This window comes from Pantherophis guttatus, chromosome 1 (assembly GCF_059756535.1).
Source record: "Pantherophis guttatus breed Tessera chromosome 1, ASM5975653v1, whole genome shotgun sequence".
NCBI classification, from domain to species: Eukaryota; Metazoa; Chordata; class Lepidosauria; order Squamata; family Colubridae; genus Pantherophis; species Pantherophis guttatus.
Window position 1 is genome coordinate 118,725,181 of NC_142063.1, and position 142,485 is coordinate 118,867,665.

Sequence of the window (142,485 nt, forward strand, 5' to 3'; positions counted from 1 at the left end):
TGCAATTTGCAATTTTACTGCTCATTTCTCCATTGACTCTGCTTATTGGCAACTGAAGTGCAAAACTGGCACTCATAACTGGAATGCTGCAATAGTTGAAAATGCCTGACAGTTTTGAAGTGCTTGAATCTAGATCATGTGACTACAGAGATGCTGCAAAGGTGGTAAGTACGAGAGCCAGTTGTAAAGTTACTTCTTCAGCAGCATCATAATTTCAAATGGTTCCTAAGCAGCGCAATTGTTAAGTGAGAACTATCTGTACATCGGAGTCCCTCCCCTATCACAGGTTTGATTATTCACACATGCTGTATATATCTGTATCTATCTGTTTGAATCAGTCTTAATTGATGATATCTTGGACAAGTCCTTGATATTTTTTTTTGAGGGGGGGAGTATTTAAAAGTGGTTTATCATGGTTTTTTTCGTAGGGCAGAGAGAGGGACTGGCCTAATCAACCAAGTGGCTTCAGACTTTAGATAGAACTCATTGTGTCCCGGTTTCTAGCCTGGTATTTTTAATTACCACCCCAAAGTGGCTTTTACAGCATGTTATACCTAGTTCTCAATTTAAAACCACAGTTGGGACATAACCAAGAATATTATAGGTAGTTCTTGACTTATGACCACAATTGGGACTGGAATTTTGGTTGTAAGTCCTTGTTATCATCGTCGAGGCATCGCATGACCAGGCTTGTATTTATGGAAACTCAGGTGATAGGATGGCTGAAAATTCTGCAGCTGCAGTGATCAAAACACAGAGGAATAACTGCTTCAGGTAGAAATTAATGAGCACATTTAGCCTACTGTATGTCAGGAACACATTGGATCATGATCGCATCAGGATGATCCCAACGTCCAGCCCAAGGTTTTTGACTCTTTCCAAAGCAAGAGCAGTTAGCTATGTTTCCTGAGGTTCTTTGCTAGATTGCCTTTGTGGCAGCAAGAGGGCATTCACCCAGTGACGAAATCCAATTTTTTTTACTACCGGTTCTGTGGGCATGGCTTGGTGGGCGTGGCAGGGGAAGGATACTGCAAAATCCCCATTCCCTCCCCACTCCTGGGGGAAGAATATTGCAAAATCTCCATTCCCACTCCACTCTGGGGCCAGCCAGAGGTGGTATTTGCTGGTTCTCTGAACTGCTCAAAATTTCCGCTACCAGTTCTCCAGAACCTGCTGGATTTCACCCCTGCATTCACCCCTGTATTAATTCTAACTCTATGGGTCTCCATGCCAAGTAAACAGCCATAGTTGGAAATTGAGAACAGTGCTTTTTTTATTCAAGAGCTTGATTGTTTCAAAACTTGTTCTTCCCACCCATTCCTGTCTCACCAGGATGCTCTGAGTATTATATGGAGAAAAACATGAGGGGGAAATTGATATATGCGTTGTGTGTGTGGGGGGAGATTCCTATACACAAGAGAGCAGCACAGTTTGTACACTAGTGTAGATGCTTTACTCCTTTACACTTGTACTTCCTCCACTGTGCATTTCCTACTCTCCCTGGCATTAAGTTGTTATCCTAGAAGTCTATTCCCCCTCCCCACAAATATATTCTGACTTCTGACTGGAATCTTCCAATTTCATTCCCCCACTTATGATCTAACATTTTCTCATCTGTGTTTAACACAAGAACCAACAGTGGCACATGTGTTTCTCTGTTTTGCCTTGGAAAATTGAACTCTGTACAGTCCACTGTAGACGAATTACTAGGAACGTTTCTCCCTACTATGGCAATGTCCAGCAACAGTATCATATCCACCCATTGGATGACTGTTGGTGTTAATTGCATTTGGGTCCCTCAAAGCCAAAAAAACTCCTTAGAGGAAAGGGCCTCTGGTTACAGAACAAGGCTCTGGGCCTTGTAGACACCCCCAAGACAGTGCCCACCCTGATCAGTCATCCTGCTGTAGTTCCTGTTGATGCCTGCTCTGATACCACAACATGGTGGGAAGATTTTGGCAGCCGTGGTAGCGACGCTGGCGTTCTTCCTCTCCTAAGGGTGGCACAGAATGGCAAGGGGCTCCTGCTAATGTGACATTGAGCAGCTGGATTGGAGTGCCAGAGGCGAAGACTGCAGACCACGAACCCACCTGAAAAAAACAGAGCAAACTGGCTTCACTATGAAGGGCGGTGGATAACTTTCAGAATCAATTTCATTGGGATGCTTCAGTTCATGACTTTAACTTTGTACATCATCACCTCATAAAGCTATTCAGTAAAAGAAGTCAGATCATCGTCAGTTCCCATCTGCTTTCAATTGTGTAGACTTCAAGAAAAATTTTCTTGTTTGGGCGCTGAACATTTATTGCACAAATTTCACTTAAATCTTTTGTAAAAATTAGTTGTGACTCAAGCTCCCACTGATTACAGCTGAAGGCACAGCAACTAAATGTAAGTCACCAGATTTAAACAGTTATGGTTGAAATGCGTTTTCAAGTTAGGAACATTCAACATTTATTTTGGCAGTAGAACTTAAAAAAGCAAATACAATAAACCCAAGTTCTCCCATCAAATGAGCTCAAATTCTCCAGTTCACATCAAGAGACTATTTTGCTGAGTATTTCTGATCTAGCATTCATTTTTTTCTCTTCAATGCAGAGATTCTGAAAGCAGGTGAACTATAACATTGTGTTAAAGTAATCATTTTCAGAGGAGAGCATAACCATGGTTTACTCAATTAGTCCGTTTTCTGGATTGGCATAATACAAGTCGGTTTGCAGAATTCAATAAGATAAAATATAGTTAGCTAGTCTTTTGTTCCACATGCCAGGCAAATATAGCCTGTATCTGTTATGTTGCCATTCAAGAGCATTTGACTATATGCCCTAGAGACAGCATTCTTTCCCATCACCCATATACCCAGCACATATTGCTTCACAAGAAAAAGCCAACCTGATTATCAGATTATCAGAACCTGGTTTATCTATACAAAACTTTTGATTGTGCAAAGTAGCCAAAGATTTTTACTCCCGAAGACAAATTTGATCCCATCTTCCCCAGTGTGCAATTGGAAGAAAACTGAGGTCAGCTGTCCTGTTAATGATTCTGGCGGCTCCCTAGGTGGCTCAGTGGCTAAGATGCTGAGCTTGTCAATCAGAAAGGTCGGTGGTTCAAATCCCTAATACAGGTCTGCATGAGCAGGGGGTTGGACTAGATGACCTCCAAGGTCCCTTCCAATTCTCTTACTGTCCCAGTTGCTAAAAGCCATCCCTGGAGAAATCCCTGTCGTAAAATCACCCTTTTAAAGGAAGTCTAACTGGTGGATGCAAAAAGAAGGGCCTTCTCTGTGGTGGCTCCCTCCCTGTGGAACATCATCTCTACAGAAATGGTCACCATTTTGATACTCTTTCAAAAGGCCTGATTTTGTCAACAAGCCTGGGGATTGCAGGGTGGTATGGAGTGGTTGGTTTGACTGTTGTTGTCAGGAGGGTGGGGGTTTATTGGGTTTTGAATTGGGGTTTTATTTCTGTAAGCTGCCCAGAATCACATGATGAATTGGTCGCCATACAAATTTTCTTAAATAAAGTCCCTGTTGTAAAATCATCTGAAACTCCAGCATTAATATTGGATTTTAATGTTATTTTGGTGGCTTTACATTTTTAGAATTGACAGAGAATCTTCTAAAAGATGACAACTTCTCAGAGCACATGCTATGCATGATAAGAGAGCCCTGTTTAAAAGAGACAGATAGCAGATGGTGCAAAAGACTTCAGATCGAGCTTCTTACATTCTTACATCTATTAATGTCCTTAAACACTTACCGGCAAAGTATGCTGAAGTAGACATTGGTCAGGTTGCAGTCCTGCCCAGAATTCAGCAAAAGCTGATCCACTTCGGAGGGCAGTGGTGCTATGTACCAACACTACATTGGGATGGCGCTGCGATGCCTGAAGCTTCTTTACCAATGGCCCTGGATAGCTCTGGTCAAGAAAGAGCAGGACCCGTCGGGCATTGCAATTTTCCAAGTCTGTTAAGAGCTCCGAGATGGTGTAACGCTCCTTAGGATCAGCCTGTTGGGGGGGGAAAGGGCAGCTCATTAACACTGGCTCCTCTGTCCCGGCTCCCCCACCTGAACTCTACGGTCCAGAGATCAAGGGAATTTTCCCACCCTGAAGTTAAAAGAAGCTGGATTAAGTTGGAAAGAGCAAGCTGGGGCCAGCACCCTGTGCGAAAGCTGCTGTTGCCTTTCTCCCTGCAGGCAAGGATGAAAGACCTAGATGGGCCTTTGAAGGGGACAGATGAGAAGAGAGGGCTGGGTCTACCTGCAAGTCTGTCAGCTTCTCTTCTCCCTCCTGTTGGGTTGCCCAGAACATGTTGGGACAGGTGAGGATGATACCTTCCTCCTTCCACAAGTCCGATTCAATTCACCGTCCATTTCCAGTCAATGAAACCCTCACCACATGCAAATGGTCAAATGGAGACCTGTCTAAGGACTTACAATATATAAGCTAATGATGATAGAGGAGTTTGGCTCAGCTGTAAAAATCATTCCTCAAAAGAACTAGGTGGCAAGCTAAATCACCTCCACCTCTTTATGGCCATAGAAGAAGCTTCTGGATGAGAAGCAAAATGTCTTCAAAGAAAAACAAGAAAATCCAGTTGCCTCTTGGGGGAAAAAAAAGCATCTTTGGGGCAGCCATTTTTTGTTTTCAATGTGGATCCACCCCACCAATCAATTCCCACCAGACCCTACTCACAATGCCATTATGGTTAGCATCCCACAAGAACATGGTGCCATCACTGGAAGCTGGACTGTTGAGGTAGAGTACCAGAGTGTCAGCACAGTGCAGGCTACGGCAGATAAGTGCCAAGTGGGACCGGATGGCCAACTTCTCTGTGGCTGGTTGCACATTTCCCATCTCCACTGCAGAAAGAGGATGGGGAAAGGCCAGCTGACATTACTCTTCTTTAGTTGGTATCTTCCCAACCAATCCTTCCCATTACCTATTCTATTTACAACTCTAATTTCCAAGGATTACTCATGCCTCCTTGTGGAAAAGACTTACCAATCCAATAGTTGTCTTCTCAAAGACATGCCATCTGGAGCCAATTGTGGGTTGATTGATTATGGTACTGATTACATATCTTTCAGTGGCCATGGAGAAGTAGAATTTGGAAATGGAAGAACTAATTTGGCATCCAGATGGTAATTAGTGGGAAGTTGTTTCTCTATTTGAGTGTGTATGTATTTGTATAGTAAACTGATAGAAAACTGTGAACAGCATCACAGAATAACACTCATAGTTACAACACTGCCCCAACTATGCTAGACTCTGTGTTTCCAGACTGGGACTGCAAAACAACCTCCACATCCACAGATGAACCACCTAAGAGTGTCTTCTTCTAATCCAAAGAATTACTGTATGTGTGGTGGGAAGGAGAACAGGAGGAGAAAGTGAAAGGACATACAACTGCTATTGAAATACAAGGGATTCTCAGCTCAAAACACATCCCAAACACCATTAACACTGAGAAGCTTTCTTTTCTGACTATCCCACTCTCTCCACTGAAGAACAAGGGACTTTCTCATCCCTTCTAGCATGCTTGTTTTAGTACCTGAAGCCGGTCCCTCATTGGCAAAGAAAGCCTTGATATGCTCTTGGCGGAAACCATTTCGTCGAAGCATCTGGTAGAAAAGCAACAGGTTTTGGGCATGGTGGGGATAGGTGACCTGTTCCTGCCAGCCACCTGGAAGAGAATAACTGTCAAAGGTAAGCACCTTAAGCTGAGATGCATCAAAACAATACAAGAGCTCCTATAGTCCCTGCCTGTATTCATCCTTCTCCAAAGGATATGATGCAGTGCTCAATGGGTTCAAACTCATCTCTCTACACCCCTTTCGCTACCAACTCCAAATGGGAATGAGCACTTCTTAGTAGCCCCCGGGCACCACTCCACACCTGCAATCAGTACTGCATGATCACATGTCTGATACATGCGGCACAACTTGTACATTGGAGCCTGCTGGCGATGACACCGCCGTGTATTCTTGTTGAGCTCGCAGTAGGCAGCTGTGGAACTAGAACTGACAAGAGGCAGTGGCTGTGGGCATGGGCTGTACCCATGGAGATCTGAGGAAGGAAAAGAGAGAGATATTTTTGAAACCGATCTACATGAGGTGAGGACACAGGCAAGTTAACAAGGTCTGGTTTAAGAAAATAAGAACCAGCTGCCTCAAAGTCTTATCTGATCCTGAATTTATCAGCATTGTCTATTATATTTTGCCTTCCAAAATTTCAAATTACTGTTCTACCTTTTCAGTTTAGGCTTAGTAAGACATTCCTTCCTGCAGCCATCTTTCATGATAATGCTTTGGAGGAAAGATGCAGCAGAATCAAATTTAGATTGACAGAATGATTCATTGCAAAATGAAGGATAACGTCTTTCCAGTCTCGTTGCACTGTAACTCTCTCCAGACCCAGTGCAGGCACCCACCTATGCAGTGCAATTTTTGCAGGTGTTTCAGATCCTGTGCCACCACTATCAGGGGCAGAAAATGTATCTCGCAGAATCCTACTGGTGGTTCTTCGTGGCGCATGTGTCCTGCTGAGCGCTGGCTCCGCCCTTTGCCACGTCCTGGTCTGCGCTTTAGCTGGTTCTCACAGTGATTTCTCTGTACAGGAGTCAAGCATTCGTAGCTCCCTGCACAGAAGAAAATGAGCGTCTTTGACATAAAACACTGAGAGGAACTATGCAGGTATTTTTCTGCAAAGGTCTACTTAGTGACATAAATGTATTGATCGTCAGTGAGTTTCCAGATTTGACAGGAGATTCCCCTGAGTTCTAGCTAAGTCAGGACTTTCCTGCTAATCAGGAAAAGCAACACTTCATAATCACTTTTTTTTACAATGTTCTCTTAAATTTAGGAATCAGTTAAAATAAAACCCCTTGGAATACTGTGTACAATGACTGCATCGGAAAAAGAATATTCTATTGCAATTTTGGTTGCAAGAATGGATATATAAAATTACACGGGGACCTGGTCAGTTTCTCTTTAAGGAAAAGCTACAGTCTGTGGTGCTTTCACCCTTTCAAAAAAGCAATCTGAGGAAGAACATGACAGAGTGTACATAATTATTCACAACATGATTTTGCCACTATTTCATAACTTATTCCCAAAATAACTTATTCCATAACTTATTCCCAAGATGACAGAAGGTCTTCTTGTACTATTCAAATGTAGAGTGCAGTGCCACTAGGCAGAAAAATATATGACAGCACACAAACTAAGTCAAATTCATGAAGTATACAAAAGTTACTGGTGACTGCAACTCATGACGATTATATTTTCTGCAGTCTAGGAATATTATGTCTAGAAAAATCAACGTTCAAGTGAAAGTGGCTATTGCATTCACGTTCTGTTAGGTGATTTTCCAGAAGCCTCAGAATGAAGAGAATGCTAAACTAGGCAGTTCATTATCTGATCCAGCAATTGGAATTGGTCACATTCAGATCCACTATATGCAACAATCTTGTTTCTTGTATTTTTCTAATGCCACCTAGGAAAGCATGAAATATCTAGCAACATGATTCAGTGTGAGCAAGACCATCTGGAGGCAGATAAAAGCAAGTGGTATATCGACTAGCCAGAAAGAAAGATAATCTGGGGATAGGTCAAAGAGCATGACCTAGCCTAGGGGGAAAGAAAAGCTGGGCACAGAGTCTAAACTCTACTGTCCTCAAACATGACAGGTCCTGATAGAAGAATGACTACCGCATATTGCTTTCTAAATTGCTATGTTCTGATGATTATAAACGAGAGACAGTTTGGTATAGCAGTTAAGGTATCAGGTAGAGACTATGAGTTCAAGTCTTGCCTTAGGCACAAAGCCAGCTGGGCGACCTTGGGCCAATCACTCTCAGTCCAAGGAAAAAAGCAGTGGCAAACCCCTTCTGAAATCTTGCCAAGATTTCATTGGATCACGTCCAGGCAGTCACTAGGAATCAACACTGCCTCCAAGGTGCGCGCACACACAATTATGATAGCAACAGCAATTAGACATATACCCCTTCACAGTGCTTTACAGCCCCCTCTAAGCAGTTTACAATGCCAGCATATTGCCCCCAACTATCTGGGTCCTCACTTTACCCACCTCGGAAAGATGGAAGGCTGAGTCAACTTTGATGATAACATGCTAATGACAGGTAGGTTCCCTTCTCGGAAAAATTACAGCTCATAATGGCAAGAGGCAGAACACAATGATTTTCACGTGTGGCCTGAACTTGGATACAGGTAGTCCTCGATTTACAACAGTTCATTTAGTGACCATTCAAATTTACAACAACACTGAAAATAGTGACTTATGACCCTTTTTCACACTTATGACCATTGCAGCATGCCCACCGTCACATGATTTACATTCATAATGCCATGACGACCACTGACTCATATTTATTATAATGGTTGCAATGTTCCTTCTGACAAGCAAAGTCAACAGAGAGCCGGGATTCATTTAACAACCATGTTACTAATTTAACAACTGCAATGGTTCACTTAACAAATGTGGCAAGAAGAGTCTTAAAAAAGGGCAAAACTCAACACATTTTTTCACTTACGGTGGTAAATGTTGCGTTCAATTGTGCTCATAAAGCGAGGACTACCTGTATTCCAAGTTCTAATCTGGACTCTGCCCAAGATGCCCCGGGAGAGGGGACACCTCAGTCCCGCCGCCTCCATTCTTTTTTTCAATTTCACTCACCCAGGTAGAGGCGGTCGCGGCTGCGGCACCGACGCGGGCTGACGTTGAAGTCGACGTAGAAAAGCAGGAGCGGGTGGCCGAAGTTGGCGCCGGGATTGGGGTCCAAAACCAAGACGGCGTCTTGGCCGGCAGGTGCGAGGGCTGCTCGCTGTGGTCCGCCGCCACCGCTCTGGTTCCGGCTGGAGACGAGGGGCGCGCTAGGCTTGTCTCCCCAGCCGTCGGGCAGAAGCGCTCGCACTTTCTGACCCGGCCGGGCAGGTTCGGAGATATAGACGGCAGGGCCCGGCCCTTGCGAGAGCCGCACCAAACGCTGACACTGAGACCGGGGCAAGAGCCCGCCGCGGTCGGGGCACTGAGTCGCCGCCACGTGTCTGAGCGCCGCCGCCGCCCAGCGCGCCACCCGGGCCTCGGAGAAGCGGCTCTCCGACGGGGCGGCAGGGCAGGGCCAAGCCAGGGCGGCGGCAGCCAAGGTCAACCATAGCGGGGCCATGGGGGAACCGGAGCCCTGGCGGACTGTGCCGGGCCAGCGGGACTCCTCGACTCCCCGCCCTGCCCCGGAGAAGGAGAAGAGGCGGACGGGAGCGCCTGTGGCGAGGCTCTCTCGGTTGTTGGTTTTTAGGCTGCTCCCTTCGCGAAGAGCTACCCGCCCGTCTCTTCGACCGCGCGGGAGGCTTCTTGCTAGCTGGAGCTGGGGCCCCGCGCGGTTTTTGCTCCCCTCGGGCCGACTGAGAGGATCCTCCAGGGCAGCCCAGTCTCTGCCCAGAGAGGGCAAGGCGCCCCGCGGGGGTCAACGGGGAAGCAGAAAGCGAAGGAAGCGGCGGCTTGGCGGAAGACTGAACTCCTTGCTCGGGAGAGCCAAAGTGGAACCCTACCCAGATCAAACACATTAAGAAGACGGCTTCCAATCATGCGCAGACCTGCTTTTTTTTCCATCACCGCGCTGCCCCCCTGTAGGGCGCACAGACGGGTCGACAAACAACAATATTCGCCGGAAAAGGCATCTAAAGGCAGCCAAGTGTCCGTCTCAGCTCTCGGGTCCTTTATGCGTCTGTCAGGAGTTCGGTGTATTGAAGTCGATTAATTTACGTATCTGAGTAGATTGGCCGAAGGGAGTTACGGCCCTGCGTTCCTGTTAGTGGACAGATTAAACCACCATTTGCCTCTTCAGCGTGGTTTTAATGCTTCCTTTTGAGCAAAGCATTCCAGATCGTGGAAATCGTTTTAGGGACCCCATAACTTTAGAAGGATGGTGTAAAGTCTCCTTTCTTTCCTCGTAGCCTGTCTCAGCATCAAACGCCTTTGGACTCCACCTAAGCTTATCCTCTTCCTAAAATGCTAGGCATATCTTTATTCCCAGCCCGTTTTTAAAGTTTACCTTCGAATTCCAGAAAACTTTTTCCCCCTGCTCGATCAGTCATAAGTGCTCTCCCTACCCCCACCTCCCCAAGAAAGGACTATTAAGCTAGACAGATCTGTGAGAAAACTTAGGAGCGTATCAGTTGTCACCTTGATAAAATGTCACATCAACATAGCCAGTGTTCAAGAACACCATTTCCTGCTTTGCTCTGATTTTTTGGGTATCCTTGAAGGTTTTAGCATCATTTGGCATGATTGTAAAACACCCCCCTCCCCCAGAACCCTTAAGTGACTCAATATAGAAATCAATAAGCAGATGTGGTGGAAAATCTACTTGGGAAGCGAGTGGCATAAGATTACACCAGCGGAAGCCCGAGCTGGAGAGCCAAAATGATGGGTTCCCCCCCCCCCCGGAAAAAAAGGGGGAAGCCCCGTTTAATGATGTTTTCAGTTACTGTAAGCTAAAGAATGCTACTGAGGAATTGTTATGCAGTTGTGTGCACAGCAATTTTTTTAATTTTTTTTATTTTATTTTAATTTGATTTATATGCCGCCCTTCTCCGGAGACTCAGGGCGGCTTACAGTGCATTCAGCAATAGCCTTCATACTTTTGTATATTTATACAAAGTCAGCTTATTGCCCCCACAAACTGGGTCCTCATTTAACCTACCTTAGAAAGGATGGAAGGCTGAGTCAACCTTGAGCCTTGGAGAGATTCGAACCAGCAGTAAATTGCAGGCAGCTGTGTTAATAACAGGGTGCTTTAAACCACTGTAGTACCAAGGCAATGTCCTTCTTGGGAAGAAGAGGGATGGGTGTGAGATCCTGAGATCTTAGATTTTTTGCTACAGAAAATTAAATTACAAAGCACCAAAAGCGACCTCACCAGGGGCCGAAGTGAGAGAGAGGAGGCTGTTGTGCCCCACCTCCAAAGATAACTCTTCCCTGCATTTTTTTGCTTCTCCAGCATCTTCTGAAGTGGTGGTTAGCGTCTTCTTGCAGTTTCCGCCTATCTGGCAGGAGAGGGTCAAGCCTAATAAAGCCTTCATCTTCCCGGTGCACCCCTTCCAGATATGTTTTGCACACCAGCCATCCTAATCTCCAAGAGATTATTTTAGAGACAGAATCCATGCCATCCTACTTGGCAATTTCAGGGAACCACATGGACGTGTCCATGCAGCTATTTTTTGCAATAGTTCACAACTGGTTTGCCATGGCTGACTTCCAGAATTTGTTTCTTCCCAATCTAGCCAATAGTTGTAGGTTCTCATAGTAGTCTCTCATTCAAGTATTAAACAAATTAAGTTTCATAAGATCAGTTGAGACAGGCTGAGGCTGGGTGTTTGTTTCCTTTTTGCATACCACTAATGTTGAGTCTGAAATGTTTGAAATGCCCACTGCATATACAATTGATTGGTGTGGTTGGTATGATTAAAAAGTGGGGACAGAGATTACTATTAACTATCAATCAATAATCACAGCCCTAACCCATTTGGGAAAGGAGGCATGTGTATGAAACAGATGAAATAATTACATAATCAAGTGGTGGACAAAACTTTTAGTGGGCTAAAAAGGAACAAATGCACTGGCTGGATGCAGCCACTTTGCCTACTGAAATCTTAAATAATGGTAGATTGAGTAAAGGCAAAAAAAGAGGGGAGGGGAAAGGTGGAGAGGCGAGGGGAAGCCTTGGGATGAGCTTCTCCATACTATTCCTTTCAGGTGACAGCTCTGGCACAGAAAATCAGATGGGTAGTGGCTGTATTGCAGCACCTACACCAGCATCCCTGGTTCATCGGCTGATGCACTCGTTCCTCATTGCTGCCATGCTAATAGTGCATCACCCAGCCAGTCAGCAAGGCAGCAGGGTGGGACGATGCCTGTAGAGGGGTCTTTGGAAATAGGGCCAGGCAGTGTTCAGCCTGAGTACAGCAACTCTGGCATGAGGGATAGATGGGCGGTGGGGAGATTTCTTCAAAGGGTGGTGGGAGATTTCTTCAAAAGGCAATCAAAAGGTTGGGTAGCATTTCTTACCAGGCTCCAGATTGAGAGTGATGGAAATGGAAGCCCCACAGAGCTTCTGAAGTTGGTTTCAAAGTGTCTTAAACCACTGCTGTGAACAGTTAGGCTCTAAGAAATGATTTTGTCCTTTCACAACTAAGGATCACAATGGCTCTACTACCTCTCCTTTAATGATTAAGCATCCTTGGTGCTTCAAGAGAGATTAAAGACCAAAAATTATTTTCAGGTTTTGCAGTGGAAGTGTTCTCAATGTCAGTAACCAGGGTTTATTTGTATTCTTATTATCTTCCACTGCCACCTTTCCACCTTTTATCCACCAATACCTTTTGCACCCCAATCAATTAAGTCAGCTTCTTTTGGCTGTCTCACATTCTTCCTCTCAAATGGGCTAGAGTTAGGAATTGACAATTACCTCTGAAAATTAATTGCTGTAATCACAAGGATATTGCACTAACTGATTATCTCCATGGCAGGAACAAGCTTTTTGACATGAGATTTTAACACTAATGGTGAGCAAAAAAAGGAACAAGAACCTAAAGTGATAATACAATCAAACCGTGTAACACGCTAACAGATAAATGCAGAATTAGTTCTTATTGCATATCTGAAAGATCCAATTTAGTATGAGACTGACATACTAAATGGTTTGACATTACTAATAAAAATATAAAAAGAACAAAAGGTTTAAAATGTAGCCTGTGGGATGGCAGAACTAAGTAGCAGCTTGTTTTATTGAAAACAATGAGTAAAGAGCAGTGATGGGGAGTTTTTCAGTTGTTGAACACAACTGCTAGGGGCCTACACTGGCATGGCAAATGCCAAAGAGCACTAGAAGCTGCAGTTCAGCAGACTTTACAAACCCACATGGTCCACCTTTGAAAGTCACTGTTATGAAACAAGAAAGGTGTACATTTTACAAGCTACATCCACCAAGGATGCATGTTTTTTTGCACAGAACAGTACCGGGGAATGCTGCAACATTAACAATGAAGATTTAAATTTCTTCTTTGGACATTTGCCATTCAAATAAACCCACTATATATATGTGTGTGTGTGTATTTTTAATTTGATTTATATGCCGTCCTTCTCCGGAGACTCAGGGCGGCTTACAATGCGTCAAGCAATAGCCTTCATACTTTTGTATATTTATACAAAGTCAGCTTATTGCCCCCACAAACTGGGTCCTCAATTTACCTAGTTACCTGTGACCCAGTTTATTAGACAGATAGATACACATAGTTATGTTTAATTACTAATCAAACCATAGGATGAAAGAAACGGCTGTATAAAGTTTCCAGATACCAGGCACACATGCTAAGATTAAAATTTGGGACCCAGAAGCTAAATGCAGCCCACAAGCTCTTCAGCCTGCCTTCCAAGCAAGTTAGATACACACATTTGAATACTTTTTCTTTGGCCTACATGGCTGCTGGGCTGTACTCCGCTGGGATAGAGCATGTTAGTAGACCTATTTTAGCTCAAGGGCATTCTCTATTTTTGATTCAAACATCCTCAGCCATTTTGTAATTAACAGCTGGTCGGAAAACAGGAATAAGAATACCTTATCTAGTGGACCTGGAAATATTCACACGAAATCTACATTATAAGTAAACAAGAAAGCCATTTAAAAATGTTTTAAGTAAAGATTCATTTGACTGGATTTTTAAAAGTACAATTTAAAGCTCTGTTTAAAGTGGCCCAATGTCTAAAACATAAATATGATCCTGTCCATACCCACGCATATTTATTGAAAAGTAAATTCCGTGTTGCACAATACAAGCTTTCTAAATCAGTTTACACAAAGGTGAAGCTTTCTTCTTTCAGTAAGAAATCTAACTTCACATCTCTCTCTGTGCATGTACATACGCACATGGAGAAATTTGATTCTTGCTCCATTTTGCAATTGCAAAAGGTGGACTGATTCCATGACAAAAAGTCTTTATAGGTTTTTATAGATTGCACAAAGGCCTCTTTTACTTGCAAACTAAAATATTGTATTTATTCTAGTGCATAATTTGTAGGCATGCTTATAAAGGAGATGTATGAATTTCAAATCAGGAAGCCAGATCAGATAATTTCTTGTTAACTTAAATTAGCCTTGCATTAAGTAATTCTGAAAATATACTGCATTTAAGAAACCTTTATACCCCAGTACCTGGGCTAGAATAGTTTCTTCAATGAAACAAATGCCCTCAATTTTATCTAATAAGGAGCTGTCCTATTAAATATTGCAGTTCATCAATTCCCAGTACAGGCAGTTTCAGAACAAATCAAAATAATTATTTCCTGACATTCCTAAAGATATGTACTTGAAAGAACATTTGCTGTATCCACTGGTAACTACCAATGGATTTAATGAATTTCCTGTAGTCCCAAATTGCTGCAGAGAACAGAGGGGCATTCAGAACAGAACTGGGAACATACAGAAGAAGAAGAAGAAGAAAAGAAGCCTAAATCTCATTGCAAAGGCAGAAAATTTAATCCAATGAAAGTAAAGGACGAGATCTTTCTGTCTGTCAATTTATTGGTTCCTGCCAGTTTCCAATAATCTTCCCTGCTTTGACCGTGTAAGCGACGCAGCAAAGGCACAGAATGCTGGATGATGCCTGGGACTGCAGAGAGAGGGAGGGAACCAAGTGACAGCTGGCAGAAGGTGGTTCCAACCAAACATGCATCGGATGGAAAACAATTACAGACAGGTTCACTGAAGCATGGGAGTCACCTAGGGCAGGCACTCTGTTTCATGCAATCTAAAGCAACTGGCTATATACTGGAAGTTGGTTACTCATTTCTTCAAGGCTGATCTTTGGCTGTTTTTCTCAGAGGGTGCCGAGTGTCAGAGTACAGGACGAGGGTCTGGCAGTAACATTCAAGACACTCAGAAGATTTAGTTGTCAGCTCCCAGCAAGGAAAGGATTACATGGATCAGACCCCAGAGGCAGTTCCTTCCCTTGCTTTGGCGGTGTAATCTTAGGAATCCCAACTAGCAGTTAAGACGTTTATTTGATATAGAAACTTCGAAAGGATAGCTATGGGGAGCTATCTTCCCCTTATTTTGCAAGCAGCAGCAAAGCAGGAGGAGGTAGCAAAAGTCCCTCCTATGAAAGCATTTAGCACCACCTACTGTCCAAATGTGCTACAGGCCAAAACAGATTGGAGGAAGGCAGTAAGTTAAGTCCTTCATCCCCTGCCGTGAAACATTCCCAGCGCAGCACATCATTGGAAGCCGATTAAAAAATGACGGGGATTGGGGACTGTAGTTCTGTAATTACTGCTGCCTTGTCCAATGGGAGAAATAGTGCCAGCTGTCTCAGAAGGCACAGGCACAGTCCTAGTGCAAGTGGCAGCAGTCGGGTGGCAAAGAGACTCTTTGCAAGATCCGGGTAGGGATTCAGTCTTTGGTTCATTTCTAGTACTTTTGAGAGTGCTCCAGTGGTAAAACAGGAGGCATAAAGGAAGCCCCAGAATGGCCAGAGATGGTTTCCAGGTCGAATGGTTCTGGTGAGGCTCAGGATAGGCAGCAATTGGATGGCTTTGTGCTTCGAGCCTAGGACACAAAGATACAGGTGGATGAGAACAGCGGAGAGAGATTAACATTCTCCCCTCCCTTCCCCTCTTCACAATATTGTTCATCATTTACTACAGCAAGGAAGTCTATGGATATTCTCAGTCATTCAGGTCATGGTTGTCCCAAAGGTGCTTTTTTCAAGAGGCAACTGGACTTTCTGGTTTTTCTTTGAAGATGTTTCGCTTCTCATCCAAGAAATTTATTCAGCTCTGAAGCTTCTTCAGCTCCCCACCATCGAGTCAGGGAGAGAAGCGAAACGTCTTCAAAGAAAAACCAGAAATCCTGTTGTCTCTTGAAAAAAGCACCTTTGGGACTACAGCAAACAAGAAAAAAAATTCTATACCCCTCACTTCTTCCTAGGCTACTACTAGCCAATCCCCAAAGCCTGCCAGCCATTTCAATGCTTTTTCCCTATATTGTGAGTGTTCATTGCAAATCCTTGTTGAAATCTTACTGGATTATGCTCATGAAAAACCCCTCTCATAAGTTTGTATCTGTAAAGACTCTACCAGAATAGAATAGCATAGGCTCAGTAGAGTGAGTTCTGCAGCTTATTTGAGGCATCCTATTGAAAATGAATTTTTTAAAGATCCTTTCACTTTCTTTATGTATCAAGAGGGTCATACAATTCCCAAATATTTATGCAATACATTTTTTGTAGCTGTTTGGAACTATAACTTTACATTTTAAAGACTTCATTCTATTTAACCAGTTTTTATAGCTCAAAAGTAAACACAACAAAGTTCTGATACCTGAGACTTTAGTACCTGCTTCTTGTGTTCACCTGAAACTTTTGTGGGGGGGGGTGTTATTGCACATACTAATAGGGACAATTACTAATTAATTACTACCAAATCTGCCAAGGAAAAGCATTTAACAAAAATTAGTAGAATTTCCAGCCCCCAAAGTTTGGTTCAGAAAGAGCTACAGATAGTCCTCGACTTACGACTGTATTGGAGCCTGGAATTTGTCATAAGCCATGCCAGTCATAAGTTGAGACATGCACATGACTGATTCGATTTTACAACCATTTGTACAGCTTTTGTTAAGCAGACTCTGCAGTTGTTAAGTGTATGCATTCCTAGGGGTGTTTATTTCCTGGAAACCAGTTGAAATAGCCCGTTTCTGCCACAAAAGTCATAAATCGTGTCATGTGACTGTGGAAAGCTGCAACCGGCTTGTCATGTGAATACAGGATATATATCAGTAGTGGGTTTCAATTTCGGTCGCTATTGGTTTGCTCACGGGTGCGCGCACTTCTGCACACGTGTAATGCTTCTGCGCATGCGCAGAGACGTCTGGAAAGATGGGCGGAGTCTCCCGCTGCTGCCACCGGTTCTCCCGATCCAGGGCAAACCGGTAGCAAGCCACCACTGGTATGTGTCTGTATGTTGCTGTAGGAAATATGGACATTTGTTTGTGGGGGTGTCCATTGTAACTCTGATTACTAAGTGATCGGTCATTAAGCAAGGGACTACCTTTACAGGGTGGCCAAAAGACCAGTTTTTCCAGTTTGAATTGAATAATTGGATTAGCACTGCCCTTGCTGGGATGTAACATGATACAATATTTGCAAGATGAATTAAGTCAAACTATGAAGACACTGAACTATCAAAAATTGCTCATCTCTTTTACTTGTTGCCGTAGTTGCTGCTGCTGATATTCTTCCTCACTAGCTGAAAGCGCTCGAGCCAATGCCAGGTCCTCCTCCTCTTGGGTGCTGTTAGAAACAAGGTCAAAATGAACTGGACAACCTGTATAATTTAATCCTTCCCCGTTCCTGATATATTCATCCCACCATTGGCAGATTGGGTGATCTTTAAATGGAGAATCTTTATTTATGTTTATTGTTCAGAAGGCCTGATTAGCACTGAGTGCTTTGAATGCTCACCTTCAACCCCACGGGTCAGAAACAGAGAACCGGGCTTGATCTCAATAGATCTGCACTGGATCAGTGGCAATCTGCTGCTGCGCAATTTGAGCACAGCTGCCTTAGAAGTTCCCGCCCCTGTCTTACCTAGTATAACTTCTCAGCAAGTAGCCTGGGCATGGTAGTACAATAAAAAGAGAATATTTGCAACTCAGGGTTGAAATGAGGGGTCCTTGATGCTCTCTGAGCTTGGTTGCTTTCTTGCAGATTTTTCATTACCCAAACTATGTAAAATGATCGTGTTACCTAGTTTGGGTAATGAAACACCTGCAATAAAACAGCAAAGCTCGGAGAGCACCCTTCATGGTAATATAACTCTGTTGGTTTCTATTGGCTATCAGTACCTGCAGCGTTGTGGTTGGATGGCCGCTGTTTCTGCCAGAGACATCTCCAAGGCTCGCTGTAACGCTTCCTCTTCACTCTGAAATGAAGCACGAAAGCAGAATCAGCCTACCTGAGGGAAACCAAAAATCCTCAGCACTTGTACTTGGCTGGCCATTTTTCAAGGATCTGGGACCTGAACTGTGCCACTGTTCTATTTTCCCCTCATGTACGATGAGTTTTGTAGGCACGATGAAAATAAAACAGATCAAAGTATCAGACAATTATCTTCACGATACCAGATCAAAGAGTTCTTACAGAATCTGTACCAGCAACTGCGCTATGAGGCATGACAAAAAATAATGCTGGACCTCCTTACTTCTCCATTGACTCTCAACTCTCTAGCCCCTATTTCCCCATTCTTTAAAACAATAGTGGTAAACAGCTGTAATAAAGAGCCAACTTGGTGCAGTGCTTAGGCAAAGATGTTGGAAAAAGAGTCTCCTACATGAAGACAGATTATTTACTTATCTGACTTCTAGCCTGCATTTCGTTCAGGAGGTCTCCATCCCATAGCACTCTCTCCTCCCATTTTCATCAATAACAATTCTGTGAGGTATGGTAGGTTAGGATAAGGAGAGTAACTGGCTCAAAATCACCAATTAAAATTTCACAGCTGAGAGGAGCCTTCAACCTGAGGTGAGATACTGGTCAATTAATGGGATGGCTGAAGGAAGATCAGGAGAGAAGCAAAGTATACATAAATTGGTTTCTCATGTGAACTGATAGTGGCCTACTTTTTTTTCTAGGCCTCCACTGCAACTATAATACCACATTATTTAAGATGAGGTAACAATTGTCCTCTTTTGCAGCCATTCAACTGATGAGGGAAATACATCAACAGGTAACATAACTTATGTATTACATACAGTACACTGACTAGACTTACCAAACCGTTCTGCAGAGCAACAACAGGTACAGTCGGGCTTTGTGGCTGAGGTGCTCTTACTGTCTCACTTGATCTGTGTGTAAAGAGAAAAAAAGTCAGCTGCCAAATGCATGAAGTTGGCAGATCCTAAAATTGCCAACACAAATGTTCTCAGGAGATTCTTGTGCCCCCCAGAGGAGAAATGTGAATTGTCGAACCGGGATCCGGTTTTATAACATGTTTAGCACCAGCAGAGTTATCGGACTGAGGATACGATTAAACAAATAACATCATTCTGAGGGCTGGAAAAAAACTTCTAGTGCTACTTGGTTCTTTTTCTTCAGAGACTAATATACCCAAGCAAAGAAATTCAGTTTTTTCCCTCTTTTCTTTGTGATCTACAGGCATACTTATTCACGCAGTCATGCACTGACATGTACTTTCCCCAGCTCAAAGTCTATTTGGCCAGAATAGTCTGTTGAGTTCCAGAAGAATTGAGTTGGGATGTTCGCACAGAATGCTCACTTGGTGTGATATCTCTGAAGAATTATGGCTCCCATCCATTTATACCTTCCAACAAAGCTTGGCCAATCCTCATTTTTCCTCTCATTTCCTAATCCTTTTTTAACAGAATGCAATTGTGTAATCCAGCTGACACTGAGAACTATAATTTGTTGCAACTTATTCAAACTCTTCATTCTGGTATTTTTCCACGTTACATAAGGTGAAAACTATCTGAGCAAGCCTTTCTTTCTGGCTTACTTTGAGTAAGTCTCACCTATTCCATCTTTTGTATATGTCCAAATAGATCAATGCTTCATAAAAAGAGGCATGATGATCACTACAGCAGAGTACAAACTGATAGGCATTATATGCTACTGATAGCATTCCAACATCAACATTCTGATACATGGTTATACTTGGTTAACACGTGTTAATAGTAGTACAGCAATAAATGGCAAACTGTCCTCCATATGTTCTAAAAAAGTATCTGGAAGATAGTGTGCTGTCTGCTCAACCCATAGACAGAGAAGTGTCAGGTATCATAAGTCAAAACAGTACTTATGGAAAGCTGTCACTACAAACCAAAAAAGACAAGAAAGCATCCAGATTCAGGTTATGACTGTACCTGCTGGAGGTTGGTTGGCTGACATGAGACCTCATGGCTGCGCCGCTAGATGTAGTGCTTACAGGTTCTTTGGCAGACTTTTGAGCCCGGGCTATGGCAGCATTCCTGGAACCAGAAGCAAAGCTCTAGTTATCAGCCTCAGCCCATCATTGCTTCACATGATCCATTTGTCTTTCCTCGAAATGAATCAAAATCCGCTTTATGACTCTTTCTGGTAGCCATGTTAAGTCTCACTCTTGTATGATTAATCTGACTTTCAAACTAAACTCAAACTGTAGGGTTTATGGAGATTCTCAGTCATCCAGATCATAGTTGTCCCAAAGGTGCTTTTTTTCAAGAGGCAACTGGTTTTTCTTTGAAGACGTTTTGCTTCTCATCCTAGAAGCTTCTTCAGCTGTAAGAGCTTCTTGGAGGAGAAGCAAAACGTCTTTAAAGAAAAACCAGAAAGTTCGGTTGCCTCTTGGTCAAACTGTAGGGATAATTAGGAAATAATGTTACTGAGATTTTTAGAAGGATGTGAGGAAGACAGGCTATTGCCTTGCAATCTCAATTACTTTTATAGAAATGCCAGAAAATGGTGGAAAGTAACACAGATGGGTTGGTACCACCGTTTTACAATTGTAACTAGTAAAATTCTCAGTCCTGCCTTTACCCGGCTTTGGAGAGTGAATGCCCAGTCTCATTGCAGTCATGGTCCAGGGGATGCCGGTGTTTGAGGCAGAAGTTGCCATGACATTGGTCACAGAGCACCTTCATCATTTCCCGTTGCTTGCAGCCAGGACGCTGACATTTGTTGGTGAAGATCTAGGAAAAGATGAGTTTAATCAAAGTAGAGTGTAGAGTTGAATTGCAAGTAGAGGATCAACAGTCTGCCTACTTTATTATTTATGAAGCCTCCAACCTCTAAACAGTGGAGAAATAATCCCTGAATTAAGTTTTCTCAAATTGCATAGTTTGATGTGGATCTTAAGTAGGCATATCCTTTCTTGTTTTGCTACTTCCAGTGAAATTGGAATCCCTATAAACAGCCTAACCTGTGCCTACTAATAATGTTTTTTTAAAAAAAATAATTTTACTAAAGTGTTTTTTAAAAGAAGGTAAAAATGAATACAAACTAATATAAAGAACAAAGAAAAAGCATGCAAGCAAGGAAAACGCTGAAGTGCAAGAAAAGAAAAAAAAGAGTAACAAAAAAAGAAAAAAGATTCAAAGAAGTGGCTTCCAATCTTCTTTAGAGCAATTATAAGTACAATATTTATCTCTTTCTCTAAAGTTACAACAAATCTCTCGTTTCTATAATCTTTTCTGTCTAATCATCAAAACCATAAATTAAATGTTCATCTTTTTCTGTTTTCTGCAAGTCCATAAAGGGTTAAATTAAGATCTTAACTTATAATTTCCTTTTGAATCTTTATTCCAATTTTCATATCTTGTTTTATAAGCCAGATAAGCCTTCATTTAAAGCTACCCAATTCCCTTGCCTTTTGGATAAAATTCAGTCAAATTATTCTATCTACCTTAGGGTTTTCCGCCTCTGTTTTCTTCTTATCCCAATCCAAAATTTTGTTAAAACTTAAATAATCTTTTCTTTAATATCTTCACCAGAAACATCAAGAATTGCTCTAAATCTCAAACAAAGTTCCTTCTTTCTTAGTTCTAGTCAGGCCAAATTATCTATGTATCTGTGTATAACTTTTGTCTTACTCTCCAAGATTTCAACTTTGTCACTCATTTTTTCATATTCAGACACTTGTTTTACAGAGCTTTCCATCTTCTTGACCTTGTATTTCCTCTTTTATCTTTTCAGGTCTTTGATCCATTTTTTTCTGAAACTGCAAGTTTAGTATCCAACTATTTAGTTAATTTAGTATTAAGTGATTCAGCTAACTAACAGCCCAATTCTTCAAACATTTTCTGAAGTAAATATGTTGTAATTCCCTTTTCTGCAGGTTACTCTAGCAATCTTCTCCTTCCCCCTAATGTTTTTTGGCTGCTTTTCAGGTGGTTGCCATTGTAATATTGTAATCCAAAGTGAAAGTGGTTTAAATACAAGGGAAGGAATAAAAGTCAAGTTTCCCATTTTTCTCTTTTGGTGCCCATAATACTTTTATCTCCAAGTATTCTTCATAGTGACAATCAGCATCAAAGTCTGGCTTATGTTCTTATATTACACTTATCTTTTGCTTTGTAAAATCCACCATCTGCAATATTTAATAGTATACTCTGGTTTCTCTTCAGATCGTATAAATCTTTCGCCTTTTAATTCTAATTTATTCAAAAGCACTTTCACACACACAAAAATACTTCCAAAAACTCAAAAAATCCTTCTTGCTCCCTTTAAACTTTCTTAAATCCACTCTTTGTTAAGCTTTTTGCCAAAAGTTTTAAAATCTTTTATACGCATTTTTCTTTTAATCCAGAAATCATGTTGACCCACAAAATGGAATTTTCTTATCCTGCTGCTCAGAAAGTTTATCCTTAGCTGTAAATTAATTACATCCCAATGGTTCTAAGAAAGTGAAGCTTGTGCAAACCTTGTATCCACATATGCTGTATTATAAGTGTAAACTTTGGTTGAAACCCCTGGCCTCCCAGCTGATCAACTCACAATTCAACTGCAAAAACTTCAGTTCCTGCGGTCTACTCAGTAGGAGCAGCTGTGGAGTGCAAGTAGGTAAATCTCACAATTTCTGCTTTATTCAGATAGAATTCACTATTTGCTGCCAACGTCCATTGCAATGCTATGCCTGCTCCTTTAGGGATATTTACTCTGCCATAGATTGTTACCGGAAACCACTTGCTTATAATTATCTTGACTGTGTGCCTGGAACATGGGACACTTTACAGAGAATTTGATATCTTAGCATTATCTACATTAATGGAAGAGGCTTTCCCACATTTGGATGAGAGTTTTGTACAGGCAAAATATAACTTCTGGACTTCTCTCTAGCTTGGGAGAAACATATCAACACTTCCAGGAATCTGATTACCAAACTGTGCTGATTCAACACTAGGATGTTCCTACTGGCCTTTGATTCAGTTTCTGATATATATTGGACTAGGTGGATACTTGTGCTTCACTACAAAACTATGTGATCGGGCTTGATAAATTGACACTTACATCTTGAAAATTAATGAGTAATTACGATCAGCCTCTCCTCTCCTCTCCCCTTCAGCCTTGCCCCACAGAAGCCTCCCTTATCCTATCCCCTTCTCTCGGTCAGCCTTGCCCCACAGAAGCCTCTCCTATCCTATCCCCTTCTCTCCCTCAGGCTTGCCCCACAGAAGCCTGCCTTATCCTATCCCCTTCTCTCCCTCAGACGGGTCCCACAGGGGATATCCTATCCCCTGCTTGCTACTGTGAAAGTCAAACTGAAAGTGAAACTCCTCCCCTCTGCTTGTATTTTGCATTTGGAACAGATTTCTTTTCAGGTGGGAAGGAGTAGTAGAACTCCTTAGCATCAGAGCATGTTAATCATAATATAGGAAATACTAATGCTCTGATGGTCATTTCGAAAAATCTGTTCTTAGTGAGCACCTAGAAGCCAAGAGGAACAGACATGGCAAATTTCAAGTTTGTAGGCTTTATGGTTCTGGAGATTTTGTGATTACAGCATGAGTGGTTTTCGCTTTTATATATATAGGTTCTGGTAGCTCCCTTCCATATACAACAGAAAGTGCTTTACCCTCCTACCTTTCTCTTACGCTGTGCTGGATCTGATTTGCAGTCTTGATCTATGTGGGCTCCCACCACAATATCAGGCATTTCTCCTCGCTTCACAGGGATGGGTATACTGCACAGTGGACAAACAGGAACCTGTACATCCTAGGAAGATGATAGAGATTGGGTGACATGTATCCTTGATTCATGCATCATACAGCAGACAATGATGGCTTGTGGATATTTCAAATACTTCCATTACCTTCAAGATCATACCGTATAACTCTGTTTGATTATGAAAGCTGTAATAATAAAAAAGTTATCATGTCACTTATTCAGAAACAAAGCAGATGCATTTATTTTATTTCATATACAGCTCCAATTACACTAGATTCTGAGTGATGACCAGCAAAAAACCCCAACATTATACAATAAGTCACCATCAACTTTATTTGGATCACAATGTTGCAGCATATAACCACAATCTAACTACACTTGTTCATAGTTCTAACCAACTCTTTCCAAGCAGGATAATCTTTGTTTCCTTCTCTGTTTTTCAATTCACCTTTTCCAAGATCATTTAGCAGCTACTGGACATGCTCAGTTTTTTTTTTAAGTCTTTCAGTTTTTAGCAATCAAGTATTTGGTTTCTACAAACGTAGGATTCCTTAAGTAACTCTTGTTTTTTCAGTAACTCTGGTTTGCCTCCAATGACGTTAGGACTCTCCTAGTTTGTTATTAAAGGGAGTGAAACTGCATTAGTATTTTTCTATAAAAATTTAACCCAATGGAGCAATTCCTGGAAATTTGACCAACAATGCATTCCAGTTATAAGACAATTGCTAAACTCTTTTTGCAGGCCATGTTTATAAAAACAATTTCTAGAAAGATACAAGGATTAAAGGACCTATAGTATTTATCTGAAATGTACCACAAAATGAAGAACTAACACAGATGAAAAGGTTTTGCACAGTGATCAGCTATTTTCTTATCTTAGGTTTCCTTACATGGACATCCAATTTCACAAAATGGGTGATTTAGAGTCACTGAGCTGAAGGAGCCATTTTAGCTACTGGGTACAATATGTTCAGCACAGAAATCTAAGTTAAAGCATCCTCTGAAAATGATTACCTAGCCTCTATTTTCTTCCAGCAGAAAGAACTTACCACCTCTTTGGGTAACTATTCAACTGTTTTTATAGGTTTCCTCCCTTCCATTCAATTACAATCTGCTTTCATATTATTTTAGAATCATGGATCCCAAAAGACAGGATAACTTTCTGTATGATATAGCATTCCTTCTCTGCATTACTCTTCAAATGTGTTGTCTAGAACTGGATAACATAATTGTGGGGTATGTCTGATTAATGCAGAATGTTGTAGAGTTTTTTATTTTCTTGTTTCTGAAACTATATTACTCCTGACCCAGTCTAAAATTGTATTTGGCTTTTCAACCTTCACACTAGAATGTTGGTTTGTTCACCTTGTAGTCACTTATTATTCCAAGACTCCTTTCATAAGGACTATTGTTAACCAAGCTAACCACCCTGCAGCTGTGCATTTGTGCATCTATAAGCATCCTGCCTCATCTCCTCATTCAGGTCATTGATGAAAACATTCAGAATATAGTGATTCTATCTTATATAAGGCACAAAAGAGCAGAAACCCTCTGCTCAATGGAAGCTGTTCGTTCTGCAACCTCAGTTGAAGCAGCATAAAGAAGGTTGTGCTTTTTGAAATGTGACTTATTACTACCTGAAATCAGTATTGATATGTCCAGAGCAAATTTAGCCAGGTTAACTGATTTTTTGACTGGTAATTTCATTCAGTCAGAATGTGACAATACCAAATAGATAATGTATCTTGATTTTAGCAAAGTATTTGGCAAGTACGATTAACAAACTAATTCAGTATAAGTTGGATGGCATGACAGTGAAGTGAGAAAAATGTGCTTGTGAACATTTCCTCACTATGACATTACTGAATGTGGTATCACAAGGTTGAATCATGTGTTCTAGGAGATTAGAAATATATTTGTTTTGTAAAGCTTTTTTCTTTATTTTTTACACACACACAAACATACAATGTATTTTTGCTGAACAGAGTGTTTGGCAGGTTAACAAATTTAAACAATTTTTAATCTTTACAACTAAAATTACCATTTCTATACCTCCTTTTTGCCATAGTGTTTATTTTCATCTATTTTTTACTAATATCACCCTTCATTTTCATCTCTAATTTTGAGATTAGGAATAATTTGAGCCCCTCCAGTTTTACTTACCTTCTTGTATGCTGAAGTGCAGTTATGATGGGCATAGGCAATATGGTCAGTGCAGAATAGCTGTTCACAAGCATCACATTTCAAGGGAAGGAAGTCTGAGGGCAGGAAACAAGTAACGAAAAGTTGTAAATGTTTTCACTGCAACTTTTCAAATGACATTCTAGGCACTTTACTGGATGTAATGGTAGTAGTATTGTCAGATTTATTTTAAAAGGTACATGTCTTTTAAACAGACTTGAGATTTGAACACAAAGAAGATACCATGGTAACTAATTTTGTAAACTGATTACAGATGGAATGTCTTGGATAAAAATATCAGAGAAACTGAAAAAAACACCCTCAAGATTTTGTTTCCTAACTTTCCCATCTAAAAAACAGTCTCATAAAAACAGTCTCATAAAATACTCCAGACTATTTTGTAATATACAACAAAAACTAATGATTTATTCACATTTGTTCATACCGTCATGTTTTAAAATAGAACTAGATTAAAAAAAATAATCAAACCCTGGTTTGTTAGGAAACATGAGACAGATCATGTCAACAGTACAAAATTGTGACAGTCAAGCATAATTCCCTTGAAATGTTTCAGGAATCAATATTTTTTGAATTCTATAAACAGAGGAAATTTTCCTTCAGATATGGAGAGAGTCCTCCACCTTTACAATTTTCAATTATGAATTTATTTCCTAGTAAATATCCTACAATTTCATTCCAAAGGGTTCACATTTAATATCAAGCAGAATCCTAAAGATCCAAATCTTTGGACTCAACCTCTTACCAGCAGTTTACTGAATGTTCTAACATTCTATGTTAGAGTTAGGCATAAGATGCATGCTGGCACCCTGTATGGAATCTCTCCAATTTGAAGCCTGCAACAATTTCTAATATCTATGTTGCATTCTTAACGTAGAGTGCTCTTCTAAGATGGCCAGCCTTATTTCATTGTTGGGAGTGAAATGAATATAGCAACTTGGTTCACAAGAGAGAATGCATATCTAATTAAAACAGAAAACAAAGGTTCCTGCTCTGATTTCTTCTGGGAATAAAGCTTTTATCTTCACATTAAACATCAAAGCATCTGAGGACTCAAAGCTTTTAGCTAAACAATTGCCAAGAGTGCATCTCCATAGAGAAGGCCCTGCTGATCTCTTTGTTTATGAAATAATTTCAAGTGTCATCACTTGGACCATCATTAATGTGGCAGCTGTTGCAATATGCTTTACTCCCATGCAGAGCCATTAGAAAACATATAACCGAAGCTACAAAGTACTTAGAGCAATTATACTGACTTGTTTTTTAACCTTCAAAGTATTAACAAAACAATGAGTTCAGCAGGCCACCCCACCCTCCCAAAAAAATTCCATTCCCAATCCACTCATAAGGTCAGAACAAAGCTGGAAGGGACCTTGGAGGTCTTCTAGTGCAACCCCCTACTCAAGCAGGAGACCCATCATTTCAGACAGTCTCTTCTTAAAAACCTACAGTGACGAGGCACCCACAACTTCTGAAGGCAAGCCGTTCCACTGGTTAATTGTCCTCACTGTTAAGAAGTTTCTTCTTAATTCTCACTCTGTCAAGCACCTTGGAGTACTCATATCTAAAGATCTAAGTGCCAGAGCCCACTGTAACAACATGGCCAAAAAGGCATTAATCTTGCTTCTTCTCTGGTAATATTGTACTACTAACTCGAGCATACAAAACATTTGCTAGACCAATTCTTGAATACAGCTCATCTGTCTGGAACCCGCACTGCATATCAGACATTAATACAATTGAGAGGGTCCAGAGATATTTTACAAGAAGAGTCCTCCATTCCTCTACCCCAGGGCTCCTCAAACTTTGCAGCTATGACTTATGGAGTTCAACTCCCAGAATTCTCCAGCCAGAATTCTGGGAGTTGAAGTCCACAAGTCTTAAAGCTGCCAAGTTTGAAGACCTCTGTTCTACCCGCAATAGAATACCTTATGCCACCAGACTTCAAATTTTAGGCTTAGACAATTTAGAACTACGCCATCTTCGGTCTGACCTAAGCATAGTGCATATAATTATCTGTTACAATGTCCTACCTGTGAATGACTTCTTCAGCTTCAACCACAATACACCAGCAAACAGTAGATACAAACTCAAGGTAAACCACTCGATTGCAGAAAATACGACTTCAACAACAGAGCGGTCAATACCTGGAATGCACTACCTGACTCTGCGGTTTCTTCCCCAAACCCCCAAAACTTTAACCTTAAACTCTCTACTGTTGACCTCATTCCTAAGACGTCTGTAAGGGGGCGTGCATAAGCGCACCAGCGTGCCTACCGTCCCTGTCCTAATGTCCCCTTTTATTCGTATCCATTTCATGTATTCATAATCATGTTTATACTTTTATCTGTTGTCTTACAATATGCTTGACAAATAAACAAAATAAAATTAATTCCAGGTTGCTTCTCTCTTTGATTAGTTCCACTGTTTCTTGTCTCGCCCTCTGGTGCTTTGGAAAATAAGTTGACCCCCCCCTCCTCCTCTTTGTGGCAGCCCCTCAAACACTGCCACATCATGTCTGTTCCCCCCCCCCTTTAATCCTTCTTCTGAATCTCAGGAAGCATCTTCTCATAGAGTTGCTAAAAGAAAACGCGATCCGTACAAATTCCCCTAGTCGCCAGACTTCTAAGAAAAACCCACCTTTCCACGATGCATGGTACAATCTCCATTATAAGCCACGCTGCAGCCACTCGCTGGGGAAAAGAGTGGAAGACCCCCTCAAATCCCCAAAATCCGGCTTGCCAGCTTCCCCGTCTTTACCACGCATGGCTGGGAAAGAGTCCGGATCCTCACTCCGACCCCATTACCTGCCCTTCCCAAACTCCAGCCAAGAGAAGAAGCGGGGTGGGGTCGGGTGGGAGGCAAATCTCCCCCCCCCCCACATATAGTTAAAGGCAAATCCTCACCCAGGCGCTTGCAGGAGGGCTCCGTGCAGTGGGCTCCTAGATCTGGGAACTCCATGAAGCTGCCAACGGGGTCGATTCCGGGTGTGGCGTGGGAGGATGAAGGCTACCTGGTGGGAAGAAGAGACTTACAACCCAGGGGTTCCGGGAGGGGGGGAGAGAGCTGCAACACCCAGAAGGGGAAGAAGGGAGAATGGCGCTGGCTTCAAGTAATCTATTACAAGCGGCAGAGAGGAACAAAAAAAAAAAAAAAAAGTGGGGGGGGGAGGTTAGAAAGCCGCTCTAGCCAATCATCCTCACCGTCTCTTCGCTGTAAAACTAGGAAACCTTCGCGCCTTTTGCCCCGCCCACTTCCGTCCCCAGCTGTGATGATGTCATGCCATATCAGGACCCTTAGGCGTCAAGAAACCTAAATCCCTACGACCCGGTGAAAATTTGGGATGGCCGTATTCCACAGCGGCATGCCGGGAAATGTAGTACGGATGTGACTTCGGTTCAGCCGCCGAAGTCTTCCCTTGGCTTGGCCTCTAAGGGCGCGCCAGTTAGAAACGAAGGCAAGGCGACACGGAAGGGCGCGGGGTACGATGGGAGTTGTAGTCATTAGCGGCACAGTCCCCGTCTTTTTTTTTTTTTCTTTTTTTAACGCGAGGAATTAACCGAGAATTCCGTCCGAGGTCGAGATCGCCCTTTAGGCAAAGAGGCCGAACGCTAGGAACAGCCATTGGCGGCATTCTAGTCCCGCCTTAGCCGGAAGTGTCTCTATGGTAACAGCAGGCGGATCGGGTTGGGCCGGAGGGGTTAAGCCAGCGCCTGCCCCGGAGCCGGTAAGTGTGTGCGGGCCCTGTAACCGCAGTCTTGGGTCACGGATCCGCTTTTCCTCCTTCCGCGGGATATTGAATTCCCGGAGCGCCTTTGGCCTGGAGGAGGCTGAAGCGCCCGGCTTTTAATCCCCAGTGGAACTGAGACCGTCTGAAACAACTAGTCTGAACTCCCTTTGGGGCGGATTTTATTGAATTCATTTATTATAAGCATTTATAGCGGGGCGGGAGGACCTTGCTGCTCTACGAGCTCGGTTATTTTCCTGCAGACCTTTCATTATCCAAACTAGGTAACATTACCAGTCAGCTAGCCCTGATGATGTTACCTAGTTTGAGTCATGAAAGGGCTGCAAGAGAACAAGGGAGCTCGGGAAGCACCAAAGACCCTCCTCATTTCAACCCTGAGCTACAAATATTCTCCATTATTATTATTATTATTATTATTATTATTATTATTATTATTATTATTAATTTGATTTATATGCCGCCCTTCTCCGGAGACTCAGGGCGGCTTACAGTGCGTTAAGCAATAAGCAATAGCCTTCATACTTTTGTATATTTATACAAAGTCAGCTTATTGCCCCCACAAACTGGGTCCTCATTTAACCTACCTTAGAAAGGATGGAAGGCTGAGTCAACCTTGAGCCTTGGCGAGATTCGAACCCTGCAGTAATTGCAGGCAGCTGGTCTTAATAACCAGCTTAATAACAGGGTGCCTTAGACCCCTGTACTACCTAGGCTCTTTAGTACATTGATATAGAACCCCATAGGCTTATTTTCCTATAGGTCCAGCTTTTGGTTTCTTCCCAAGTGTTCCTTCGCTCCTTTTCTTGAGGGAAGTTACAGTTCTGCATTTTAGGGTTACTGCATGATAATTCGTAGCTTTTTAAATTTTTAAATCTTAAATTTGGATTGGTATTCCCATGTTTAACCATATTTATTGGATATTCTGTTTTAATTTGTCTTTTAACTTTTGTATTCTTTGTTTCTTATTGTTGTGAGCCACCCTGAGTCCTTCGGGAGAGAGGCGGCATACAAATCCAATAAATAAATAATTTGAGAGAGATTCATGTAAAAGGAATATCTGCCCGAATTTATATTGAGCAGGCCTTTGTTAAGTTCAGGATGGGGCATAATAATTATCTAAAAGGGGGAGAGGGGATTTATTTTTGACCCTTTTGAGGCAAATAACCATGCTGATTTGCCCTCAAAAAGTGTCAAAAATAAATCCCCTCCCCCCTTTTAGATAATTATTATGCCACCCTTTGCATCAGCAGTATGTGATTACCATTCACAGAAGAGTAATCCTTTTGTTGCAAGGCAAACTTTACACATGGTAGGCAAGCTAGTTCATACAATACCGTGTTTCCCTGAAAATAAGACTAGGTCTTATATTAGTTTTTGCTCCAAAAGACAGACACATTAGGGCTTATTTTCTGATTAGAGCTTATTTTGGGGGAAATATGTTACTAAATGCATCCTGGCTAACAATCTTAACTGGGGCTTATTTTGGGGGTAGGTCTTATATTATTACGAACATCCTGAAAAACCATGCTAGGGCTTATTTTCTGGTTGGGTCTTATTTTCGGGGAAACAGGGTAGGTATGAGAAAGATATAGGTGGAATGATTATACAAGCAAGCATTATATCCATGGGACCTTTTATTCTATCATTTTAATAGGTGATATTATTCAACTTTATAGGCTTCTTTTTATCCATGGGGAGGAATTTTCTTTCATTATTTCAACTCTTGGTCATTTGTCATAATAGGCATCACTACTGATGTTCTCTTTTAGACACGGTGAAATAAAGCTGCTGAAACGAATGACTTGCCTAAGTACAGTACTTCGATAAATCGAGACTGAACTTTCTGTCTATATTTTCTTGGTCATTACTTTGTTTTTAATATTTTTTTTTGTCATTGAGGCAGACATTGATTTTTATTTGTTAATAGCTGCAATGTTTTATTTGGGGACATAGCTCAATATTTTAGGCCACCGTGGAAAATGTAGGTGCCTAATAAGAATTGAGAAAGTTAATGCAATTCTAAGTTACGTTAACAGAACCATAGTATCAAAATCACAGTATTATTCCCCTCTACGTTTTAGTAAACAGACTGTGTCTGGCATAATTAATCCAGTTATGGACATCATATTTAAAGAACGTTGTCAAAATAGAGAATGTTTATAGGAAAATGACCAGGATGGTTAGGATCTGGAAACCAAGCCTTATGCAAAACCATTGAAGGAGAGAATCAGCTTACCTTGGAAATAATAGCATTTCTGAGACATGTTTCAAATCTGGAGCAGGTAAATGGTGAGTGCGAAATTAAAGAGGACTTGGCAAAACCCACTTTCCCCAACTTCTACTAATGGAAATCTCCACTTAATCAAAAGTCTCCACCGTCAAAGTGGATTCAATATGTAGTACTTTCAGAAAGAAAATAACACTGGTTTGATTAGGTCTCAAGTTCAAATTTTATTACTTGTTTATTATCTGAGAAGTCACTAGACACAATATTAAGGCAACACTGCTCTTCTGATTCAATTCTGTGCAGTTGGTCTATGGTGGTATATTCCTTAGTTTAGAAACTTCAATCTGGGGAAAATGCAATGTGTTTGTGAATCGATTTATTGTATTAAGATAAGTCTTTCCTGCCATATGCAACTGCTTCTAAAGCAGCACATTAAGGTAATAGCTAAAAGCAATAGTTGGCAGATGGCCTCTCTGAGGAAAAGATTTCATAGGCCACGAGTGCAGCTCATGTTATTAAAAAGGTAGCATCTAGGCAGAAGGTTTACAGAAATCAAAAAAGAAATGAATCTTGATGTTTATAGAGGCCCTTCATTTTGCTTGAGCCTAGAAGAAAATTCATTCATCTGTTAATTCATAGTGTTAACTTTTTTTAACTCACTCTTTTGAGTTATAGATGTCAAGGCGAGTTAGAACATGTTAAATGTTTACAACTTTTTATTTATTTTACAGTAGTACCAGGAAACAATTTGGTTTTCACATAAATGGTTTGTATGTTAATGGAAACCATAGCATGAAATTGAAATGTCTGATTTTTTAATAGACTTTTAAGAAGGTCAGAAACTGCTACTTTAACTAACATTTTCCAAACTAACAGTTTTTGCCACCTTATCATTGTCATTATCTACTTATAGGAATATTCAAACTATAATCTTTAATGTTTTCTCTATTTTCTGTAGTAGAATCTCAGCCTTATCAAGCAGTTGAAGATTAATTTTTAATACATTGGCACTGTATTGTGTATAGTGAGATTTTAGAGCTATTTTGGTGTTGTGGTTACAGTGCTAGGCTAGAGATTTGAGGACTATAAGTTCTAGTCCTACCTTAGGTACAAATTCAGTTGGGTGATCTTGGACCAGTCACTCACTCTCAGTCCTAGGAAGAAGGCAAGGGCAAATGCCTTCCGAAAACCTTGCTAGGAAAACTGGAGGCACTGTTCCTGGTACTTGCCAAGAGTCAAAACAGACTCGAAGGTACCAAAAGAAAAAAAAAAGGTGTTACCTTTAGTTCATACTAAAAAAAAGCATTCCACCGTTTAAAATTAGCAGCAAAATTTTATTTTTCTGGCAATGTTTCTGAAAGTTATTGAACGCACATATTGTCTAAAGCCACAATTTGGCTTGGTTGGTTTTGGTTTAATTGTAGTATGTATTCAATCGTTTTATAAGTAGTCCTCACTTACAACCGTTTGTTCATTTAGCAATTGTTCGAAGTTACAATGGCACTGAGAAAAGTGACTTATGGCCAATGTGTGAGGACTCACACTTATGATCGTCATTGCATTCCCACAGTCATGTGATCAAAATATGGGCATTTGGCAACAAGCATATATTTATGATGGTTGCAGTGTCTCCGGGTCATGTGATTACCATTTGTGACTTTCTCAGCTGGCTTCAACAAGCAGAGTCAATAATGGAAGCTGGATTTGCTTAAAATATGTGATTCATTTAACAACTGCAGTGATTCACTTAATAACCATGGCAAAAAAAGGTTGTAAAATCAGGCACAACTCACTTAAGAATCACCTTACATAGCAATGGAAATTCTGGTCCTAATCATAATCGTAACTCCAGGACTACCTGTAGATCATTTTAGATCAAGTCACAACATAGTCAGATATGTGAAGAGAAACAGCACCTGTTTATGTGTAAATGAAGTACGGTAATAGAAGTAATCAATGTATTTTTATTTTATATTTTTTAAACATCAGAAAAAAATAAGATCTACTAGTTTTATGTTTTAAAGAGCTACTAGTTCCACATTACACAACTATGGTGGTTTAAATATGAAGTATCTTAAGTCCAGTAAGCATTTCTGATGATTATACTTTCCTTGGTGACATTCTTACTGGGTAGTTTTGACTGAGAATAATAGATGACAAATCAGATTTATTCCCATAATAAATTAGCCCAAATCTAAACCTGAAATTACTGTGTGTGTGTGTGTGTGTGTGTGTGTGTCTCATTTGTCAAAAAATGAGAACATTTCATATTGTCTTGTTTGGGAGAAGGCTTCAAAAAGAGGCTGGTTAATTTATTTTGAAAGCTTAGATAAAAGATACAATATGTAGAGGATAGGGTTTTCCCCTTTAAAAATTGTTTTGTTAGAGTGTCTTAGCGTTATTTCTAAAGGCACAGGAAGATATTGATAGGATTTTATACTTTAAATGCAAAAAGTATTTAGCATTTTTGAATGGATATCTTACCAAATTGTGAATAGATCAAAGATAGACTGAGGAAATGATATACTTGGTGCAGTAGCTTGGCATCTGAAATCTTACTTAGCACTATGCATATTTATTTAGAGTAACATCTTTGGTTTTCTAAATAAAGATTAATAGACTTGTTCATTCTCAACTAAATCCTTGGCAGTACTGCATTTCTATTGTGGTGTTAAATGTAATACAGGGAGTTCTTGACTTATGACTACAGTTGGGAGCAGAAATTTGATCACTAAATGGTGCATTCATTAAGTGAATGTTCACATGTCTGGACTTGATTTTTAGCCATTTTTACTGTGGTTGTTAAGTGAATCACGCGGTTGTTAACCAAATCCAGGTCCCCCCATTGATTTTGCTTGTCAGAAGCTGTCTAGGAAGATCCAAAATTGTGATCATGTGACTACAAGTGGTTGCAATCATCATAAATGCAAACTGGTTGCCAAGTGCCCAAATTGCAATTGTGTGACTGCACGGATAGTGTGATGGTTGCAGCTTTGAGGAACTTTGAATTGTTTTTAAACAATTATAAGTCGAGGACTACTTTCCTTTTAGCTTTTCCTTTTACATAAACATAGGTAGAGATGCAAAAATGATAGATGAATTTATATGCTATATTTTATCATAGTGATAGCAGGGCCAGCATGTGGTATTGTAAAAAATGGGGTTTGGGTAGTGATGGAATTTTATGTATCATTTTAGTGAAGGATCTTAACAAAGATAGAAGAACTTGGTAAGCAGAGGTATCCTCAGAATCCCAAATTAAAACTACCTGATTGGGATGAATTTGAAAGCAGGAGCAACTGAATTGAAGTAGTTACTCCTAAAGAAGGTTGAAATTTAAAACAACATTTTGGAAAATATTTTAACATGAGGTCTGAAAGCAGTGGTAATGGCAAAAATAAATGCATTCCTCCCTCAGTTTTCAACAGAACAGAAAATTCTTAAAGGAATAGTGATGAAGAAGAGCAGAGAGATGTGATTATGAGTGGTAATTGTAGTCCTCCGTCATAAGGTTCAGTAACAATGCTTTGTCTATATACTGTATGTGGTAACAATATGTCTAAGTCAGCATTCAGTGCTTTTGGTAGCTTGTCATGTGAGCAGAGTGGTATCTTTGGGATCTAGGAGAATGCATCATTGAGTACACACTTTAAAAAAGCTGTTTGTTCAAGCCTTTTTATCTGTGCTACTGTTTGGCACCAATTAAACAAAAGCCTTGTATAAGGAGTCCACAGCTCTAACTTTTACAACTACCTTCTGAAATATTTCAGGAATCATGCTTAGGGAGGGACATCTCTGTTTTTGCTATAATTTGCAGAACAAGAAAATGGGGGAATGTGATAAAACCCCTCTGGACCTATTTAAGATTGGAATAATTAATATCTTCAGGAGAGTTAATTTCTGAAGAGTTAATAATTGATATTAAGAGTTACTAGCTAATACCTTTAGAAGAGTTAATTTAACCCAATTTAATTTAATTTGATTTAAATCTGTTTCTACCAAAACATTTTAAAGGTGATTTCCTTTAAAGAAATAAAAATGTAAAACAGACAATTTCCCGCCATTAATTACAAATCATCCCCTTCTTGTGTTATTATTATATCTTTAAAATTGTTCAGTTCTTTTTTAATACATTCCAAGTTTGCAAATAGTGTTTAGGAGTATTTCCTACCTTTAATTTCCTGAAAAAGGTGATCTCCCTCTTATGGATAGTCCTTTTGTTCATATTCATAAATGATTAGACACAATGCCTATTTTTAATCTACTGGCTGCCTAATTTTTATTTAATCTCCATCTTCTGTTTTGACACCCATTACAAATCTACATTTTCAGTATGATGTGTACAAAATGGAAAACAAGTTTTCAGAAGTTTTTTTTAAATTATTAAAGTTTACAAATACAAAGATAAAAGATTAAGATTTAAAAAGGAAAGAAGGAAAAAAGTGCAAAAAGAGAAAAAAAAGATGTATAAAAGATGACTCCCCCCTCTTCCAGACAATAAAAAAATATTTCCATATCTTACCCCCTAATCAATAACCAAATGGTAAAACTCATCATTCAATCTTAATCAACAGAAGATTTATTAAGAGTTACTAGAAGTAGTAACATATTTTAACTTTAATCAAATCTATTTTGTATTCCAAATTCTCATTTTCTCTGAGAAATAAAGCAAAACAAGTCTTTCACCATTTCTAAACAAATTTTAAAGCTTCATCATTCAGTCCTGATTAAACAAAAATCTATTAATAGCTACCAGAAACCACAACATATATATTTTAACCCTGGTCAAATAAATCTGCTTTATATTCCTTCCATTTCCTTTTTAAAAGTTTAATCTTTAATCCCATTAGTTGATTTCTGATCATTTTTTCTTTGTCTCCTTTCAGGAACAGTTTCAGTAGTTTAACATGTCCCTTGTGTAATAAGAAGGCTTTCCAAAGTATTCTTCTGATTTATTATTTGTATAGCCCCCTTAGTTATTAAGACATCAGGTGATTTCATATGGAAATCCAGTTTTTGATATCATTTTTCATATCACTCTTATAAATCTGTCATTTTTAAAATCTATTTTCAGACACTCTATATTGTATCTTTTCCCATATCCCTCTTCTGGTCTGATTCCTGTAGTCTTATAATCATACTATTCTCAAGTATGCAAGCTTTTGGCTGATGGCCAATAAACCTTGATTGGTTTGGAATTGGAGGTTTAAGGGACTTCTACTGAGTAATGTATTGAGCTATTCAGTGGCTCTTTTGGAAGAGGTCAATAGATGTAGCCCATTCCAGTAGTATGCAACCAGTAGAGAACTTATTCTAGAATGTTAGTGTTGACAGTTGTTTTGACATAAAAAGCAGTTTGCTTGGGATGGTTATTGAAGCCTATCATGAGATCAAAGGTTGCTCTTTTCAACAAGAACTTAAAAGCTAAATTTTGATGGAGATAAGATTCCTGAAATGAGGCAATACAATATTTTGTGAAAAAGATTTGACTCCAGTGACCTTCCATATTTTATGTGTTGAAGATTATTTGTCTGTTGAAAGACCTTGAAGGGCAGCAGTTTTATACGGAAATAGATATGAAGACACTCCACTATATCAATATGTATCTTCCTTTTAATATATATGCTATGATGAATCTCTCCAACAAATTTATTAATTTATAACATCTTAAAAAATTACCAGGTAAAATGAAGCTGTGAAAGAGAAAATACAGCAGCTAATCTCCATTAGCTGCATCATATTGATAGCTGCAATTATGAGAATGGAATTTAACTTTGTTTATGCCTCCCTCCTTCTGCCTTTCTTGGCACCTGATACAAGGGGCTGCATGCCATTGCATCGGGAGGCATCCACACAGAAGGAACATCCAGGCTGTCATTGTTAATCTTAGAATCAGTTTTTCTCTAAGTGCAAACAAATGGAAAAGCAGGAGATGACTAATTGGTTTAAAGAAGATGCATTAGCCAACAGTACAGTATTCTGAAAAATTAGCCCCATTTTGATACTGCTTTGATTATCAAAATGTCAGCTAATAATTATCAGCACGTAGAGCCTTCTCATGCAATATGGACATGCTTTTGGGGATATCTCTGATTTTTCAAATCACATATTTGTTAGGCATAGTGAGAGTAGATTAGAGGATTAATATTGCTTGAATATATACATTTACCTTTTTACAAATGAACAAACACTGCACTCGTATGTGCTGTATCCCAGCTGTGTCATAACAACTTCGTAGAGGAAATATTGACTGGTTAGCCAAGGGTAGGAACTTTAGGCTTGACCAAAATGTTAAGCCATCATGTGAGTTAGTTTAGCATGATATGTAAAGTTGAATTTATCTATCATAGTTTAATACTACCTGTTGAGTAACGTCTTTGTGGCATATTCAGATGACCAGGTATTGTTTTTTTAAAAGCCCATCTTTGTTATATGAGAATGGAGCTTATAATTAGCATCTAAATGTTGGAGCTGATGTTGATCAATTGGGAACCACTGTCATATTACTGAGTACCCGTCTTTCAAAAGTCATAAAAATAATAAGTTATAGATAAACTGTGACTGGCAGAATATGAAACCAGGAATCAAATACTTAGAAATGGGAAAGCCAGTTGTTGTTGTTTTACCTCATAAACAATATTGAAGATGTTACAGCACATTGTCTTATGGAAATAAGCACACTTTGACTTTTTTTCCCAAAACCTTCCTGAAACTTCTATTTATTTCAGCAATATGTTTATGTTTATGTTTATGTTTATGTTCAGTTTTGTGAACAATAGCCTGTGATACTGGTTCATGGTTTGGTTGTTCCTTAATCACCGTAACAATGAAAATGATGCCATCATTGATGTTTTCCTCTTGATCAGCTCAACATTTTCATATTATCTGTGCTGTTTTGTTTTCAGGCTGGCCATAGTAAAAATGCTGCTCTGACCGAATCCTGTTCAAAAGCTGTGATCATTGAAGGTGTGGGATGGCTCTACATGGCCTCAGCAGGGCCAGAAGCCTATAGCCTAAACCTCAAAAAAAGAAGCAAGTTCCAGGTGGGCATTTCACCAGGGCTGTCAGTGCCACCGCTCACAGCAAAGCTCCACAAGAGCAAGTCGTGGTACCTTGCTAAGCAGCAGGTGAAGCCTGTTTGGCAGCTGGAACAAAATCATGTGACCACTTCGCAAGACAAATGCTCAGTCCACTCAGGGATCTCTTCCCAGCATCCCCGCCTCTTATATCCAGAGTCGTTATGTAGAGAGGCAGTGCTCCTGAGCCCACCTACAGCTCAGTCATATTCTCTCCCAAACTTCCTTGGGAGCACACTACTTTATCGACGATCTTACTTTAGACACAAGCCCTATCGGAAACTTGAGTCCATCTGCTTGCAGCCTAGTACCTTGGAGAAGAAACCTCTTCGTGTCCCACCTCCCATCTATCGTTCTGTCCTCAATAACACCATGTCGTCTTCCACGGTGGATCCATTTCTTATGCCAAGCACAGCTGGGGAGCGTTCCAATCCAGTGTCAAAGGGTTTTCTCCTCAATTCAGGGAAGCAAGCCTCCAGTGCATATAGACCAGTCCTAAACAATAACTCTTTCCTGAGGCCAGCTAGTGCAAAAGTGCCTTTGCAGCAGCAGCAGCAGCAGCAGCAACCGCTACCACCAGAAAGTAAGAAGCTGAAAGGATTGTCAAGACCTCCAGGATTTTCTTGGACCCATTCTGGGGGAAATGGGGATGGTTGCCCTATGAATCTTGAAAAGAAACTTGGAAAAAACAGCAACTCAACTTTTGAGCAAACCTGTGCCAAATCTCCTCGCTCACCTGTACACAACGGCATGGTTCTTAAATCAGAACGATCACTGTGGCCCCTTGAGGATGGCGAGACTAGATCCCAGAATCTGAAAGAACAAGATGCACGGTTGACAGAAGCCATGAGGAAACTAACAGCAAGCGGTATCCGGAAAGTTAGTACTTACAGTGAGTTTGGTCACCGCATTGATAGCTCTTGCCTTATGAATGCCAGCTTCCATGCCAATCTGTTCAATCGGTGGAAACCACATATTGTAGCCCAGATAACCCCAAAGGAAGTGCCAGTTCCTAGCTCCCTGAATTTAGAACCCGGTAGCCGCCATCACAGCCTTATAAGCACAGAAGTTGCCGATGTCTGCACTAAGCGTATTGACGCACGTTTCCTCACCTCAAATTCCGAAATGCCGAACCATAGCATCTTGAATCAAATGGTCCCAACCCCTGTGAACATCACAGAACAGGTGATAACAGCAGAAGTGTCCCCACGAATGACAATCTCTGAGGTAGAAACAAAAATTTCCACTCTTCAGTTAAGCATGGAAGCAAAGTGGGGGCAGCCTACTACTATGAAAGAGTCTGAGTAAGTATCGTAGCCTCCTTCTCTTTGTTATATAGGGATAGTGTTCTTTTTCAGGATTGTTATAAGCTGTCAATTATTTGTATTGGATGTTTCTCTTTACTGCATGATGCTGGATGAAAACAGGGTCTATAACAGGGGTGTCAAACTCGCGGCCCACAGGCCGGATGCTTCACATGCTGGCCACACCCATCCTCATTTTAGTGAAAGCGAAAAAGTTGTGATACATCATGTGATGACAATGTGACGACGCGAGTTTGACACCCCTGGTCTATAATATCCCATTTCTGTTATTGTTACATGTGTGTCTCACAACCCAACCTAGTGCTCCCTATTAAGTTGGGGCTACACATCCCGTATTTCTAGGAATTTTAATGTCAGGTCATCCTAGAGGGTACTAGATTGCAGAATGGTGTCCTAATTTAAACCCAGGTACAGTATTGGGTTCTACTGTATCTTTTGGTGTATGTTTTGTTTTGAGGAATTTATATCAGTATAGAAAATGGACAGATAGGTGAAACTGCATCTAATCCTGAGAATATGATATGTTACATACTTAATTCTACCTTGTAAATAAATAGCAGCCATGGGAGGAGAAGGTGGTCTTTTGAGTGGGGGGAATGCCCTAACTTCATTTGCTCTTGTCTGGGAATTATTCAGGCCACTGAGATGGAATTGTTTTAGTTTTCTTCATTAACCGGATTACAGGAATAAATATAAACTACTCAGAAGGTTTCACTTGGTCACAATAAATCTTTGTATTGTAGATCTGTCGTCAATCTTCCCCTGCTAGATCAAGCAGAAGTAGAAGATGTGGAAGAAGAACTTCCGGATGGCTTGGAAGATGCTTGCAGTCAGGATGAGGAAGGAGAAGAGGAAGATGGGGAAGGTCATTAATGTTTATTTATGTTCCTTCTTTTGAGTGTAAACTTTTAATAATGTGATAAGCCAGAGAAATAAGAATGTTGATGTACTGATTATATCCAAGGACTACAGATTCTAATTACTAAGATTTCAGAACAACTGAGATCTAATAAAAAGTTAAAATTATTATCATCATAATAGTAATCTTTACAGTTGGATATCACATACATATTAATCCATAATATAATAAGAGAGGCAGAAATTAATAAAAGAATTAATGAGATACGTTACGGCCATAATTACCACTAGCTTGAGTTTATCTTTAAAGTGTAGATAATTTGATCTACTTGTGAAGATTTCTTTCTTGCAATATCTAATTAGTTGTGCTCTAAAGAAAATAATGTGCAGGCTTGATTTGCATTTTAATGATGTATTCTGATGCGGTACTGAGTAAATTATTTTCTTTTATTCAAAGCCCAAATTGCCTTTAATCAACTGTATCAAAGCTGGCCAGTGTGAATTAATGTTCTTTTTCATTTCAGGTGAATCAGATGGTTCCTCATCATCCAGTTTATCTGCCAATGGTTCTGTTGCTGTCATATCTAGGTTAGTGCCAGACATGAATTATTCTGCTTTCAGTCCATAATAGTAAATGAAGAGTATCTGAGTTAAACTTGATTTCGTGAACTTATCCATGTACCCGATCCGGACTTAGATAAACCCAAATGATGGATACGTGCATGTTTTGTTTACTTGCTGAATCTCAACTTAAACAAGTTGTGTTTTCACAAAAAAAAAAAATGGGGCTGCTAAGTAGATGGGTTGAAAAATTGCTTAGATTCCTTTGTTTTCTAACCCAGTACTTCTCAGCCAAAACAAAACTCACATTTTTGATTAATGTTAGTTAAAGGCCATGGCAATTAAATAAAACTCTGTCGACTAGCAACAGGAACGGAAGAAAGATATTGTACTGCTGGCTTTCCCAAGACTGCTTACCGGTAGTATATATTTTGGCTTCTTTTCTGTTGTAGCCATATAATTAGGCAAAATCTGTTTCTTTTTTTAGGACTTGTGTTGAGGGATTAGTGCCTCCACTTGAGGGCCAAGAGCGAATTATCAAGCCAGCTCTTACACAAAGCCTCTTCCCCAGTGTGTCTTCTACCATATATTTTGGAACCCGGGATGAGAGAGGTAAGGTGAATCCATTGCAAGTAGTATTTGGGGCCAAAGATATTGATGGTGGTGTAAAGATCGGAGCTTACAACAGAGTAATAAGATGAAGAGGAGAGGGATATTTAATTCTATATATGCTTACATAGGTGGAGCTATAGATTCCTGAGAACACTGAAGCGAATGCTGCTAGGAATGCTAATTCTTATATGCATTTACCAAGCCCAGAAAATGGAGTCATTTTATTCTCCTCCTTGATCCTGTCCCAAGATAGGCTGAATAAGTCACAGATTTATTTGCAGCAGTAATGGGCACATTTGTGTTTTGCTCTGCTAAGCCTGGGTGTTTTCATAGTCATCACAGCAGCCCATCCTAAATGCTACTTTTGTACATGCTTCTTGCTATGGCAGCAATATCTCTTTGTGTGGTCCACTTTCTACTCTTTCTCAGTATTCTGCCTCCTCATAACCCAGTCCCGGTAATCTGACCCACAACAGAGAATGTAGAGGGTTTCAGAAAATAATACAGTAACACATTATAATCCAGTTTAAGATGATTGTTAAAATGCAGGGCCTTAGTAACCTCCTAAGTAGCTCCTAAGTATTAAAACAATTTTGTGATCAATATTGAGATTAATTTCACAAAAGCCATTTTTTAAAATTGCCTTTTCAAATTTTGTTATGCAGTCATTTGGTTCCAGAGAATTGGCGCTAGATAGGAAAGCCCACAATTGTGGTGTAGCTCTTTTATTACCAGAAAGAGCTCGTGCACTCTGGTCTAAAGTTTGGGTTGATTGCCAAACTCCAAGCAGATTTTCCAAGGCCCAGTGAATTAACACGAGCAGTATAAACTGGTATCTTTTACAAATATCCAATTAATGTAAGAATTGGCAAGAGAATGATTTGTTTGTGGAAAGTTCAGGACATTGTGAATTGCATGCAGGTTGGGGAATAGAGAGTAGGGAATTTAGCATAACAGATGAGAGAGAATAAAATAGTCTTTTCTAAACAGATTGGCATGATCTGGCAGCTATTTCTTCTCTATTCCCCTCTCCCAGGTTACAAATGATTCTAATGATTCATTGCTAGAGATATCTTATCTATTCTAGGAAAAGAGGAAATGTTACATTCCAATCTCTCTTTCTCTCTCTCCCTCTCCCCCCCTCCCCTCTCTCACTCTGCTTCTAAGACTGAGAACCATTAGACTTTAGATACAGTATGCAATGGAAATTCTTTGAAGGGCATCTCCTCCATTTTATAGTTTTGGTCTCTTTACTCCATGACAAAAGGCTATTTTCTCCAAGACATTTCCTGCTGTTTTCTTCATGGCAAATTGATTTTTGAGAAATGGGTATTTCTTGGGTTTGATAGTTTTGTTTTGGTGATCTACTTCTTAGTGGAGAAGCTTCCTTGGGAACAGAGGAAGATGCTGCGATGGAAAATGAGTACAGTGACTCCAAACATTGTGAAGCAAACGATCGCCAGGTCCCATTTCAAAATCAGCAGAAGTGAGTCTTCTTCAAGCTGGGAATGATTTGTGGGTCATTCCAATTTCATGGAATCTTTCTCCCAAGTTACATGAATTTGCAAAATTCCATAGAGTTACTGTGGGATAACGTTGGTTAAAAACATGTAATTTTTAAGAATTTAGATTTCACTCACGTAGTGTTCTAATTGTGGCTGTTGCACAGCTCTTGTCCAAGTGTTAAGGAAGCTTTCAGTTTGTTCTGCCTAACTGTATCCCTTTGGTCAGTTTTTGTTGGAGTATTTCTGCCCCAAGATTCTGATGTTTTGTATTCAACTTCAAACCATATGCTACCATATGTTGTGGGATTAAAACAGCTGGAAAAGAGATTAAATAAAAGAATAAAAGGAGGTTCAAAAATGAAGTAAGTTTTCCATGATTTAGCAATTCTTGTCATACTTGGTATATATATACTGACTGATTAACCAGTGCTCTGTGTGCAATAATACAGAGTTCTAATGGCCCTTTTCAATGGACATAGTTAGATAAGAAGTGGGAATCTGTTAGAAAACAAACATAATTGTCACGTGGCATTGGCTATGCTGCTGTGTTATAATTTTGTTATAATATGAAAATGTTCTTGGATCAGGTGGAAGCGGGAAAATATTCCAAATTTATATTTCATAAATTGGAAAGTATTATATTTAAATTATCTGAGCATAGTATAGAAAAAGTGATTTTTTTTTTTTGTTCAGATAATTTTCTCATAATTGCCCATAGGAAATAATGACTGGCTGGGCTGCTGGGGCCATCATATGAAGTCACCTGGCTTCAGAATTGTCAAAGAACACCAGAAGGTATGTGATATGATCAGAGCGCACATGAATATGTAGAACAACAAAATTCAGTGTAGAGACAGAAGGTGTAATTTCTTACATCTTCTCTCTAGTCCTCCCTGTCCTGCAGAAAACCTTTCCATACAGCCAGATTTTTGCTGTAGTATTTCCCACCCCTCTTCATGGGTTGTTCTTAATGGCTGCACTTTTAAAAGAGGCCTACAAGTCTTCATGGTGTAATAATTGGTTCACACAGTGTGCTTAACAAAGACATTTAAGGGTCCAGTGTGTGAATCCTGTAACCCATTAAATATTGGAATAGATGAAGGGCAGCTTGAACAACAATGATCAGGTTCTCTTCATCTGTGTAACTGTTGTGGAAACCTAAACCTCAGTCGCCTGTGGTTTCCAAAAGTTTCCCATTAGTCCTTCAAGAAGTCAGATGGAGGTTTGAAGCAGCTGGAATGTAAATTGCTTGGTTATGAAATCCAGTACTGTACCAAGGTTTGTCAGCCCAGTACACGTGTTCCAAGCACTGATTGGCTGCAATATTCAAACTATTTCTACTGCAGTCTGACCGGCCAGTAGGGAAGAGACCATTGATATAATGAACCCCTTGCCAAGTACAATCTTGTAGAGAGCTCATGGGATACAGGTAATCTTTGAGTTATGACTACTTGTTCAGCAACTATTCAAAGTTATGATAGCACTGAACAAGGGGAACTTATGATTGGTCCTCGAAGATGTGGCCATTGCAGTGTCCCTGCAGTCATGTAATCACCATTTGCGACCTTCCCTGCTGGCTTCCCACAAGCAAAGTCAATGGGGAAGCTGGCAAGAGATCGCAAGTGGTTCCCATTCCTGCTGCTTTTTCGTCTACACTCTGTAGTGCCTGCCTCCAGTGCCCACCCACCTGTAGTACTTACTTATCTGCCTGCACTCCATAGTGCCTGCCTGCAGCACCCACTCCCCATGCTCTAGCTCCTGCTTGTGGTGTGCAACCAACTGCCCATAGCTCTCACCCACTGGCCTGCTTGCTGGGACTCCCACCTTGTCTGGCATCATGATCATATGATGTCCTTGCTTAATGACCTGTGCAGTCCTATGGATACAACAGCAACTGGGACTGCTGGAATTGCTATTGCTAAGCGATGCAGTCATGTGACATTGTGCTTTTTACCCACATCGCTTAGCAATGGAAATTCCAGTCCCAATTGCCATTGCAATCTGAGGACTGCCTGTCCTGAGCAGGGCTGGAGGAAGTGGACAGAGATTCTGTAGCCCCCAGAATGATGGGACTTGATCTGGTTAGGATAACCAGATGTGCATTGGCAGATTCAAAATTAATTTATTATGGTTGGGTTAAGCCGCTGGCTAGGCTTAATGCCTTTTGTGAATTCAACCATTGTGATAGATGTACCAGCAATGGTCTCTATCTGTAGGAGATGCAATTCATAGATTTGGGCTTGTACAAATGGTATTCAAACAAATGTAACAGAATTTGGGGAGATGGTACCAGCCAGAGGTGACTGGGGCCTTCTTACTCTGTTATTCCTCCTCATTTCCTATCTACAGTTGAACCACTTTCCTGGCTCATTCCAAATTGGTCGGAAAGACCGTCTGTGGAGAAATGTGTCCAAAATGCAAGTGCGCTTTGGGAAAAAGGAGTTCAACTTTCTGCCCCAGTCTTTCATCCTCCCTCAAGATATCAAGCTGCTCAGGAAAGCTTGGGAAGATTGTGCGGGTCGTCAGAAATGGATTGTGAAGCCGGTGAGGGTGCAGAGATGGTCTGATTCAAATATGGATAGGGCATGCTCTTTCAGCTTTTTGCTTTGGTCCAACTATGTGGCTCCCTGCCTTATCCCAGCATGCAAACTTCTGCTCCACATTCTGTCTAGGATTTGCACTTGATAGATTTCTTTATGTATGTTAGTGATTGGGTTACAGTGTTGAATGTTGTTAGTGAAGAGATTAGACCTTAAGCATGTAAAAAAAGAAAGGTGAGCATCACAATGGAAAGAGACAGGATAGTTGTAAAATATTAAACAAATGCTGACTTTTGAGCACTTAGTGACATGCAAAGCCTGCTTTTAACACTTCCCCCTCTCCATATTTTTAAGGGTATTTGATGCCTTGTTCTCCATTTTCTAAAGTTTTTCTTAAATTTATGCTTATTCTTAAAGTTGTGCATTTGTACTAACTAGGTTATATAGTGTAGAATAACTGCAGCCGCATAGGTTTTAGATTATACAGGCTACCCAGCTAATTATCCAGTGATCCCCAAAGGTTTCCCAAAGCTGTTGTACTGGGATTATGGGATAATGCAACGCCTACTCATGCAGCCATTTTACATTGTTTTTCTATTGCATCTGCTTTCATCACTGAAACAAACTATATACACTTTTTAAAAAATAATGTTAAATTATTTGAAGATTGCACTAGGAATTTATTTAGGACCAGCAGTATAAACATAAGGGTACTTGCATGTGGCAGCATGTAATGGATCTTGGCTGGTCTCAGAAAACCTAAGCAAGTTTACACTTAATTAGTCCATAGATGGGAAACCACCAGGAAAACCCAAAACTCTAGACTACACTGAGAAGTTAAAAAAACTTTCTGGAAGTAAGTAGGAGCGGTTTCTATGTTGTTGCTAACAAATCATGAACATGTCTGTGTAGTCATCAGGAGTTGGGTCTAATATGAGGGAGACTTGACTCTTTATTTTTGTGTACTGTTGTTAGATTTCCAGATTCCCCCCCCCCTGATTTTTCAGTTTTGAACTGCAGCATAACAGTGTATGGTTATGTACTTCTCTCTCTTTCTCTCTCTTAGCCAGCTTCTGCTAGAGGCATTGGAATACAAGTCATCCATAAATGGAGCCAGTTGCCCAAGCGTAGACCATTACTGGTGCAAAGGTAAGCCAGATTTTCCTTACAACCTGTGGTGAAGTGATTCCCCCTTCTCCTGCAAATGAGGTAATAGGCTACATCAAGGAGACATATATATCGAACATGTTTCCTGCAACTGTAAAATCCATATTGTTCTGTGAAGATGGTTTCTTTTGCCTTCAGTGAAAAAGCAAAGCACTCATGGAATGGCTATTGTTAGTGCACCAAAGTGTCTTCTGAAATTAGCTTGGAGATTATGTTTTTCTGTGATGTGGAATGGTATTTTCTGAAAATTTAATCAGGGGTGTCTCAAATGCTATAGGAGAGAAGCCAACTTTCAGTTCTCTCAGTGATGGTAAAGAATGAAATATAGTGACAGTCTTAAGGCTTGTTCTTCTGGAATGAGCTTCCTTGTAGCACGCTGTCTCTTTTCCTCTACCAGATATATACATAAACCCTACCTCATTGGTGGAAGTAAGTTTGACCTAAGGATTTATGTTTACGTGACCTGCTATGATCCCCTACGTGTCTACTTGTTCAAAGATGGACTTGTTCGTTTTGCCAGCTGCAAGTAAGTTCCTCAGGAATTGGTTTCCTGTAAAAGGATTGCGAAAAACATAAGTAAGATGACCAGGATTGCAACATGCTGGAACATGATCTAAAATTACCTTTCTCAGTTCCTTAATTGCGGATTAATATAATATATTCTTTTTTTTAAAATAGCCACCTGTTATTCAGAGCATGTGGCATTCTGTAGCCATATCTTGATTTAAGCCAAATATGGGAAGTTTGCGGTTCTCTAAATATTGCTGAACTACCAGCTAGCATGAGCAACGGTGAGAGATGCTGATAGTTCTAGTTCAGGATGGCCACCATTTCCCACAGTTCTTCACATAAACAATGAGCATTAAATACCTATTACAGATATCTATCACTTATGGCTTATCTCTTATGGCCACAATGGAGCCCGCCCATCATGGTCACGAGTTGTGACAGTTAAGCAAGGAGCCCATTTGATCACCTTGCTTAACAACCCCCATCCCTGTTCTGCTTGATGTGGTTATTAAGTGGAGCATGGGGTCCCTCAGAGGTGTGAGAGGCCTTGGGATTCCAAGGTCTCCCCCACCCCTGAGGCACGTTGTGCTCTTCTACCTGTCCCTCAGGGATCCCTAAGGCCTTGGGCCTACTTCTCACCCCTCTATGTCCCATAGCAAGGGAGTAGCTGCAATGGAGATCACGGTAGGAAGGAAAGCAGGCCTGCCGCCCCTTGGCAGCCCTGCAGGCTGTGTGGCTCCATTCCAGAAGCAGGTGCCATTTCAGAGCAACTGCAATCAATTTCTGGGTAGAGCCACTCAACCTCCAAGTTCCACTGTGTAGGAAGGCTGCCGGCTGCTTCCAGAAGGAAATCAACAATAAAAAGTAAATGAATGATCAGTGACAAGGGTAGGTGGCAGGGAGGAGGTGTGATCCAGTGGAATGGGAAGCAGGCCTGGGACGGGGGTGGGTGGGGAGTGCTGCAGTATTTCTGTGGTCGGTTGTAAAAGGGGGCTTGTCAAAACAGTTTTGTTTACGTGACCATAGGGGCACTGCAGCAGTTGTAACTTCAAAACTGAGTCATGTGAAGACTTGGGGAGGTTCATTGTAACTTGGGTTGCTAAGTGATTGCTTGTAAGTTGAAGTCTACCTGTAATTGGTACTACTATGTAGCTATGGCTGTAGGGCCGTAGGCAATCTTTTTCTCAGTAGTCAATCCTGACACTAAATGAGTATTTTAAACCAGTTCTATTACCTTTTATTATGTTCACTGCAGGTACTCTTCTTCTATGAAAAGTCTCAACAACAAGTACATGCACTTAACAAATTATAGCATCAACAAGAAAAACGTAGAATACAAGTCTAATGCAGATGAAACTGCATGCCAGGGCCATAAGTGGTGAGTGTCAGGAGACATGAAGGAGAAGTATGTTACGGGCATTCTGTTGTTTGAGGCCTCTGAGCAGCAGCTGCTGCTTCATCTCAATAGTACTGAGTGATCTTTTTGTTGATAGGCAAGAGGTGAACTCTGTCTTTTATTCAGTAGGGTATGGACTATATTGCCTTCCCCCCCCCCCAATTAACAATGGAAATCTAAGGTAATGATTTCATTTGGTGTAATGTTTATTTGTTTACATGCTATGCTCTATCTATACAGGGCACTGAAGGCACTTTGGAACTATTTGACTCAGAAAGGAGTTGATAGTGAAGCTATTTGGGAGAAGATAAAAGATATTGTTGTCAAAACCATCATTGCGTAAGTCATGGGATGTTCTTCTCCCTCCTTTTTGTCTTTTTTTCCCAGCCTTTCAATTAAATAGCTATCTGTTGAGACTTGCTTATGAGCACATGGATCTGTTGACATAATTCATCTTATCTTCAGGGCTCAAACGATCACACTGTACTTTTAGTTTATTGAAGTTAACTGATATTGTCCCATCGTAATCTTAGTGGTGTGAATTAAGAGGAGATCCATGAAAACCCATTCAATGAGATCATCATCTCACCCACAAGAAAAAGACACTTTGGTTTTGGGAGTGACTTGTTCTACATACATAGATAAGTGATTCATAATATAGCAGGTCCTGAAAAATGGCCTCCCTGCAGGCTGATTTTTCTTTCTTGATTAACAGAGTATCTTTTTACATTTCAGGTCAGAGCCCTACATAATCAACCTTGTGAAGATGTATGTGCGGCGTCCTTATTGCTGCCATGAGCTGTTTGGGTTTGATGTTATGCTGGATGAGAACCTTAAGCCATGGATCCTGGAAGTCAACATTTCCCCTAGGTAACCTGTGCTTTATGCACCATCCAGTGCAGGCTTTGTTTGCCATATTTCAATTCAATTTCAATTGCAATATTTATTGCAATGTGGATGCTATCCATAGTCTCCAGTCTGTTCCATAAGTGTTTGCTGATTTTTTTTTCACTGTGAAGTCTTTGTAGTGTTAAGAGGTTGTTTACTGCTCCAACTTTTTAATGAGAAGGAATTAAGTGAAAGGAGAGATTAAGGAGCACTGTATGGGAGAGTTAGATGGTGAATAAAAGACTGGTTATGATGTAACTTTCCTGAAACAATATTACTGTGTAATTTTGAATTGATTATCCCTTTGTCATTTTTTTTCCTCACTTTGATTTGAGCTTATAATTTGCATGGACAGCTATCCTGAATGTGAAAGTCAAAAAAAAAAGAAGACGAGCCTATTAAACAAATTTCCAAAAACATGCCTATTTTTTCCTGCAGCCTTCATTCGAATTCTCCTCTTGATGTGAGCATCAAAGGCCAAATGGTCCGGGATGCCCTTAACTTGGCTGGCTTTCAGTTGCCTAATGCAGAAGATGTGGCTTCACCTACCGGAAGTGCCAGCAGCTCCACAACCAGGTCAGATTGCAAGTTCAGAAAGAAAAATCAGAGATGGAAATAAAGCACTTCTTTCAGAGTGGGATGTTTGATTCAGCCCGGCACTACTCATCTAGCTATGTATATTTTGCTGTCACACTGTATCATGTGTACGTCAATATACTTAGAGCCTTAGAAAAACATTTCTAGGAAGGATTTGAAAACATCTGGTTAAAGCCTTCTGAAAGCTATAAATAAGGGGTACTGTCTGTAGGCAATCATTGTTGTTTTAGGCTTCTTTTGCCTTTACTCTTTCTTACCTCTAAGGCTCAAGTACTGAAGTAGGAAGAAGAGACCCTGAATTAAGTCTGTCTTTAGCCATGGAAGCTTAATTGTTGATTTGGGACCAATCGGTTTTTCTTACAGTTACCTTTCTGAAATCGCAGTTAAGGATAAAATTTAATCCCACATAATTGTTGTTATGGGGAAAAAATTGGAGGAGGGACCATTGTGTATGCTGTATTTTGCTTCTGGAGGAAAGGAAGGATATAAACCCAACCAATAAATATATGTAAAATAACTTTTTTTTAAGGCAATACTTCATGTATCTGATTAAATGGACTGTGATCTAGGAACATTTAAGCAATAAAAGGTTTGCTAGTCTTTAAGATAGTGTATGAGTTGGATGCTGGGTAAGAATCAGAGGTGGTATTCAGCAGATTCTGACCTGTTCTGGAGAACCGGTAGTGGAAATTTTGAGTAGTTCAGAGAATCGGTAAATACCACCTATGACTGGCCCCACCCCCATCTATTCTCTGCTTCCCGAGTCCCAGCTGATTGGGGTTAACCTTCCCCTGTAACCTTCCCCTGGAGTGGGGAGGGAATGGAGATTTTACAGTATCCTTCCCTTGCCACGCCCATCAAGCCACGCCCACAGAACCGGTAGTAAAAAAATTTGAATCGCACCACTGGTAAGAATGATTATTTTTACCAAATTCCTAGGATGGCTAGCCTACAGTGACGGTAGTGGTTTTCTATAGACCTAGTTTTAGTGAAAGAAGAATTAATTGAAAGAGTTTATTTTATAACCGATAAAAAGTAAACAGTTTTTCCTTGATGAATCCTCTAAACCTATGCATTATTCACTGATAGCAGAAATAGGGATGATGCAACATTTCATTAAAAAAATGTCCACCCCATTTTAACTAGCACTACTTGTGATGCTCATAACAATTTTTCACATTCCATTTTGTGATAGCACAAAAGAAATGCCATATCTTTATTATGGAGCTCTTACAAGCTAATTTAGCTAATAATTTACAGGTTTAAAGATAAAGATAAAGAAGCAGGAGAATTGTATGTCCCTGTGGTAGTTTAAATTAAGTTTACATTAAATAAATTTTGTGTTTGGGTAAAAATAATACAGAGATTGAATTCTCCAGACAATGGACTGATCAACTATTTTTAAAAACAGGCTGGATTTCAAGCAAAGTTGTATTATCCGTATTTGATTATGAATTATTAAATATTTGTATATTTCTGGGTCAGATCACTCTCTTAAGCCAAAAGATTTGCCCACCCCAACTTGGGGCATTTTGTTTCAATACTGTAATGTTACGCATTCTTTGCCTGATCTTCATTAATGTTTTATCTGTAAATTGTTTTTTTTTTTTTTTTTTTTTTTTGCTATCACTGAAATAAACAATTTTTGCTCTAGGTAACTAAAGGGTATTAACCAATCTCTGGCTTGATTAGTTAGTTCCTTTGACTAATAATTTTAACTCTTGTGATATCTAGCCTGAACACTGTAATGAAGGAAAAAAACAAGCCGCCTGTGGAGTTGCTGACTGCTGAGAAAGCAAAAAAAGCCTATTACTTGACCCAAAAACTACCAGAGCAGGTAGGTGGCACCACATTCCCTGACTTCAGTCTTTGTGGCAAGGTCTTCGGAAGGCTTGCATTACTGTTTTTCTTTGGTTTGGGGATTGTTTGAAATTGAACCAGCTGTTTGTGTCACTAGAACTTTCCACTTGGAAAACTAGAAATGTGCAATTTTTCCACCTCAAACTGGTTGCTTTCGAAATGCAGTATAAGCCAAGCTTCTAGAATTTTGGTTCAATCTTAGTACAAAATGTGACTGGTGTGAATGATATTGTTTCAAGTCTTTTACCTGTTCCGAGCGCTGTCTTTGGACTGTTTGATGGGCTGTATTGGGGTTGTTGTTATTGTTTTTTCAAACTTTCTCTAGTCCAATCAGTCCAGAGTCAGGGATTCAGTCCTGCCCCTGCTACTGTTGGTTCAGATTGCATAGAATGATGTGACAGTTCAGATCGCATGAAGAGATTCTGAGAGGAAACGGTCAGTGATACACATAGACAGATTAAAACTGCTTGAGTCTGGCATCCTGACTGGCAAATTACTTTTGTTTAGAAAGAAAATGCTTAGCAATGAGGAAGTTAAGCGTTCATATGAGCGAATGGGATGCAGTTAGAATTGATGTGGATTGGTTGTTTGTGGTGTTGTGCTTAATTTTGCAAGCAGAGGTATGTGCTTACACTACTCCTGTGCTTCATAGACAAATGTTATGATAATACAGTTAAGATTGTATAAATGCAAAGACTCCTAGTATGATGTTAATTTGCTTGGTTTGAATACTTGGTGCATATCCTTTTGCATACCCTTGTGTCCTAATAATGTTCTGTTTCAGGTATTGTTTAAAAATCTACTGTAGAATTTAAGCTAATTTGCTGAGCTTTGCAGTATGTGCTCTTGCTGCATGTGTTTTTGTTTGTTGTAATATTAATGTTGGGAGGGGTGGCTCAGCGGTTAAAGACGCTGAGCTTGTCAGCTGGTGAGCTGACGGCCTGGGTTTGAGAGCCGAGTGCCATGCGACAGGGTGAGGTCTCGTTACTTGCTCCAGCTCCTGCCCACCTAGTAGTTTGAAAGCATGCAAATGCAAGTAGGTAATGCCAGAAAAGTTGATGTAATGCCTTGTGATTCTTGGCCTCAGGAATTCTGCTCCACAATCCTGGATGTCCTGACCCCCGATGATGTCCGTGTCTTGATAGAGACGGAGGATGAGTATGCTCGACGTGGGCAGTTTGAGCGAGTCTTCCCCTCACGCTTCTCCATGCACTATCTACGCTTCTTTGAGCAGCCGCGATACTTCAACATCCTTACTACACAGTGGGAACTGAAATATTTCTTGAACAAATCCAAAGGTAAAAATAAAATCTACAGTGTTCTTTTCTTTTATAGACAGGGAGCTGCTGGTCAATGATCATCCTTTCTTTGGATGGGATAGATGTGGAGTTGTATAACCCGGAGCTTTTGGACATTCCCGAAACCATTGCATTTATTGCCATTTTGGACTACCAGCAAAAGTTACCCACCGACCAGTCCGCTCCCACAGAGAGGGTCTCCTCAGGGTGCCATCAGCCAAGTTATGTCGGCTGGCGACACCCAGGGGGAGGGCCTTCTCTGTGGGAGCCCCAGCCCTGTGGAATGAACTGCCCCCGGAAATACGTAAGATCTCCGACCTCCGGGTGTTGCGTTGCGCATTGAAGACCCTGTTGTTCCGCCAGGCCGGGCTATCAATATAATAATTTTAAATTGGGGTATTTTAAATTTTGGGGGTTTTAAATCGGCCAAATTATTTAATTATTTTAATTTTTAATCATTGTTGTGTCTTGTGTTTTTAAATTGGCTGTACACCGCCCTGAGTCCTTCGGGAGAAGGGCGGTATAGAAATAAAATTATTATTATTATTATTATTATTATTATTATTATTATTATTATTATTATTATTATTATTATTATTATTATATCTGTTCTCCAAAACTTTCTCCCTTGGACTTGTTTCCCTTGGGCATGGCTAGTTTATTCCTCCTTCCTTCCTTCCTTCCTTCCTTCCTTCCTTCCTTCCTTCCTTCCTTCCTTCCTTCCTTCCTTCCTTCCTATCTATCTATCTATCTATCTATCTATCTATCTATCTATCTATCTATCTATCTATCTATCTATCTATCTATAATATTTGTATAGCCTGTCTCAAATGAAAATGATTTGGGACGATGTACAGCACAATCCCATTATCATCAAAGGAAAGGCATATACTTTTAGCTTAATTTTAATATTTTGCTCTAAAGAGAGGTCTGAATGCCTGCCACTTTTACACTCTACACACATTTTTTTTCGGTGTGAACAGAGCGTGATCAGTAAAACTGCTTGCACTTACTCTTCCTCAGGAGCTTGCATTCACTTGGTGGCTCCTCTTTTTTGCAGGAGTGGATCTGCTCAGAAATTGGTGTCACAAAGGTTTTCACAATGGAATAATAACAGATTCTACAGTGTTGGTAAGAATGCATCTCTCCCTTCCTGTACACTATATTTTACTCTTTCATGAGGAAATACTGCTGTTTCTTTGCTTGTATTTATGGAATCCATTTGTGATGTCTTTGCTTAATTAAAATACTAGCTCCCAACTATTTTCTTTGATCCAGTAATTTTTGGAGGTTCCTTAGCTTTCTGGGAGAGGGAAAGAAAAACCTTATCTCAACAGACTTGTCATCTGACTAGATTCCCTTTCCTGTGCTGTCTCTCTTAACTACAGTGGTCACTGCCAAGACCTCACTTGTATTTGAAGAATGATCTTATAAATGCCTTGAGCAAAATGGACCCAGGCAGAAACAGGTGAAATATTCACATACTGTATTTTGAATCTGTTTCTCGTTGGTGGGTTAGGCTGTGTTTGTCTACAGGTAGTCTTCGACTTACGACCACAATCGAGCATAAAATTTCTGTTGCTAAGCAAGAGAGTGTTAAAGGAATTTTGCTCCATTTTACAACCTTTCTTGCCACAATTGTTAAGTGAATCACTGCAGTTGTTAAGTTAGTAACACACTTGTTAGGTGAATCTGGCTTCCCCATTGATTTTGCTTGTCAGAAGGTCATAAAAAGTGATCACATGACCCTGGGACACTGCAACCATCATAAGTATGAGTCAGTTGCCAAGCAATCAAATGTTGATCACATGACCATGGGGATGCTGCGACGATCATAAGCGTGAAAACGTCACATTTTTCAGTGCCGTTGTAACTTTGAATGGTCACTGAATAAATGGTTGTAAGTCGATGACTACCTGCCTTGAATTTGGCTTAGCTGCATGTGATGTAGGGAGGACTGCTTCTTTTAATTGATTTTTAATTTGTTTTGTTTTGGGCTTTTTTAAATGATCACACGCATGCACACATTTTATTTTATTTAATAATATTATTTATAAACCTCTTGAAAAAATATATTCAAGAGCAGAATTATATTTAATATAATGCTCATCTTGATCTTTTAGATCTTACTAGCCCAGATGAGGTATAATGCTAAATTAGATTTAAAGGCTACATGAACGGTCATAATTTAGTCTTGGGCTTGTAATACTGTTCCCCTCTCTTCCCCATCAGGGCCTGCTAAACGTAGAGAGATGAAGTATCTATTTAAAGCTAACATAGTTTCTACTAAAGGACAACTTAAGATAACTATAATTACCAACGGATAAAGTTAAGCTTCCAATTTTTTCTGGATAGATGCCTGAGGAGGAGGAGGGGAAGGGAGGATAATTCTTTATGTTATGTAGAATTACATTTTAGCATTCATTTTTCATCAAGCCATTTTCTCCATTTTTGTTGCTGTTACTTAAGTGTGTATTTGATGTAATGGGATGGGAGGGGGGCACAGTAATGACGAATCCATCCCAAAGGACTTCATTCCCTTCAAATTCAAAGGTAGCATAAAGCAAACAGAAAGAGGATGAGTCTGTCAGTTTGAGAGAGTAGCATGCTTTGGAAACTATTTGCACAGTTTATTTTGTTGAACAGGAATGGATTTTTCTCAGAACATGTTTTCTTTTCCGCAGCAAAGGCCCACGAGATGGAGAGGAGCCAGTCCGAAACCCTGAGCCAAGTTCTTGCACTCAAAGCTTACCTCAGATTAAGTACACAGTTGGAACTCTCAAGAAGTGCACCATATCTAATGCCCTGAGCAATTCAAATGGGATAAAGTGAGGTGGAACTGAGCAACAGGCCAACCTCCCCTCCTTCGCAGTGTCAGGAGGGGGTACATGTGACCTACCTCAGCAGAAGCTAGGAGAGCCAGTATTGGAAACACGGGAGAGGACCTCACCTAAGGGTGCACCCGCAGAAATATTTTTTGGAAATGAAATTGGGACAAAGGAAATGCTTTACTTGATCAAAAGGGACAAAATATTCTGTTTATAGTTTTTTATGACAAAGTAAGTTTCTAAACATAGAAGCTTGAAAAAACTATTTAATTTCTTGTATTTTCTTGTCATTGGCATGTTCCTCATTACTTGAGCCACAAGTGCCTCTCACTGTTAAATGTTACCGTGTCAGGTTAGACTGGATACTACTTGCCTTTGTTTCAACATATCCAATGCCTTGCTACCGTGGGACAAGGTTTGGCATGCATATAAGGGTTCTCTAGCCCCCTGCAATTAAGATTAAAGTAAATTCTTGGTATTCAGGCACTGCAGGCAACTATCTTCAGCATGTCTTTTGGAACACTAGTAATGCAGACAAACGATAGACTCCTTGGTGCAAAATCTAGACTTGGATGTGAAATCGCTGTGTGAGATCTCTTTAACTTGATGATCTTTGTATCCCAGTATATGTTCACAAGGGGTGCAGTAGCCGAGCAGTTAAGATGCTAGGCTTGGGTTAAGAAGCTCACTTTGTCACGTGGTACTTAGGTCTCAGAAGGTTGGCAGTTTGAGACCTAAGTACCACATGACAGAGTGAGCTTCCATTCATTGTCCCAGCTCCTGCCCACTGAGCAGTTTGAATTTGAAAGCATGCAAATGCAAGCAGACAAATAGGTACATTTTGGTGGGAAGGTAACAGCTTTCAGTGTGCCTTCGGTGTATAGTCATGCCAAGCCACATGACCACAAAAATGTCTTCAGACAGTGCTGGCTCTTTGGCTGTGAATCAGAAATGAGCACTACCTCCTAGAGTTGGACACGACTGGAGGGGAAAACTTTGCCTTTTATTTTTTTTTAATATGTTCACACTTCTTAATATTTTGATACAGTAACAGGATTTAGTGTCTGAAAGTAATGTTCATATTTTTCTTAATCTGCAGAATAGCAAACCTCGGGATAGTTTAATTTAAACATACAACACATCCAAATGCTCCCCCCACCAAAAAAAGGCCACTCAGCTCTATTCACTTTGTGTTTTTGCCTTCAGTGTCTGCATCATGCTTATGGATTCTTCAATAACAGGATCTCATTCTAGTTTGGATTTAGGACCAGAAATCAGCATGAAAATCCTCTTCTCTTCCTTTCTGGTTAATTCCACAACATAACATACACAACACACACACCATTTTTTTTTCTCCCTCAAAGGAGACTTCATATGACTTTAAAATGGGTGCTCATTTTGAGATTCTACATTCTCAAATCACTACTGTTTCCAATCAATAGCAACATTTCCCTTTTTTACTGCTGCAGAAATCTTTAATGGTGATCATAAGCTGTAATATTTCTTTGCTTCCACTTTAAATCTAATATTGGACAGTAGTGTTTTTGTACATTTTCATGATGCATACATAGGCCTGGGATGTATTGATTTTCTGATGGTGTACAAATGCCTGGAATATGTTGAAATTTGCACTTTTCAGTTTTTTCTGACCTGATGTTTGAACATGAATGAGTTATACACTGATCAATATGACACTCTAGTCCCTGACACTTAACATTTCTCCTCTGTGCCGGAACATTAGTTTGTAAGCTGTTGCTAGATTCTATTTGACATATCTGAGTCTTGTGGGTGACATTTGGCACCTTTGATGCCAAGAGATTCTTGTGCTAATCAAAACAGAGAAACCCTTTTAAAAATTTGACTAGTGTGCAGTATATTTAATGAAGCAAGTTCCACCATTATTTTTTCCAGGTAGCAATAAGAATATCCTTGATCCCATATTTTTCTTTATGCTGAATGTCTTATTAAAAATATTGGCAAAAGAGGAATGACTGTTTCCTACAGTGTAGCTTTCAGATTGTTGATTTCTCCATTGGTTGAGGCAGTAATTATGAATCACACTAATAGATGTTTAAGTGTACAAAGGTTCCTGTGTCAATATCCCTGTGACATTACTCTTTCTGGTCCGTGACTAGTCTTGATTTAATTCCATCGGATTGACGAACTCTTTTAAACTGCTTTGTTTTAGAATTATCCCCTAGATATTGTTATACCCTTCCAGGAAAAGATAGTCCCAGCTAATAATAGTAACATTTCCAAACCATACATTTTTGAACCAACAAGTTTTAATTCTCATTGCACAATCACTTGTGATCCCAGATGGCCTGACTAACCTTTAAGGAGCAGGAAATTTAATCATACATATTGAATTAAATGTTTTGGCAAGTATAGAGAATTTAGAGAAAATATATGCTTTACAATGAACCATTTTTTAAAACCAAATCTGTCTATAAAATAATGCTCTTACACTGTTCCTGAAATCCCTTAAGTTTTTTTTTCCCCATTACAGAACGATTGGTATTACTTCAGCAAGAAGAGTTTATTGTGTAGCCCTTTGAATTAAAATTGGTTCTGCAGCTCCATCTCAGATAGTCATCTTAGGTCCTCTAAGAGGGTTCTTCTGTTCTGCTGTCTTATCAACTTGGAGACAGAAGTGGAGATGGCGAATGTTTAAGGTGTATTCCACAAATGTTGCCAATAACTAGTTTCATCTGTGAGCTGCTGCTATCCTTTTCTGCAGAGCTTTTAAATAAGGGTGAGGTAGGGATTGTACCAACTCCACAAAAAAACAAGAGAAGTCACAACTCTTATGAGACTTGAAGATGTTTAAACCTGCCCTTCAACGTGTATCAAAACAATCTAGATAGCTGCTGAGACTAAATATGCTGGCTTTTTTAAAAAATTAAAATCTGTTTTGTTAAATAACCACACTGATGAGGGGACTGTATTGGCCGCAGCTTCTCTCTTCTCTTTGCCAGGTGCATGAACAAGAAAGGCTCAAAAGTCTTCTATCAGGAATAGCCAATGAGCCCTACAATGAATCCCCATTCCTTCCCCTACAAGTCGGTATCAAGTCTCCCTTCCTGGGAATTATATGATGTTGGTATAGAAGTAACCCTGTTAAGTTCCACAGCAACGATCACTTGTGAACTAGTCTGACTTATTTGATTGTATCAAATGACCTAAAAGAGCTAACTTGGTAGAAGTGTGAAAGGGGAGAAGCTTCTTTGGGTGACCTAAGGAATTCCCCAGATTGACAGCTCCCTGAGCTATCTTAAGGTCTTCCAACCACTACCCACCCTTCCTTGTAATTTAAGTAATTACTAAGAAACAAGTCTTCATTCCCCATTCTGTCTGGCCTGTACAACTATCTCGTTTCTTGGTTTTAACAGCTCAGATACTATTCTCAATTGCTATAATCTCTAAATAAGAGTTTGGGCTGTTTGCATTAGTAATTATTATAACTCTTAACATAAGTTGACGTGGCTTTTTCCATCAACATTAGAGGGACACATAAGATCTAAAAAAACAAGCAGTGCACTTCTAGATAAATTTGTCCCTTCAGTCCAGTGGTAGAATGCATAGTTTGCATCCCCAATATCCTAAATTCAACCCTGAAGTTCGAGTAATTCTGGGGTGCTAATATTTTGAGAAGTTCCCAATCAACAGTGGACATAATTGTTTAACTGCAGCTTTTAGAAGCTCCAGAAGTCATGGTCAATGTTTGAAAGATACTGGGAATATTCAGCAATATCCAGATATTTCCCTTTTCTATCTTACTCAGCTTTTGTTCTTCAGCCAAATGTTGGGAGTAGAGTTCCCAGAACTGCAAGGTTGCAAAGTTATTAACCATGCAACGTGGGAATAATGATAGGTGCAAAAATAATATGTAAGAAAATGTAGGGTAGATGGCTCAATGGTCTGATTTACTCTTAAGACCATATTATGCTTTATATTCCTCATCATCCAAAATCTGAATTGTTTATTGTACCATGCAGAAACCTCCATAACTAGCTTTATTTTTCTGGGATAGTGTCAGTATGTAAAAATCTGATATTACAAGGCATAAGACCATTTGATTTCATAAGTTTGCCCTCTTCTCCAAAAAAATGTTCTGCATTTTGCAATTCTTTTCCTATTTACTGTATATTACAAATGAGGGAAAAACAAATTGCAGTTCTCAGAAGACAATTATGAACTAGCCTGACATTCTAGATTTTGCAGTCTTGTATTGCTGGCATTTCAGTTTGGTTAGCATTGCTAGTTCTAATGAAAATATCTATTTTGATTCAGTTAACTAGCATTTGTTTTGCTCTTTTAAACAGCGCATGCAAGAGAGTAAAAGAAAAATCTAATAGAACTTGAACGTTCATTGTGAAAGAAAATGGTGAGAAACAATGCAAGTACCTGATCCTAATGGTCAATTGTTTTATGGCATAAAAAGGCATTTTGAATGAAGGCAAAATGAAATGGATGCTCCTCTATTTGTTCCTCAGAGTCCCTATATTATATCATCTTCTGCACAAGTAGGCTGATGCAACTCTGAAAAACCTTTTCAAAATTCAACTACTTGTATTTTATTTTGCCTTCCTCCTGAGCCTGTCCCATATATACAAGGAATTGTCCCTCTGAGCTGTACTGGTTTAGTTCCTAAGGCACTTGAATACAATTTGGCTTTAGGGGTTTTTTTGGGGGGTGGGGGGAACGTGAGGAAAACTGTAGGCCGTGCAGGATGTCTTCTTTAGTTCCTGCAAGGCTTAGTAAAATGAGCAGATTCAGTGGCAAAGAGATGCAGAAAAAAAAACCCCAATTCTATAAATTTACAGACTTGTAAATTTGGGGGGGCGGAGAAAGGTTTTGCGTGAAATGGGAGATAAAGATAGGTTACCTTTTTTTCCAGGCAATTTTCCAATTAGAACACATGTATCCAATTTGTCCTGGGCCAGAACAGAATGGGCAAATTATGCTTTACCCAAACAAATCTTGGTGCCTTATCAGAAGTGTTCGGATTCACAGACATACAATATGCAATGTCCATACAGTATTCCATACACAATACTTAAAAGCCACCCCACGGCTTAAAGGCTTTGAAATCGAAGTTTATTCAGAAAGACAACATTTTTGAACGAGTTCAAGTTCACCAGAATTAAGACCTTTCCTGAAATCCTCCCCATTCTCTTGCACAGGGTGGCCAACGATAGCGTGTACAAAGTGCCTACCACTTAATAGCATCGCATAGGAAATACTCAAAACCGCTGCAGCAGCTTATCTAAACGTTTGATAAAATCATTGGATGATGCAATAGCTACCGATGAGTGCAAAACAAAAATAGAAGCAGGCTGGTGCGAAAGCTACTTCCTCAGCAGCAGCAGCAGCAGCAGCAGGAGGGGGTGCCTGGAGTATTTCTTGCTGAACGTCTGCCTAATGCCTATAGATGCAGAGAACCTTTGTTTAAAAAAAAAAAAAGCCGTACTTTGCGATGCCTTCGGCTCGGGGCAGGATGGGTTCTAGCTGAAGACGGATTCCTGGCACCACTGCCGCTGTCACTCCTCTCTTCCCCCTTCCCCGCCCGCAGCAGACGTGATACTAAAGTCGCCTGGGCCAGCTGCCCTAAATAGAAGCTGCCGGCATGGAGCAAGCGACGGCGGCCCAGGCCTTGGAGCAGGTAAGGCGCTGGTGGGCGGTGGGCTGAGAGTCCCACAAACAGCAAGTCGCCGGCTCCGGGATCGGTCCCGTCCCGCCCAGAGAAAGGATTCGCAGCAATCACTCCAAATGACATCTGTCTGTCTGTCTATCTGCTGACCCCAGGGCACATCACCATCTACTTTCTGCTGCCCGGAGAACAAGGCTAGGATAGGGTTAATAGCCGTAGGGCTTGCAAGGCTAGAAGCCTGAGCCCCCCACCCACCCACCCACCCAAACCCCTCGCCGAGCTTCAGCTCCGAAACAGATTTGTGTACAACAGGGAGCAACTGCACAACGCGAACTTCCCCTCTGAATCCTACCCCCTGCTTCCCAAATGTGCCGCGGCTTTGCTGCTACTGAAACATCTTGTAACTTACTACCGATTCTGCGTGTCAATTTTCTCATTAGGTGCACTTAACTTTCTCCTTTCCTTTCTACCCCCACTCTCACCCCCGCCCCACCGCCTTCCTGCTTTGTATATTTATTTCTGGAAATGTATCCTCCCCCTGTTTTCCTTCTAACACCGCCTGATTTTGTTTTTTAAACAATTTCTAGATATATCTCTTCCCCCTTCGTTTTCTTTCTATTCCACCTCCCCCAACCTCTTTTTCTGGTGCTGGTGTAGAACTGACTCTACTGGAATGCAACATCTAAGCAGTAAAGCCTGCGGTGGGACAGGCCGAGCTTTAGTGGGTTTTATTATTGTTGTGGACTGCCCAGAGTTGTGGCAGATGAAGATGGGAAGCCATATAGGTCTGATCAGTCAAATCAATGTGCCTAGCAATGGGGCATTCCCACACTTGTTCCAACCTCACAGGATTGTTGTACGGAAAAAGAGGGTACACCGCAGGGGTGAAATCCAGCAGGTTCTGGCAGGTTCTGAGAACAGGTAGCAGAAATTTTGAGTAGTTCGGAGAACCAGCAAATACCACCTCTGCCTGGCCCCAGAGGGGGGTGGGAATGGAGATTTTGCAATATCCTTCCCCCTGGAGTGGAGTAGGAATGGAGATTTTGCGGTATCCTTCTCCTGGACTGGAGTGAGAATGGAGATTTTGCAGTATCTTTCCCCTGCCACGCCCACCAAGCCACGCCCACAGAGCCAGTAGTAAAAAAAAAATGTATTTCACCACTGGTACACCACCTTGAACTCCTGTACAATACAAATCAAATCAGAGAAGTTTTCTTCAAATTCTATCCAAGAATGGCCTCAAGGTGTAAAATCTGTTAGGGACTATCACCCAATACCTTGGAGGGAAGTCTAAGAAATAATGGCAAAATAGGTATTGTTAAGGGGGAGGGCAAATTTCATTTAGGTACTGTTTTCTGCTGACTCGAGGATAGTGAGTAGAAGTTCTTGGTACATTAAAGAATTTTATATTCCAAGTGCTTCTTAACTCATAAGTTGTATATTTCAGCCTAGTCTAATATAATAATGGAAGTTCTTATACCCTTTAACAGTATAGAAATAATAAAACATTTTAAACAATTGTGTAGCATCAAGCACACTCTATCTCAAAAATATATTTCTATATCTATCTCTGATATATATATTATAAATAACTCAGAGACAAATATATCCAAAATTATCACTTTATTAAAAGTGTCTGCAGATTTGAGTCACTTTGGATAGTTTATTACAATACTTTAACTGGTTGAACTAGCAGATTGGTCAACTACTAGTTTAACCATTTCATTGCTCCCTAAATGAAGACAGGTTAACTTAGCACCTGAATCTCATTCCTGTTACAACAACTGTTTAAAATTATGACAGTGCTGAACAAAGAGACTTGTGGCCCTTGTCTAAAGCTACGACTGTTGTAGCACCCCTGCGGGCAAGTGAACAAAATTCAGACCCTTGGTAATCTGCCTGCCTTTATGACCGGCTGTAGGAACAGGGCAGCATCCCCACCCCGCCTAGCTTTTCCCCCATCCTGACTGTCTGGGTCCTTGCAGACCTTGGGCCTGCTTCCCACCCTACTGGGTTCCACATCCTCCTCAGAATCCCCATCATGACTCGGTCCACTTAGTTTTTCTGTCGATCTTCTTCGGTAAACAGCCACTCTGTCATGCTGCCTTCCTTACAGAGAAGTCCTGTTGTGCCGTCCTGAAAGCAGGTGCCATTTTCGGAGTCGCCGCAATGAATTGTGGATGCTCTGAAAAGCCTACTTTGTGGTCTCAATACTCTATGTATAGGGAGGCTGGGGGGTGGATTGGCTGGCTCTCCTTCCCAAAGATGATCTATGGACAGATAGTTCATTATGGCCAGCCACTCCCAAAATGGTGCCCACTTCTGGAGAGAGCCTTGGGGTCAGATCTTTGGGGAAGGAACTTTTCTCAAGGCCCTGTGGGCCCAAAGTTCCTAGGGATGGCTTTATGTCCTCCTTGGTGGATTTATTATGAATTTATCCAAGATTTAAACTTTTGCCTTCTCTGTGTTCAATATTTCTTAGGTGTGATGGAGGAAATAGAGCCATGCAAGTGGTAAGGAAATATCTGAAAAGCTTATTTGCAAAATAAAGAAGGGCTGTCACTTTTGCTTTGCTTTGTTTTGTTTTGTTTTGTTTTGTTTTGTTTTGTTTTGTTTTGTTTTGTTTTGTTTTGTTTTGTTGTGTTGTGTTGTGTTGTGTTGTGTTGTGTTGTTTTGTGTTGTTTTGTTTTGTTTTGTTTTGTTTTGTTTTGTTTTGTTTTGTTTTAATCCTATTACTATTTCACTTGGATTGGTTTCATAGACCTGGGTGAAAAAACAAAATGTCCTTTCATCATGCAGATTTACAGTATATGATTCAGGTAGCATTCAGATCCTAAAAGCTGCACTGAGCATAGATGTAACAAACCCCCATTTAACTCTGTCCTTTTCTCTTTTTTCTCAGGTGCCATCATTGAATAATGGCCTCGGGCATCAGGAAGAAACAGGTGAGTAGTGTCCTGGATTTGTCCATTGATGGAGTGACCAGTTTCAACTCAGCTGATGCTGATTGAAGGCATTTGTGCCAGGGAATATTAATTGGATGCTAACTGCCCGCTTTGGGGATCTAAAACTGCTAATCATATTATTTAGAATACTCACTATTTAACACTATATGGCACAACCCCATGTAGCAAGGATGTTTTCTTTTTAACTTAATACTGCTCTCTTGATCTCCCCAATATCCAGATGCTAATTTCCCCCTATTTCAAATAAACTTGTAGTTTTTATATAGGGAATTTGGGTATGTTGCTACTTTATCACATTCCATTTCAAACAAATTAACTGACATTTGATCTTAACTGGATTCAAAATTCAAGTTCAGGTTTAAGTTTCTTGGGTAACATTGGCCAAATCGAAATATTTTGCAGCTTCTGTTTTTCTTCTGTCAAAGAGGAATAATGGTGCCCTATCTCACCAGATAGTTATGAGGGTATTCAATGAAGATTGTACAGCTAGTCCTCCATTTACGATAGCAATTGGGACTGAAATTGCTGCTACTAAGTGATGTCATAAAATGCAACATCATGTGACCACATTGCTTAGCATCGACAATTCCAGCAATCTCAGTTGCCAACATAAAATGAAGACTGTATAGGTTGTGAAGTGAAGACCTCATGTGACTGTGACTTTCAATTTTCTGCTGCTTCTGCATTGACTTTGCTTATGGGAAGCTAGCATTGGAAATTGTGATCACATAACTGTAATTTTTTACAACATCATAATCATGATCTCTGGGTGCTGAACATTGGATTATAATCATGTGTCTGTAGGAATGCTGTGATAGCGAGAGCAATGAAGACCCATCATAAGTATCATTGTTCAGTGTCATCGTAACTCTGAACAATCGCTGAACAGATGGTTGTAACCCAAGGACTACTTAATAAGGTTGTTCAAGTGTCACAGACATGTATTCATAAGTATACAGCTCCCTCACTGCCAATTTTTAGAAGCAATTAGATAAAATTTCTTCCCTTTGGTAAAAAGATTTTTTTCTTACTATATTCCATAGCTGTCCTATTAGAATAAGAGAATGCCTACAGACAACCTGATGTCAGTACATCTATGGTTTTCTGTTATTTGTAAAAATAATAATAATAATTGTGGCATTACCTGGAGACAGCAGAACAGAGGACAAAGAACTGGAGAAGATTACAAAATGCAAAGACCTGCAAGTAGAAATAGAATAACTGTGGCAAAATAAAGCAAAGCAACAGTAATAGACACCTTGGGTGCAATCCCAAAATAATTGGAGCATTGACAATCATCAGTCAATTGCAAAAGACAGATTTCCTCAGAACATCTTATATCGTGCAATAATATCTGCAACACTATCAAACATCCATATCTGCCTCACCCAGATCTTTGGGAAGGACTCGGTAGGAAGATAAAAATGCCAAATCCATTCTGAGTATCTGACTGATTGTACGACAAACCATAATAATAAATGAAGTGAGTGCTTATTCTCTAATTAATATGAGTATGGCCAGGTGGAATATATAAATGAGTAATGGTCAGTATAATCATAACTGCTGCAAGACTAGGTTTCTTTCTTTGCGCAATTAATTTCAGCCCAGGATATGCATGCTTGCAGCTTTATATGAGTAAATATCATAGTTGTAGACTTAATGAGGTGGAGGGAAGTTTGGCTTGGTTCAAAAAGTCAGCATAAGTTATTTTCATTTGTCAAAGATCTTTCAAAGCTTAGATTTACAATGCTTGCCCACTAGACCCCGCCTCATCTCTGGACATGGAGGAATCTGCTTTGAAAGCCAATGTTGTTGTACAGAAAGCCAAGGATTTGACTGCCAGTGACAAAGAAGTGAATTTGATAATGACAAATGTAGCGGCAGATGGCAAAACTGAGAGGCGGGATCCAGGACCAACTGTGTTTGATGCTGAGACTGCAACACACATTGGCAAGGTGACAGCTGCAGATGCCATTGCTGTTGAATTGGATTTCAAGTCAACCCATTCAGAGACCAAAGAGTTGGACAGAACTCATAGCAACAGTGGAGCAGGCCATGACATGATGTCCCAAGGTAGGATTAAGGATTGGAGTACCACAGAAAGCACACGGATTTCAGAAGATACAGGTCAGTTTAACAAAGGCACAGTCCTGGGTCCCAGCACAGGAGTAACATCAGAGGACACAAAGCTTGAACAGGGCAAACAGGAAGATGATGATGATGTCATTTCTCTTGACTGTGAAATTCTTGGGTTTGGTCCTGATGTTGAGTTCCTGGGCCCAGATGCTGAAATCTATATGCAGTTCATGCGGAGTCATCGCTGTTATGATGCTATTCCCACCAGTTCCAAACTGGTCGTGTTTGAGACCACTCTGCAGGTAAGGAGAATACAGGAGTTTTGTGAATCATGTAGTAATTTGAGGAGGGACTGGGGGGAGTATTGCTATCTGACTATATTGATGTCTGAGTCTTCTGCTGGGAGCTTGATATCTTAAAACGTTTATTTACTTAGTTGAGTTTATATGCTACTTTGGTTCAAAGATTCTGTAAGTGGCTAACAATGCTCTAATGTAAATTAGGTTTAAAAATATGCCATATCAAATAGCATAAAGGCTCATCCTCTTTTCGACTTTGGGAATAGCTGCTGTATATTCATACTTCCATTCTATTCCCAAAGGTCTTATGGGACTACCTTCTGAAATATCAACAAGGACAGAGTCATCCTTGTCTCTGGACATAGGTTGTTCCTAAGAGGGGGGGAGCCTTAAGAGAGAAGGGACGTTTATGGCTTTCTCGTGTTGACACCCTTGCGGGATGCGCTACCCTTCAGCATTTTCCACAAAGTTGTATTCTACTCAAAAACAAGTGCCCTCTTAGATAATCAGAGGGCTTTGTGTGTTATAAGCAGCTCCTTGAATTGTATCCAGAAGCTTCTCAACAATCAATGCAGCTCTTGCAATAGTGATGGGATCAGTGGTGGGATTCAATTTTTTTAAACTACCAGTTCTGTGGTAGTTGGTGGGTGTGGCAGGGGAAGGATACTGTAAAATCTCCATTCCCACCCCACTCCAGGGGAAGGTTACTGCAAAATCCCCATTTCCTTCCGATCAGCTGAGACTTGGGAGGCAGAGAATAGATGGGGGTGGGGCCAGTCTGAGGTGGTATTTACCGGTTCTCCGAACTACTCAAAATTTCCACTACCGGTTCTCCAGAACTGGTCAGAACCTGCTGAATACCTCCTCTGTGCCACATGGGTACATCAAATATAACCAGACAAGTAACTGACTGCATTTTGAATCATCTGTAGCTTCTGAATAGTTGCAAAGACATCCATGGAGTCTTATTGCAGTAGTGTTTAGGTGGCTAGGATGAGGAAATGGAGGTCTTGCTGCTATCTTGGTTACATCTTTTTTTTTATGCTGCTGCAAAACTTGTTCCTCATTCACATTGGGAAAGGAAAGATTGCACATGAGAGCATTGTTATGAAGAGACCAAACGTAGCCTCCATCTTTGGTACAGCCTCAGGCTCACTGGAAATTATTCTGCAAAGAATCAACTTGAACATATTTACAGTATTCATCTTGCCTTTCAACATGACCAGCATTTGATTAATTTAATGTGAGAAAAACTATAAAACATTGGCATAGCTGATTCACAAGAATATAGCTATTCCTGGTTGTTCTGCATGAGAATTCCTTGAATTGGCCAGAATGCTGTGTTAGAGGTCACCACTTCATCAGTTTTAGTGAGATGATCCCTCTTTCCCTAATTACAGCTTCTATTATACTATCAAAGCAAAGAAATGCAGAATAAGGAACCAATCCTGGAGTAGGTCTTTCCTTGTCCATCATGCAAGGTTAAATCAGTGGTGAAATCCAAATTTTTTTACTACCGGTTCTGTGACCGTGCTTGTTGGGTGTGGTGTGGCTTGTTGGGCGTGGCAGGGGAAGGATACTGCAAAATCTCCATTCCCACCCCACTCTGGGGCCAGCCAGAAGTGGTATTTGCCAGTTCTCCGAACTGCTCAAAATTTCCGCTACCGGTTCTCCAGAACCTGTCAGAACCTGCTGGATTTCACCCATGGGTTAAATCAGTTATTCCCTATCTGGAGACAGGGTGTGGGGTGAGGCACAGAATACAGCCCCAGTCATTCTGGTTTCTGTCTCTTGTCCCAGATTAAAAAGGCGTTCTTGGCCCTGGTGGCTAATGGGGTGCGAGCCGCTCCTCTTTGGGACAGCAAGCAGCAGTGCTTTGTGGGTAAGTGATGCAACTGAATGAACCGCAGAGGTTGAACGCAGCAACAGTTGGGCATGGCAAAGATGGAGAGGAGAATTGGGATTGCCACCCATTTCAAGATGTATTAAGAAGAGTCCAGGAGGCAGAATTTGATGCATGCAGACATTTTTAAGGTTCATCCTCAAGTCCTGCTTGCCACAGCATAAATGCTTGCCAAGAACATGTCCCTACAATGAACCTTCACTTCACAGCCAGCCTGCTGCAGAGACAGATTAAATTTGGTAAAATGGCCAGGCATGAACATAGTGTTTTCCTTCTTAAACTGGCATCAGATCACTCGTCCACATAATCCATGGTTTATGGAGAAGGAACCTTAAGAGGTCACTGATCTGTTCAGCAATAGTTGGCCTACTGCAGAATCACCCTTACCCATCTGGCTGCTGGGCTCTTCATCACTGAGATTATCTGTGCTATAGCTGCCAGAGAGATTACACGTCTTCCCGGCACAAATGTTTTTCTTTTAGAGGCAGCACTGGCAGTATTGACCTCATGTAAGACAATGTGCAGTAATCCCCCTCAGTAAATCCAGCATGAAATTAAACACATAGGATCCTACCATTTGCAGTCATATTTGTAAAAAGAATAATTCTGTCTTCCCTAGAAGGAAAATGATTATGGTATATATGAACTGGCTATGGACATATTTGGACACATTTTTCCTGGAATTGGAGCAGGCTGTTTTAGATGCTTACTTTCATTGTAGCAGTTTCCTTTGAGGGGGCTATAAATCACATCATAATTTCACCTTACTGAAAACTTGTGGATAATTTTATTTATAAAATTTTATTATTTATTTTATTTATATTTATAAAATTTATTGGCCACCCATCTTACCATAGAGCAGTGTTTCTCAACCTCGGCCGCTTGAAGATGTGCGGGCTTCAATTCCTAGAATTCCCCAGCCAGCTATGCTGGCTGGGGAATTCTGGGAGTTGAAGTCCTCACATCTTCAAGCGGCCGAGGTTGAGAAACACTGCCATAGAGTAACTCTTACAGTTACATATAAGCTAAAATATAAAAAGTTAAAAACAAACATTAAAACCAAAGACACATGGGGAGGGTGGGGGAAGGGGGGGGAATATGGGATCTATTATTACTCAATCAACCACCTCTATTGATCTGTTTCCCCACTGGGGCACATCTTTAGGCCCTTATGAAAAGATAGGAGGTTTGGGGCCAACCTCACTTTGAGGGGGGGTGGGCAAGATGTTCCAGAGGGCAGGAGCAACAGCAGAGAAGGCCCTCCTCCTGCACCCCATCAGCTGAAATAATGCCTCCTCTGTCAGCACGAATGGTACAGGTCAATCCCAGTGGGGATCCCAGTGGAGTGATATGGCCCCTCAAGTAACTTGGGCCCGTGCCATGAAGGGTTTTAAAGGTGATTACCAATACCTTGAATTGCACCTTTAAGCCTTTAAAATATCAATTTTAACATTTTGGGTCCATTCTATTGCCTCATGCATTAGTGCCTGTTTTAATTAAGGTAGGAGCAAGCAACATTTTAAATACACACACACACACACACACACACACACACACACACACACTTAAAGATTGCAAATGTTGTATTTACAAAACTGGGGGATGGAAATGAAGCAAGATGCTGGCTCAGCAAAATAGGTCTGTCAAGCCTAGAGGAAACTGGATATTCTTATTTTATTTCAGTAGAAATAAGAAAAAATAAGTTGCCAAATTTGTGTTTTGTTCCCAAATTTCAATTGTGGGTCCCAGGGGCCCATGTGCTCTAACATACCCCTGGTTAGATCATTCAAACTTCTTCCCTGCCCTACTGCTTTGATGGCTAGTGGCTATGAGGCAAAAAAAATTGGATAGCACTCCATACTAATGACAGCAGGAAGGGGTAAATCACTAGGAGTGTAGAGGTGAGGAAATCAGCAAGGGACGGAGGCATAATTGACTTATAAGAAGCCACATGTAATGTAAGTTCTGTTAGTCAGTTCCTGCAGCTTGTAGCTTGCAGCCCATGTCCTGCAACCTCTTGGTGTGTATAAGTATCACTCATTCTTTCTCTTATCTCCTCTCCTGCAGGTATGCTGACCATCACTGATTTTATTAATATCTTACATCGCTATTATCGATCTCCTCTGGTGAGTTTTCCAGTACCTTAACATCTTCTCAAATCTGGAGCAAAGTGGCTTTAGACAGTTTCGTTCAGGGGACTGGAGAGAAGAAGAGAGGAAACAAATTGGGAGAACCATCCAAAATTAAGTTGCAGGCATGAGCTGTTCCAGATTTGGGATTCTAAGAGTTGAGCCTTTCAGCTGGAAAAATGGGTAGGTGAACAAAAAAGTTTTAAAATGGAAAACAAGAATGTGAACATACCACAAATTGTTTTTCATTGGCCTACGAGCAACTTGTAGAATAAATATTAATTGACATTGTAAATACAACTGAAATATTAGTGTGTTTAAAAATAAATGTTTTAGAAAAATCTGAATTGTTCCTAAACACTTTAGAAACATAATCTTGGGGAAAATTTTATAATTATATAATACATGTCTATTCAACATATTTATTGAGAGTCAACTTATTTGTCTTTTCATATCAGCTAGCTATAGAGCCATTTCCAAAAGCAATGTGAAGTCACATGGTTGGTTTCTCATTCGAAGGAAACAGGAAGGACTTTGAAGGTTATCTAATCCATCCCATTTCCATATGCAAGAAGCCAATACCGAGAGGCTGAATGGCTGGCTTTAAAAAATTAGGGTCCATTTTGCTCTCAAACAATGTGTTCCAAGTAACTCATACTTTTGAGGAATTCTCTTTAATATTTGTGCTTTAAATATTCTGAAATAACATATTTTAAAATTTGAAATCTGTTGGTCAGACCATTGAAGCAACAGAAAACAAATGCACATTATGAGACACCCATCAAATATTTAGCATTCAAAAGCATCTTTTTATGATGACTTTTTCAAAATTTTCCAATTAGAAGTTTTCCACAAAGAGTTAGGCCAAAATCCAAGTCATATAAAGCAGAGAGTGTGATTCTTTGGAACAGATATTAATTTATCCAGAATAAATTGGGTAGGTCCCAGCCAGCTCCGTCCTAATTCAGAGCCTCCACAAAATTCTATTCCCAATTTGTTACTGCGGAGTTGCCACCATATGTCATGGGTTCTTACTAGCCACAAGTAATCCGATTGATCCTAGGCTCACTAAAAACACAATAAGCACTGCAAATTAAGAAAGTGTGTTTGTTTTTGCATCTCCCTTCAAAATTTTATTATATAAAACAAAGATGGTTTATCAACAAGAACTGTAAAATATGAATGTTTTCAGCTGTTTTATATATTAGTAACTTACTAGTACTGCAAAAGCCTTAAGGAAAAAAAAAAAGGAAAACAATATTTGGTAGGAAAGGCAGGGGGGTTGTGGGTTCAGTGAATAGCAAGTTTGTCTTCAAATTAAGCCTTGCTTCAAACGTTGTTCACACCAATCTCAGCATTTTGAGAATTGGAAAAAAAAAAAAACCTTAGGAAATAAGGGATGTTTGGTGATATAATTTGCTCCTTCTATCATCCAGTTTCTTGTCTGCAGAATTGTGAGATAAATCTAAAGTTTAGCAAAGATGCTTCCCATTATTGAGGTTCTTCTTGCTGTAAATTTCTTCACAGTCTATTATCCCAAAACAGCAAAGCCACTGACTTTTTTTAAAATCACATTTTAAACTCTGCATGATGAAATTTGATATATATCTTCCATTTATAAAGATTTACCTTGTCTAGAAATATCATCTAAATTCTGGTGAAACATTTGAAAGATATATCTACCTCTGTTTTTCCCATACTAAGCAGAAGATAGGTAAGCTCTGAGTATTTTTCTCCAAGCTTAATCTAAAAAAGGGGTCTCCAACTTTGGCAACATTAAGCCTGGTGGACTTCAACTCCCAGAATTCCCCAGCCAGCTTTGTGAGAATTAAAGTTCGCCAGGCTTAACGTTGCCAAAGTTGGAGACCCCTGATCTAGAAGCCCTGACTCGAGAATGAATTATCTTTGGAGTGATAGGAACTGGATTGGGTTATTTCCACTGTTCCAGACTGGATCCCTGAAAAATAATGGATGGTTTCGGAACCCAGTATTTCTTCTTAATTCAGTAATAGCAAATAGTAGTAAATTCATATGATCAGCAATGGTATCTGTCCTATTCACTATTACTTTGTTCCAGGTCCAGATATACGAGATTGAGGGACACAAAATTGAAACTTGGAGAGGTAAGTAGGATATCCTTAAGAGAAATTGGATATCATAAATGCAGTTTAATATTTTTAACATTAGTTAACATCATCGCATATGTGAATGTTACATTTATGTTCCATTTACATGCATTAATGTTAGATTACAATCTTTCTTTATACTCAGAGCTAATTGTCCAATATTCTTTTACTAAGCATATAGTAGATATTATTTGGCTATGTACCAGGGGTGAAATTTACACGCAGAGGGTCAAAAACGGATGTGATGATGTCCGTGTGGGTGGGTGGAGCCTCTGGCTGCCGGCGCTACTGGTTCACCCGAGCCGGATAGAACCAGCTCAATTTCACCACTGCTATGTACTGATAATGATAACGTTTATTTGTTGTATTCTCACTGGCTCAAGGTTGACTCAGCCTTCCATCCTTCCGAGGTCGGTAAAATGAGGATCAAGATTGTTGGGGGCAGTATGCTGGCACTGTAAACCACTTAGAGAGAGCTTAAAGCACTATGAAGTGGTATATAAGTCTAAGTGATATTGCTATTGCTATTAGTTCTTTTATGCTTTACCTACACCCTTCTTTCATTTTTTCTATGCTGGCCTTACAGTCTGGCTTTTGTTATTCTCCAGAGGTTTCAGTATATGGGCTGCTAGTGCTAGTCTGTTATTATCCTAAATTCTAATAAAGGATAATATTTGTAGTTCAGGGTTGACATGAGGGGTCCTTGTTGTTCTCGCTTGTTTTCTTGCGACATTTCATTACCCAAACTCGATAACATCATCAGTGGTTGTAAGGAGTGCAGTTTGCTGTCAGTTTATATTCTGGTGGCTTGCCCTGTCAGTATATAAACTGACAGAAAACTGCATTCCTTACTAGCACTGATGAAGTTACCTAGTTTGGGTAATGAAACACCTGTAAGAAAATATGCAAGCTCAGAGAGCACTAAGGACCTCACATATCCTAAATTCATTTTTGAAAGATAAAAGAAATTCTACTGCAGATCAAGTAAGGCAACTTGGCAAATTCAACCGGTATTGTTGATAGAAACCGCTCTTATTACATTATCAACTGCAGTTATTTATGCATTTATTAACTATGTGCCCTCCAACTGTCTCCCTTTTCCTCCAGAGGTGTATTTGCAAGGTTGCTTCAAGCCTTTGGTGCACATTTCTCCAAACCACAGGTGAGTCAAGCATTTCCCACACAGGCAAGAGCATGAAAGCATCCTTTTTTTGGTAAGAGGTTTGCCAGCCTTCATTCCCACACCACCTAACACAAAAAGTTTCACTCTGCCACATACCACAAAACCCTTATCATTTTGTGGGCTGTCAAAGAGAAATCAGAAAGACGTCAGATAAAGTGGGATATCGGACGCCCACCTCTAAGGAGAGCCAGAGATACCCTAATAGAATCTATGATACTTTGTAACTTTATCAGCTGATAATAGGCAGAAAAAAATTACCAATCATCTCTTAACCCCAAAAAAACACCAGATTTATTTTTGCCTGTTTGAATACAGGTGGTCCTTGACTTACAACCACAACTGGGACCAAAATGCTAAGCAAGGCGATAATTGAGCGAGTTTCACCCAAAATGTTTATGATATTTTTTGCCATAGTTATTAAGTGGCTCATGCAGTCATTAAGTAAATCCGACTCCCCCTGTTAACTTTGCTTGTTGGAAACCAACTTGGGAAGGTCACAAATGGTGATTGCATGACCCCAGGATGATGCCGGTTGTTAAGCACCCAAATTTTAATCATGTGGCCATGGAGATGTTGCAACAGTCAGCAGTATGAGGGGCAGTCATATGTCACTTTTTTCACTGCAGTTGTAACTTCGAACGGTTGCTAAACAAATGGTTTCAAGTCAAGGACTATCTGTACTCCAAGCCTCTTTCCATAACAGGGAATAACTCAGCTGTATTCCTTCATATACTCCTCCATTCTGAAGCAAGCCTGTCCATGCTCCTGAATGCCCTGGAGGACCTTCAGAGATGAGGACTTAAGACTTAGAATAACTTTGTCAGAATGTGTACTAATTGGCATACATTAAAATGAAATTACATTGCATACAGCTCCCAAAGGATCTCCACCAGAAATGGGCTGCTGCCGGTTCAGACTGGTTCGGGCGAATCGGTAGTTGCGACCCGCGCTATTCTGTCCTATATTGCCGTGTTTTGAAGCCGCGTGCATGCACGGAAGGCCCCACGGAAGGCACGCATGCACATTTTTGGTGCTGACCGAACCAGTTGTTACAACCAGCAGCAGCCCACCACTGATCTCCACCTCTAATATAAACATGAACATGATCAGATAAATAAATAAATTCCAAATTATGCATGTACCTACATATATGACACGGAGAAGCAACACAGTCTAGTTTGGATGTATACATGTACATGGTGAGAGAAATAAATCTTGCAAGTTTATCAGACGGATGGCATAGGGAACAAAGCTGTTACAGAATCTGGAAGTCCTGCTAGAAATACTTTGAAACCTCCTCCCAGAGGGGAGCAACAGAAACAGCGACAGAGAAAGTTTCCAAGTCCATTCCTAGGAACATCACAAGGCCTTTTCATGTCTCTTCCTTTCTCCCTCTCCTAGCCTCTTTGATGCAGTTTATTCCTTGATTAAGAATAAGATCCACCGGCTACCTGTGATTGATCCCATCTCGGGGAATGTCCTACACATCCTGACTCACAAGCGAATCCTCAAATTTCTGCATATCTTTGTGAGTGCTGGGAAGGTCTAGGAAGTCTGGAGTTAACTCTACTGAACTCTTTCCTTAAGGGTTGTTTGTCAACATGCACTGGCGATGCTCATGGTGCTTTTAAAAAGTTGAGAGAAAAGTTTTTCTTAAGTTGAGCTCAAAGCCAGCAAACAAATCTCTTCCTGCCTTCAAGATGTTCAGAATTTGAAACAGGGAAAGGTGCTAAGGATAGGGTGGAGTGAAAGATGGAGGAAGGTAAAGTTATTACGTTTATTTAAAACTTGATTACTTGGAGAAAAAGTGGGCTTTGGAGAAAAGGCTACAGGGGCAGGTAGCCTAGTTACATGCAGGATGTAGAAAGGAGGGAGCCAGTACATATAGAGGGAGATAGAAAAGGAATGGTAAAACAGTAATTGATAGAAATGGCCTTATTGTATGGGATTGTGGCCTTGGTATCTTCTATTCCATAGCATTTGGATCTGGTCTGGCATGGAGATCTCAGTACCATTGCTATAGTTAGGAGCTGAAAGCATATTGCTGGCTAAAAGTTTTTTTGTGAAAGGTTGAGTACAGAATTACATTTTTCCTCTTCATTGAATTCAGAATCAAAGGCAAGCCATTGTAGCTAGCCATGCTGGTTGGGAATTCTGGGAGTTGAAATCTTCCAGAATCATTATGAAATCATTAACATTTTTTATTGAATTATAACATATTATAAAATACAAAATACAAAGTAAATAGAAAAGCAGTGGAGAGGGGAAAGAGAACTGAGGAAAGATAAGAAAGAAAAAGAAAAAGAAGCATTGACTTCTGACTCTCTCTGTTACAGTAAAAATAAGGCATTAAGATCAAATCACAGCTTTTTGCTTTTTCATAATAATATGAACAAGCCATTTCTATAAAGATCTATCAGTCTAGGAATTGAAATCTTAAAGTTGTCAATGTTGGACATCCCTTGTTCTAAATATTTTTTTTTCTTCCCAGAGTCAATTAATTCTCTGTCTTTCCTTATTTTAATTCTGAAGGCAGTTTGATCAAGCTAGGAGACTCACCTTGAGTAAGAATGCTATTGTTTTGGAAGGAGAACGAAAAAATAAGTGGGGTAACACCAGGGGTGAAATTCAGCAGGTTCTGACAGGTTCTGGAGAACCAGTAGTGGAAATTTTGAGTAGTTTGGAGAATCGGCAAATACCACCTCTGGCTGGCTCCAGAGTGGGATGGGAATGGAGGCTTTGCAATATCCTTCCCCCAGGAGCGGGGAGAGAATGGGGATTTTGCAGTATCCTTCCCCTGCCATGCCTACCAAGCCACGCCCACAGAACTGGTAGTAAAAAAAATTGGATTTCACCACTGGGTAACACTAAAGTAATCAGTGAAGCTGCAGAATAAGGATTCAGAAGTAGATCTGTATACCCTTAAATTAAACTTGATTTGATGATCATGGTATTATTTAGGTGAATTGAAGACAGATTGGAGAAGCATTTATTACTGCCTTTTGATGAACCCTTCCTATTTTGATGTCTTTCTCTCCTGCGCTGGTTCATTCTGCAGGCTTCCTTGGCAATATTATTGCTCTGAGTCAGATATAATCTGTCACCATAAACTTCCATTTGTTCAAAGACTGACTCTGATTCAGGATCATTGTGGGAATTAAAATAGTGGCTCCCAAATGGAGGCTTAAACAAGGTGCTTTGTAGCTACCTGAGATTGCCATATGCCAATAGGAACATTAAGGGAATTTGTCTTATACTAGCTTTTTGGATTCAGAGAAATTTGTATCGTTTGTCTTTTTTTTTTTTTCCATGCCTCCATTGTGAGCAAAGAAGGATGGAGCTGGCTTCCACAATAATCCTCTCTTTTTCTCCTTGCAGGGAGCCATGCTTCCAAAGCCACGCTTCCTGCAGAAAACCATCCAGGAGCTGGGCATTGGTACCTTTCGTGACATTGCGATAGTGATAGACTCAGCTCCTGTCTACACAGCTCTGGAGATTTTTGTGGACCGCAGAGTCTCGGCGCTGCCTGTGGTTAATGAAAAAGGTGTGGGCAAATCTCTGGCTGCTTAGCCCATTTTTGCTATGCTACCTGAATTCTGACCTGCTTTCTCGCATGCTCAAGCACAGCTAATGCAGCTCTTCCTTTTGACAGAATCATAAAACTGAAAAGTATCTCAGAGGAAATCTAGTTCAAATCTCTTAAAGCATTTCAGATGGATGGCTACCCAGCCTCTGTTTAAAGACCTCTAGTAAGGGAAATATTTCACTTCATCAGGCATTCTATGTTACCAGTTGGCAACACTTACTAGGGTTATTAGGAAGAAATTCCTCCTAATTACCGTAACCTGATTTTACATCCCTATAGTTTCAATGCATTGGTTCTACTGCCCTTTGGAATGGCAAATACAAATCCTACTCCCTCCTCTGTATGACAGCCCTTTAAATATTTGGAAGACTGATATCATATCTCCCCTCAATTTTCTCTTAAGGAATCCATTTTCTTTAAATGGCCCCTTAGGACTTACTTTCTACTCCTGTCACCATCTTGGTAGCCCTTCTCTGAATTTGTTGGAGTTTGTTGATGTCCTTTTAAACTACAGTGCTCCAAACTGGAGATGGTATTCCAAATGGGGTCTGCCTAAGGCAGAGTAGAATGGAACACTAATAGTTACAGTTAGCAGTTCTGCAGTTACACCCCCCCTACTAGTACCCCAGAATCTATTTGAACTTGGAGTTTTCTACCCCTAAATGAGAAAAGTAACCATAGGTACATCATGAAATTATGTAAACTGACCCAACTTGGTTCCCTCCGGAGGTGCTAAGTACACAGCCTGTCATTCCCATGTGAGTGACTCTAATCATGGCTAAGGTCCATAGCTCTTGGAGGAAGGTATTCATCTTCAGCTCATACAAGCCCCTGAAACTGATAGCCATATTCTTGGAGACGCTGTGTGCAGTGGTGGGATTCAAATTTTTTTTACTACTGGTTCTGTGGGCGTGGCCTGGTGGGTGTGGCATGGCTTGGTGGGTGTGGCTTGGTGGGCATGGCTTGATGGGCATGGCAGGGAAAGGATACTGTAAAATCTCCATTCCCTCCCCATCCCAGGGGAAGGTTACTGCAAAATCTCCATTTCCTCCCGATCAGCTGGGACCTGGGAGGCAGAGACTAGATGGGGGCGGGGCCAGTCAGAGGTGGTATTTACCGGTTCTCCGAACTACTCAAAATTTCCGCTACCGGTTCTCCAGAACTGGTCAGAACCTGCTGAATACCACCTCTGGCTCTGTGCTGTCGTAAGCCAGGATAACTATGATGATCAGTTCTCCCACCATTCAGAGTCATCCATTAGGAACTCAAATGGTTTCTTCTTTTTAGCTGTCTCCAAAATTATGATTAGGTTTACATTTGAATTAATTGCCATAATTATGAGGTTTAGCTTGCCAATATTTTATTATCGCACATGGCAAAGTCAGTATCTTGTTACAATCTATTTTTCTGGCCCAGGTCCATCTCCTCTTTCCCTCCTCCTCTCAGTACAGTATTATACTGTATTTCTGGAGCTCTTCCAATTTGTTGCTGATTTATATTTGGGCTGCTCTCCCTTTATATTTACTTCCCAATATTATCGCATTTTGTTATCCCTTTGTTTCCTGTATGAGTAATGATGCTGTCTTCAGGATATCCAGTTGTAGACTGAATTGCTACAACGAAGGGTGCTAGAGTTTGAGGCTAATTCACAGCATAAATGAGAGCCAGTTTGGTCTAGTGGTTAAAAATATCAGGCTAGAAAGATGGAGATCTTGAGTTCAAGTCCTGTCTTGGCCATTAAAATTAGCTGTGTGACTTTGGATCAGTCACTTTCTCTTTGCCCAATCCACCTTGCAGGATTGTTGTTGTAGGAGGAAGACGTGTTGGATATGTTTGCTGCCTTGAATTATTTGTGAAAAATAATAATGGCAGGAGACAAATAAAGAAAAATAAATAACCCTATGGATCTTTACTTAAAATGAGTCCAGTTAGTTCAGTAGGTCTTTTCAGCTACACGACTGCAGACTTAGTTTGGATTTAGGCTTATCACTTTAAGATAGAGAGACACGTTTCAGAACAATCTTTTGGGACTTTTAACATCATGAAAAATAAAGTTGGCCCCACTAAATGCTGACATTATCAGGTAAATAGAGGAGATCTTTTGTCATTTCATGATGGAATTGCAACAAAACCCCAACATTTTGCATGATGGTGATTAATAAGATGCGTAGTGATAATTTAATAAACATGCAATTTAACCCTTTTTAAAGCTAAATTAATCCTTAACTCTGTTAATAGTTGCTAAGATCCTATTTGACAAATACTGAAAAAGGGAATTCCTTCCTAAAATATACAGTAAAGATAACTTTTGGTTAAGTTGGTAATGTTAATTTTCCATTCTTAGCTTCAAGCTATAAGGCAGGCCTGGACATTCATGATGAAATTGTGAAAGCATGTTCATTGTCAGGTTCATTGCAGGAAAATCTGTTAATCTTTTCTGTGATAACTTTCATGCATTGGAAGCTTTAATTCATTACACCTGGAGAGATTCCTGAACCGCTGTTCCCTTCTGTTTCTTATGCAGGAACAGTAGTTGGACTCTATTCGCGCTTTGATGTAATTGTAAGTATGGGGCAGTTATTCTTCCAGGCTCAGATGGTCTGATAAACACAAGTTCTGTATTTCCCCTAAAGGAAGTCATTCGCATGATTTAAGATTTGCCCCATCCCCAGCTATAGAGTAAATTTTTTAAAAACATCTTTCTTCTCCATTTTTTTTTGCAGAAAAAAACCCCCTTAAGATAACTGTTATTTTAAAGATAAATTATTTGGGAATGAAGTTTTTGGATAAATACACTAAGAAGGATTAATCTAGTAACAGTTCACATATAAAATAAAACTTGTATGTTTATATGATGGGGAAACAGCAATTCTTAACTAATGGTAAGAGAAAGGTATATGTCCTTCCTCTTTAAGACAGGAAAAAACATTTAACTAACTCCTGCATTTTAGAGAAGCAGTGCAAGAACAATGCCTCCAGATGAGGCTTCTCTTATTGTCTGTCCCATTCATGGAATTCTACAGTGATCTAGATGAATAATCCTTTTACTAGGGTAAATTTATTTCCATAGAATATTTGTTATACAGTGACCCGGTTCACTTATCACAGTAGATTATATTATTTTTAGTTTAACTGTGACTTATCATGTTGGATGAACCCAGCCATTGAAGTCCTGAAGCTGTCAGGTGTGATTTAAAATGTTAGAAGCCAGCCAATCATAGTTTGTGTAATAAACCATAGCTAAGCAAACCATGGCTCAATGTGACATATGAGTGTACCTAGAATTAGTGTGTCAATATGAGATGCCTGTGCTTGCAGGGGTGTCAAACTGGCAGCCCGCTGCCGGATGCATCGCACACAGGCCATGCCCACCCCAGCTCCACAAAGGCAAAAAATATCACAATACGGCACATGATGTGACACCTGTGTGCTAAGGCCTGGCTTCAAAGTTTTTGAAGTGTCTCTCAGCTTAATAGTGTGTGTTCATGGTAGCCATACTGCAGTAATGCCCTACTCCCTCTTTCCTACAAACTCCTCCTCTCTACTTGCTCTCCATAGCATTTGGCTGCCCAGAAGTCTTACAACAACTTGGACATTAGTGTGGGGGAAGCCCTGAAACAGCGCTCGGTCTGCCTAGAAGGGGTCCTTACATGCTATCCCTATGAAACTCTAGAAGAAATCATTGATCGCATTGTCAAAGAGCAGGTATGGGTAAATGCATGTCCTTCCTTCCCTAGATGTCTTCAATATGTGTGCCTCCTTCAGATCCAAAGCCTTTTGCTTACTAGGTCATGGCCGATGTATGGTTTTAATCTAACCATCCTGCCACCTGTCCTCTTACTTTTATTGGACAAGTGTTCCGGGAGCAATCTAGGCTCACCTAGCCTGCTCTTTTTCATATGGAAAAGTCCGTGACTACAAACAATAGACAAATGGATGGGTGTGTTTTGGGTGCTGCAGATGGACCTTTATTTTACATTTTGTAATATCTGGACTTCTAGCTTTTATTTTTGTTTCCTGGCAACTGAAGAAGATTTAAGCTTAAAGATTCAAATTATGGCATTATTATTATGGTTGGTTGCAGTCAGTCAGATGTTTAGACTGAATTTGACGTTTTATCTGCCTATTGAGTCCATCTCAAGTACCTGGAATAGACAGATGCGATTATTGTAACCTACTTAGAGTAGCTCCACAGCGAGATAGGCAACAAATAAATGTAACAACAAATAACAATAACAACAATAATAATAGGTTGCAAATACACAATAAAGCAAGATGCCATGATAAATCCAAACTCATATGGTGAAAGAATCTGATTACTATCACTATTATTTATAGCCCTTATGAACATCTTGTAAGTAGTGGTAGTGCTTTATTATACATATTTGAGTAGCTCAAAAACAAAAAGAAAACAAATTGTGAGAAAGGAAATAAAAACCACAGTAAAACCCAGTTATAAAGCTGGTGACAAAACATGGTGTGTTTTACAAATAATAAAACAAAACTCAGCCATTTTAAAAGAATTGAATTAATGGAATAAAATATCCTTGACTGGAGTGTAATCTATAAATAAAATGGATCCAGATGATTCGCAAGTTTGTCTTTTTTTAGTAACATGGTTGTTAAGTGAATCTGGCTTCTCCATCGACTTTGCTTGTCAGAAGATCATAAAAGGTAATCACATGACCCTGGGACACTGTAACTATCATAAACATGAGCCAGTGGTCAAGACTCTGAATTTTGATCATGTGACCATGGAGATACTGCAATGGTTGTAAGCAGGGGTGAAATGCTCCCGGTTCGGACCAAATCGCCTGATCCAGTAGTGATGGCGGCGGGTGGTTCGGAGAACGGGTAGCAAAAATCCCTGCCCCCCGCTCTTGCCCAGCTGAGCCGCGTGATCATCAGAGGCTTTTTAAAATTATTTTTAAAAGCATTTTTTCTACAACCTCTGCAGCAGAAAAAATGCTTTTAAAAGTAAAAAAAAAAAGCCTCTGATGATCGTGCGGCTCAGCTGGGATCGTCAGAGGCTTTTAAAAGAAAAAAGCCTCTGCTGATCAGGCAACTCAGCTGGGATCGCCAGAGCCTTTTAAAACCATTTTTTCTACAACCTCTTCAGTGGGGGGAAAAAAAATGGCCATGCCCACCCAGTCACATTACTCCCCCAAGCCACGCCCACAGAACTGGTAGTAACAAATTTTAGATTTCACTATTGGTTTCTAAGTATCAAAAACAGTCGTAAGTCACTTTTTTCAGTGACATTGTAACTTTGAGCAGTCATTAAACACATGGTTGTAAGTTGAGTATTAGCCTCGAGGACCTGTATTAGCTCCAGCTGGGATCCTTATAATGAGAGCAATATAAGAAAACATGGGATAATGTTTCAGGAACTCCTTCACTCAGGGACATTCTTTTTAAAACAGTGTGATTGGTAACCCTACAACTTGTTTTAGAAAAGAGCATGCCATGCTTTCTTTTAGCCAAGTGCATCTGCTCTTTTCCAGGTCACTGGAGATGACAGTAATGCAATAAGGCCCACCCCGAAACTCCACCATATGTATTTGTATATACTTTCCCCCTACTTTTCGCACAGAGCGCTTTAATCCCTAAACAGGCTGTACTTAAACACTGTAATTTCACTTCTGTATAAATGGCATCTTTTCCGTCTGGCATCTAAAACTCATCTTTACCCTCCTATTCCTACTTTTGCCACCTACTCGTTGGGTAGGTCCATCGCCTGGTTCTGGTGGATAAGAAGAACACTCCACGGGGGATCGTGTCCCTCTCTGACATTCTCCAAGCCTTGGTGCTCACACCCGCAGGTATCGATGCCCTAAACTCTTAGCTGGTCGACGCTCCATCCTTCTTCCATTTGTACCCTCCATTTCCTCCACTTCTCTCCAGCTCAGGTAGGCCCCAGGCCTTGGCCTCTCCAGCCTGTTTCCTGCTGCTGCTGCTGCTCATTTTTTTAAAAACTTGCTGCTGGGTTTCTCATGTCCATCTGATCAAGCCAGGTCTGTATTTCTACTCCATCTAGCACCGTTCTCCTGGCTTGGAAGGAAAGCCGGTGCACTGCAGTGGAGTTATAGGAGCAATGTGGAAATTTTTGTGGGGGAGCGGGCAGCATTGATTCAAAAAGACAAAATCGCACTTTCTAATTTTATGATAATGGAAGGATTCCAAAATTAAATGTAAGCTTTTAAGTTCGGTTGCTTTTCTTTTAGCCTTGTGGATTTTCTTGTATTCATTTTCTGATCGCATTAATGCACACTGATAGGCGCAGGGATTTGTAGCAAGTGAGATAATTAAGGGTTTTGGATTGTTCTGCTGAAGGCAACAATCCAAGCAGCAATGTATCAGGAAAAGTAGTTGTGTGTGTGGGGGGGGGGGGCAGAGTGAGAGCGAGGGAGAGCGAGAGAGGATGTGTGTGAGAGAGATTTGTTTATTTCTGCCTAGTACTAATAAATTAGTTGCATATTCTATCCATTTCTCAGTAACAGAGGAAGTTACAGCTAGGAAAAGAAGCCATGAAACCTTCCAACTTCTTCCTGGAAATTCCCACTAATGCTTGGTGCAGAAGTGCCTCTTGTATTGCATAGCTCTGGACAATCTTGGCTGCCTCTTGCTTGTGAAGCAGTGGTCCCCACAGGAAACATTAAAAAAGAACGCCTAATTCTTTTAAGAAATTTGCATCATTTTAGCTGCAAGGGTTATCATGAGAATTTGGCCATGTGGATATATATATATATAAGCTGCCCCACCAGAAAACCATTTTTTGCCTTGTTCCACTGTGCTTGATTTTGAATGAGCCTGACTGAGCCTTTGACTTTGATTTCTTGCTGCTGCCACCAATCCAAAGCTAGCGATATTTGTGCCTATCTGTATTTGTGTGCTCAGCTGGCTGGCATAGATTTGAATACACAATTTGTCTATTAGTAACAATTCAGCTGGCAATTCCCAATATGTCCTTCTACTTTCCCAAATGTCAAAACTTCTAGACCTAGAGATGAGGGCAGTTTTTTATGGATTTCTCTAGGAATATGCATTCTTTCTCTTTTTTTAAAAAAAATAGTTTTTGTTTAGTTTACAATTTTTATTAGTTTATAATAGAAAGTACAAAAATACAAATGCATACTTTCTCAAGTACAAGGGAAAAGCATGGATAATGCTGCTTAAGCATAATCCTTTCTTTATAAACATCCTTATTTGAAAATATCCTTATTAAGCTTTCATTCTGTATTCCAACACAATGCTCAAAAGAGAGGTAAAATTAGGAAGGCTGTAGCAAATGTCTTTCTCAGTCTCCGAGTTCCTCGTGGATTCACAGTTTAATGAAGTCAGCAACAGTTAAGTGATGCATTTAATTAAGGCAAAATCTAGGACTGTAGCCAATATTGTTGATTGGAAACTGTGCTCTGATTTTGAGTGGACTAGCTGTAATTATAGGTGATTTTATACTTGCAAGTTGTCACATTATACTTGTTTTATGTTAATTCTGCTGGAGCACTGTAATGACATTAAAGCAGAACAAAGTCAGCTTGCTCAGTTCCACTTCATTTTTTAAAACCCAAAATTCCATCTTTCAGAATCTGGAATGAAAGATAAATCCCAGAGACCTGTCTAACAAAACCTTATACTTAATTTCCTGGAAGTGCTAATTAATACTGTAATAGTGACTTAACTACGTAAACTTTTTATTTGTTAATACAAATATATTTTATTTATTCTAAATAAATAAATAAATGTAGGTACTATAAACTAACGTGTGAAGGAAAAAAAAATTGCCTTGCTGCAACTGTTAGTCAGAAACTCTTGCCAGTCCCCTGCAAATCATCCAATAACCTATAAATACTTCTCCCAATCTTCCTTCGATCTGCTCCTGCTTTACTATAAACTAGCAATTCATAATAAGTAGACCAGATCAGGAATTGAACTCTGCAGAAAAACCAGCACTGTATTTTATTGAGATTGACTGTAATTAAAAGAATCTTGCAAGCCTGCTTGTATTTTATTGCCTCTTACCTACTTAATTAGGCCTATCCAAGCCTCTTCCAAATTCAATCTTGCTTCTCAGGACTTAAGGAATGTTTCAGCCCTCTTTGCTTACACAAAAGTTATTGCCTATTTCCCTTGAGGGCATCTTCCTGAATCCTGACTCTGTACACCCTGTAATCATTGTTTGCTCTTAGTGTATTGCTTTTAGTATATCAAAATCCAAGGTCATTATCCTCCTGTGACTTTAGTCTCAAAAAAGTACTTCCTAATGAGCGGATCAGCAAAGCAGATTATTTTTAAATGCGGGGGCATATATGTACTTGAAGATACCATTGTAGTATCCTGGCCTGCATTCTCCCTCAGAATTGTACTTCTCAGAAAAACCAGGTAGGGTCTGTCCGGTGGGATATACTCCTTGCATTGTTTCTCAGAAGCTTCATGTCACATCAGTAGCCAAAGAGCAGCAAAGGACTGGCTCATTTCCCACTAGATAACATTAAATTTTATGAATTCCATTCTGCAGGCATCAACCACTATTCCCTCTGACAGTGTGCAGGACTACTTGCTCCTTGATCTACTGCTACTGCATCTTTGGTTCGTGGGGGCCAGGAAGAGAAGCTCTAACAGCGATGAAGAAGACCTAGCATCTCAAGAGCCAACACTGGAGCCCTGACTGCCAGTTCCTTCCTCTCAGTGAACCAAGAAAGTTGAGAGGAGACCTGAGGGAGGACAAACGTTCTAACCTCAGAATTGCAAATGGAGATGTCCCTTCTTCGTCCCCTAAACTAATGTAAGGAACCAGTCTGCTACAAAGGGGGGCCGGAAGGAGAGGTGTGCGTCTTGAACAATGCGTCCATTGCTTACCTCCTCTTCTTGGCCTCACTTACTGGAAGAGATTGTATTTGAAAATTCAACGTGCTTCAGGGCCTCTTTTGCTTCAGCTGGAAAAAAAATTACTAGAGGCAATGGCTACTGCTTCAGGATAAAGCCTAATCCAAAAGGTTCTCTAAAGACAGATTCCACACCTTGAAAAGGACTAGGTTGAGCTGCTTTAGAAAAACATGCAGGCTTTTTTTCTTAATTCTTAAAATAGGCTCATGTCTTTGCTTTATTACATTGCACTTGCAAAGCACAAGACATGCCTAGGATAATTATTGTGAGGTAGACAGGGCCCTTAAGTTTGTACACTTTTAGGCACTTATTCAATGCATTTTGCCCCATTCTAAAACATAATAGTGTCTTATCAACAGGAGAGATGGTTTTACTGCCAGCGATTCATCTTTCCTCTTTAAGCCTGCAGTATAAATCAAAGCTTTGTTTTTGTGCAACTGTAGCACACGGTAAGAAAGGTTGTGCCAGGTTGGACACAACTTAATGTGAGAGAACTTCCCTCCAGGTCGGAATACAATTTTTGCTCTTATTGCTATCACATTTGGGGAAATAAATCTTTCACAGTGCTACCCCTTTTATATAGGATTATATTTCCATTTTCTAGCAAGTGGTGCTTGGTTATTTAAGCAAGGACTAATGGCTGCCTACCTGGAATGCTACTACAGGAGATTGACCTTAGATATAGTAGGTAGTCCTCGACTTATGACTGTAATGGAGCCTGCCAATTACTGTTGTGAATCATGATTGTAAAGCAGGTCATGACGTGACCAACTTGATTTTAGAGTTTTGTCCTTGCACTGTCCATTAAGCAAATGCCATGGTCATTGAGTAAGCTCATGGTTCACTATGATGCATTTTTGCCGAAAATCGGAACTAAATGCTGGTTTTTGGCAAAAATATCATAAATTGTAGGCATGTGACTGCAGGACACTGCAAATGCCCATAAATATGGGCCACTTTCCAAGTGTCCAAAATGCAGTCGTGTGATCATGGGAGGGCAGTCATCAGAACTTCAGAACCGGGTTGTAAGTAACTCTGGGGAAGTCTGTTGTAACTTCAGTCACTATGTGACCAGTTGCAAGTCAAAGACTACCTTTAATCCTGAAGGACCCTTTTAAATCTTCTACAATTTAAGACTCAATATTGTCCTAATCCACTCCTTGTCCTAAACCATGTTGACTTAACCACTGCTTATTTCATAAACCACTGTGGGGCAACACCAAGAAGTCTAAATCTTATTGCTGGAGATGTGAACTCTGCACAGAGGCACTCTTCAAGCATATGAGGAGCAGGACTAAACAGCCCTTAAAGCATTTAGATGAGAGAACTTTCTGGCTAGTAAAAGCCTATACGACATAAAGGTGTGGAGTCTAGTTATCAGTTCAACACCACTGCTAAGGCAAATTTGGGTCGGCCCTACTCCTATGAAGAGAGTTGAGCATGCAGTGAGTGACAGTAGCAACACTCAGGAGTTGTCTAAAGAATATATAAACTATGATTACTTCAATCTGGGCAGGTATGTACCTGCATGACTTCCAAAAGCCTTTCTTTAAAAGGGAATAATCTACAAATAATCCATAACTGAAGAATGGTTTCAGTGAACACTTTTTGAGTTCTCCAGACTTCTCTTTGCATCATTTGGGGCAATAGCAGAAAAGCCCCCATATTAAGCTAACAGCTGTAGTCATGAGATTTGAAATTAGTGGCTTTATCTTAGTGCCATATAGTACCTCATATTAATGCCTCGTTCAAGATTGACATCCTTTATTCTCTTAGCTAGCCTGAAGGATGTGCATTTAATCCGAGGCAAAATTCAATTTGGAGGTCCTGTCCAATTTTAATTTTCAGAAATGACTGCTTTATCCCATTGTACATAAGGTATCCTCTGCTGTCTATTACAATAAGGTCCCTAAATCTAGTTTAACTCAGTTCTTGACTGAGTTGATCCCACAAAATTTTCTCGTCAACATTTGCCATGATAATGTTTTTCAATTTCCCTATTTGACCTGAAGCCTAGTCATTTCCTGATGTCCCCAACTGAGACTTGTGCAATAATTGGGGGATAATTCTATTTCAGATTCCCTGCTTTTTAAAAACAGGATTAAGAGTACCAGAAAATCTGAGGACATATTATGCACTCCAAAGAAAATATATTGCCCAACTATGGATTTTGATTTTCTTCCCAGACATCCCCCGTCATGCATGAGCATTGGCATTTTTATTTTTCTACAGTATATCCCATGTAAAGAAAATATGCTTATTCCAAAGAGAGTCAAAGGCTTCCTTTTGTCCAAGAAGTTTAGTTTTCTAGCGCAAATCTGCAATAAAACTGATGTTCCTTTGAAAAAGCTATGCCTTCATAAAATTTCTTGCCTTCAGTTACAGGGATCACTAATTTTTTTCTCTTTCCTCACCCACATTCCCAACATCAGATAATATGAAATTCTGCTATAAACATATAATAGATAATAGGACCAAAATGTACAAAAGTGAGCGTATTTTTGTCCACCAATCAGATTCCACCTATTGAATCTGCTGATTGCTATAAGTAAATTGACCAAAAAACCAGATCTGAACATCTTCAATTCACCCACAAGTCCACAATGGAGACATCAGTAGTATGATAGTCAAGGACTATCATTAGTTCACTCCACTCTTTTGTCAATCCCTAGTTATGGAAAAAAGGGAACCATGATTTTCTTCAGGAAGGAGATCAAAAGTCCTCCACTATTAAGAAATAATGATGGATGATTAAATATTTCTGAGCTGTGGGAACTCCGCTTGAAGTTGGAAGGAGGCTTGCTGGAGAATGCAAGACAAGAATGATGCAACCACCAAGTGATGAGCACACCCTTCATTAGCAATCAGAAGAAATGGCCACCTTGAGTAGCTCCTTATTTTGGAAGCGGTAAGAATCTCCCCATCTTTTTGGCATGGGAGACATTCCTGTCAGAAGACAAGAATAAAAAAAATAAACCAAGAATGAACATGTCCTCTACAATCATACAGTCATTCCACTAATAATGGTACTGCTGGCAGATCGAAAGAGGTCAAATGCAACCCAATGAATAAAGGTTTGGCACTGGATGTGAAGGGACACGTTTTATACAGTGAGTCTTAATACTGAGTGTTATCTCACCTTTTCCAGTATGGTTTGATCAATGCCGCCATTCCATTACATCTAGCCAAGCTTTACATTATCTTTTAGTGTAATACTCACAAAGGTGGCAAAGCTGTGCCCATGCAGTTACAAAGCTTGTTTGGAAAGCAGGCATTTCCTGGACTCAACTGGACAGTGTTGGCCTCTGGGGAAACAAGTGGATGGAAAAGCTGGTCTATGCTGGTCAGGGAACATTAGGCTTATTCCCTTAACATGCTTTTCAAGATGATCAAAACAGCAATGTTCCCCATGCCTTATATTTGAATTAACTCACCTTGTTCATTCATTACAATGGGCTGATGTACTGATGGGACCAGGTTTTCTTGCTCTTCTTCTATAAAATGCTTCCAAAATTTGAGTGGCAATGCTAGGAGATGGGAGACGACCTATAGAAAGGAAATAACATCAGCCTCTGTCTCCCTCCTAATTCCTTCCCCTTCTTTTTCTCTCCCCCTTGGTTCTTTAGCTGACACATATCTCAAACTATATGATTAGATATAGATATAGATATTGTGCTTTCCTCGCACAAGCACGAAGCCGAAGACATTTGATCATGATAGAGAGGAATAATACAAATAACCACCCAGAGTCACATCAACAGAGAGATGGATGGCATTTAAATTTAATCAATGAATTATTCAAATAATGCTCAGTGAAATCTCAAAAGCAAAAAAAGGAAGTTAAGAAGAATATTCACTATAACCCAGCTACCAAGTCTTGCCTTCTTCTCACATTTAAAAGAAGCTATATTATCCCAACCCATCCCACAAGAGATAAGTTATTACCATAACAAAGGAATCAATCCTATAAAATCAGAAGCATTTCTGATAAAGACTGAGCATTGTGCAGTGATGAGCCACTGAAAGCTGAAAGAAATTGGAGAGAGGTCACAGATGTTACCAGGAACTGGCGTGGTGTGTCTTCCATAATGGCAAGTGGGCTGGGGCTGGGAGTGCTGTGTCCGACTAGCGGTGGTCCAAAGATACGTGCCAAGTTATGGCGGTCCATTCGACAATCGGGGCTTTGCATGACCCTATGAATGGAGATATGGATCCATGGAAACAGTAACCCATACTACAGCAAAAGCATTTCCGCTGCATATCATTAGCCATTCCTAATATGTGTATGTGATGGGAAAAGCTGTTTTACACACTACGGTGAAGGATTTGAATTAACACATGAAGCCCAGTTTAGTTCAAGGCTAGTATCTAAACCTAGAAATCTTTCCTTTTCCTTTAGAATGCTGAAGGTATCTACAGTCTGAATGAAAACCATACTTTTGCGATAGGAGATCATGAAGTCTGAATGAGTTTTAAAACAGTTATAGGCAGTTACTGTTTAGTGATGTGTCACTTAACAACCATTTGAAATTATGACTGCCTCTGAAAGGGTAAAGCACTTCTGGCTGCCATAAAATGTTGTGCTGCCCCCTCCCCGCCCAATCATGTCACTGCAATTTAGGCATCTGGCAGTGCTTTACAGCCCCTCTCTAAGCGGTTTACAGAGTCAGCATATTGCCCCCAACAATCTGGGTCCTCATTTTACCCACCTCAGAAGGATGGAAGGCTGAGTCAACTTTGAGCCTGGTGAGATTTGAACTGCCAAATTGCAGTCAGCCGGCAGTCAGCAGAAGTAGCCTGCAGTACTGCACTCTAACCACTGCGCCACCATGGTTCATACTGTATATAGTAGGTATAGTAAATAACAACTATGCTTCAATGTAATTTCAACAACTATAGTCATGATGGCAGGAAAGTTCGAGATTTCATTTCAGCAAATCTAGAAAGCAAAATATTGGGATAGGCTCAACTAGATGTTGTGACAGCTTCTGTGAGCAACTGCTTTCACAAGGAAAAAAAAGTTTTAAAATATGGCTCTCTGCCAAGTAGTTGTGCTAGTGCTTGGCTTTAAAAATGTGTCTGATGGGGAGGAACATATATCATTACAATCTTAACCATGCAATCCCTCTCAATAAAATTACAATTATGAAAATAGCTGCTCCTGCATTACAGATTGAGCTAAATAAGCAGTGTTGTTATTCTTCTGGCAAGACAGACAAAACACCTGTGCAAGTTCGTGTTCCAGTTATTTTGTAAAAGAAGGTGATTCTACCTCCATTGAAGAACTTGAAGCTTGTGGATGACAGATGCAAGTCGGCAGAAAATGTTCTATTTTTTTTTTTTCTGCATCAAGCAGGAAACTGGACTGGTTGGCCAGGTCTCTCCCAGCTCTCTGATCCTAAGGTTTTCCTTTCCAAGCTTAAAATTTGTGCTCACCTATGCAGATGGAGCATGAGAAACGCTAGTGTGTCTCTATTAGTCATGGGCAACTTCATGACAACGCAGCACAGTTCAGTATGGCAGGCAGATTCATCCAGAATTTCTGAGTGGAAAGAAACGGTGATGCAAATCCTTTATGCCTTTCTAAGTCATCCAGAGTGTTCAGCCATTTAACCTCACTCCTTTTTTCACGAATGACCCATTTTCCCTAATGAATCACTTAAGGCATAACACTAGAATCACTTAAGGCATAGCACTCTAACTGTACAGTGATCCAGGAAGAAACTAAAAGATTTCCAAGAATCGAGCAATGTCAGGTACAAGAAATCAGAACCAGGATAGACTTCAAAAAATACTACAGGTTTATTTCATGTTACCTGTACCCAAGAATATGGTGGCAGCATGTAAGCTTCTTGTTTCTGGAACGCTGACATATGGTCTGCTAATGGTCAAGGTGAATTGGCACCAGAAAAGAATCAACAGACTTCAAGGGGGTGGCGGGTAGGGGGGGCTGGACTTAAGTCTCTTACAGGGACATAGAAACTCCAAACTGATGATGCATTTGATCCAGGGGTGAAATGCTCCCGGTTCGGACCGGATCACCTGATCCAGTAGCGATGGTGACGGGTGGTTCGGAGAACTGGTAGCAAAAATCCCTGCGCCGTGCCCCCCCACCCCATGCCCAGCTGAGCAGCGTGATCATCAGAGGCTGTTTTTTTAACTTTTAAAAGCATTTTTTCTACAACCTCTTCGGCTGAAAAAATGCTTTTAAAATTAAAAAAAAAAAGCCTCTGATGATCGCGTGGCTCAGCTGGGATCATCAGAGGCTTCTAAAAGCATTTTTTTCTACAACCTCTTCGGCCGAAGAGGTGGTACAAACAAAAATGCCTTTAACAGCCTCTGGCGATCCCAGCTGAGTTGCCTGATCGTCAGAGGCTTCTAAAAGCATTTTTTTCTGCAACCTCTTTGGCTGAAGAGGTTGTAGAAAAAATGCTTTTAAAAGTTAAAAAAAAAAAAAAAAAAGTTGGCTACGCCCACCCAGTCACATTACCCACCACCACCAAGCCACGCCCACAGAACCGGTAGTAACAAATTTTAGATTTCACCCGATAGACACTCCAAACTGATGATACGTTTGACCCCTCCCTCACCCTCAGGCTCAGCCTGGTCATATCCTACATCACCCACGTTTCCCTTGGTCACTTCCACTCCAGAGCTTTATCTGAGAATCCCATCCCAACTTACCTGCTGCCTGCAGGAAGGCAGAGTGCAGGCAAAAGGTAACCAAAGGCTCTTTCAGATTCCTCAGGAAATCCTTGAGGATGCTACAGATCACATGCACATCAGTCACAAGGTCGAGGGAAGGAAAAGCTCCTTGGGCAGAGAGCAATTTGTACTTCCATTCACGCACGAGGGGTTCTGCCCCTGGCACTCTGTACAGTCCAGCCTAGAAGTGAGCAACAAGACAAGAGAAATAATTATAAGGATGTGGAAAATCCACTGGAGTTGAACCTAGGCAATTGCTGAGTTACAATCAATGACATCAGTCAAAAATCAGAGTGCTATCCCCTCAGAGAAGGGGAAGATATCTAATTAAAGGAGAGAAGAAGTTATGAAAATCCTAAAGAGATTCCTAGCAAATGCAGGACAAAAACAAACAACAGCTGCTGAAGAGAAACAGATTCATTAAATTCAAGGGCGGCGAAGTGCAGGATTTGATCTCCCAACATACTTCAGAGCACAAGGGGGAAAATGCAACACCTGTTTGCAACTTTTTCACGGGGCTGTGTCTTTTCCAGAGATCATGCAGCAGAGTTGGGTTAAAAAACTGAACACGATCAGCAGCACTGAAACATGAAAAGGAAAAAGATGAGAAACTACATTAAAAAATATAGAGCAGAGAGAGCGGAGGGTGGGGGGTAAACCTCTCAGTGTTTAGAGAATTTGATGTAGAGATCCACATTTTATAAACAACAAAATATCAATTGAAAGACTGTTTACATAGTCATCAGAGGGCAGGAGGCAGAAGCAATGGAGAAGGTCTAATAAAGGAGGGCTGATATAACACATGTTCTCTCAAGCAGAGTAGACAATTACTTCTTCTGGACTGAATATCACAGAACACGAAGCGTATGGTTTTTTTAAAAAAGGGGCTTTCATGATCAACATTTCTTCCCTTAATTTCCTAGGTCTTCTTGGTATGATCTTGTCTCTACAGCAGAATCGCCTTTGAGAAATGTGTTGCATTCAACTAGGGACTCTCATGCTACCTACGCAATGTTTACCAAAAATTATTCTCATAAGTAAGATATTCACAGTAAATTGGTTCATCCAGATTATATTACTGGTATATAGAAGCATTCCTTGGGGGTATTTTTTTCCCACTTTTGTAAACTGTCTAAGCAAGGACGAAAAACTTAGTTTCTGTGAAAGCGGAAAACCATTTATTTAGGTTTGGAAAAGAAAGCTATGATAAAGGGAAAAAATCCCATTGCTTTGATTTTCAATAATGGAGGTATTGCTAATTCCACTGATCTACAATAGATCCCTTTCTCCTTGTATTCTGTAAAAGAAAACAACATTCAATAAAGCTATAAATATTTTTTCCAATGTTCTGAAGCCCACTAAATAAAGTTGTTTTGTAATATTTTGTAAAATTTGAGACCATCTCAGGAAAAAAAATGGGCAAGCTTAGAGTCTCACTGTTTGAATGTTCTGTTCTTTCCCATCACAAGATGGGAGGGGAAAGGACCATCACAAGATAAAGACAGTTTATTCCCTGACAGGAAGAGCATATTTGACTGGTACCTCTCAGAGGCCTGACACTTCAAAGCCAAAAAATACGCAATTTATTTTCAAAGAAAGTGAATTAATCTATCAGTCTCTCCCCCCCTCCCCCCCAGTTAAACCAGACAGCAAACACAAGTAGATGAACTCATTCTATTTTGTTGTAAGGCTACATTAACTTTAACATTGCAAGTCTGAAGGCACAAATTTCCTGCCTCTACTTTAAACTGCTTGATTCCTTAGGGTGGGTCCTTCCTAAGTTTCCTTCTCTGACCATTAAAAGTACTGCAACGTCCTGCCTCTCTTGTCTGCATTTCCTTGCCGCATTCTCCAAAGGTCACCCGTTACATATTAGGTACAGTTAACATGATTCTTCTCTGTACACATATTTAATAATTTCTACTCCCTATTACATTAAAAATATACCATTTGAGAACATGGATCCCATATACCTATTGGATCCAAAGGGCTAACCTAACTCTAACTCTATATTCAGATACCCTAGCTCTATATTCAAATAGCTACAGCAGAGAATTCAGTAAAGATTTTAAAAAAATCAACAGGGAGTGGGAATTATCTGCAGAACAAAGCAAAGACTATATAATGAACTGAAGTTCCATCAACATTTCATAGCTTATTTTTGCCCACCTTTCCTCTGGATTCCACTTACCTCTTGCAGGCCACGTTTCTCGATTTGAACCACACACTGAACCACAATGGGGGGCACCAGAGGTGGCTTGGAAGGTGCAAAATCAGCTAGTATATCCTAGGGAAGAGATGGGGCAGACTTCAGAGACCTCTTTGCATCAGATCTCAATTCCCAAAACTGTTTTTTTACCAAGGCAATGTCTCCCCTCCAAATGGAAGAATCGGGGAAATAAAAACAAATTCAAAGATATGCTGGGGTTTTGCCATCAGGTGGCAGCACTTAGCTGACCTTGGATAATCTCAAAGAACAATAAGCAACTAGGAACTGAAGATCACCTGGAAGTTCTAGGGCTGCAAAAGGAAGCAAATTATTGAGGAAAACAAAACACCCCTGATAAACGGCTTTCACATTATTGCCAAGGTAGCTGCAGAGTTCATGTAATCACCAGAAGTTAAGATTGGCTTGAGGATGACTTTACCATTTGAGGAGTTTCCTCACCTTTTTCACTCTGGAGTGGGCACCTGGCACACACGGCGAGGGACACTGTTCTTTGCACTCTGGATGCATTAGAAGCTGACACGAACGACATTTCAGTGCCATCCTCCCAAAGCGCAGGCGGGATTTGCAAACGACACACCAGTCCAGACGAATCACCTAGGACAGAGGACAAGAAAGAAGATGAATACAGCACAGGAAAAAGAAGATGGCATTGGGCCCCTACAGCTCCGGCTATTTCTAAAATAGACAAATCTAAACTGTAACCTTGCCCTTCAGCCCAATATTCTCTTTCTTTGAAATCTCAGAATGTTCGTGTTCTCTACACTTTGGAGAAAGCTGTCGAAGGAAAGCCTAGTGGAGTTTTACTTGTGAGCAATCCTTAAGTTACCCCCTGAAGTAACACAGGTCTTAAAGCCAAGCTACACATTACCTTAGCTGTACAGTTCTGGAAGTGAGTAGACATTCCCCCACCCCCCAAAAAATGTTAGCATAGAGACAACCTGGAATGACTGTAATAGGGAAAATGTGACAATCCTAGAGCAGGCCAAATCCCAAAATGTCAGGGAATTTCTAGAAGTCTGGCACTCTGACAAATAGGCCATCAATAGACATTAACAATATCTATATATTATGCAAAACAGACGATCACCCTGCCCAAAAGAGAAAAAGACTCCAGCCCCTCTCCACCAATAATCAGCCCTCAGATAATGTTAGATTTAACTCCAAGGTCAACTTCAGACCAACAATCTATTAAGCAATACCCCAATCAAGAAACTGTCAAAGAGCCATTATTAGTAAATAGCCCAACCAAAGAATCTCTAAGACCCCACCCACACATACAGGCAAGACACCAGAATATAAACTGATAGCAAACAGCACTCCTTACTACGTAGCACTGATGATGTTACCTAGTTAGGGTAATGAAACGTCGGCAAGAAAACAAGCAAGCACAGAGTACACCAAGGAACCCTGACTGTAGTGGTTTAATCCAGGTTTTTCAAACTAGGTAGGGTTCTATGAGAGGCTAAAGGGAAAAAAGGTTTAATTGAACATAGAAAAATGGCCATGATACAATTGGCTAAGTGAAAAACAACCACATCCCAGTGACTAAATACTGATTTGCTTGGTTAAAACATTAACCTTCAAGCAATTGGAATTTCATGTTGGAAACTCTAATTCTGCATTGCAATAAATAGATTACTTTTTATTCTTAAAATAAGTGGTTACCATTTTGGAAGCAAATTGGTGTTGCTGGAGTGGTGGCATTCCCGATGAATGAATGAAGGCACCAATAGTTTCCCTGGAGGTGTGTCCAATGGTCTTGCTTCCAATCTGGCTATTTTGTCTACCAGATTCATCAGTGCTATTCCTGATAGAAGTGAGCTCTGTGAAGAAAAAGTTCCACATTCAGTATGAGGAATATATACAAAGGGAAGACTCATCCTTCTATTCTACTCAACTTTCTTCCAATACTTGACTGAACCATGAATTAGCCTACATTTCTACCTCACATTGCCTATTTCACCGGAGACGGGGGAAGGGGAAGAAGCTTTGTGTTTAAGAGTCTCCAGCTAAGACCTCAGTGGAATTGCTTAATATGAACAAATAATGGTTAAGCTGGAGAAAGTTCTCGAACCTTTCCCTTGAGCACTGAGGAACACAGGGACAATTAAATTGCCAAGCAGCAGAGAAGCGAGAGGGTAGGCTGAATATTTGGCAAGATCTCAACACATGTATGAAGTCCAGGATCCCACCAGTGAGGTTGCCCAGGAAGGAAACCCAAACCACAAGCCCTTTCCTCCTGTGTATACCCACTGGAGTTGCAAAATTCTTAAGAGAACAAAAACTTTACACTTGAAATTGTTATTGGAGACTGACTCCTAAGCAAGGTTTACACACTGAACTAAACCACAACCTTTGGGTTTACAACCCATAAGTCACACAACATGCTTTTTCATTGACAAGCAAATCATCTTGTGACTGAATGACATATAGTATATGAATTCAATCACAGATACGATTTTGAGTTTGGATCTTTCTCTGCTTCTAGCTCAGATACATTTTCTTCCTTAAAAGGTGCTGAAATAGCAGAAGAAAAGCAGAGAGTACAAAAAAAGCCTCTGATGCAACTGCTCTAAATTACACTTAAACAATAAGAGATTATAAACCTGCCCTTTCATATGCTGCCATTCATTGCTACAGTCCCTTGGAAACACCCATCAAATACAGATCAGAAGGAGGAGGTAATTTTCTTGCATAATTGTTAGACCTTCTGACAATGCTCTTTCACTTATCATACCTATTCAATTTCAATATGGGTCACCACAACCGCCCACCCCAAGGAACTGAAGGGGGAATGGACACCTGAGTGTGTGGAAATTGAACCATGCAGCTGCGGTTGACAATGGAGTGGTACAGCGCTGGATGATAAACTGTGGGCAAGGCTTTGTCTGCCACCACTGGCTCTAGGTCTCAAGGTCACCCGAGGTAATTCCTTCACCTGGCAAGAATTGGAAGGGAGGAAAGGAAAGAAGGACGGTATGTGGAAAAAAAGAAACATGCAGATCCTTATATACATAACAGATTTCATATGGGCAGAAACACAGGCCTGGGTTTAATTTAATCAGTGAGATGTATAGGCTTGCAGGCCATAGTTGCACAACATGTTTACATATTAGTTCAGATGATGACATAGCTGAACTTATCCAAATAAGAAAGACAAGGCTGAACAACATATATATGCAGGTAATGGCCTAATTAGAACTGACCAAATAAAGAAGTAGGGCACAAACTAACATGTATGTGTCTAAATTGAGTGGATGGAGTAGAGGTGAGGAACCAAGCTGATAAGAGCCAGGAGCCAGCTCTTGGATTATCTTGGAGGGAGCACAAAACTCTTATCGGGATAGATCAAATGGTTGCCAGAGAAACATTACAGAAGACTATAATGACAATCCCCAGGTGGACCTATAAGGATCAACCAATCACCAGGCTTGATGCTGAATGATGGCCTTTATAGCTTAGTGATCATACCAATCAGGATTTAAGAGGGCTCTCCTTTTCATTTGATCCTTCCATACCTTATTTGAGGTCATATTTAAGTTCCTGCTTTGCCACATCACATTATCTCATTTCTTTGCACAGCCGTTCAGTGAAATAGCAGGTTTAAGCTGGTAATGGCAAGAATAGCAGCTTACATCTTGAATACCTTCTCACTCATGCATCGATTGATGGATACGTACATTGTTAGTAAATGCTCCAGAATGCTGTGAGTGCTTGGCTGCTACCGCTGGCTGAACCAGGGGAGCCAGGGAGAGACGCTGGAAGGAAAAAAAAAACTGTAAGCATGAAAGCCGCATGAGCTTATTACAGGGAAGTATAAATGTTTTTTGTTTCTTCTATCCCACAAAACATTGGTAGGTGAAAAAATCAGGGTAGATGTCAAACTTTTCAGAGATTTGAAGTTAAAAAACATTGTGGTTGCACACATGTACATGTATAAAATTCTGCCTTCCCCCTGTCCAGCAATAGTGCACTTGTAAGCTGCTGAGAATTGTTTGATTGTTGCAGGAAACAAGACAAACAAACAAATATTCCGCCATGATATTTTTCACTTACCACTCTGTTTTTGCTTTTGATCATCTTTACATCCTTGAAGACAAAGAAACAAACAAAAAAAGAAGCTTGAGGGAGGACATGTTACTTCACAAGTTACTTACAATAACAATCATTTCTAAATAAATCCTTCAAGTTTTGTTTTACACCATATATGCAGCATTTTGGAAGCACACAAAGACTCTAGCTACCTACCCACTTCAGACATTGATCAATTCCTTAGTACATTCACTGGCTCTAAATGGCACAAATTGCTTCCAATGGCTAACATACATAGGTGAGGCTTAATTTAATAGACATCACACATTCTGGAAGCCTCAATAAATAATTCTTTTTAATTTTTACTGTCTGGAGTAATAACTGTTTTGAGTAAGTATAGTAATATTTATTTCATTTCACTTTGGCAGCTTACATTAAAATTATGTTGTTAGATGTAACCCATACTTTACAATGAAGTATACTGGAAATCAAAAGCGTTGAACTCAAGTAAATCAGTTTGAAAGTAAAATTATTTTTCCATTCCTAACATTCCAGCCTCATAAATCTGGATGAAAATCTCTTCCATCAACCTTCCTTTTCTCCCATCCCTAGTCTTTAGCCTTCTTTTCTATAATAGATACATGCCAGTTAATTTGAGATACCGGTAGAAGGGAGAAAGATTTGCATCATCATATTGCCATATTTCTTATGTTTGGATATAGATCTGAGACAGAATTGGCAGTGCAATGGATTTTGGAGATTAGTATCATAATTAGTATCAAACACTAGAGCAAACTTCCCAGATCAGGTTCCCTTTCTTACATGTAGAATAAAGGATTATACTTATGGCCACATTAATGGGAATTCCTGCAGCTCCTGAACTGGCAGAAAATTGCATCAGTATAATCTGCACTTCTGTAAAGGAAGTGCTTTATGAACCAGACTTTCAAGCAATTCAATTCTTTACAGTTGTGTTACAATACAACACAATGCATTGTTAGTGATTGATATATTCCTCTGGCTTTGTTTTCAGCTCCAAATAGTGTCACCAGTCTAGAGGTGGGTTTCAGCAGGTTCTGACTAGTTCTGGAGTACCGGTAGTGGAAATTTTGAGTAGTTCGGAGAACCAGTAAATGCCACCTCTGACTGGCCCCACCCCCATCTATTCTCTGCCTCCCAAGTCCCAGCTGATCGGGAGAAAATGGGGATTTTGCAGTAACCTTCTCCTGGATTGGGGAGGGAATGGAGATTTTACAGTATCCTTCCCCTGCCACGTCCACCAAGCCATACCACGCCCACCAAGCCACGCCCACCAAGCCATGCCACACTCACCAAGCCACACCCACAGAACCAGTAGTAAAAAAATTTGAAACCCACCACTGCACCAGTCAGTAGGAGAAGCCATCCATCCCCAATCACTCTCCTTAATATGTAATGAGGTAGACTTGGGCAAACAAGGGCAGGTGCTTAGCAGGGCGGGTTTGGTGCCTAAGTGAGATTCCTGGTTCAGAGAAGCTCTGTGCCAGCCACCTGCACTTGAACTATTTCTGAATAAAATCTTCTGGAAGGCAGGTCCAAAACCCCAGTGCAAAAACTTAGCTTAACTGATTAGTCGATGGATAGAGGTGGGATGTGAAATGAAGCGGGAGGGAGCTTGCAGGCACAGAGAACCTGATAACCACGCCAATCTTCTGTCCCTCTATTTGAGTCCATCAATCAAATGGACTCTTTTTGGAGACAGATTTACCAGTCTGTAACGTAGGTCTCAGAAATCGACCATGTGTCAGATCAAAGAGACAATGGGAAGATTACCAGGAGCATGAGGGGTATACTTTCTTCTATTTCACACCAGGGCCTTCTATTGCACCTGAAACCTCTCCCTCAAGCTGGAAGAAAATCTGGCAGACTCTTGTCAATTTCAACCCAGATCTTGACTATGCCAAATCTCTACCTGTTAAAAGGGAATAGCAGGGCCCATAAATAGTTGTGTCCAGGGACGTCTAAAAGTATGGCATGGAGCAGCAAAATGGTATTCACTCCCAGTAATAAAAACAGGAGAAAGCAGAGGCACACAAAAGCCCTCGGTCTTGTTAGTTTGCTTTCCCCCCGACATCGAAGTCTTGTGGCATCAAAGACTGGAACCACTCAGAATGTTGGGACTTGAGCAGCATATACAACAACAATGAGCCATGGTGGTGCAGTGGTTAGAATGCAGTACTGCAGGCTACTTTTGCTGACTGCTGGCTGACTGGCAGTTCAGTTCTCACTGGCTCAAGGTTGACTCAGACTTCCATCCTTCCGAGGTGGGTAAAATGAGGATCCAGATTGTTGGGGGAAATATGCTGACTCTGTAAACCACTTAGAGAGGGCTGTAAAGCACTGTGAAGTGGTATGTAAATCTAAATGCTATTGCTATTGCTAACAACAATGATTATAAAAGTCTGTATATCAACAAATATCTTAGCTCCTATTCTCTCATAGGCTTTCTCCCATTCCATGCTTATTTCTTATTTTCTATAAGTAACAACATTTTAAGTCACTTTAAAATCAATTCTTATTTTAAATTAGTAAAAGATATGGAGGAGAATGGATCGAAAAACAAATATGGGTAATACATTGTGAATTAATTTAAAGTTAAAAAACTGAATAAGAGATGGAGGAATGGAGGAAAACATAAAGCTGGACAATAACTAAAACAAAATGCTATGAACCAGCTAAACAAATGAAGTTAGGAGTGGAGGGAAGCATGATTCTGGAGAACAGTGAAAGAAAAGCTGTGATCCAGTCTTACAAATAAGGTAGGAGTGGAGGAAAGCATCATACTGGAGAACAGTTAAAGCAAAACTGGGAACCAGTTAAAAATTAAAAAAAAAAGAGTTAGGAGTGGAGGAAAGCACGTGCTGGAAAACAGTTAAAGTAAAGCTGTGAACCAGCCAATAAATAGAGTTAGGAGTGGAGGAAAGCATACGCTGGGTAACAGATAAAGCAAAACTGTAAACTAGCCAAAAAATAAAAAGTTAGGAGTGGAGGAAAATATATCTGGAGATCAACTGAAATAAAGTTGTGAACCAGTTAAAAATAGGGGTTGGAGCGGAGGAAAGCATTGCTGGAAAGCAACTATTTGAGTTGTAAACCAGTTTCATAATAGATCTAGGAGGAGTGAAGGAGATAATGTCGGTGTGTGGTTAAGATTATATTGTGAACCAGCCTAAATAAGTAAGGTTAGAAGTGGAGAAAAGCATCGCTGGAAAGCAGCTGATTGAGTTGTGAACCAGCCAAAAAATAAACCTAGGAGGAAGTGGAGGAGATAATACTGGAGAATAGTTAAGCCAAACTGTGAACCAGTTAAACAAATAGAGATAGAAGTGATGGAAAATACCGCTGGGAAATAGCTACTTAAATTATGAATCAGCTAAATTCAGACTTATTAGTATTAGAGAACAAGCTTGAAGTAAACGAAATAAAGTATTTTGGGAGTAATAAACTATAGATGGAAATGCTGATTGATTTTGAAATGACTTTAAGAGAGGAGGAAAATATTCTTTGTCAAGATCATGGATACTAGCTGCCATTTAAGAGAAGTAGAATATAGATTTGATGTAATGGGTCTTAGAAATGAGAAATATATATGAAGTATTGGTTGTTAAAATGACAAAGATTTGGAATGGTGTTTGTTTGGAAATAATTGTTTAGAATTTTGGGTGATATAGTAGAATGACAAATGTTTAGAATAAGATTTTTTCTTTTCTTTTTCTTTCTTTTTTTAAAAGATGTAAATGGAAAAATTTGGAACAAAATTGGTTGAGGGAATGTGAGTAATTGTATCTATTTTATACCGGATCAAATCCTTGCTCTAAAAATATGTATTTTATGTTGTATGTTTAAAAAAAATAAATTAAAAAAAATGATTATAAAAGTCTGCAGATAACCACCTACTTTATCAAATGCACTGGTGCTACATTGAGAAGAAAAAAATTCTCTACACATCAGAGCCAGTGATTGAGATAGTTGGGAGTAGAACTGTGAAACCAGAGGTCAGAAAGAAATAAAACACAACACATAATATAAATTATGGCCATACACATCAGGCAGTTAGTGGCTGGAATCCAGGCTTTCATGCATGGATATGTTTGCTCACAGAATGCAATAAGAAACCTTGCTCCCTGCTTAATCCATGAAAAATCTATGAACAACTCCTGACGAATTTGCACCTCATTCTGTGGCGGAATCAATCCATTTATTTTGTGTTCCTAGTCTTCTTCCCTTCACACATCACACATCACATATGCATATTTCTTTTTTATAATGACACTCACTGTGTGCAATAGAGTGGGCTGCACTAATCGTAAATTTTCTTTGTGATCCATGTGTAGACTCTGATATCCTATTGGAAGGAATTCTTATATGTGCTACCATGCCAAGTGAACATTTTGAACAGAATAATAATTTCCCAGGAGACCTACTGCTAACACATCTCTCCAGCTTTGAAAAGCTTGGCAATTTTGGCCTAAGCCTTTTCATTTCTCCCATGTCACTCCAAAAAAAAAAAAGCATGAAACTTACCACTTCCTCATCCGAGTGGTCAAAACTGATGTCAGATAGAATCGAGGTACCAGGTTCTTCTATTGCACAGATTCCCCTGGGAAAGTACATTAGAATAGATGCAAAATGAGTATCTATTATCTATGTTTCATTTGTTTTCCCAGTCCCACTTAAGCACAGCTCAAATGATAATTATAGAATGATAAAATGCAATGAATTTGGTAATGCTACCCACTCCCACCCCTCCCCACTCAGGGCAGGAATCTTCTACTACAACATTCTTGACAAATGGCTACCTAGCTTCTTTCTTTCTAGGTTTCTGGGGTACACTAACAGGAATACAGATGCATGTGTATGTTTTAAGAGAATAATATCAATGGCCTGAGAATCTATGCTGAAATCAGACCTTCTTCCTCATGATACTTAGAAGAAATCCTGGAAAAGGTTTGGCCCCTGGCATATCCAGTGAGAATACTGAGAAGAACCAAGATAATAAAATGCTGGTGCTTTTTAAAGAAAATGCAGGAGTAACCCTATCACGTTTTGCTCAGTTATGTGCATGCGTCCAAGTAAATATTTCTAACAAGAAGTGGGCAGAACTACCTGTACATTTCTACTTGCTTCTCCTCTATCATCGAAAAACCAGGGAAATATTTTAAAAACATATTAAGCTAAAACATGACAATTGATTTTAAATTTATCAAATCTGTATAAGGTCCATTTGTTGATTTATTCCCTCTTGATCTCTGAAAATTTTCCTCCTTTGTCACTGGTACTTATTTTACAGAGTTGTACCAGAGATTATGGAGATAATCCATTATACCAATTAATTTTAATATTCAGAAAAAAATTATAACATAGCAATAGCACTTAGGCTTATATACCACTTTACAGTGCTTTACAGCCCACTCTAAGCGGTTTACTGCCTATTGCCTCCAACAATCTGGGTCCTCATTTTACCCACCTCGGAAGGATGGAAGGCTGAGTCAAGCTTGAGCCTGTTGAGATTTGAACTGCCAAATTGCAGTCAGCCAGCAGTCAGCAGAAGTAGCCTGCACCACTGCATTCTAACCACTGCGCCACTGTGGCTCTTCCATACTTGGAATGCAATTCTGTGTAGTTGTGCAGCTTTCCAGGCAGCACTGAATTACTTTGATTCCTCTCTACAGGGTTGAGATGGAACACCAATCTCAGAGGGGAAGATCTAATGCCAGATGCTCTTCCCACCTCCTGTCGCTCCCATGGCTGCTGCTTTTGAAGGGAATTCCTGACTTGGAAAACTCTCAAGGAAAAGTGCTGCATGATGGGCAGAAGGGAATGAGGTTCTTCAACTGTCCATCATGTCTTTGATCTAGTGGAAAGTGCCAATCATCCATTGGGAAAATTTCAATAATTTTCTTTATGTTGTTTGCAACTGGAGAAGTCCCAGACGAGGAGGGACAAATAAGCATTGCTTTATTTTCCCCATCCAGGGTGCCAGGTATGCCAGAGTCATCCCAAACTGAAACACTTCAAATTTAGTTCAAGTGTTTTAACATGCAATATTTCTTAGGGAGACAATTTATATCACCTTTCCAGAGGCAGATTATTTTGGACTGTTACAGGAAGGTCTGGGGACTGGGGACCATGAGCCTTGATAGTACAGTGGTCTACGCACTCTGTTATTAACACAGCTGCCTGCAATTTCTGCTGGTTCGAATCTCTCCAAGGCTCAAGGTTGACTCAGCCTTCCATCCTTTCTAAGGTAGGTGAAATGAGGACCCAGTTTGTGGGGGCAATAAGATGACTTTGTATAAAATATACAAAAGTATGAAGGCTATTGCTTAACGCATTGTAAGCCGCCCTGAGTCTCCGGAGAAGGGCGGCATATAAATCAAATTAAAAAAAAAAAAAAGATTGCATGCACAAGAATGCCACATCAAAGCCTGAAGCTAGGTCTTCTAACACTCACTGTTTTCTAGGCAGTAGGCTACTGCATGAACGCAGCCTCTCAACAATGGCCAGGTCTGCATGTTTATCTTCAGTGAGGGAAGTGATCTGTGGGTCTGCCATGAGGTGGTCATAGATAAGCTGCAACTTGCATTCCTGGAAGGGAAGAGAACAAAGAAATCCTCTCAATGAAAGGAATGAAATGATGTTTAAGAGAGCCTCTGGCAACTGGAACAAGGTTTGAGCATGGGTGTTCTCTCAGGACTTACACTAAGATTAATTAACTTTTCTCACCTCACATGAACTCTCAGGATTGCATTAACTTTACATCAACAATTTATTCAGAGCCATCTGAAGATTAAACTGGGATTCAAGCTTAATTAAGGTTAAGCATGGTTGGCTCAGGAATTCTGGGAGTTGAAGTCCACAAATGATAAAAGGGCCATTGTTCCCCACCCATCCTACACAAAAACATTTTTGAGAAATATAAAAATGCAACAGATACACTGAATGGGGTACAATAGAAATGTTAACACTGACACTATTATAAGATGGTAACTGTTAACCTCATACTCTTAAATATGGTTCTACTGTCATGTTTCCTGGTGCTATTAACAGGGGTCTCCAATTTTGGCAACTTTAAGACTTGTGGACTTCAACTCCCAGAATTCCTCAGCCAGCTTTGCAAGTTGAAGTCCACAAGTCTTAAAGTTGCCAAGATTGGAGACTCCGGCTATTAAGAATTCAAGTCCAATTATAGCTGGAAGATTAAGGAGCTATTTTTCCTAAAATCTATTACTTGACGGAAGAGATACTCATTTTCCCACTTCTTCCACTCACAGTAGTCTTCCCATTCTGGAAATGCTGTTTTTGACCAGAGAATAAAATTCGCATACTTGCTTTTCCAGCTCAGCTTCTGCCCAACGTCTTTTCTTCATTTCCACTTCTACTTGGTTCTGGGCATGTTTCAACTTCACCTCCAGCAGAGAAGTCTTAGATTCTGATTGGCGTAACTGCTGCCTTGTCTTCTGCAGATCACAATCCAACCGGCAGCATCGCTGGCGCATCTCTTCAAGACACTTGGCAATCTGAAGGTATTCTGAACAGATGCATGGGGTCAGTATCGGGATCTGATGGCAAGGGCTCAGAATTATCTATGTGTAAATAAATCTTGCAAGCACATACGTATCTTGTATGTACCCAAGAATAACATGAGTTAAGAAGGAAAATGTCAAAATGGACAAAGAGAATGGGTTGTCCTGTGTGTCAGAAAAGGGGTATAGGAAGTGTAATTTTCTCCTTATCCTTACATAATCAAAGAGTTTCTAGATTCTGGCCAACCTGCTACCAGGAAGCACTGATGCCAGTGGTGCACTGGTGGGTTGCTACCGATTCTACCCAGATCGGTGAACCGGTAGTGGTGGTGGCAGGAGGCTCCGCCCACACATGCCAGACACTTCTGTGCATGCACAGAAGGAAGGGAATGTTAGGCTAATGCAATTCTGCACATACATATTGTAACATAAATCCAAGGAATGAAGAATTATTCAAGCAATAGCCTAAATATAAATATCTAAATGTATTATTTATTTATATTGATATAGGTACCCCTATCCTTTCCAGGCCAAATGGCAAATTGCAGAAGCCCATACAAAGTAGGGGAAAAACCACATAGCTCTTACGGACAATGTTCAACCAACATTTACCAGGTTCTTGCGATCTTCTGAATTATGTTTGTAGTCATCTATTATTATTTTCCAAGAATGCTTGTAAGGCCCAAAGCATTTCTATATTTAATAAAGACTAAGTTAGAGACTGGCTCTCTGTGCTTCAACATATCCACTCCCCAAACTCATCCCCTTTTAAACAAAAAAGCTGAAAGAATAAAACAGAGCCAGAAAATACCACAGGAAGCATCTTTAGATACACCGAAACTTAAAAATACAGTGTGGGCAGCTTCAGTGTTATTTCAATCCAAAATTGAAATTTCTGATCAGTCAGTGAGAAGAAAGTTGGCACATGTCACTCAGCAAATAAAATAAAGGACATGCAAATATTGTTTTGTCATTCCAATCTTCCATGGACAGGGCAAATAGCAATAGCGCTTAGACTTATATACTGCTTTATAGCGCTCTACAGCCCTCTCTAAACAGTTTACAGAGTCAGCATATTGCCCCCAACAATTTGGGTCCTCATTTTATCGACCTCAGAAGGATGGAAGGCTGAGTCAACCTTGAGCCTGGTGAGATTTGAACTGCCAAATTGCAATCAGCTGGCAGTCAGCAGAAATAGCCTGCAATACTGCGCTCTAACCACTGTGCCACCACAGCTCATGAAAAGTAAGAGAATTATTTAGGACAAAGTTCATGTCTCTTCCCTTCAGTTCAGTCTAAACAGAAGATTAAACTCACAATTCCCAGTCAACACAGTTGGAAGCTCTAAGGTTGAGGCAAACTGCTTTCCTAGATGGTACTGTGTTGCATAAAGGAGTACTGACAAACAACAAAAACCATGCAGAACAGAAGGATCTACCCAGAATTGTATCTTGCCTTAAGAAAGCAGACACACAAAAAGAGGCAGACAATAACTTTAGGGCAAGGGTGGGCAACTATGGCAACTTTACAAACTGTGGACTTCAACTCCCAGAATTCTTAAACCAGCATGGCTGGCTCAGGAATTCTGGGAGTTGAAAGCCACAGGTCATAAAGTTGCTTTATGGCTTGGAGCCCCAAATAGGCCTTAAATGAAATTGATCATTAAAGCTAACAGATTCAGAGGTGAGGTAGGAAGGAAGTGGGTACAGAGATGAAAGGAAGGTGAGCTGGAACCAACCCACCTTCTTCAACGTTGCTGTTGAAATTGGCAAGTTCCAGGAGTTGGTCCAAATGCTGCATAAGCAGTGGGCCAAAGCGATGCATCCTGCTAAAAAAAGAATTGAGAAGGAAGTTAAAATGACAGAGCAGGACCAGCCTATGAACTGTTTTTGCTTTAAGCATAGCAGAAGGCAAGGCCTACTACGAAACAGACTGTCTTCAGCTTCTTCCCTTCAGTAGCCCAGCTCAACCTCACAACTGCTTGAAAAATTCTGCAACAGAAGCCTCACCTGTGTTGTAGAGTTTATTTTGCCTTTTTTCCTCCACTGCCTTCCAGATAAATTAATGTTGGAGTAAAAGACTCCCCCCCACCCAGTGGTGAAATCCAAATTTTTTTTTACTACAGGTTCTGTGGGCGTGGCTTGGTGGGCGTGGTGTGGCTTGGTGAGCGTGGCTTGGTGGACCTGACAAAGGAAGGATACTGCAAAATCCCCATTCCCTCCCCACTCCAGGAGAAGGATATTGCAAAATCTCCATTCCCACCCCACTTGAGGGGAAGGATATTGCAAAACCTCCATTCCCTCCCCACTCCTGGGGGAAGGATATTGCAAAATCTCCATTCCCACCCCACTCTGGGGCCAGGCAGAGGTGGTAGTTGCCAGTTCTCCTAACCACTCAAAATTTCCGCTACCGGTTCTCCAGAACCTGTCAGAACCTGCTGGATTTCACCCCTGCTCCCCCCACTTTGCTATATTTACTTGATTGACTTAAATTTCAGCTTGACTGACAAATATCTAATGGAGACACCGCTTCTCAGTCCATTGTGGATTCTGTTAATGTTTTAAGGGAAGAGAGGAAACAGTATAAATAAAATATATTCTGATATAAAACTTCTCAAAATGAATGACCACACCCAGAAATACCCAGCCATCCGCTGGTCATACTGTATAAAATTCTGGGAAATGAAGTCCAAAGCATCTCTCTCACTCGTTCTCGGAAATCCTGTGTTTTTCAGCTAGAAAATCCATCCTTGCCAGGCTGGGAATTGGAAAGTGAACGGGCCGGAGGGAAGAACAGACAAAAGGCGAACTCTCATTCCACACTTTTTAAATACCCTCAATAGAGCAAAGTGAATTGTAAGCAAACACACCCTGCAGCCAAACCTCCAAATGTTAATCCGGGCGCAAATGTTGGTTTCCCCCACAGTCCCTTCTGTTCGGAACGCCTCGTGTTATGTAAAAAAAAAAAAAAATTCCTCCGACCCCTCGGTTTAAAAAGAGCGGTTCCCGCCCACCTCTTCGGCTTCGAGAAATAAAGGTGGTAAATCAAGGCAGTTGCATTACGAGGACTGGGGGGATTCAACGGAGTCTCTTGGCTTCCTTTAAAATTTCCAGCTCCTTCCCCATTGCTGGAAGTGGCCAAACTTGGTGCATGTTTGCGCCTTCAGATTTATTAATGTTATTACATTGCATGAAAATAATTAAATGCCCTGTATTTTGTGGATTCGTGAATTTTTTTAAAAAAATTGCTTTAGAACAATTGAATTAAAAAAGTATTTGTTTTCATTTAAGGTGGCTATTGTGAAGACATGGTGACCTACAATTTTCTGTTCTAGGTTTGTATGTATGTATGTATGTGTATATATATACATATATATACATATACATGTATATATATGTACATATATATGTATATGTGTATGTGTATATGCACACACACACACATATATATAAAAGTTAACCCTAGAGGGTTATATATATATATATATAGTCACCTTGCTTGAACTGAAAAATGGCTACCCCTGTTTTTGCATAGCAGATCCAACCTCTAGAGTTAACTTAACTTCCAGAAGCTCAAGGTGAGAGCCTTTTGGGAGAGCTGTGCAATTCATCAAATCACAAGATTCAATTTTAAATTGCTGCATAGAGTTCTGGTTAAATAATGGCTTTAATTCAGTTTGGGGTATAAATGCAACCAGAAAGACAGACTGAGCCACAAACTAGCTGACCCTCCTTTAGTCTAACATTTGATGATAGAAGTCACTCAGTTCTTAAGATTGCTTTCATGTGTGGCAGGAAGGGTGGTAGGCAGCTGCCCATAAAAGCTGAAAAGCCTTGTGAAAGTAATCATTTTTTCTGCTTAACAAGAGTGGAAGAAGGATTGGTGGGAAAAGGTCTCAAAGTAGAAAATGATTTTGAATCGATCCTCCCCAAGTGCAAATGTGGTAAGATAACTATTGTACAGCAATGGCAATAGCGCTTAGACTTATATGATGCTTTACAGCCCTCGCTAAGCTGTTTACAGAGTCAGCATATTGCCCCCAACAATCTGGGTCATCATTTTACCCACCTGAGAAGGATGGAAGGCTGAGTCAATCTTGATAGTATAGAGTCACAGCTTTAGCAGGAAACACTGAAAAATATTCACTTTCCTCCTTCAGCATGTGCCCACAGATATATAGCCTTCTAGCTGTATTTTTTAAAACCATTTTTTAAAAAAAGGCTAAACAATTAAGGGAAACTGGGAAAGTTTGATAGGGTCCTGCAAAATTCATTATTTTTATACTGGCACCTCTCAATGTCAATTTATTTTAGTCGATTAAATAACAGCATATTATATATGTTTACACAGTATTATTATACAATATCAATGCATTTATGTAGTTACTAAGTTTTCATTTTGTTTTTTTTTCCTTTAAGAACATATGGAAACAATTTAACATTAATTTTAAAAATCTGTTAAAATGTGCATGCATATAATAACTCTACAAAAGTTACATTATCTAAGGAATGTGTAGAAGTCACAGTATATCATATCTCTAAGGGCAAAATATAGATGGATATAAATAAAAACTCCAGTTTCAAATAATATGATCATTGGGACTTGGAGACACCTGTCTGAAAACAATCTCTGCAATCCGAATTAAAAGCTAGCTATGGTGAAAATGCAGCACAGGTAGTCCTCCACTTATGACCACAATTGAGCCCAAAATTTCTGTTGCTAAGGGAGACATTTGTTAAGTGAGTTTTGCCCCATTTTACCACCTTTCTTTTCACAGTTGTTAAGTGAATCATTGCAGTTAAGTTAGTAACATTGTTAAGTAAATCTGGCTTCCCCATTGACTTTGCTTGTCAGAAGGTCACAAAAGCAGATCACATGACTCTGTGCGACACTGCAATTGTCATAAATATGCATCAGTTGCCAAGCAACTGAATTTTGATCAGGTGACCGTGGGGATGCTGCAATGGTCATAAGTGTGAAAAATGATCATAAGTCACGTTTTTCAGTGTGGTTGTAACTTTGAACGGTCACTAAATGAACTGTTGTAAGTCAAAGACTATCTGTATGTCAGTTTTTGGATGATGGTTGCAAGAAAATGCCATGTGAAAGTAAGTGAACAAAGCATGGTGATTTGACAATAGCCCTTTCAAATAGAAAAGATATATTTTCCACTTTTTTTCCTATGCCTGCTAAGTTTTGTCAACCATTCTTTATCAAAGAAATGCAAAGAAAATTACCAGAAAGACAAGTCCCTTTTTAAATATTTTAATTTTTTTTAAATTTTAAATATTTTAACCCTGCTTTTCTATTTAAAAAGCCCTTGGAACAGGGCTTTTAAGATCTACTTATAGTGTATCCATGTGGTGATCTACATACTTGCAGAATAATAGGTTGGACAATTTTCCTGTAGTTGGAATCAGGTCACAACTAAATTCAGTCTAATTTAGGTAAAGATTCCCCCGCACATGCCTGCTAATTGTTTCCAGCTCTAGGAGCCGGTGCTCATCTCCGTTTCAAAGCCGAAGAGCCAGCGCTGCCCAAAGACGTCTCCGTGGTCATGTAGCCGGCATGACTAAATGGCAAAGGCGCATGGAGCGCTGTTACCTTCCCACCAAAGGTGGTCCCTATTTTTCTACTTGCATTTTTTACGTGCTTTCAAACTGCTAGGTTGGCAGAAGCTGGGGCAAGTAATGGGAGCTCACTCAGTTACGCGGCACTAGGGATTCGAACCGCTAAACTCCCGACCTTCTGCTTGAGAAGTTCAGCATCTTAGCCACTGGGCCACCACATCCCTTAATCTAAGCCCAACCCAAATAAAAAATACTTATGAATAATATTATTACTCTTCATATATTTGGTACAATTCTTTCTGGCCCATTATATATTGCAGTTTTCTGGTAACATTGGACAAAGAAATGAGCCCTGAGACGACAGATAAGCTAGCCCTGCTCAGTGGTCTCTTCAGCGGTGTCGAATATCTACCAGGCCAGAGCAAAAGATTTAGCAGATAAATTACCAGCTTGCCTTTCCAGTTTTCTGTCTGGTGATGTTCCCCTGCCTTGAACGAACTCTTCCACACTCTCAAAACCTGCACTTTTGAAATAGGATCCCCATCTTGAATGAATGAATTTGCTAAGACAGATTCAGGCTTCTCAAATCTACCCAAGAAAGCCAGTTGCAAAATACAGAGGAAAGCTCAAACTAGTGATACTACTGATATTCTGAAGTAAGTCTCTTTCCTTACACACACACACACACACACACACACACTTCACAATCGCTCTGCAGCAGGATTTTTCAGACTTGGCAATTCTAAGGAGTGTTGATTTTAACTCCTAGAATTCTGGGAGTTGAAGTCCACATGCCTTAAAGCTGTCAAGTTTAAAAATCACCGCTCTAGAGTTTCTTGTGTTACCTCACACACAGAAAGAAATCAAGTCTGGTTTACTTCATTTAATACCCTAATGAATGATTAAAAAGAAGCCCAAAGGTGCTTTTTCAAAAAGCAACTGGACTTTGTTTTTCCTTGAAGTTGCCTTTTGAAAAAGCACCTTTGGGACAACCATGACCTGGATGACTGAGAATCTCCATAGACGATTAAAGAGAAATGTTGTGGTTATGTCATTTCTTTAGGTCAAGAAGCTTTGCTGATTTATGGGAGGATTGCCAATATATCCTACCTTCTGCCCTCGCTCATTTTCAGAGGTGTAGTTCCACCCCTGTAGGAGCATCCATAGGCAGTGTAGAAATTCAGCACCTATGCACCCTCATGGAGAATGAAATATTTGGGGGAATATTAAAAAGGCAGGATAGAATATTTCCCCTAAAGGAGAAATGGGAAAAAAAATCTTAAGGGAGGCAGAAACCAGTCCCAATCTCCCTGCACCAAGCAAAAACTGAGGAGGCCAGCTTTTAGAAATGCAGATTTGGTAATTCATTCAGAAATGTCTGGGTCAGACAGAAACTTCAGATAAGCAAGAAGCCAAAAGTTGCCAAGATTAGCTCAGACAAACACCTAGGATTTGCATTTCCCCTCTTGCCCATAAAGCCAACCATGACCCTTACATGATCCCATAGGGACCCAGAAGGTATAAAACCCACCCACTCTCAACTCCATTTTGTCAGCTGTCCCAGAACTGCACGCTCTGTGTATGTGTTGGTTCTGTTCCCCAATAAACAGAATCTTTCTTTCCAATCAGCCTCCATTTTATTCCCAGCTTGGAACTGGAACTGGATTTTTTTTCTTCTTACATAAATTGTTATGTTATGTTTACTACCCATAAATTGGGTAGTAAACTGAAAGACGAAAAGCTGCTGGGAATTCGAGCTCTCAGCAAGATCTGGAGACCATAAACTGACCAGCTCTGGTGTAAGAGTTGAAGTCTTGAAATCATTTTGAGTTTCAGGCCTATTTTTCTGTAGCTTTAGTTACATTTACAACAGAATGGTAGTGATGATGATAGCAGTAGCAGCTTGCGTACCTTACTGGCTAGCTACTTGGGTACCTAAACAAACAAACAAACAAACAAACAAAAAGACTACTATATGACTACATGATCCTGTGGGAGTATTTAAAATTTTGTTTCTAGTTTCACTTCATTACACTGACAGATGTGCTGCGTAGAGGCCAGAAAAACAACATACCAGTGTTAACAGTCAGGCCTTGGACATTTTTGTGTTCAATAAACTGTAAATAAATACCTTGTGATACAAACCACTTGATGCATTTTAAAGCTCCAATAATAATTTTTCTTCATTTTGACCTCTTCTTCTATGAAAGTTTAGTAAATGTGTGTGTGTTTGCACATACACATGCCAAGAAAGAATGACAACTTTTCAATCAGTGCTTTCATGCTCTAAACCAGGGGTGTCAAATTTGATTTCATTGAGGGCCACATTAGGGTTGTGTTTGCCTCGGGGGGCCCAGGAGGGGCTTGGCCAGACCAATGTCACTTGTCAGGGGCGCCTGTGGTGGTTTGAGTGGTCTGCCAGCGAAAATGGGCTTCTGAGCTCCGTTTTCAGCTGCAACGGCTTCCTGCAACCCTCTGCCAGCGAAAAGAGTTTGGCAGAGCGGCCCATGGCCCTCGTAAGCTCCATTTTCAGTTGCGACAGCCTCCTGCACAGGGGTGAAATGTAAAAATGTTTGCTACCGGTTCTGTGGGTGTGACTTGGTAGGCGTGGCTTGGTGGTCATGTGACCTGGTGGGCAAGGCCAACTTGATGTCACTCACTGTTAGAGCCAGGAGCTGCACATTTTGAAGCACATTCTGCCCTTCTGAAGCCCTCAACGCTTTGAGTTTCCCTCCACCATCCAAGTGATGGAGCCCTCTCTTGCAGAAATAGAATCCAGGCATAGAAATGGAAAAATGAGGCAGTGGGTGGGAGGAGAAGGTGTAAGAAGACGTTTCCTTAGATCGCTGATGCTCCCAACTATGAGTTTGGTGGCGATCTAAGGAAACGTCTTCCAGCTCTTCAAAATCAACTTTAAGCAGACCGCAAAAGTAGTGGTGGGGGGGCAACGTGTGTGTGTGTGTGTGTGTGTGTGTGTGTGTGTGTCTCCCTCCACAAGGACTTGGAGGCAGACACTGCCCCTCTGAGGAAAAGAGGAGTGGCAGAGCCCTGGCTGTTACCTGGGAGAGGAGGACTGCGGAGGCACGCACACGCACACCTGCTGCTGCCACCGCTACTTTTGCTGTCGGCTTCTCGGTGCTCTTAAAAGTCGATCTTGAAGAGTTGGAAGATGTTTCCTTAGATCGCTGATGCTCTGAACAATGAGTTTGGCAGCGTGGAAGGCAGGCACGCTGGGAAGGGAGTAAGCTGTTAGCTCCCTTCTCCGCAGCCCTGCCACGCTTGCCTGCCTTCCACATGGCCTTCCGCTCGCCTGCCTTCACAAGCTGGCCACGGGAAGGCCGCATGGAAGGGCTGTGGGCCGTGGTCCAGTTCGGGGGCATGGCCAGCCAGCAATTGGTACTGGTATAGCGAACCAACCCCAATCTCCGCTACCGGTCCTCCCAAACCAGTCCAAACCGGTAGCATTTCACCCCTGCTCCTGCAACATTATGCCAGTGAAAATGGAGCTCAATTTTCACTGGCAGAGGCCCCATGGCCTCTTCCTTTGCTGTTTCCAGGGCAGCTCTGTGGGCCAGATCTAAGCCCCCCGTGGGCTGGATCTGGCCCCTAGGCCTTGAGTTTTACACCCCTGCTCTAAACAGTGTCTCTGTGTGTGTGTGTGTGTATCTGTGTGTGTTTGTGTGAATGCATGTGCGTGTACAAACCTTTCAGTAGTGACAAGCCCTCACAATTTTCCTGGCAAGGTTTTCAGAAATGCTCTGCAGTTGCCTGCCTCTAAGGCTGAGAGAAAGTAACTGGCCCAGGTCATCCAGGTGGTTTCGTGTCTAAAGTGGGACTAGATCTCAGGGTTTCTCAGTTTCTACCCAGGTGTTTTAATCTGGCAAGTCTAACAACCAGTTAGTTTGCTGATTTTTGCATAACAACTTGCTAGTGGCCAAATTTGTAAAGGCTTCTTAGAAATCAGATTAATGTATTTCCTACTAACAATATACTTCATAATTTTTTTTTCTCATCTTCTTTTCCTACAAGGAAACCTGTGTGGAACAAAATTTTATTCTCCGACGTTTGTAATGGAGGTTTGGCTGACAGACTTACCCTGTCACCTTCATGGCTGGCTGTATGTTTGAACCTCTAACTCCCCATTCTGCCTGCTATATAGCATCCTGGTTTGAATATAAAATAAGAATTGTATCTGAGTTACCCTTGTTACATTTATATAGCATCCAGCCAAAAAAAAGAGTGCTTTTCCTTGGATAATTCCAGTCATTCCACAAGCAATATTAATGATATTAGTTGTTCTAATTAGTGAGTATGTTTATTTCGTATGTCAACTTATATGCTTTTCTATTTTTTATATTAAAATAAATGTACTAAATACCTGCACTCTAACTGCATTAATGAAGCAAAGAATAACAAACCACAACCTCCGAACCAATGATTGTCAGCTTCTCCAGGGATCACTGGCAGCCTGCAAAGATGTGGTTCATGATGCAGATGGCACTTGTATAAGGCAGGGGTCCCCAAAACTGGCAACTTTAAGACTTGGGGACTTCAACTCCCAGAGTTCTCAGCATAGCTGGCTGGAGAATTCTGGGAATTGAAGTCCCCAAGTCTTAAAGTTGCCAAGTTTGAAGACCTCTGGTATAAGGTCTTCCCTGGCACTCATATATGGAGCATGAACTTACACATGGAGAAAGCCTGAAAGTGTAACAGTATCTTAAGTGTTTTTTTCTGGTGAGACTGGTCTATCAGGGCAACCTGGTCTACCCAAATATGGGACGGAGTAGACTGCTTCTGCTTTCGCCTTTCAGTCCCAATCTGGAAGCCTTCGCAGCCAGTCGCTTTCACGACAAACTATTTTTTGTGTTGAATTTATATTTTACCGATAATTTTCGTTGTCGGTAAAATATAAATTCAACGTAACGGTATCTTTCCTTCTGAAATTTGTACTTAGTGTACAAAATCCTGGGAAGAAGTTACACTCCCACCCAGGGGTGAAATCTAAAATTTCTTACTACCGGTTCTGTGGGCGTGGTTTGGTGGTGGTGGGTAATGTGACTGGGTGGGTGTGGCTAGGTTTTTTTTTTTTACTTTTAAAACCATTTTTTCGACAACCTCTTCGGCTAAGAGGTTGTAAAAAATGTTTTCAAAAGGCTCTGACGATCCCAGCTGAGTTCCCTGATTGGCAGAGGCTTTTAAAAAACTCAGCTGGGATCGTCATAGCATTTAAAAGAAAAAAACCCTTTTTTTCTTTTAAATGCTCTGATGATCCAAGCTGAGTTCTCTGATCGACAGGGGCTGCCAATCAGGGAACTCTCAGCTTGGATCGTCAGAGCATTTAAAAGAAAAAAAGGGGTTTTTTCTTTTAAATGCCTTTGACGAGCCACACGATCATCAGAGGCTTTTTTTTTTTTACTTTTAAAAGCATTTTTTCGGCCGTAGTTGTAGAAAAAATGCTTTTAAAAGTAAAAAAAAGGCCTCTGAGGATTGTGCGGCTCAGCTGGGCATGGAGGGGGGGGCAGGGATTTTTGCTACTGGTTCTCTGAACCACCTGCCTCCATCGCTACCGGATCAGGCGATCTGGTCTGAACTGGGAGCATTTCACCCCTGCTCCCACCAAACAGTGCAGTTTCCCGGCACAGCTCCCATCTCTGCTTCCAATTTGGGATAATTAGATTAGTAACATTTGGAAGAAGGATTACATCATTTTCAAATATCTAAGGAATGATGTGGTAATAGTCCCAAAGGTGCTTTTTTCAAGAGGCAACTGGACTTTCTTATTTTTTTGTTTTCTTCCTTTTTTTTTCTTTTTCTTTGAAGACGTTTCGCTTGTGGCAATAGTATGAACCGCACATCCTACATACGCTTCTCTGAAAGGAGGGAGCATATAGAATTGAATGCATGAAGGCCTCCTCCCATCCAAAGAGGATTTTTAATGGGTTGAAGCAAGATTGTTGTTGTTTTTCGTTCAGTTGTATCAGATTCTCAGAAACCGCCTGGACAAGTCCCTATAGTTCTTTTGGTAAGGTTTTTTGGGAGTGGTTTGCCATTGCCTCCTTCTTAGGGCTGAGAGAGAAAGGGTGCTAGCCCAAGGTGACTTAGCTTGGCTTTGTTCTGTACTTCTAAACTTGACCACTGATTATTGAAAGCCCAGGAACAGGAAAGCAGGATGCTGGCTATCAAACTTATGGGTGTACTTTTGAGGGAAGCCTGCAAGGCTGCAAATGTTGCTTTTGGTGAACTGCATATAGAAAATCCACTAGTACAGGTAAGAGGGAGACCCTCTTAGACTGAATCCCGCCTGAAGAGCGGAGCACCTCAAGCACTATGTCAGTAGACCATCCGGGTCATAATCCAATCCCAGAGCAGATTCTCTAAATCCCTGCAGACTCTCGGGCTGAATAAAGCATTAAGGCATTGTCTGTCGGTCAAGGAAATCCAAGTTAATAGGCTTATCTGGAACCAGCACAATACGGGAGACAGACTTCACGTCAGTGCATTGCGGGTCTGGTCTGATCAAGAACTTCTGCATTATCTGGAAACAACCCAGAGAAAAATTGCACATTATTTCACGGGGTTCCTGTCTGGTTCTACCTTGCCTTACATCCCTTCACATTACAGATAGTCCTCAATGTTCATTTAGTGACCGTTCGAAGTTACAACGGCACTGAAAAAAGTGACACAACCATTTTTCAGACTTATGACCATTGCAGCATTCCCCATGGTCACGTGATATACATTCGGATGCTTGGCAACTGACTCATGTTTATGACGGTTGCAGTGTCCCGGGATCATGTGATCCCCTCGTGCAAGCTTCTGACAAGCAAAGTCAATGGGGAAGCCAGGTTCACTTAACCACCAGGTTATTCATTTAACAACTGCAGTGATTCACTTAACAAATGTGGCAAGGGAAGTCATAAAATGGGGCAAAACTCAAGTAACAAATTTCTCAGTAACATACATTTTGGGCTGAATTGTGGTCATAAGTTGAGGACTACCTGTACTTATATTTATTTCTGACCTGCTGCATCACAGCATTTTATGTCAAAATGGTTGCCAGTTGGCAAAGTCATGAAAATGGAGAAGAATGGAGAAGAAGGGAACTAGGTGTGTTCAGCCTATGCTCAGGGGAGACATGATAGCAGTCTTCCAATAATTGTGGGATTGTCACAAGGAAGAAGGTGTAAAATTTATTCTCCATAGCACCTGGAGGCAGATAAAAAAGCAATGGGTGGAAGCTCATCAGAGGGAGATTCAACCTGGAAATAAACAGGAATTTCCCGACGGTAAGAATAATTAATCAATGGAACAGCTTGCTTCCCAGAGTTATGGATGCTCCATCACTGGAGGTTTTCAAGAAAATACTGGACAACTACCTTGTTTCCCCCAAAATAAGACATCTCCTGATAATTGGGCTTTTGAGCACATGGCAATAAGGCCAAGCGCTTATTTCAGGGTTCAAAAACATATAAGACAGGGTCTTATTTTCGGGGAAACACAGTATTTGTCTGGGATGGTATAAGGACACCTGCCTCAAGCAGGGAGTTGAACTAGAAGACCTCCAAGGTCTCTTCCAGCCACATGATTCTATGATTTTTATTGCAGTTGTTAAATGAATCGTGCAGTAGTTAAATGAGTCCAGTTTCCCCCATTGACTTTGCTTGTCAGCAGCTAGCTGGGAAGGTTGCAAATGGTGATCAGACGACCCTGGGCTACTGCAACTGTCATCAATACATGGCCAATTGCCATGTATCAATACATGTCATCAATACATGGCCAATTGCCAAGCACCTGAATTTTGATTATGTGACCACATGCAATGGTTCTAAGTGCAAGGACCAGATGTAAGTCACTTTTTTCAGTGCCATTGTAACTTTGAATGATTGTAAGTTGGGGACTGCCTGTACTTTTCATCTAACCTATCTTCCACCTTCTGAGAAACAAGCTAAAAAATGTATATATCCCCTACATTAACAGACAACAAAAGTGGGGACGGGAAGGGTGGAATTCCACTGATTTCCCTGTGGACAGAAATCAGGCTAGAATCCCAGAAATGAAGTTGGAATTTCACTTTATTTTGCGGCTACGATATCGCAGATTATACAGAGACTGGCAGACATACACTCACGCACAGAAACTACTGTATTTTTCGGAGTATAAGACACACCTTTCCCCCCCCTAAAAGGGGGTGAAAATTTAGGTGCGTCTTATACACTGAATGTAGCCCCGCCCACCCACTGGTCCTCATCCTTTGGCCTCTGCCTCGCAGCAGTTACCCCCTTGCAAGCAAACAGCAAGAAAAAAAACAGCTCCTTTTAGCTTCAGCACAGCCTAATTAGCACAAGTTGATTGGATCGGCCTCCGGACTCTCAGCTGATTTGCTCTCAGCTGATTTGCGCAGGCCTCTGTTGCTTGCTGCAAAAAAGTAAATTGCTGGAGCAGATTTTTTTTCCCCCTTGTGCTAATCAAGCTACACTGAAAACGAAAATGAAAGTAAAGCAGGCTGTTTGCTGTTTGCTGCAACGGGGCAAAATTGCTCAGAGGCAGAGGGAGATTTCTTTTTCTTCTTTTCCTCACCAAAAAAGGTAGGTGCATCTTATACTCCGAAAAATACGGTACTTACCCTGATAAGAGCCAGGTGCATTTCAAGTTCAGCAATGCGACGTCCCGCACAGGCACGGACTCCATAACCAAAGGGAATGGAACTGAAGGGGTGAGGAGACATCTCTCTCTGGTCTCGCAACCAGCGGCGTGGCAGGAAGCGTTCTGGCTCTGGAAAGTTGGTCTCATCATGTGAGATGCCATAGTGAGCCAGTACAAAGAGGCTCTAAGCCCAATAGAAAGCACAGAAAAAAATTAGAAAAAAGATTTCTGAGTAAGCCAATAGAGATGCTGTTTTTCAACAAGGTTCTTCCTCAGGCAGATCTATGATGATGGCAACAAACATGGGCAGAGTCTATATGGGTATCCCTTCCGTGTGGGAGAGATGATAGAATACTGGCATGTTTCCAAAATGCAAATGCTGTCAGTAGACAAAAATCAAGCTCTGTGGTGTATGTGCAACAGGAGCAGAGTGTGTGCCTTTAGCGACTGTTGGTATTGGCCAGTAATGAGTTCTCAGACAGCATAACTTACTTTGTATTCCATAGAAAAAAAAATCATCTTATAAATAAAATTGCTTTCTAATATAATCCTTGATCCTTATATATTCCAACCCTGAGGTAGTATTCAGCAGGTTCTGACCAATTCTAGAGAACCGGTAGCGGAAATTTTGAGTAGTTCGGAGAACTGTTAAATACCACCTCTGACTGGCCCCGCCCCCATCCAGTCTCTGCCTCCTGAGTCCCAGCTGATCGGGAGGAAATGGGGATTTTGCAGTAACCTTCCCCTGGAGTGGGGAGGGAATGGAGATTTTACTGTATCCTTCCCCTGCCATGCCTACCAAGCCATGCCCATCAAGCCATGCCACTCCCACCAAACCACTCCCACAGAACTGGTAGTAAAAATTTTTGAATCCCACACTGTTCCAACCTGTCCATTTTCCTTTGCCCAATTCTGCCTAGCAAGGACTGACATTACTAATGGATGCTACATTCCTAGCATGGACTGCTATCCCAATGATTACGTTATGTTTCACATTTTTTCTGGTTACTAAGCCCAATTCACTTAGAGATGTCCTGGTTGCAAAATCAATAATACACCAGTACTTACATCCTTCTGGAACTGGTATCCTTGAATGACAACTTCCTTCTCTGCAATAATCCGTGCGTTGGTGGGGACCACAGGATAAAGCCTTTAAAGGGGGAAGTGGCAGATCAGTGGGCAGCATTGAACAGCAGGAAGAGATCCTAATGACCTAGACCAGTGATTGCAACCCTTTTGGATTTGGCCTGTGTCATAAAGTTCATCACCTAGGCCAGCTTGATGACCTTGGACCAGTCACTCATTCTCAGCCCTAGGAAGGAGGTAATGGCAAACCACTCCTGAAAAACCTTGCCAAGAACACTGCAGAGACTAGTCCAAGCAGTTGTTATATGTCAACAATTGACTCAAATAAATAAAAGGGATGAAAATAAACCCTGCTTTTAGTCAAGAATGCCAGATGCTAAGGGAGCATTGTAAAAATGTGATTATAGTGTGTTATATTAACTGGCAGAAAAGTTCTGACCCAGCTAGAACTCAGGACAATCTCCTTTCAGACCTGTGGCCATCAGGAGCCAAGACTACCTTAATGGCACACATGTGCAAATATGAAAGCCATAGAAAGGCCCACAGAAGCACACATTAAAAATTGGGGAAAATACCATCCTTTACTAGTTTCTGGCAGCTGACAAATATTCTGTTTGTGCGTCACGATTTCCTGAACACATCAAGGGGCCCACTGTCTGACCCAGAATTTTGCATCTGCAAGACTTCCAGCCTGCTTTTATATTCTCATGAACGCAGGTAGTCCTTAGTCCTTGACTTATGACCAATTTACCTTGGAGTTATTTACAACTCAGATTTGAAGTTCTGACAGTTGCTCCTCCCCACACAGTCATAACCTTCAGACACTTAGCAATATGTATTTAAGCTGTTTGCAGTATCCTTCGGTCACATGACTGTTTTTACAACAGCTTTGTTGAAAACCAGTTTTCGGCAAAACTGTGCTCACAGCAAACAATTGGTTCACTTAATACCCACGGTGATTCGCTTAACAACCACCACATGAAATTGGGTTGTGATAATGGTGCAGGGCTCATTATGGTTGTAATTTGAGAACTATCAGTCATTTCTTGAAAACCCAGGCTGCAAAGCTGCAGCAACAGGCACTCTATCCTTGGTCTGAGGTTAAGACTGCATCCTGCTTCTTTGCTCAACCATAGAGAGGCTCCTACCTGAGAGTCTCCTTGATTATTGCCTTAAGCAGAGGCATCTTGCTGATGTCTTTGGCTTCAGGGATTTGGTCTGCGGGTACCACATTGGCTATTTCCTGGTATAAAGCTTCCTGGATGTCTGGGTTTCTAGCCAGATGATACAAACACCAAGACAGAGTATTGGATGTCTGAAAAGACCAAACGAAAGAGTGAAAGTGATAGGCATTGGCTCTGGGCTGGAGAATGATCACATATGTGTGACGACATCATCACAAATGCTGTGACTTGTGTCGCAGCTTCAGACACTGTAATGCACATGTATAAAGGCATTTGTATGATGATTTCAGTGGTGCAGTGGTTAGAGTGCAGTACTGCAGGCTACTTCTACTGACTGCCAGCTGCCTGCAATTTGGCAGTTCAAATCCCACCAGGCTCAAGGTTGACTCAGCCTTCCATCCTTCCGAGGTGGGTAAAACGAGCACTCAGATTGTTGGGGGCAGTATGCTGACTCTGTAAACTGCTTAGAGAGGGCTGTAAAGCACTGTAAAGTGGTAAATAAGTCTAAGTGCTATTGCTATGATTTTGCTGTATGTGTGTCATTGCTGCAAATTGTTGTAGATGCATTGCTTGTGAAAATGATAGCAATCTCTAGATAGGATCTTGGAACAGATGTAGGTTCTCAAAGTCCTATTATAAGGGTTAAATTGTCAGAGCCAAATTTCTCTCCCAACACTGTAAGATAAATAAAACATGGCAGTTTGCTATACTGACATATTTCTCAAAATATAGAAATATATCTGCCTCCCCCCCATTTTTTTTTTTTTTTTGCAACAAGCCTATCTGTTTCTGTCCTCTTTAGTACTATATCCCAACCTAAAAAGGATTAGGTGTGCTTACAAATCTGCCATATATTCTTGCTCGGTTATGATGGGTGAATTTGTTGAGAGTTCCCCTTACAATTTAAGCTGATTCCTAAGCCTGAATCTCTAATTTAGAAGAAGGGTGAGGCTCAAATATAGTAATTAAATAAAAATGGTAAACAAGATAATCAGTGCCAAGACTGGTAAGATTTTTCAGATATTCACTCATACTGAAAATAAAAAAGGAATGTTATTCTCAGCCGTGGTCATCAGTTCTTTTGTAACAGCTGATTTTTCCAGACATTTGGGGGAAGGCTCATAGTTCAAGGTAGAACTCATGCTTTATACAGAAGAGGCAACAGGTTCAAAATGATATTACTCAAGGTCAGAGAATCAGAAAATGGGATGGAAAGGCTCTCTGGCAACGAGCAAATTACTGCCATTTAAAATGGCCAACAACTGTGCATCACCATGGGTCTTATGGAGTGTGTTAGTATGAAAGTGTAGTAAATAAAACAGACCATTCAACAAGTAGACAAAAATAAAATCTGACTTCGTATAAAATAGCTTCTATTTATGCTCTAGAAGAGTACTCTTAAACATCTGGTGCAGTCATAGCAAATATTTGGGTTCAGTGTGTCAAAAATATGGAAAATGTCTAACTTGACTCTGCTGCCATGCCATGCATGCACACACATCCTGAACCAAAGATAAACAATTCTCTATCACCTCAACCTCACTGATCTAAGCCACCCTGTACAGTGGCACTTGGTAGGGCAAATGTTGGGCCTGAAGTAGAGGCTCAGGTCTTGACTTCAGCCCTAGGGCCACTGCTGCCACTCAAAAAGGCCACTTCACACCATTCCCCATTTCCCCTGGAGCCCAGTCCTCCTCAGGATCTGCCACATAACTGCTTATTTTTATGTGATGTTCTCTTTCTGTTGACAAGCCCCTGCAATTTATCTGAGGCTGCTGTGGGTTGCACGAGGCCTTTGGTCTTGAATCAGCTGCAGAGAATGGTCTCCAGTGGCTTCTGCAGCCTCTGAAAACTGTATGAAAGAATTCCCATTCTCACATGATTTTCAGAAGGTCCAGAGTGTGCACGGACTCGTGTCCAGAATCTGCACGGACTCATATAGCCTCTTCAGCCTCAGAAAATCACATGAGTACAAAGCATGCTTTCAAGAATAGCCACCAGGTCTTACTGAACATTGGCAAAACATTGTGGTGTGTCACCTTTGACACTCATGTTATAGGTCGCCAACACTGTTCTAGTGCATATTTGGGCTTTCAAGCAGTAGTGTGAGGAATAAAGGTTGATCAGCAGATGGCAACCTGCTTGACAACATGACAAGTGTTTGCCATCACTTTTGCTCCTCAAGCATCAGGGCACCCTTATAGGAACAACAGGAAGTCAATGTCCTACCGTGTCAACACCAGCCAATAGCAGCTCAGTTATGCTTCCGTATATCTCTTCATGACTAAGCTGCCCACTGGTAAGCAAGTACGTCAGGTATCCTGAAACTTCCTCACCCCGTTCCAGACGCTTCTCTAATTCCAAAGTCTTCTGATCGATCAGTTTTTTCCCTACAGCATGAAAGAGCTTCGGTTACTGACAGTTCACAATACTGAGACTAGCAAGACAATATCCATTATAATGGACAAGCTATTCATCCATTGATTCCTTGGCTATGCAAGAAGCTTAAAGAAAATACAAATTCCCCAAGAGGAACCCAGACAAATGCCAGCTCCTTGAATGTCATCAAGCGGATTTGGCTAAAAATTCAGAGAGTTATTCTCAGATCCCCATCATGCACGTACCAAAGGCAAAGATTGTATCCCAGCCTTGTAGGTAGCGGTTAAAGAAAGGCAGCATGTTCCGTGTCCATTTGGGTAGGAAGGTGACAAAGACAGAATTCCTGAACATATATCCAATAGCATCAATGAAATTTTTTGTTTCAACGGGCATCTCTTTCTCTAGACAGCCAATGCGGGTCTCAAAAAGAATATAGGAGATACCTGGAGGTAGAAAATACAGATGAGTCATATAATTATGCACAACGGCAGCCAGTAGGAAAAGAAAACTGCAGTCTAGAAAGAAATGGGTCAGATAAAGATGAGATGTGGGAAGAGTGCCATTAGCCATAAGAGAGGTATTGTGGTTATGCTTCTGATTTGTATAGAAGTACTGAAATGGATGACACTCCAGTGGGCAGGATATACTGTACAGTGGCCATACTGATAATTAGGCAACATTTGTAGACAGTTGATTCGAACTCTCCAGGGTATGATATTCTTCCTGCTTGGAAGTATGGTGTCTGTTCTGAAGGCTCTGTTCCCATGTTAAGACATCTTTCAGCCTAGGCTTCCAGAGGTGCTACATTTCAGCTTCCTTAATGCCCTAGCCCAGTGGTCACCAACTGGTGGTCCACGAACAACTGATGGTTCACGAGAAAATGTTGGTCATCCGTGGCACACCCGGGTGAAGGAGTTGCTCCGGGATGAGCAATGGCCAGTCCTGTGACTAGAGCTCTTGAATATGGGACTGGCCAGGCAGCTCATGGTGGAGCTGTAAATCTCTGCCGTAGAGGGAGGTTCATGCAACTTGCAACTTTGCAGCACAGCCCTCGCCAGCCAGAATGAGGTAATGGCGCAAGGGGAAGGTGGCAGTGCAGGCGGGCCAAAGCAATGGGTGGCGGGAACCCCAGGCTGTTTCTTCCCCCTGCTGTAGCTTCCTGTCGACTGAACCTACCAGTGGCTGTCCCTGCCCCTCGCCCTCCCTTCCCAGTCACTCCTTGCCTGGCAAGGGAAGGGCAGGGGATGGAGATTCGCTCCATATTTCAGAGGGGGAGCGAAGCTTCGTCGCTTGCTGGATCTCACAGCCGTTTCTTCCGGCTCTTGTTGGTCCTTTGCGCACCTCAGTCTCTCAGGGAGATGCTTGACTTCCTCTCAGCCCCAAGATACTCAGAGAGAGAGAGAATGAGAGAGAGAGAATGAGAGAGAGAGAGAGAGAGAGAGAGAGAGAGAGAATGAGAGAGAGAATGAAACAGAGAATGAGAGAATGAAAGAGAGAGAGAGAATGAGAAAGAGTGGGAGAGAGAGAAAAAGAGAGAGGGGAGAGAGAGAGTGAAAGAGAGGAGGGAGAGTGCCTGAAGGACCCCATCCCGTCACTGGGAGTCCAGGTGCTTCAGCAAGCGGCGCACTGGATTCGTATTAGTAGTCCGTGGCGGGATGGGTTCTACTTACCTTTACTACCGATTCGCAACGGGATTGCATGTGCGCGATTGCTTTGCTTACGCACGTGGCTTGCGCATGCGCAGATCGCCGATGACAACATCCGGGGTGGTGGGCGGGGCCTCCCACCAATTTTATTACCGGTTCTTATGAACCGGTCCGAACCAGCAGCAACCCACCAGTGGTCCGCGGGATTTAAAATTATGAACTCGGTGGTCCCTGAGGTCCAAAAGGTTGGGGACCCCTGCCCTAGCCAGCAATTCAAATTCCTAAATGAAAATGGGAATCTTTACTTGACTTTTGTGATAAACTGCTTTGGCTGAATGCCACTGGTCAACGTTCACCCCCTTTATGTCTTTGTGGGGATAGAGAATGGAATGGAATGGAATAGAATAGAATAGAATAGAATAGGACAGAAACAGACTGTGTAGATAGACACTATGTGTGTATGTGTGTGTGTGTGTGTGTGTATACATTCATACACATGCATATGGATAGATAGATAGATAATGTAGATAGACTGCGTATGTATATATGTATACACACACACATACTCATACAGATACAGAAAGAGAGAGAGACAGTATAGAAAGTGTGTGTGTGTATACACATACACATACTTATGTGTCATATACATATACACAGATATACAATAGATACAGATATAGACACAGAGATAGATAGATAGATAGATAGATAGATAGATAGTGACACACCATCCATCCATCCAACATTTCTCTCTCCCTCCCTCCCTCCCTCCCTCTCTCTCTCTCTCTATAGATATAGATATATCTTCTATCATTGATTTCATTTGGTAATATTACTCAGCCACCTGATTCCTGTTTTCCTTTTCCCTATCTCTACATTGTGACAGCTTGTTCTACAGTATAGGCAACTCTTCTTTCCTTTATTATTTGTCCACAGCAACCCAGGAAGGCCAGATTGACCCTTCTTTATATTTAACATGTACTGTATGCTTTAAAGAATGCAAGTAGCTCAGCTTTCCAGATGGCAGGGGAATGAAAATAATTAGGCTTGGCCATCTGTATTAAAAGGCATAATTTTTGTGAGTGGCAGATTGGTCTTCCCCTCTCTTCCCCCTCTGGCTCATCCAAATTTGAATCCTACATCCATCCAACATCAACCTAGTCGTTTTGTGCCTCTGATGAAGTAAACTGAAGGTTATGCCTTTTAATAAAATGTGTCAGAAAAGAATGTACTACTGGATTTTTCCTGCTTTTTGGCACCATGGACTAACCAGTTTTCCTCCTACAATGTCTATAATGAGGAACAGCTTAGCAGGAGGAATGTAATATTCACGCCATTCTAAACAAAATGCTTCTGCATGCAACCTTTTCTCCTGGTGCAACCACAATCTTAAGAAAAGGAATTTTCTTCATGAATTTTGTGGAAGAAGGAAGAAACTATTTTCCTCTCAGTGCAGGCAGCAGTGATAATGTTCAACTTTACATTGGACTCCCTTTTAAAATCCAGGCCTGACTAAATTCTGCCTAGAGTCATAAGATCTCATATTCAGCTTTATTGTAACTACTTTCACACAACACACTGAACCACAAAGCAGCCAAACCCATTTTAGCCTAGCTGTTGTGCACGCATAGTTTGTGTGGCTATTTTGATTGTTTGGTGTCATAGGATCTCCAAAAGTTCAGATGACTCAGTAAACCGTGGCTAAATAAGTCATAAGAACATCACCTACAAGAAACAGCCTCAGAAATAAAACAACTCAAAGTTCATTCATAGCATCACCACAAGCTACAAACGTACCTTCTAAAGCAAATCGGTACAATAGGTTGGCCATATCTTCAACTTTTACTCCTGAGGAACTTTTCTTTCTTTCATTTTCAAGGTGCACTATGAGATCGGACACCACTTCATTGATGGAATCGGCATAGAGCAAGGCCTCTGAAGGCTTCAGCATCCTCTTGTTCAACACCTGCCGTAGACGGTGCCACCTTTCTCCATCCCTAAGAACGAGAGATACGCTTGGTTAACCCTTTGAGCTAGTCCAGACAGGAAACCAAAACTGTGCATGCGAATACTATCTGGCTCAGCGGTTAAAGACACTGAGCTTATCAGCTGACAGTCCCAGTTCAAGACCTGAGTGCCGTGCAACAGAGTGAGCTCCCGTTCTTGCCCCAGATTCCGCCCACCTAGCAGTTTGAAAGCACGCAAATATGAGTAGATAAATAGGTACCACTTCGATGGAGAGGTAACAGCTTTCAGTGTGCCTTTAGCGTATAGTCATGTTGGCCACATAACCACAGATGATGTCTTTGGACAATGCTGTCTCCCTCAGCCAAAAAACAGAGATGAGCACCCCACCCTAGAGTCAGACGCAACTGGATAGGAAAATCTTTACTTCAGGGGTGAAATGCTCCCGGTTCAGACCAGATCGCCCGATCTGGTAGCGATGGCGGCGGGTGGTTTGGAGAACTGGTAGCAGAATCCCTGTGCCCCCCCACCCCCCACCATGCCCAGCTGAGCCGCACGATCATCAGAGGCTTTTATTTTTTTTACTTTTAAAAGCATTTTTTTCTACAACCTCGTCCAATGAAAAAATGCTTTTAAAAGTAAATAAATAAATAAATAAATAAATAATTTTATTTCTATACCGCCCTTCTCCCGAAGGACTCAGGGCGGTATACAGCCTATTAAAAACACAAAGACAGACATCAGTTAAAAATAATTAAAATTATTAAATAATTTCAGCTCAAATTTAAAACCCCAAAAATTTAAAACACCCAATTTAAAAATCATTACATTGATACTACATTGATAGTAAAAAAAAAAAAAATCCTCTGATGATCGCGCGACTCAGCTGGGATCATCAGAGGCTTTTCAAAGCATTTTTTTCTGCAACCTCTTGGCTGAAGAGGTGGTAAAAAAAAAATGCTTTGAAAAGTCTCTGACGATCCCAGCTGAGTTCCCTGATTGGCAGAGAGGTATTTTTTAAAGAGCCTCTCTGACGATCCCAGCTGAGTTCTTGATCGGCAGAGAGGCTTTTCAAAGCATTAGAAAAAACGCTTTGAAAAGTTTTTTTTAAAAAAAAGTTGGCCACACCCACCGTCACATTACACCCCTCCCCCACCAAGCCACACCCACAGAACCGATAGTAACAGATTTTACATTTCACCCCTGCTTTACTTTATTATAAGGTTACAGTAAGAGAATCTTCTTACTGTCTGAAGATTACGTGTCTGAAAGTACTTCTCCCCTTGCCATTACTTTTCACAGATGTAGGAAGGGTCAGTTTTGAGATGCTTTATTAAATTACATTTCTGGTTTGGGCTTAGAGTTAGTTTATCAGAGTGTGGTCTAGGCCGCAGCTCTTCCTCCTGTCTTCCTCCTTCAGGGGCTATGCTATATGCAGGTTACGATATTCTCACAGCCCATTATGCATTTTGAGCATGTGTGGAATCAGATGAATTACTAGAATCTATTGGGAGAGTTCACTAGCAGACTTAACTAAACTAGCTAGGTGTGGTTAAGTCTACTTTGTCTACAGGGCTTCTTGTTTTACACACACACACACACACACACACACACACACACACACAATTTTCTAGAGTTTTTTCCCCACTGTATTTTTTATTTTCTAGGTATATTTTTCTTCTTTTTCTCTTCAAGGCACCCTTTTCTTATACAGGTTAAGCTTCTATATATTTTACATAGATATGTATATGTTTTATTTTATATGTTTGTAAATATATCTATACCAGGGGAGTCAAATGGCGGCCCGTGGGCTGAATGCCCACCCCAGCTCCTCAAAGGGAAAAAAAAACATCACGATACGTCATGTGATGGCAATGTGATGCAGCAAGTTTGACACCTGTGATCTACACACGTACAAACATACCCCCCATATACCCCAAAGGTTATGGGATTTCTTTTAAAGAAAGATTAATTGTAATCTTTTTGAAATTTAAGAAAAAATAACAACGCATTAGCACGTTAGTCATATGAGTTATAATTTAAAATATAGAGAGTGCTAGCTGATTATAAGACATTTGGAGAATTTGCACAGTACTGTTATTTAGATCAAAGATCTACAGCAGTGGTTCTCAACCTTCCTAATGCCGTGACCCTTTAATACAGTTCCTCATGTTGTGGTGACCCCCAAACATAAAATTATTCCTAAAGCCATTGAAAATATGTGTTTTAGGCGACCCCTATGAAAGGGTCGTTCGACCCCCAAAGGGGTCACAACCCACAGGTTGAGAACCACTGATCTACAGTAATGCTAAGACTTACATGACATTTCTGAGGGGAAAAATACTGTTTAAATAATATTTATATCTTCTCCCTTACAGATTCAAACCAGGTATCATGGCTGCACAAATCATGCTCAGAGATTAAGAAGCACAGAGTTTAATTCAGTTTCCCCCCAAAAAACAGTTGCTCTGAGTTAATTACGCAAGCATTCTCAGGAACTCGAATGAAATGTGAGTTGCTCTTCCACATATTTGAAAAAACATAACACCTTCCATGACCGCTAGGCAGGCTTGAGTTACGTTTTCTTAATTTTGCCTAAGGAAAGGTACACATGTCATGGTATGGGTTGTATTGGGGCTAGCCAAGGCAGTAATTAGCTTTTTTTGAGGCACAGCAATTGAGTCATTTTAATTCATATGTGCACATTATAGATAAGCTTTGGGTGTAGCTCAGGGGTGAAATCCAGCAGGTTCTGACAGGTTCTGGAGAACCGGTAGCGGAAATTTTGAGCAGTTCGGAGAACCGATAGGGAAAAATTTTGAATTTCACCCCTGGCGTAGCTGCACATCTATGTGAATTCATATTAGAAGTCTGTTTATTTAATTTCTGGTTAGATTTGTGGTAGGTAACTGCTTGACACTCACTCAGTGAAGGGGCCGTACGATAAGTGCCGTATGTCTCGATGCGCCTTCCAAAGGCTCATGTCACTCCGTATTGGGTATTTTCCCTCCTGACGTAACAGCTCCTCTATGATTTCAGGACTTCCAATATTAATATTAAGATAAGGGCCAGTAGTAGATCTCCATATGGGGCCAAACCTTTTCTTGGAAATGATCTAGAATAGAAAAAGTAATGTTGTTATTTGGAGGCTGTCAAAAAAGTGGGATATATTTGTGTGTTTGTGTGTGTGTGCATGCATAGGTCATTCATTGGATTCAATTGTTTCAATTATTCATTGGAATAATTGTGTGGAATCAGTTATTCAAACTGATCCAGTTCTTCAAGCTAGAAATGAGGGGGGGGGAGTTGGTAGGGGGAGACCTTATTCTTTCCTTTCACTTCCTCTCTCTCTCTCCCAGTTTAGAAAAAATGGCAGATAAAATAGGGGTTGAGATCTGTCAAAACTATTGCCAACTCAGCAGTGCTAGCTTCCTGGATGGTTTTTCTCCCTGCCCCATACCCACCCCTGTGAAATATGAGCACTGGAGCAAAGAGAGGGGGGGAAAAAAGAAACCAGGAAAGAAACAAGAATGAGATGGGAAAGGAAAGGAAAGGAAACATGGCTGCTGGCTGTGGAATGTCAAGTTCAATACTAAAACAATTGGTTTACGTTATATGGATGAATGCAAGTGATAAGTAAATATTTGAAACATTTCTCTTTTGGGTCATCGGCCCCGTAACCAATTTCTGCATTTGCCTTGTTCCTTTGTCCAAAAGCTCAATCTGAGCTGTTTCTCGAATAGGGATAAAATCGATCTGAAGATACTGATTTTCCGGCGTATAAGACGACTGGGTGTATAAGACGACCCTAGACTTTTCCTGCTAAAATATAGGGTTTGGGCTATACTCGTCGTATAAGACTACCCCTCTTCCAACCCACACCAAATAAAAATTAAAAAACATCAACTGGCTCACCCACAATGTAAAAGCAGCTGTGCTAGACCCAAAATGGCCCCTGCAACAAGCAGGAACCTCACACAGCCACAAAAAGCCCAAAAAAACAACTTTCACACTTTACACACACACAACACAACACAACTGGCTCACACACAATGTAAAAAGCAGCTGTGCTAGACCCAAAATGGCCCCTGCAACAAGCAGGAACCTCACACAGCCACAAAAAGCCCAAAAACCCAATTTTCACACTTTACACACACAAAATTCCATATACAGCTTTGTGAGATTTTGTGTGTTTGTGTAGTTAGAGTGAAACACTACAGAAACACACTAAATCTCAGAAAACTGCACAAATTTTATTTTATTTTATTTTTATTTTTATATGAAAGCTAAATTTAAAACTTCCTAAACTTTAAATGGCTAGGTCTAAAAAAGAACAACTAAAAAAAACCTCAATTAAGTATTTTTTTTAAAGCTCCCAAAGGGGAAAAAAACTTACTCAATAGAACAGGGGTCTCCAACCTTGGCAACTTTAAGACTTGTAGACTTCAACTCCCAGAATTCCTCAGCCAGCAAAGCAAAGCTTCAAAGCAAAGTTGAAGTCCACAACTCCCTGCCTGCTTGATTGCAGGCAGGGAGTTGCTTGCTGATAGAATGGATTCAGGCAAGTGAAGCAAGGCAAACGTTGTGACTAGCAGCTAAAGTAAGCAAGCTGGGGGGGGAAAACTTTTTTCCTTTTACATGGCTCTGGCGATCCCAGCTGAGTTGCCTGATTAGCAGGAAACTCAGCTGGGATCGTCAGAGCTTGGATCGCCAGAGCCTTTCGGGCTGGTCTGCCTGGTTACAGGAGAACGACACCCGGAGTATAAGACGACCCCCGACTTTTGAGAAGATTTTCATGTGTTAAAAGGTTGTCTTATACGCTGGAAAATACGGTACATGGAGTTTTCATTTGTATAAAAATTTAAGAAAAGAATCACAGGTTTTTTCCCCTCCTCTTCTCTGGGAAGCTCCAATGATATCCAAATTTATCAACATATATTTCTAGCTAAACACAGGATTATGGTTTACAAGATAGTTTTATATCAATCCGGGAGTGTAACTAATGCTCTCCAAAGGCAAACTTCCAGGGCCCCAAACAGTGGAGAAACTGGGGCGTGACCTTCCATCTGAACTGCAAAACTGGGGGCTTACGGAGGTGTATCTTCAGATACAGATTCAGAAGCCCTATGTCAGTGGTCGGTAACCTTAAACACTCAAAGAGCCACAAAGGTCCTAACCAGAAGCCCCCCGTTCAATTCTGGAGCTGAGCGGAAGTCTGCTTCCCCCACCATAGAGTCTCCTCCTAGCACAGCATCCTTTTTCCTCTGCTGACCGGAAGTCTGGTTTTCCCCCACCATAGAGTCTCCTCCTAGCGCAGCGTCCTTTTTCCTCTACCTGTCCTAACCGAAAGCCCTATTAATTGTGGAGCTGACCAGCGACAAGGAGCTGCAGCAGAAGGATGAAGAGCCACATGCGGCTCCAGAGCCGTGGGTTGCTGACCCCTGCCCTATGTCTTCAGCCCCAAACCCTTGCATATCTTTACTCTTTGTTCTCACCTGATGTGGCTATTCTTAAAAATAAAGTCATGTCATGAAACTTGAATTTAAGTGGCCTAATTTTTGGAACAATTCACAACCGGCCTCACACACTAAGCTATTTAGTTACTACATAGATTCTTAGTAGCCAGGAGAGACACTGGCAGCTTTCCCAAAAATAGATGTTTTCTATGAAAACAGCCTTTGGTTTTTTTTTGTCCCTTGCAACCCAGCAGTTTTACTGTTGATTGAGTTCAAAGGATGTCCCTGCGGTCCAATGTGTGTATAGCCTGTGATATCAAGAAGCCATTATTGTGCCTATCAGATTACGATATTTGTTTATGCTTTGGGTATTCTAAAAGCACACAAAGAATCTCCAACCTGGTATTTAATAAAATATAATTATATTTGCTGAATTTTTGTTTCATCTGGATAAATCATGTTTGGCATTTATTTCCCGACAGGAGCAAACTATGGATTCTGTAGCAGTAAAGCCAACTAACTGCATATGCTGTTTTTCAAACATGTTATTCCCAACCCATGTTTAGTACACTGTCATGTCTTATCTACTGTGGCTTTTTTAATCTGTTAGTTTGGAACCCAGCACTTTAATCTGTACATCTGAACTTCTTGCAACAATCTGTTAGGGAAAGCAGAGAAAACAAGTTAATTTCTGAACAATCAGGCTGGCAAGTAGCCTGTGCTGACAAAGGAATTCAAATATTTGTCTTGATTTGAAGTGAAAAGGCAGATGAAATATTTATTCTGGCCTATCCACTGGGTCCATTTTCTCTCTTGAGAATTTTTCCAATATCCTTTTTGTATAGGGAATTAAAAAAAACAGAAGGCATCTACCAGTAGTAGGGACTGTTGTTATTAACACATTTTATTAAATCAACGTTTTGTGAACAGAGTCCTCCTGGTTTTTCACTGCCATAGACTGCTCATCTATCATGTTTATATTTAGTGTAAAGAATGGAAATGCCACATTCCTGGAGGACATTTATTCTTTCTCATATCAAAAATGCTAACAATGAATAGTAGTGAAATCAGAAATGAGGAAGAGAAGAGAAGAGAAGAGAAGAGAAGAGAAGAGAAGAGAAGAGAAGAGGAGAAGAGAAGAGTGGATGGACTCAACCTTATTTTTCTAACTACCACATCTTTCTAACTTCCCTTTTTCCCCAGGTAATTTCTTATCTCCAACTCCCCAAGCACCCTGCAAATGCAAAAAATGAGTTGACTGCTTTTGAAGCTTCATTTTATGACTAGAGGAGACAATTGGAAATTAGGACACAGGAACTGTTTAATTCCATTTCAGAGCATGACAACAATGGGACATTATCGACTTAAAAAGCCATGCTGTCAACATCTGTAGGAAGTGACAGGTCCCCAATATTCTTAATTTTATTGGCTTTGGTATATATAGGAAGAGGTAGCAATGGTGATTTATGTAGTGCTTTGACATTTACATCTTTTAAGTTTTTTTAGCATACATTCTTCTATTTTTTTTACAGAAGACAACCTATTATCTGGCTTCACAGATCACATTAAACCATGGTTTATTTAACCAAGGCTTGTTGAAAAAGCCAGAATTAACTATATTTACTCAATATATATGAATCAGGTAACAATCTAAAATGTTTGAGCCCAGAAGCAATTAAGTCAAAACCATACATACTAAATTTTGGGTTAATCTATATCTTATTTCATAAAAATTTCCTTTTATTTGCATAACCAATGATGGATACAGATTCCAAGTAGAAAGGAAAAGTAATCATACCCTAGAACAAGGGTGTCAAACTCACATTGTCACAGCAGTGTCGGGACTTTCCCCACCTTCATTAAACTGTGCATGGGTGTGGCCAGCATGTGATGCATCCGGCCTTCGGGCCAGGAGTTTGACAGCCCTGCCCTAGAAGAACCTTCTAGTGCCCTTCGGATATTCAGATGCAATCCACCTGCATCAAGATGGCTATGGAATGTAATTATTTGATATCAGGTTAACTGAACTTTTGAAGAAATCAGTTGGGGAAAATTTTCCTGAGGAAAATTTTATATTTTCCTGAGGAAAATACAAAGCATCTGCAGATGTAACCTGCAAGACAATACACACTTATGTACATTTAATTAGTATTTAAAATGACACGCCTCAGAGCAGATACATAAAATTATCAAGCAATCCTCTAACCGTTTGAAACTTGGAAGTTTTAATATCTGGTTGCATAAATGGTTCAGAAGTGTGAACTTCCCTAATGCCTCTTGAAATGTGTGCCTTCTGTCACATGTTTTGACTGACATGGATCATTGTTTTACTACTTTCTCCTGGCTCAACTCTTTATTTTTTAATTTGTTGAATTCCAGAAGCAGTGCCATATGCCATTGGCACTGGAATGCTGAGGCCAATGTTTTGTTTAATCTACCAAGAGTCATCTCCCAAATTATTGCAAATAATGGGATGGAGCCCATTAGATGGTTAGAACGAGCATATGTTCTTGCCAGGGGGGGTTGGTGGAGGATTACTTTTACTTTTATTTTTTATTTCTTTTATACAGTGTTTTTATAATTTTGTTAGCCGTCTTGAGTTGCCATGTACTAGTAGGCGGCAATATACATTTGCTAATTAAATAAATAAATATAACTAATTAACTAACTAGCTAGCTAGCTAGCTAGCTAAATATGGCTTTGAGGGGTCCTTGGTGCTCTCCGAGCCTGCTTGTTTTCTTGAAGACATTCTGCAAGAAAGTGAGAGAACATTTTCTCTAGGACTGAAGATTCATTACTAGTTAGAGTAACGAAACGTCTGCAAGAAAACAAGCCAGCTCAGAGAGCACCAAGGACCCCTCATGTCAACCCTGAGCTGCAAATATTCTCCTTTAAATACGGCTTTAGCAGAGGGGGGTAGGTTAAACTCAAGCGCATCTGAACATAAGCAGAGTGGCTTTCTCCCCACTCCATCCTGACCCTCCCTAAGTCACTTCGGTGGATAATACCAAGGTAATACCACGAGCTCCGTAGCAGCAAAAACCGAGCTTCATTCTTCGACGTGCAATTCTTAGGTGCTCCAGCAGCACCCGATGCCCTTCCCGGACAGATTGTCGCCTGCCTGCGTTTTCCAACCGGCAAATCATTTGGCTCGTTCGCTCATCTCCAGACGGCTGTGCAGCCTTCTGGCTACTTGGTAAAGAAAGCCAAATTGTTCCCTCCAGAGATCTCCCCCCACCCCACTGCCCCGGAGACATCCCCGGACCGGTGGCCTCGTCACCTGAAGTTGGTGCGTGTGCAGCAAGTAGCCTTTCACGAAGAGCCAATAGAGGGTCTCAAGAGACCCCATTCCGGGCAACTCCTCCGGCCTCTTTAGCCGCTCTTCATGCCGGGGGATCGAAGCTGACTCTGCAACGCTGGAAGTAGCCCTCCAAAGGGGAGCGGGACGGGGTACTCCGGACGGCGACTGCAGGCAGCGCCCCAATCTCCCGGCAAAGCCGCTCCACTTCACCATAGCGCGGCTGGATCGGCTAAGCAGAGAAAGAAAGTGGAAAACAGCAAAGGAAGCTGACTTCCAGCCAAGCGCGGGAGGAGCTGTCCAAAGACGTAAAAGTGGAAGAAAGGAGGAAAAAGAAAAAAGAAAAAAATAGAAGCGGGCGGACCCAGTTAGGAATAGCCGTCGATTCTTCGTGGACTCGCTTTCCCAAGAGGCCGTGCGAGGGCGATTTGAAGGGTCAAAAACACCCTTCCCCGCCCATCACTTGTCGGATTTAGAGATAGGGAGATAAGATTGCGCTTGGGTTGTTTTGAATGTCCGGTTCTACCAGTTGCGGAAGATTCGGCACTGCAAGGCTGAGATCACGAGTTTTTCAACCCGGGATCAGAGCAGAGGCGTCTCTGACAATTTCTTCCGATCAAAAAACCCCCTCCCGGTTCCCCCCAGACGTCCTTCCTGTCAGCCTGTTTAAGGGACAATTCGCATTATGGGGCAGCCGAAAAGTTATTAGTATTGTCTTAGCCAATCGTACTGACTTTCTGGGCTGCCTTCGGTTTAGAATGGGTAGGAAATTGTAGCAAAACAAACCGAAGGAGCAGCACACAATTCAGCATCTTAATCCCCAATCGCCTCTCGGAACTGAAGCAAAACACGCATGCATGCCGCATTTGTCAATGGAAAGATGCCTAAAAGGTTCCCCACACTATTAGGTTTAATACAGGGGTGAAATCCAGCAGGTTCTGGAGAACCGGTAGTGGAAATTTTGAGCAGTTCGGAGAACTGGCAAATACCACTTCTGGCTGGCCCCAGAGTGGGGTGGGAATGGAGATTTTGCAGTATCCTTCCCCTGCCACACCCACCAAGCCACACACACACAACTGGTAGTAAAAAAAATTGGATTTCACCACTGGTTTAATATTACCAGAGAAACTTGTTTAAAAAGGAGAGAGTTGCTTGGCATGCAGAAGCAATTAAAGGATCGGATTTTCTCTGAAGGCAGTACAAAAAATAATTTTCTTTCTGTGCTTCCTTCTTTCCAGCTTCTACCATGAAAAATATGACAACTCATGGTCTAAAATAAAACAATGCATCTGCCTGTATGGAAGCTATACATGGAAGGAAGACATTTAAATGTTATCCCCCTTGTTCTTCTATCTACTCCTACATCCTCATGTGGAGGAGAGAGTCAAGGCTGCCTTAAGCTGAGCTGAATTCTTGATAAGGACATGGACAAGTGATTTATTGTTCTACAGGTGGGAAATTGTTTGCCAATACCTTTTTCCTGACATGTTTTTTGACTTCCCAATCTACCCTCCAATCCTGAGCTTCTGGGATGACCTTCATCCTCACCCCACCCATTGACATCCAAACCTTGCTTAGATTTTTTTTTGCTTTGAGATCAGCGATGCGCTGCCGCTCGCTGGGACATCAGTAGCCATCAGAATGACTGAAACAGAGCATCCAACTTTGTAAATTCATTCTGCATCAATAACCCGAAGGCAGGCAAAGTCATAAAAGAATTCTACTGGTTCAGACTTGCTGGATGTCTTAGATTTGCTGTGAACAGCAGCACTCTCGATGCACACAAAAATGTTTTATGAGTCCACTTTCTGGAAGCAAGGAGAGGACTTCGCTTTTGCAAGAATTAAATTAGAAACCAAATCACTTTGGAAAATTAATACCTTTGCTATTATAGGGTAATGTATAATCTTAAAAAGAAAGAAATCTCCTCCCTCCTTTTTTTTCTTTATTCTCTTTTCTGCCCCCCCACCCCCACTCCAACAGGCAGGTTCTTTTCCATCTTAAGGGATTGGAAAGAAATGAACAGAGTTTCAGCTGAAGCCCAAGAGATATGCTCTGGTAATTAATAAACATGTCTCATCTTGTTTTAAAATTGCTGGTTGTAGTTCTGTCAATATATATTCTCACTGGATTTGTTTCCTTTAATCATTATGCATATCATAATCAGTGTGGAACATATGAAATAAAAGGAATATATCATCTCCGAGTATATTCTGTTCTATCTCGCCAGTTTCAAGGTTTCAAGGACAACCTCCTTGATGGGGAGGGGGGAAAATGGGGGAATTTTCCTTCAGACGCAAACATAAAGATGATCCCACCCAAAATATGAATCAGTATTTGAGATGATCAGCTGGATCAATACAGGTAGTCCTCAATTTACAACAGTTCATTTAGTGACCATTCAAAGTTACAATGGCAGTAGAAAAGGTGACTCGTGACCAATTTTCACAGTTCCAACCTTTGTAGCATCCCTATGGTCGTGTGACAAAAATTCAGATGTTTGGCAACTGGTTCATATTTATGGCCTTTGCTGTTTCCCAGGATCATGTGATCCCCTTTTGCGATTTGCTGACAAGCAAAGTCAATGGAGAAGCCAGCTTCATTTAACAACCGGGATACTAATTTAACAACTTCAGCGATTCACTGAACAACTGTGCCTTGAAAGGTTGTAAAATGGGGCAAAATTCACTTAACAAATGTTTCAGTTAGCAGCAGAAATTTTGGGCTCAATTGTGGTCGTAAGACAAGGACTACCTGTCTTTTAAATTCAAGTTATTATAGGTAGTCCTTGCTTAATAACCAATAACAATTGGGACTGGCAACCTTGTCAGCAGTGACATGGTTGTTAAACAAGACCTCATGTGACCACAACTTGTGATTTTTATTACTTGTTGGAAGCTAGGTCTGAAGTGTGCAAATGATGATCATGGGACCGCAGGACACTGTGATGGTCATAAAAATCTGCCAGTTGCGAGGCATCCAAATCTCACTCC

At 40.7% G+C, this 142,485-nt stretch overlaps 6 protein-coding genes and 1 long non-coding RNA gene across 18 annotated transcripts; 2 read left to right on the top strand and 5 right to left on the bottom strand.

Moving 5' to 3' along the window:
- Positions 1-1,255: 1,255 nt before the first annotated feature.
- On the bottom strand, positions 1,256-9,978 carry LOC117675275 (uncharacterized). Of its 2 annotated transcripts, XM_060687868.2 has the most exons (8): positions 8,700-9,658; positions 6,436-6,642; positions 5,901-6,071; positions 5,557-5,688; positions 4,698-4,864; positions 4,263-4,292; positions 3,762-4,010; positions 1,256-2,090 (listed from the first exon to the last, which is right to left on the bottom strand). In XM_060687868.2, exons 1-8 carry the CDS (start codon positions 9,187-9,189, stop codon positions 1,893-1,895), a joined length of 1,644 nt encoding a protein of 547 aa, XP_060543851.1. In that variant the 5' UTR covers positions 9,190-9,658; the 3' UTR covers positions 1,256-1,892. The 2 variants fall into 2 exon arrangements, with proteins under 2 accessions (XP_060543851.1, XP_034289645.1); XM_034433754.3 differs by lacking the exon at positions 4,263-4,292 and having other exon boundaries at positions 8,700-9,978.
- A 3,826-nt stretch (positions 9,979-13,804) lies between these two features.
- ZFAND2B (zinc finger AN1-type containing 2B) lies at positions 13,805-29,362 on the bottom strand. Of its 3 annotated transcripts, XM_087881636.1 has the most exons (11): positions 29,134-29,279; positions 28,837-28,943; positions 25,895-25,989; positions 23,877-23,916; positions 23,648-23,779; positions 20,606-20,757; positions 19,954-20,058; positions 18,846-18,918; positions 17,920-17,996; positions 17,281-17,365; positions 13,805-15,624 (listed from the first exon to the last, which is right to left on the bottom strand). In XM_087881636.1, exons 3-11 carry the CDS (start codon positions 25,966-25,968, stop codon positions 15,586-15,588), a joined length of 777 nt encoding a protein of 258 aa, XP_087737762.1. In that variant the 5' UTR covers positions 25,969-25,989; positions 28,837-28,943; positions 29,134-29,279; the 3' UTR covers positions 13,805-15,585. The 3 variants fall into 3 exon arrangements, with proteins under 3 accessions (XP_087737762.1, XP_034289643.2, XP_034289644.2); XM_034433752.3 differs by lacking the exon at positions 23,877-23,916 and having other exon boundaries at positions 29,134-29,362; XM_034433753.3 differs by lacking the exon at positions 29,134-29,279 and having other exon boundaries at positions 28,837-29,059.
- Positions 29,201-58,908, top strand: TTLL4 (tubulin tyrosine ligase like 4). 3 transcript variants are annotated; one of them, XM_087881630.1, is made up of 19 exons: positions 29,201-29,657; positions 38,811-40,285; positions 41,050-41,171; positions 41,689-41,752; positions 42,213-42,337; positions 43,713-43,823; positions 44,561-44,637; positions 46,192-46,386; positions 47,449-47,531; positions 47,947-48,075; positions 49,315-49,437; positions 49,696-49,794; positions 50,191-50,325; positions 50,782-50,919; positions 52,675-52,777; positions 53,888-54,098; positions 55,159-55,229; positions 55,487-55,566; positions 56,331-57,191. In XM_087881630.1, exons 1-19 carry the CDS (start codon positions 29,595-29,597, stop codon positions 56,338-56,340), a joined length of 3,414 nt encoding a protein of 1,137 aa, XP_087737756.1. In that variant the 5' UTR covers positions 29,201-29,594; the 3' UTR covers positions 56,341-57,191. The 3 variants fall into 3 exon arrangements, with proteins under 3 accessions (XP_087737756.1, XP_034289640.1, XP_034289641.1); XM_034433749.3 differs by having other exon boundaries at positions 29,210-29,657; positions 56,783-58,908; XM_034433750.3 differs by lacking the exon at positions 29,201-29,657 and adding an exon at positions 31,880-31,967 and having other exon boundaries at positions 56,783-58,908.
- A 3,316-nt stretch (positions 58,909-62,224) lies between these two features.
- PRKAG3 (protein kinase AMP-activated non-catalytic subunit gamma 3) lies at positions 62,225-90,081 on the top strand. 5 transcript variants are annotated; one of them, XM_087881634.1, is made up of 14 exons: positions 62,408-62,591; positions 65,062-65,092; positions 65,482-65,524; positions 67,307-67,923; positions 69,721-69,802; positions 71,891-71,949; positions 74,030-74,075; positions 75,186-75,240; positions 76,663-76,789; positions 78,640-78,805; positions 81,372-81,409; positions 82,406-82,552; positions 84,576-84,756; positions 87,366-87,471. In XM_087881634.1, exons 2-13 carry the CDS (start codon positions 65,084-65,086, stop codon positions 84,690-84,692), a joined length of 1,506 nt encoding a protein of 501 aa, XP_087737760.1. In that variant the 5' UTR covers positions 62,408-62,591; positions 65,062-65,083; the 3' UTR covers positions 84,693-84,756; positions 87,366-87,471. The 5 variants fall into 5 exon arrangements, with proteins under 5 accessions (XP_034289639.2, XP_087737759.1, XP_087737757.1 ...); XM_034433748.2 differs by lacking the exon at positions 65,062-65,092 and having other exon boundaries at positions 62,225-62,591; positions 84,576-84,669; positions 87,366-90,081; XM_087881633.1 differs by lacking the exon at positions 65,062-65,092 and having other exon boundaries at positions 62,225-62,591.
- On the bottom strand, positions 65,231-72,124 carry LOC148116551 (uncharacterized). Its single transcript, XR_015731092.1, has 2 exons — positions 71,966-72,124; positions 65,231-67,917 (listed from the first exon to the last, which is right to left on the bottom strand). It is a non-coding gene; the product is annotated as an uncharacterized LOC148116551 (long non-coding RNA).
- Positions 89,936-111,328, bottom strand: LOC117675269 (rac GTPase-activating protein 1-like). 3 transcript variants are annotated; one of them, XM_034433745.3, is made up of 17 exons: positions 111,135-111,328; positions 110,008-110,093; positions 108,068-108,270; positions 107,194-107,327; positions 105,264-105,339; positions 100,725-100,757; positions 100,349-100,426; positions 99,471-99,606; positions 98,334-98,491; positions 97,107-97,262; positions 96,630-96,725; positions 94,418-94,619; positions 93,170-93,275; positions 91,794-91,926; positions 91,168-91,279; positions 90,954-91,038; positions 89,936-90,679 (listed from the first exon to the last, which is right to left on the bottom strand). In XM_034433745.3, exons 2-17 carry the CDS (start codon positions 110,087-110,089, stop codon positions 90,628-90,630), a joined length of 1,842 nt encoding a protein of 613 aa, XP_034289636.2. In that variant the 5' UTR covers positions 110,090-110,093; positions 111,135-111,328; the 3' UTR covers positions 89,936-90,627. The 3 variants fall into 3 exon arrangements, with proteins under 3 accessions (XP_034289636.2, XP_034289637.2, XP_034289633.2); XM_034433746.2 differs by having other exon boundaries at positions 110,008-110,090; positions 111,135-111,230; XM_034433742.3 differs by lacking the exon at positions 111,135-111,328 and having other exon boundaries at positions 110,008-110,246.
- An 8,400-nt stretch (positions 111,329-119,728) lies between these two features.
- CYP27A1 (cytochrome P450 family 27 subfamily A member 1) lies at positions 119,729-140,096 on the bottom strand. The gene is made up of 9 exons (XM_034433741.3): positions 139,475-140,096; positions 133,663-133,853; positions 130,571-130,770; positions 127,373-127,570; positions 126,978-127,138; positions 124,713-124,879; positions 123,547-123,628; positions 122,459-122,662; positions 119,729-120,370 (listed from the first exon to the last, which is right to left on the bottom strand). Exons 1-9 carry the CDS (start codon positions 139,706-139,708, stop codon positions 120,245-120,247), a joined length of 1,563 nt encoding a protein of 520 aa, XP_034289632.1. The 5' UTR covers positions 139,709-140,096; the 3' UTR covers positions 119,729-120,244.
- Between the last annotated feature and the right edge of the window lie 2,389 nt (positions 140,097-142,485).

Coding starts and splice junctions, on each gene's coding strand:
- PRKAG3 (XM_087881631.1), top strand. CDS start 62,556: ATGGAGCAAGCGACGGCGGCCCAGGCCTTGGAGCAG. Junction 62,592..65,481: donor CGGCCCAGGCCTTGGAGCAG/GTAAGGCGCTGG, acceptor CTTTTTTCTCAG/GTGCCATCATTGAATAATGG. Junction 81,410..82,405: donor ATTCGCGCTTTGATGTAATT/GTAAGTATGGGG, acceptor TGCTCTCCATAG/CATTTGGCTGCCCAGAAGTC.
- CYP27A1 (XM_034433741.3), bottom strand. CDS start 139,708: ATGGTGAAGTGGAGCGGCTTTGCCGGGAGATTGGGGCGCTGCCTGCAG. Junction 127,139..127,372: donor GGATACAATCTTTGCCTTTG/GTACGTGCATGA, acceptor TTCATGCTGTAG/GGAAAAAACTGATCGATCAG. Junction 120,371..122,458: donor TGCACCTGGCTCTTATCAGG/GTAAGTACCGTA, acceptor GGTTGTTTCCAG/ATAATGCAGAAGTTCTTGAT.
- LOC117675269 (XM_034433742.3), bottom strand. CDS start 110,167: ATGCTTAAAGCAAAAACAGTTCATAGGCTGGTCCTGCTCTGTCATTTT. Junction 98,492..99,470: donor TTCAATTTCCACACACTCAG/GTGTCCATTCCC, acceptor TTTTCTTCACAG/AGCTCACTTCTATCAGGAAT. Junction 97,263..98,333: donor ACCAATTTGCTTCCAAAATG/GTAACCACTTAT, acceptor CCTCTGTCCTAG/GTGATTCGTCTGGACTGGTG.
- ZFAND2B (XM_034433752.3), bottom strand. CDS start 28,891: ATGGAGTTCCCAGATCTAGGAGCCCACTGCACGGAGCCCTCCTGCAAG. Junction 17,997..18,845: donor TTGCTCTGCAGAACGGTTTG/GTAAGTCTAGTC, acceptor GCTTCATTTCAG/AGTGAAGAGGAAGCGTTACA. Junction 15,625..17,280: donor AGCAGCAACTACGGCAACAA/GTAAAAGAGATG, acceptor TTTGTGTCCTAG/GCTCGAAGCACAAAGCCATC.
- LOC117675275 (XM_060687868.2), bottom strand. CDS start 9,189: ATGGCCCCGCTATGGTTGACCTTGGCTGCCGCCGCCCTGGCTTGGCCC. Junction 6,643..8,699: donor CCGCGACCGCCTCTACCTGG/GTGAGTGAAATT, acceptor TCTTCTGTGCAG/GGAGCTACGAATGCTTGACT. Junction 4,293..4,697: donor ATGCTAACCATAATGGCATT/GTGAGTAGGGTC, acceptor GCAACCCAACAG/GAGGGAGAAGAGAAGCTGAC.
- TTLL4 (XM_034433749.3), top strand. CDS start 29,595: ATGGTAACAGCAGGCGGATCGGGTTGGGCCGGAGGGGTTAAGCCAGCG. Junction 41,753..42,212: donor TCTGTTGCTGTCATATCTAG/GTTAGTGCCAGA, acceptor TTCTTTTTTTAG/GACTTGTGTTGAGGGATTAG. Junction 48,076..49,314: donor GTTCGTTTTGCCAGCTGCAA/GTAAGTTCCTCA, acceptor TGTTCACTGCAG/GTACTCTTCTTCTATGAAAA.